Source organism: Dermacentor variabilis, chromosome 9 (genome assembly GCF_050947875.1).
Source record: "Dermacentor variabilis isolate Ectoservices chromosome 9, ASM5094787v1, whole genome shotgun sequence".
In the NCBI taxonomy this organism is placed as follows: domain Eukaryota; kingdom Metazoa; phylum Arthropoda; class Arachnida; order Ixodida; family Ixodidae; genus Dermacentor; species Dermacentor variabilis.
Window position 1 is genome coordinate 112,705,217 of NC_134576.1, and position 144,179 is coordinate 112,849,395.

General features: G+C 46.1%; 1 protein-coding gene and 1 long non-coding RNA gene across 2 annotated transcripts; one reads left to right on the forward strand and one right to left on the reverse strand.

The window, feature by feature from the left end:
- Positions 1-20,193: 20,193 nt before the first annotated feature.
- LOC142558498 (uncharacterized) lies at positions 20,194-107,128 on the forward strand. The gene is made up of 19 exons (XM_075670626.1): positions 20,194-20,245; positions 33,518-33,744; positions 38,640-38,884; positions 42,951-43,111; positions 76,241-76,522; positions 77,342-77,779; positions 80,138-80,272; positions 81,491-81,696; positions 83,670-83,807; positions 84,545-84,639; positions 85,961-86,177; positions 88,991-89,177; positions 91,689-91,811; positions 93,918-94,012; positions 99,929-100,053; positions 101,358-101,626; positions 103,426-103,495; positions 105,439-106,165; positions 106,988-107,128. The coding sequence occupies exons 1-19, from the start codon at positions 20,194-20,196 to the stop codon at positions 107,126-107,128; spliced, it is 3,933 nt and encodes a 1,310-aa protein (XP_075526741.1).
- LOC142557304 (uncharacterized) lies at positions 54,839-58,822 on the reverse strand. Its single transcript, XR_012822753.1, has 3 exons — positions 58,358-58,822; positions 57,281-57,405; positions 54,839-55,232 (listed from the first exon to the last, which is right to left on the reverse strand). It is a non-coding gene; the product is annotated as an uncharacterized LOC142557304 (long non-coding RNA).
- Positions 107,129-144,179: the final 37,051 nt, after the last annotated feature.

The following is a 144,179-nucleotide window of genomic DNA, read 5'->3' on the forward strand; positions in this document are numbered from 1 at the left end:
TAAAATAACGAAAGCGGCGTTGCAAGCGCTAACAGAAAGACATGATTTCTGGTAGAAAGCAGAGGTCATAAGGAAAAGGAAGAAAAAGAAGAACTTGCTCGTAAGTGATCATTGGAGAGCTGTCCCATATGGGAAGGAAAAAAAGAAGTTGCGCCTTAAACCAAAGTAACAGTGGCAAAATAATTTAGGAGCCAAATAGTACAAACAAATGCCTTTGTGACGTTTTGTAGTTTTGTAAATGTTGTGAACATACACTCATTAAAAATTAGATTCGCTCTTTGTCAAATACCGGCAATAATGTCGACTGTTTCCTGCTATGTAGCATGGTATTCGGCAAGGCAACACCAGTGGTTGAAACAGTTTATTTACTGCAGTTCGCGTTTTTAGTAATAAGAACAGCTGAATATAGTAGAGATTAATAGATATGGACCCTAGTAATTGCAGCTCAGCTTTTCGTATTGTCGTCCTTTATTTATTTATTTATTTTAAAAATACATCCTTTTTTATCTGTTGAGCTTCAATATACACTCAGTGAGAACGCGACCAGCGACCGACACACAAACCGCCGATCGACCCACGCGAAACGACGGCAAGCTAGGCAAAGAAAGCTCCTCTTTAATACTTGCCGAAGTCAATCGCGAAACACCAGTCAGTCAGTCAGTCAAGAACTTCAGTGAGGTCCTGAGGAGTTTTAAGCCGTTAGAGATCCCATGCGGGGAGCTCCTCGGGCCAAAACCGTAGGCGACGCCCAAGTCGGGACGGGAACGTGGTGACGCTCCGCCAGTTCTTGGGCCCTCTGGACGGCCTTGAGCTGGAGTTTGAGGTCCGGGCTTTTCAGGGCTTCTTCCCATTCGGGCTCACTAGAGAGAGGGCCCTTTGGTAACGCGGTACATTGCCATAGCATGTGCGAGAGTGAGCAATAGAGTTCTTGGCAGTCTGGGCAATTTGCCGGGATGTCTGAGTTATAGTGACTCAGTAGGCCTCGTGAAGGATACGAGTCCGTTTGTAGCATTCGAAACGCGGCCGCCTGCGCGCGTTCGAGTTTGGAGTGCGGGAGCGGATATTTCATTCTGCCTTTTCGATAGTATGAGGTGATTTCGTGATAAGTGAGTAGCGGGTCATTAAACTGAATGTCCAGCCCCTCTGAGGCCGTAGGACCGTCGCGGCGGGCAAGTTCTCGCGCACGGTCGTGGGCCGTTTCATTGAGGTTTGGTTTCCGCGGGTGAATGTCTTTCCCCATGTGAGCGGGGAACCAGGAGAGATGGGGCTGTACCCTGCGAGCGTGAGGGTTTCGCATAGAGTTTCTTGTAATAGTATTACGTGCGGCTTTTTGGGTTGAATTTTGAGGTACTGTTGCAGCGAGGATTTGCGTTTCGCGTAGCTAGCGCAATTCCACTGCCAAATTTCTAAGGTATCCCGTGTCGTGTTAGCCATGATGGTTTTGCGGGGGATTTATTGGTGGTGAAGGGTGCGTCGTCGTGTCCATCTGTTGTGGCTGACTAGCTTTGTTTTTAATTTTTATGGCGACTTTGTTTTCGACCACCTCTACACGGCTTGCTAGGGTACGAATACTTTCTAGGTTCTCTCGCGTGAGGCGCAGAATTTCGCCTAGGGTGTCTTGCGGTGCGTGACTCTCTTCTTCCGTCTCAGTGAGCGGAGGGGGTTTGCGTTTGGCTGTGCTTACTTTTACGTTTGTCTCTTGGGGTGGTGCTTGTTTGGGAGCTTTAAGGCTTTGAATCTGCTGTTTCGCGTCATTAAGCTGCTCTGTAAGCACTTGTACGGTGGCTCGGAGACCAGCTAGTTCCTGTCGTAGTGCTGTTACTATCTCGCTCTCATGCTCGGGCAATGAAGACCGCGTTACCTGTCTGGTAGATGAGGCGTCCCGTTGCTGCTGCTGGTGCTGTTTCCCTCGTACTCGGTCGGCCCACGTCAGTTCTGTGTGGCCGGATTTAGGGCGCCCCCTGTAGCGGGAGCGGCTGCTGTGTCGTCCCCTGGAGCGGGAGCGGCTGCTGCGGAGGGCGCTGCGGCGCTCGGGTGTCGGCGTGACCGAGCGACTCCTTGTGGTCGCTACGGAAATTCCCGAGGTTGCGCTCGACTCGCTGTGAACGGCGCCGCTCGGTCCTCGGGAGCGGCTGCGGCCGCGTTGGTTGCGTCTGCGGCGGCGTCTCTGTCGCACGATGTAAGGGACTTGAAACTTCCGTTTACAGTCCTTGTCGGCGGTTGGGTGTGGTCCGCCGCACAGGGTGCAGTGAGGAGTACACTGGTGATCTTCTGGTGGCGTTTTGAGGCCACACTTCCGGCACCACGTGGTGTTGGGGTTAGGGCATACATCCGCGCGGTGACCGATGTTGCCACAGTTGTAACAAACTTCCGTGTGTCTGCGAAAGAGCGTGCACCGAACAATGCTTGCTCCGCAGTAGATGTAGCTGGGTACTTGCATTCCTTGGAAAAGGATTGTCGCGGCTGTGGTGTTCTTTATTCTCTTCACCTCCAAGGCATTGGGGTTGCGTTTCGTGACGATCAGTTCTCGGAGTTGTGAGTCGGTGAGCTCGAGGTCAATCCCTCGGACTACGCCTTTGCAGGTGTTATCGGGTGGGGCCGGGTATACTGCGACCCGATACGTGGTATCTTTCATGCGAATCTGTTGCACCGTGGCGTATGCTCTTGCATTACGTTCGCTGGGGGTGCAGATGATGAAGATATTCTGAGTTACGTTGGGGCAGATGGAGTCTTCCGTGAGGTTTTGAGGAGCCAGGGCTGCCGCCATGGCGAGGGCTTGCTCAACCTGCACGGGTGTGGATTTGGCCACGTTGAGACCGTCTCGGGGTCTCACGATGATACGGAACGTGTCCCTCGGTAGCTGAGGGAGTCTCGAGGTGGCGACGAGGCGCTGGTATGCGCTGTGCGGTCCGGCGGTGCGATCGCCGTCCCTTCGTCTGCCACGTGTACTTGACGAACTTGGTCCTTGAGGTTGACTGGCCTTGCCCTTGCGGGGTTTGCGGTTATATGCCGCGATCCAGCCCGGCTCATTCGCTTCTTCCGGCGATATCGTCTCACCGGTGACGACTTCCATGGCGGTAATGAATGACTTGCGGTGTTAGGCCTAGGCCTGCCCGCCTTTGCACGCCGAGGTTGAAAATTCGAACGCAGAAAATGTTGTGAAAGAGCCCACCCACCGAAATAAATCTGGTATCCCCGGAATCCGTGTAACTTGCCGCTTTCGCTGGTACGCAATACACGTCGATTTGGGGTGAATAACCTCCTGAAATCATTGAAGATATCGGGAGCCGATGTTGTCGCGTCCGCACTAGTCGGCGCCCCACTACCTCTCCTTCGCGAAACACCAAAGAATCTTTTTTTGATGGTGTAGAAAATCAAGAAAACTAAAGGCTACAAAACTGCAAGAGCAAGCGTTGCGTTGGCGCGCAAGAAGAGACATGCGAAATGAAGAGAATACACAAACAAACAAACTCAGCGTGTGGCGCTCTGTGTGCATTACCAGTTCTTGAGCCACCCGGCCCCTCCCCTAGAAAAAACAATGTTTAGCATGCCGCACCAAATTGTACAACTTACTGCACAAGAACAACACAAGCATGAACGGGTCGGGGGAGCTCAGTAGAAATTAAACATTGCAGAAAAAAAAAAACTACTGTTCAAAGGAATTCATTAATTATCTGTCCAGAAAGAACGGCAGTACTCCCGAGACTTTGTAGAGGAATTCTGTACTCTTTAAGGATGACAAGACCATGCCACTAACATTAGACTGCGCAGAGATATTGGAAGCGTGGCTGTACTGACCACGTGTACTCATTCATAATTGGAATGACGAACAAGGCCAGCCGCAACACATGTAGTGAACAAGAAATCATAGCACATCTCCGGTATGGTTGCCTAAAATACGTAGGTGAGATAATTGCCCCTAGCACAACTTTAAGGCACTTATATGGCAGGCATTTCACAGAAGAGATCTTGGGACGGTGGTCTTGTGCATCAGCCATGCATAAAGTCACAAAAGCGCTGCTGCGATTCTTGATATGTACCATCGTGTATGGCCGCTTGTGATTCAATCAGCGATTAACGCTTCATTGTCTGGTAACAATGCAAAGTGCACATTTCTCTTAATCTTCTCACCTTTTACGCCTCTTTCAGCATTCCCTAGTGCAAAGTAGCCTACCGGGTTCAGCCTGACAACTTCTCTGCGTTTCTGTTATAACTTCTCTCGCTCTCTGTCTGTTTTCTTCACTCTTGTCTTCACACCCATTCTAGCGCAGCAAACCACGTGCAACCTTGTTGAACTCCATGCTGTTATTTCTCTCTATCTATCTTTTTCTCTCTCTCTCTCTCTCTCACGCGCACACACACACACACACACACACACACACACACACACACACACACACACACACACACACACACACACACACACACACACACACACACACACACACACACACACACAAACGCACACGCACTGCGTGAATTCTTTCCCTTTCGCCAGCGATAACTATAAGTCCCGAGACATGCTCCTTCATCCAAACTCTCACCTTTTCTACGCACCGTATTGAGTTTTATATCTAGCAGGGAACGCTGCATAACCTATACACAAGTAGTCTAGTCAACGAAATTTCATTCCAGGTTGTTTGGTAGAGGCTGTAGCTATTCTGCGACGCTTTTAAGAAAAAAAAAACTGTATTTTGACGGAACCACAACATTCACTCATTGACCCAAGGTTACCCAATATTAAACAGAAGTTGTACGGCCCTGTGTTTCCACTTCGCGACGCACCACGTTTACGGCGAGAACATGAGTGACGTGCTGTGGCTGCTAGTCGCAGAGGTTTGTCACTCCGCCGGTTCGGCGATAAACTGGTTCAGACCCTAGATGTCTTCAATCTCATAAGTACGCCATTTTCTGTGACATGAATGTAGACGATTTTTCGTTACATAGTAACATATGACGGACGCCTGTATTTCTTTGTCGAGTATGACAGGCTGTTACTTTTTTCTTTTTTTTTTGCAAATTTCAGCACTGATAGAAGTCTGTATAGCCTATATTGCGTCCCTTGCCACGTAGAAAACTGAGTGCAAATAATTTCTCTATCACTCTCGTTCGCGGACCGCTTACACGAAAGAATAACGCACCTTTTTTTCTCCCTCATACACGCAATGCAGCTTATACAGCTGCGCTTTGTTCGAAGCAATTACTTCGTGGCAATTCGATCCAGCGAACGTGCCAGAGGGACAACGTGTTTTTTCCCCACTCTTCTTTCAACGCCACCTTCGGAGCAATGCGGTTACCCGTCGATAATCGTCCTGGCCGTGCGTGTACAGCAAGCAGTAATTACTATTAATTCTTCAGCGTCATTAAAGAGCCAGCGGAGGGAATAGCGAGTTTTGTGCATCATTAACGCTCAGGCTTTCATTACGGCTAGGCGAGTTGTTGTTCGCCAGGTGTACAGGTAGGTGGACCCAGGTGTGAACACAGTGTCGGCGAGTTACAAAAAGAAAAAAAAAGATGTCCCTCAGCGTAATCAGTGAACCGTTAATTAAAAGGCTGTGTTGTTGTTGCCAGAGGTTCTCACTGTGGAGAGTGCAGAGGCCATGCGGCTTAATAAGCTCGTCGAATTACCGCGGCAAGCCGAATTCTTGATTACTATTTTTCGCGTGAAACGGTGCATTTGTCTATTCTTTTCGTTTTTAAAGTGATCTTAAAGAAGAAGTTAATATCATTAGGTGCTACCGGTGGCTCGTCCTCACCCGGCAAAAAAAAATCAAGAGTAAATTCACATAAAGCACTCAATACCAGCATTGTACCGCAGATATAACAGTGAATAAAGCGTAAATGAAAGCCAGCAGGGCATTAAGGTTTGTGTAAATTACTGATACGGTACTCAGAAAATGCGGACAAACTTAGATTTCCGTAAACAAGTGAAAAATTGTGGAAATGACCGATGCACGTGGCCTTTATGTAGTCTTATCTTATAGGATATTGTAGGTGACTACAGGTCTATTGTTTTCATGTTAGACCGGTATCTACACTTTGGGTGACAGATTACAGTTCGAAACAGAATGAAAACACCTACTGGTGCTTCCTTGAGAACACGTCCACAGAGTTTACAATATCTGAGGCAGCATCCGTTCATTCGATAGCGGTTATATTGGGTACCAATAAATCAAGAAGAATTCTAGAAGCGCTACAATTCTTCTTCAAGACTGTCACAGTCATTTTATAATTGATTTATATTTGAAAAGAAATATGATGCTTTCGAGGCGTTTCAACTTGAAGAGCTCCGAGGAAACATTCAGGCAACCTGCACGCAACTACACGTAGGTGCTGACGCAATAACATAAGGCAGTTATATTGGGACCTACATGAAACATTAACTTGTGAACATGTTGAGTACATGTTGAGAAAGAAACAAAGACGCTCGAAAGACGGTCCACAAGGTGGACAGAAAAGTTGAAGCACAATAGAATTCTTGCAGATCAGTGTAAACATATCAAACGTAATATTGATGAACGCGCTTCCTTGCGTAGCATCCTCTAAATTACGCAACACCATCCGCAAGGACGCTTTGATACATCGCGGCTTCAGCTACTAAATTATGCCTGGGAAGGTATCGACGAACTTTACTGGCACGAAGCAGTCAACGCTGTAGTATAAAGCCCCGTAGCTAAGCCCCGTGTCGCAAGGAGCTTGCGTCAGCGGCGCAACATTGACGCAACGGTCATTGAGCGCAAGCGGGCATTTCAAGCGTTGGCCCGGCACTGGTACATTGATTATTGAATGTGTTACCGCATTTTTGGCTTAAGAAACGGTCGGACGAGAAAACGTTTTACGTTTCCTTTTTTGTATTCCGATAGACAAAAGGGGATAACTTTTGCTCATAGCACGGTATGGCTTCTTTCTGTGTTTCGGCATCAAGCACAGACGAGAAGAAAAAAGAAGTAAACTACGAACCCGTCTTTCTTTTTTTCGATAATGACACCGAGATCAACGTAGGCGTTGCCTCACTCAGATGTTATATCGAGTACAGCGAAACAGGGGATGGTAGGTAAAATTATAGTCATCAATGCCAGCTAAAGCAGCAAAAATTGGAGGACGCTTGAGCTTCACCTTTAATAGTAGAACGCGACAGCACTCACATATACCTTGAGTTCTTCTCACACCTCCCAGCAACTGTAGCTTATGTAACCGTAGTGTTTACCGGGTAAGGCTGGCGGAGAAAGATATGCACGAAGGCGACCTTTGTGGTTCCTTCTTTTTTTTTTCTTTGATAATGATGATGCGCAAGCTACCGAGGGGGCGGCGCCGCTCCTACTAAGACAGACTTCACATGGCAGCTGAAAAAGGCTATCGTGCTAAAATGGGTTTGTGTTTTAGTTTTCGCGTAACAGAATTGTGTTTTCTCGTACATTCACATTACAGTCCGACGCTATCATGTCTGTAGGTTGCGTGAAAGTGCTACTTTAAGATTGTTCTGACGCTTACTACTTTGAGGAATTCAATAAGTTATGTAACGTCAATCCGGCACACGGAAGGCCTGCGTGGTATGGTATGCGTGGTTTGGTGTGCGTGGCACAGGAATGATTATTCCCGAAATGATGGCGGATGCTGCACGCCGACGCCTGCTGGAACTGTGCCGTGATTGTGACGCGGTGTGCGCATCGTTTCTTGTTGAAATAGCCCTTTTTCCAAACGCGCCGACGCCTGACGCCAACGCCGGATTTTCTGCGACCACGTGGCCCTTGACGCTGTAACCCGAACGCTCCAGCGGCCCTCTCGCAAAGCCCGTCAACAATGAAGGCGGCGAAGTGAAAGCACGCACGCGCGACATACACAAAGGAAAACCGGCACATCTCGGTCTCGGCTTCAGTGCCTACAAACGTGGCTCGAAATACATTTAATATACCTACTTTGCATATTAGTGCACTGATTTTCTTCTGCTTGCTCCTTACACTTTTCGCGCAAGGATTTCAAAAAATACTGCACGGCGGGACGTCCAATGAGCGCACACTTTGAACATCTCAAGTGGTACTTAACGGATTTTTAACGGAGTCAAAGGAGAAGCCACTGGGCGGACCCAAGGGCGTTCTTCTGCGCATCCGCAACCCAGTATCAATTTCACCTACAAATATTTACCTGAAAGGTCATTCAACTCTGTTAATTGTTGCCTCGAAGTCGCTTGCTTGCAGCTTGTACAATAAAAAGATTCTGGAAGAACTTGTTGTGAGCTACAACGTTCAGACGGCTTGTGGGATGCCAAGAGACACTGAGACAGGTCGACAGACGCCATCTTGCGTTCCAATGTGCAAGTTCTGTCGGCATTTGGCATTTGGCTTTTCACGCACGCTTCCGACACCCCTTGCCTCCTATAACGTTCTGTCACACTGAATTCACGACCAAAACAGGGACGGCAGCTTTCGTGAGCACACTTGCGGGTTCATGTACAAAAAGAAAAGAACGGCGGCAGGTGACAGGGTAGCAGCGTCCATCGTCGCGTTCTCGAAACCACTCTTCTATCATTCCCACCAGACGTATTCGCTGCGCGCTATACCTTACCGCCACTATACCGTTGCAACAACTTTGCTGTATCTCCAGCACAGCATCGACACGCTGCAAGCGAGAAACTCCCCCGACTCAGCGTTCTGCCCATTCAGGAGACTCGTGAACTAAGAAGCAGACGGTGGCATCGATTTCGAATCAACTGCTTCCGTTCCTTCACGTTCCACCCTCCCTCTCGCAAGCGACATCAATCTCCACGGCGTCTGATGCCCGGCAATAGATTATCGCTCTCATTCCCGCTGTCTATATAAAGTGTCGACGGCAAGATTTCGCTCAAAAGTGCGCTAAAGACACTGCTACGGGCCAGAACCTTTCGACGAGCCTTCTTCACTGGTAGGCGGTGGACGTCACGTGACGGTGACAACCAAAGAAAAGGAGGCTGGCAGTGCAAGGACGCTAAAAGCCACGTCTTGCTTCGTACCTTGTTCTAGTTCCCGCTCGTGTCCACCCTTTGTTCTATGTATTTGTGCCGAGAAAGAGAGAGAGAGGGGGGAGAGAATTGCGAGGGAGTGGGTGGTAGGGGGTTTGTAACACCAGTGTCACGCGATCCATGTCGCGAGTTTCACGTCAGGATCGGTCGATGACAGAGTCATGTCAAAGGAAAACGTGCAGGAGTGTAGGATTCGAAGTACATGCCCGCAGTACATTCTCTAATATCATTGTTCTTACCTGAAGGGTCTGCTCTCTTTAACTCTCTCACGACAAAATGGTTCAGTATCGGTCCAGCTCGTAATGACACTTTCAGACCCTTGTGTAGTAAGAAACAAACAAAACACGGCAGGAAGGGGCTATTGTGCTTCCGTCTTTTTGTTCCGCTCCCTGTGCACAATACTTGTTTTACTTCCTTGCTGTAGCATCACGAGAAAGATCGCAAGGGTGTTTCTGATAAAGAAAAAAGAACAGTGTCGCTTATCTTTTTTTACTCCCTCCTCTTCCATGCTTCCTGACAGAGATTCTCACCTTGAGCTAAATTCTTCGAGACGATGCGAAGCCATACTCTCTAATGGTGCTTTGAGATCTCGATACGAGTATGATTTTTCTCTTATATCGTAGTTTATCTTTTCTAGACGCATCAAGCGTTTCCTTCGTTGATTCAACATTGCTTCATGGAGATTGCGGTTATTGCTTTCCGAGCCACACGGAAGTTCGCAAGACTTCTTTTATTACCGTACTATACTTCACGCTTGTGTTACCTCAGATGATAACTGAGACATTTGAATTCTATTATCAGTATCGCGAGAGAGTGGGTTGTAGTTGCATAAGAATATACAAAGAAAAAATCAGAATGGCGACGGAGTTTAGGAAAATACATGAGCATATTTTTTTTCTTTGTTTGTTGATATAGAAGCTGTACAGCAGAAAACTCTTCGCGAGCAAGTCAAACTTCTCTTTTGCCGGAGCAATTGCTACATCACGAAAAATTCAAGCTTCCGCCTTCAGGCGACCGCCACAAGTTACGGAGAGCGCCAGGCGACACAAAAAGGGCCGCAAAAGAAGAAGAAAACTAGCAAATTAAGCACCTGTTTACTTGAACGACGCTCAGATAAAAACAGTAATAAAAGGCACCCTTGCCCTTAAAGCTTGTTTTCACGGCCTTCCGACATAGCTCGAGACCACGACGACGGCCGTGTATCCCCGCCTCCCATATTTTTTAGCTTCTTTCTTGAATTGTCTGCGTATTTCTTTTATCTTTTCTTGTCTTCTTTTTTTGTCTCTATGCCAAGCGCAATTTCGTGTAACCTTCTTTAATAAAGGCACGGCATGGGGCCTGTAAGGTATAATTCTACTCAATAAATCAAAATGACAGAAAGACATGTTTCGTCTGCTTACGTTTCTTTGCGAACAGCAATACGCCTGCACGCTGCAGGCGTCAGGTCATACCCCGAGCTCACGATACAACGAATGTGCAGGCAAGTGCGAGAGCGTAGCCTGTAATTGTTGGGGTCGGGCATGAAATAGATGGTAGCTGGGCCATGCCGCCGTCCAACCTATCCACGCTGAAGACGTTGTTGAAGGGAGAGACTTGTTCTCATCGAGAACGAGGAGTATGGGATTTATTTACAGTATCTACATGAGAACGTTACAGTTCATCAGTCTAGCATGACTGAAAGAGGAATGCACCCTGAGGAGCCGCCAACAGCTCCTTAAGTACACTCTGTCCTCCCTAGATCCCTAGGTGAGAGAAAAACTGCCGTTCCACCTTCGACCAAGGCGAGCATGCAAAGTCATCGTCATCGAACCGCTTTCAGGGGGGATGGTTTACACACCCACTTCCTCACACGGTTCGCTGAACACAACGAGATGAGTGGGTTTCTTCCAGACAGGGGGTCTTGACCCAAGCAGGCGCCTCTTGATCCAAGAACTGACCCCGTATTCAGTGGCCGTCGCGTGTTTCCATTGACCGACGACTTCTGGCGCCCGTGAGACCGCAGCTGCAAAGCATCTCTTTCCAGGAATCAGCCAGAGGGGGTTCGCTTCCCAAAATTGCATGGTGACAAAAGCATGGCATACTCTCTCTCTTCCAGGAATTCCCCTGCTCCAAGCAACCCGTGGCGGTCACGGCGAATCTACTAACAATACTTGGTCCTCTGACCGTGTTTAGTCATAGTGGCGCCGAGGGAGCGTCGATGCGGCGCATCGTCGCCCCTACAAAAGTAGTCGCCGCAGCAGGTGCGGAAGTGTTCCAAGGTCGCTTCTGGGAAGCTCACCACCCTCGCAGCTGCGGATGGCTGATAAAATTTTGTAGTGCGGTACCCTTGCAGGCCGTTCGTAACAAGCCAGGCACGGCCTAGCACTGTTGCTATAGCAACGGCCGCGAGAGCCGGGATGTCGCACCCGCTACATCGCATGATTTGAGCAGAAAAATCAGAATGACACCAAGATGCCAGCGGGCTGAAGACATCACCGCGTTCGCGTTGACAAACATCGAATGTGTCATGAGCGAGAACTATCACATCACCTTTCAGGGCAACACGTAGTTATACATGCAAGAGAATGCACGGCATATGCAAGCCTATAGTTACGGTTAAGCCATTCTTTTCCATTCCTTTGTTAAATGTACCTTTCAGAAACGACACTATCAGGATTGCGAAAACCTCGCTCCATCATGTAGCGCAAGCACTCCCACAGGAATTGTTCGATCTTATGCAATTGCATCCAGGCAGTTTAAATGATACCCAAGGGTTAAGAAAACTCTGGCCACAACCCAACAGCCCACTCTATTCATCATCATCATCATCATCATCATCATCATCATCATCACCCCGCCTCTCTTCTCTCTGTCACACGCACGCAGCCCTGGTATAAGCGAGTGCCACGTGACTTCCACAGATCGCCTCGGGCCACGCCAGCGCTTCTCACTCTGCGACATCGTTGGCGTCCGCTCAGCAAGACGAAGAAATGATGCCGCCGTTCATCGTCGTTCTCAGAGCGCGTCCTGTCCGCGTCGCCAGTACCGCTGCCACCGAGCGCCTTACGACCATTCGCATTTACGGTTTCTTCGTCCTCATTGCCCGACTGCAGCACTTTGCGGGCGCAAAGACGGCTCGAGTGCCCGGTCCGCGTGTAGAGCCCGTCGCCACGCATCCGGCTCGCCCACCTTCCTTCCCGGCTTGCGCCGCGTTCGCTGGCTACCGCGTACACTGACCACTCGGTGACTGAGAGCACTTATACACAGGCCTCCTGCCGCGCGGGTAAATAAACCACCCGAGTGCTGCGAAATGTGCGTTCGCGCCAATCTGCGCCACCAGTGGCCACCGCTATTCTCGCCGCCGTCGCTGATGTCGATGCCTGCTTTCCAAGCCACGTGGAGAAAGCATGGAGGAAAGGACCGGAGGGGAGAGGAGGATTGTTCATGTCCGTGTCGACTGCCCGGCCTGCTCGATTCCGAGCCCTGTATCCGGAGGAGAGGGTTGTAGAAGTGCGTCGGTCCAAGTGGAAACGTTCTTTGTTCTTATTTTTTTCTGTCACTCTGTGACACTGTTCCCTCGCCCTTCCGTCGCCGTCTCTATCTCTCTGGTTCATGTTTGCTCTAAGATATCGATATTCTTGCGTCTCTCTTTTATGCCTTTCGGTTACATTTGCAGCCTTCAGTTGCTTGCAGCCATAGCCATCGTAAGCCGCTGCAAGCGACTCTCTTAAGATGTCGACGTTCAACTGCCACATCGCTAACAATGTGCTCACCGCTTGTGTGCGCTGGACAATCCCGCGCCCGAGCCTTTCACGCGGCCTCCCTGCCATTCTCATGCGCTACTTGTTTCAGCGCTTTTCGTAGACTCTCTCTCTCTCTCGCTCGCTCTCTCCCACGCGTGTAACGCCACTCCCGCATCCAGCAAATGCTGTGAGAGCCGCTTCCCCATCTCACGAACGAGCTTATAATGGTGATGACGGCGGCCCTCTCTTGTTTTACTCATTTTCATCATGGCCGCAGTCGTCGTCGTTACGGTCATCAGCACTTCGGCGAACGAGCGATTCACTTTACAGCTTCCGGGCCGCGTTTTCATTACATTTGCCCTCCCCCCCCCCCAACTTCACTCTCGCAAAATAAAAGCTTCGGCAGAGGCGAATCACTTCCTGGTCCCTTGTGGCCGAGCCTGGAAGCGGAAATCTCCACTTGAGTGAAACGCCGATTTGTGTGGCGCCGTGCTGCTCCCTTTGATTCTGGGCGCCCTTTTTGCGCAGCCTTGATTTGGCAGAAGGCGAGCGTCTGAGGGTATCGTCGCGTGCCAGTATTGTGGCAACGTGAGAGGCAGAGCTTGAGAATTCACTTTCAGTTGTAGATGTTTCAATCAATACACGCTTCCTTTCACTTTCACGAAAGCATCAAAACTTTTTTTCAAGAATTTATGTGGAAACGCCGACTTGAGCTCCATCTGACAGCGGAACTTCCTGTTTGCCAATTTTCCTATTTATTTTTTTTTCAGAGGCCCTACGCATGTTCAGTGCAAATGCGCTTTCAAGCAAAACTGAAAATTAGGGAGTTTGAGAAATAGCATACCCAAGATGAGAAGCTGTTACCGGCCTGATGTAGGGAGGAACGCAAAGTCAGGACGCAACACTGGGCGATGGATTGGCTTATTGGGCACACAAAATCGCTGGGTTATGGTGTCTTTAATGTGGTCTATCGACCCGTTGTTACGCGCTACATAGAACCTATTTAGTGACGATGCTTGCGTGCACTTGAATGTGCTGTTTTTATGTGAAACATCATATACGTTCCACGTAAACGCGATACAAGTAATTGATAATTAGGGAGTTTTAAGGAGTAATCTATGAAGGTTAGGGTGGTTTAGAAGTAGGAGACCCGAGGCCAGGAAATGTGCTTGGCGTGACGTACAAAAGAACGCGAAAGGTATTTGCGAAATAACGCAGAGGGGGATTTGGCTTTTTGGGCATGCTACGCTGCCTGGGACGCTATATTTAAAGCTGTCTATTGACCCACGAGTCCGGGCTACATACAGGCCATTTTTTCAATAACGGTTTGTCCAAGGACAATCAATAATGGTAGGCGTATCATATCAATTCAGGTGTGTTATTTTGGTCGTGCTTGTTCCTCACACTAAGTGTACGGAAAACTGGCCGAAAACATCATTATTTAAACGACGGTGCCGTCCGCGAGCTTAGAATGTCCACAAATGGCGGTTGTGATTAACCTCGTTTTCTTTTTCTGCGACGTGCACTGTTGTCAAAATATGAGAAGAAATGCATATATTCGGAGATGGCAAATGCCCTCAACTGATTGCGAGACATATGCCACAGTTCTTGATTCCGGAGAAGCTCTGCCACCTTTGGCGAATCAATAAGGAATGAGTAGGCGAGCATTTTCTGAATTTTTTTGTAACCAGACTCAAAGAGGCGCGCACAAATGGCTGTGGGCAAAACGTACAGCCTGCAACGTCACCAATTGCGGCACGTGACTTCACTAAATCATCTAATGCAGAACGCGCAATAGGGCCTCTAACTGCGCCACGCAGCGAAAAAGAGAGAGAGAGAGAAAAGAGGCAATGCTCTTGACTTAAACGTGACGCCGTTCCTTGGTTTCGGCATTGGAGAAGGCAGGGGAGGAATGGGCGCTTGCGGATGCTAATCGAGGCGCGTCCTCCGAGATCACGGGGGCCCACCTTTAAGGTATAATGTGCCGTTTCAGTCTCTGAGGCCGCCGTCGAGGCAAAGGGCGAGAGTCTCTCAGTTGGCAGAAGGAGGAAAACGCACTATTTCACTTTTTCCTGTAATAATAAACCAATTAGAAAGCTTATTCCGGTAAGGTGCTCCCTAGACAAGGACTGGTGAGGGGCCAAACGGACTGGCTTTTATTTGTCGGCGCTTGCTTTTTGTTTTCCTTGCTACGCTACGACGGCGACTTAATTGAAATTAACCGAAGTCAATCGCACTTTAACAGCCTTCTTACTTGAAGAACTGATGAACAGTCACGTCTGGCCTTCATCAACAGATCCCATTGCACAACTTCCATATATTTCTTCATGCTGCGTTTCAGAATGGTCCGCCTTCGTAGCACTGTACTGTGCATTGTAACATACCACAACGGTACGTGCTGCCTGAGCCGGCAAGCAGTACCTTGCGGTGGCAATGTCGCATGCCACCGACGTCCTGCGCGACGAGAGACCGAGGAAGCAGCAGCGGCCACCAAGGCCGCGAGACAGTGTGCGTTTCTGAATGTAAAGAGAAAAGCCGGGCAGGCGCGCCCGGATGCTAACTGCAGTGGGGGTGAGGGAAGACCGCGCGCCGGCTTCCGAGAGCGAGCGGGCGGCACCCGCACGCCCGTGTCACGCGAATGCTTCGCCGACGACATCCGGCCTCGTCGACGACAACCCACCTCGCCCCGCGGCGTCGCATCGCCATATATGGCATCGACATATATGGCGCCGCCGTATCTGCTCTGCCGTGGCGCGTTCGTGACGTGGCGTCGCATTCAATTAGAATTCAGGTGTCGTTTCGCCACTACAGAGGCCGCTTTTTTTTCGATTAATGGGCCATCTTGAGCTTTCGCATCAGGACTGTAGAAGTTGTCCCCCTCCTTCTTATAATACAAGTCCTTTTTGATTGAAGAATAGCTGGGCAAACCCTTTGTAAACAGTGCGGACGAATTAACAGCTGCAGAGACCGATAGATATCAATGTGAAGCGTTTTTGGTGCGCGTTACACTGATATCAAGACTCTGAGTTCAGCTTGGTTCCGCTTCGTAGTGACGTCACACATTCGGCGACGTGACCTACTTCATGAGTTCCTTTTCCTTCTTTCTCTTACACGAGAATGTCATCTACGGGCCCTTGTGCTCGTTGCCACGCTGTTGTCTTCGCGTCCCTTTTAGAGTTAGTCTGTCACTTCCCTTTGCACTGCAAGCTGTGCAATGTTCCATTTCGCCTTAAATATATCTCTTAACCTCCAACTACGTTTCCACTTTACATCTTGAAGCTACGAAGTATGCATGCAATGGCAATTCTTAAGATAAGCAGTTGTAAATGGTGGCTTTGCAAAGTATGCTACTGCTGTGCCTGTTAAAGATCCAAATAACTAAAACGTACCACAATGGTTTCCTCCATTTATTTGTCTATTTATTTAAGAACTTCTTCCTGCGGTGTATTTTGCCAGTATAAGATGCAAGGTTATACAGTCGACGTGTTATGGTTTCCTTCAGGCTGTTGGTGCCCTTCAGGCACGTAGCGTATTGCTAGAAATTCCATCCATCTTTAGAAATGCGCGCGGGCTGCTGAACTTCCCGACACAAACAACTATTTAGCGGTTATAAATTTCCCTATTGGCAGGAAGAGCGCAGTTTATTTAACGGACTCGTCGCACTCTTATTTTTCCCCTGCTGTTTCATATTGAGACAGGTTAGGCCTGTTAAAACTGCCGTCGATAATGTCTGCTAAAGGGGCCGCATCAAGTTTGCAACCTTCTGCTAAATGTCCCTGCTGGCGGCAAGACACAGGATTATTTAACCGACATGTCGCGCTCTTCTCTCGGCCTGCTCTTGCATACTGAGATGTGCTGGACGTGCTAAAATTGTCGTCGATAATATGTGAGCAAAGTAGCCGCTTAGAGTTTGCACCATAGAGAACGAATCCGATGTACTAAAACTCCCTACCGGTGGCAAAACACAGGGTTGTTCAACCGACGCGTTGAGCTAATCTTCTAGCCTGCTCTTGCATTTTGCCGCACGCAGCGCTGTGCTAATGCTGTAGTTGACCATGTGACAGTTGACGGGCCCCACAATGTTTTCAACTCGAACAGTTCCGTTTTACTAAAACTCACCATCGGGGATATGGCGCACTATTTACCCGATGTGTCATTTCAGCCGGCTGTAGGCTCGCGTTGCCGGGATGAGGTGTTGTTTGTTTTCTTGTTGTTCTTTCCTTCCCGCCTTTCCTCTTTCTGTTTGGCAAACCCGGAAACAAAAGAACTTTGCAAGCTGCCGCTCAATTTATCTTGGGAAGGCGTCCCGAGGCAGTTTTTCCCGGCGGTGAGAAAACAAGTTGCTGGCTGTCGTTTTCGGTTTCGTTCGATATTTGTAGAGCGGGTCGGTTGCGCGTTTACAGGTCTCTAGCAGCAGCGAGACGTCTTTTGTAAGTTTGCTTTCCTTGCACATGGACCATGTTTCGGCTTGTAGAGTAGTAATGATCATTTTACCCAATTGTGTACTGCTGGTGGATGTAGGCGTATTTTCTCCCAAGTACATGTATGCGACGCCGTGACTGAACCGCCTCTCATAGCAAAAAAGAGAAAAGAAAAAAAAATCAGAATCCTTCAATCCTGTGAAAAGGGAAGTCCAGCGAAGCTGGCGCTATGGCTGGTTTGCCAAAGTTGGGGTTTTGCTACGTTGGGGATTTGCTATGTAGAATTTGACTTGGGAAAGGGGCGTCTGCGGTGGAGAGGAGCATGAATTGTTGGTCTATGCCCATGGAGACCAGATCCGCCAGAACCTAGCCACCAACAGCTTCGCTGTAAAAAAAAACGAAACAGTTCACAGCGAAGTTCACACATTTTATGTCCTAACTGATAAGTTATATATATATATATATATATATATATATATATATATATATATATATATATATATATATATATATATATATATATATATATATATATATATATATATATATATATATATATATATATATATATATGTTGTGATTCATATTGCGCTGTGAATGCTAAAGTTATCGAACCCGAGCCTTTTAAGGCAAAACTTGTAGGTAGCGATGAAATTAGACGCGAGAGGTTAGGTAGTTTAAACGGAGAGCAAACATTCGGATCGCTACCATGCCCTGCGTAAAAGGCAGAGAGAGACAGAGAGATGGAAAGGAAAAGAGAAGGTAGGAAACAAATGAGCGAAACGAGGGACAGAGACTGTATTAATCGGCGTGCGCGGATTTTTCATGATCCAGCAATGGAAAATTGCGCATTACACGATGAGAGACGCATTGCCGATTTCATTGACGAACGAGAACCTTAACCACCACGGTGGAACGTTGCAGAGAAAGCGGACGCTTTGTGTAGCTATGAAGAGTGCCGAATCATCTGGAAGCATGTTGAAACCACGTTGAAGATCGCCACAGTGCCGTAGAGCGATGAAAGGCATGCAAGTAATTTAGCTTACGAACACGTCCCGTAATTTCCGTCTTCGCTGTCAGCTGTAGAGGAGATGCGCCCGCTCGTTTCTTAAAAGGGAATTCTTGCTTTGCAACGGCGGCTAACATGCCAGGCGCTTCAAAGTTCCGACTCGCACGACGGAAATTCTTCGGAACATTTTATTCGGCCTTTTCTGGCAAACGCCCTTGCTCTGGTGAATAAAGCATCCAATTCCTGTGCTGGGGGATAGCGAGTTTCGAAGCCAACCGACGGACATTCATCGCCGGCATTTCACCATTTTCATTTCTCCGCGTGGACGTTTCGTCGTCATCATTGCTTCATCGTCATACGAGGGGACCTGCATCGTTGAGCGCCCCAAGTTCTGGTTGAGCAAGACGTTATCCTGCTGACGATGTGTCGAACTTAATTGGTCGCGCGCACTATACCCTTGCAACTGGTCGCTATACAAGAACAGCGTTCTCCGTCGAACACCACAAGCGTTGCTCAAACCGAATCCCATGTCACGTGGGATAGGGGAATTTGACTTTTTGTTCGTCTGAACGTCTCATTCCACATTTATACACTGCTTGCCAACCATCTGTCAATGACTGTGTTGAAATCGCAGGACACCGGGTTTAAATAAACGCGTACAGCCACCAGGTAAAAAGTTATCATGATACTGTTGAGCCTGCTTGCGCTTTGATTTTACCGGAAGGTTTACCTGCAGTTTCACCAAAGCATATTGAAAGAACAACTTGCTCTGAGCAGGCCTAGAATGCATCAAGCATACGGTCAACACAATTGTTCAAGAGAACTTTGCTGACGTGCAAGAACGACAGAAAGAGGACGCAAACATGACACATGGACATGCACAATGACTGTCAGCATATATTTAAATGCTCTGATATTGGCATGTAAAAATAAGAGACGTGGTAGCACGCAAAACACATACACTAATGAGGCGGAGGCAGTCAAGTGCCAAGCTAATATGGGAAGCTGCAAAGGCACACGACTTGGTCACGAAGGTACACCTAGGCTGCGTAAATAGGAGATGTGCCTGAAGATGGTCGCCAGGTCGATAACACAAAGAAACCGCAAGCTATTAAGTCAGCCAATGAGGCAACCGAGTGTAAAATACTTACAAAAAGTAAAAAAAAGAAAGTTATTGAAATTGTTTTCCAGTGTGTAAACATAGTTTGGTCGCCTTAATTCAGTATTATGTAGCGCCTAAGTAAAGCACAACTGTAAAGATTTGTTTTCATTATTCCTCGAAAGCGCGAGACTGTAAAGATAAATCGAGAGAGCTCACGTGGTGCACCCATGGTACAGTCACAAAACACATATTGCGTTCTAAATACATACTTTCAAAATTCAATTTCAGTATAGATATTAATCTATGCTGAGGCGGACGACGCACATATATGTGTCCATGAACAGGCAACGAGAAGTTCGTTTCACAATCAGTGAGTCCACAATAAAGAAACATGTAGTGCCAGCATAGAAAGAAAATTTGGAGGACGCTTGAGCTTCGCCTTTAAGAGTGGAACACCGATAGCATTCAAATACCCCTGACTGCCTCGGACGCTTCGCGGCAACTGCAGCTTACGTAACCCTAATGTTTTCCTGGTAACGAGAGGGGATCTGTTGTGAAAGGGGGTCTATAGGATTCCCTTCTTGCGCTTGATAATTGCACTGCATATTCATTGCGTTCTCATTTCTTTATAGTTCAATTGGGGACATTGTGATGCTTAGAAAATAAGGTGCTTGGTCGTATGTCCAATGCTACGCCATATTTCTTGAACGTTAGCGCTTTGTCGTTCCTCTGCACGTACTGTATATCCGATCTAATAATGTCTTAATCTTTTTAAAATAAATGCAACAAATTATCGTAGTGTATAAAATTTCATGTCGCTAAATTAGTATGTGCCCGCTATACAAGGAAATATCTTGAGAGAATCAACTGCAGTGGACGTCAATACGCAATATGGAGCACCCGTGAACTTAGGTTTGATTATCACCGAACGCCGGTGAACGTGAATGGACCTCATTATGAGCGCGAACGAGTTCGTGTGGGCAGAACAGTGTGCAAGTGAGTGCAGTGGCAGTGCATTCGAGTAGGTGCGACTTTGAAGACATTGCTTGAAAAGGGTGAGTAATGCTTTTAGCGGGCTGCACTTTCACGTGAGTTACGAAGTAGTGAGTTTGAATTGAATTAGCGAGTATGCAATTTTAGAGGGACTGTCTGTCGGGCTAGTTGGTCTAACATTGTAAGTTCCAAACACAGCGCAAAATGTACACATAGACATAACGAAGACACGACAGACGCTGACGAGCGCTACTACCAACTGTTTATTCCGATCACCCTCCGACTTTATAAAGTGAGCCACGCACAAGTGCCACGCCCCTCTTTCCATGCGAAAGTGATAAAAAGCGTAGCTGAAAAGGTGAACAATACTGCTGCCTGCTTTAGATAGCGGAATTCAAGAAGTCCAGTTCGGCACTGTGCAAAAGAATAGATGCTTTGCTTACACTGAGAGGTGAATTTTTGTGGATATGGAATGCTTCTAAAGCCACTCGAGCCGTGTGGTTTGCAGACTTGCCTAGCATAGTAGTCCGAGAAAGAACTTCCTCGCAACCACACGCGATGATATGGGCAACCAAATGTGCATATTTGTCTGCTTTCTTTCTTAACTTTTAGCGCATGATCCCTGAGCTGGTCGTTGATGTGCCGTTTGGTTTGGCCGATGTACACATTTCCACGTTTCAAGGGAAGCGAACACACCACTCCTGTCGCACCCCCTACGTGGGGTAGCGTTATTGGTGTAAGTGTATGTGTATTTTTGCGCTGTATTTAGAGTTTACAATGCAATCTTATTTTCTTCATTTTGTATATTGCTGCTCATAATAAGGAGCATAGCATGAGGGCAATGCAAAAAGACAATGCAAAAGTAGGAACGGGCTACAGATATGCAAATTTGAAATTAAACTACTATAATGATTGTAGGGAAAAAAACAGGAAGGGGTTGCAGTAACGAAAACAAAAGAAAGTGGTTACCTAAATATAGCCAATGCATTTTTCTTACATTTGCCATTATAGAGTATGATCCCATAATTCCGTCAGTATTTTACCTAAATTTGAATAAAGCCCGAATAATTGACAGCCTGTATTCTAAGTGTACCTGGGGTCCTGAGCCTGATTCTGATTAGTGAGGTGCAGTGAGTCCGACTGCGTAAAATTAGGTGAGTGTGAATTCGAGCGACATGGCCCCACTGAGTAGAATTCTGGTGAATCTGAACGCGCGTGACCCCGACCGAGTAGAATTTTGGTGTGTCTGAGTTCGAGTGAACTCTAAGCAAAAATACTTTTTCTGGCTGAGTCTCGGGGAGTTACGCTTACATAGCCAAGCTATCGAAAGTCCGATGAATTGACAAATATGTAATTATCACAAACCCGCCTGTAGCTAGCCCTATCTTCTTTCCCTACAGCACAAGACAGGTTACTAATTCGAATGGACCGATGTCACACTGAAAGGAAGTGACCGTGTTCACGGTATTTCTTTTATTTTGACCAAGCCTGCCTTACGGCTTAGCAAAAAAAAAAAGATAAATAGAGAGAATTAAAGAGAGATAGAGAGAACATTCATTCTTTGTTGTGTCGTTGCGTGGTGCTTACACGCAGCTTTTGTTTCACGCTCCTTTTTTATTTAGTGGACACAAACGTATTTCTTTCCGGAGAAATAGAGAAAACGTAACTGACACGTAAGAGAAAGCAAGCAAACAATGGAGAGGTGAAAACGACCCAAACTAAACACACCCACACCTCGCGTGTGCACCAGTGTTCTCAGAGGGAGGTTCATAAAACATTTGTCCTCGAAACGACCAACCCGCTTCCCTTTTCCCCCTTTTTTCCCGGCAAGCAAGCTTCCACGCGATAGGAAGCTGCTCCCGAAACGAATAACCTGGTTACCTCGCTTGCTCAACCACCTCTGCGCCGATTTACCGGGCGCTTCCTCCTTCCCAACCCGCCCTCCCGTCCCTTTCACGTTTCTCGGTCGTCAACAGGCCGTCGTTGTTTCTGGCCCGTGCAAGCAGAGCCCCGCCATCTTGTAAGCCTTGTTTCGTTCCGAGGGAGAGGCGGGAGTGGAGCCAGAACAAAAGCGACGACGGCTGCGCAGGGCTAAAGCTCAATACGCGTCACGCACTCATAGTAGGGGAAGTAAGGGAAGAAACAGAGGGACAAGGGAATGATTTAGAGACGAAGCGATAGCATAAGTGTCAAAGGTGTCTGCGCAGCAGCTGTACGGAGCAAAACGGAGCCTTTGGGGGAAAACGTGTGCGGGTATGGTGTTATTGAGTGAAATTATTTGACCCAATCCCTCATCCCTAGTGACGCTACGAGGGTGAACACGTGGCAGGAAATATTTTCTTCCCTGTTTCGCTGTTGCCCCTTCTGAACGCTTGTACTGGAAGGCACTTGGTGCCTTATACTCCAAGGTACTTGGCGCGCTGTTGACCGACGAGATGTGACGCAGAGCCCGTGCATGCTGGAGAGGGGAAAACGAATAGGGAAATGGGAATGAGGAAACAGGGAGTGAACTAGGCACTAAAGGGAAAAAAGTATCCCTGCATGTATATACAAGAGGGAAGAATAAGTGACCCTAAGGCGCCCGGCAGCAAAAGAGCGGCATTGTACTGACCTTGCCTTGCGCGGTGACCTCGCAGGGGAAATAGAGCGAAAACTGGCGAACGGTGAGTCCCGGAGGCCTGCATTCGCGGGGTTCCAAAAAGGGATGGCGATGAACGAAAATAAAAGGAAAAGGAAACGCGGGAAGTCAGGGAAATGCCGTCGGGAAAATAGGAGCGAAAACGGGAAGACGAGGGCAGGGAGTCTGTGCTTTGCTAGCGGCCGTGTTCAATTCTTCCTGCGGCTGATGGAAAAGAAAGGCCCGCGCTACAGGATAACTAAGGGAAAGAGGAGAAAATAGATTAGTCTTACGTTCGTAGGAACGAAGCCCACATCAGGCCGCACGAATAAATGAGGTTATGTCCCACTAGATGTATTCTGCTTGCCTGATTGTCTTGTAACTTGCATCGAGGTAAGAAATTTGCCAAGTATATGATGTTTTGTACTAGGTTCATGATTATTTAGTCGCGATTGGCCTAGGCGTAAGTAATTGTGAAATTGTTGGTGTGAATGAGCTAAGTTTCGGTGTCATCAGCTACGCATACGCAAGTCATTAAATGTTTAACTTGTGCGCGCATCTGAAGCGTACTTTTGACGCGGGATCAAACCCCGGCCGCGGCGGCCTCATTTCGACGCGGGCGAAACGCAAAAACGCTTGTGTACTGTGCATTTGGTGCCCGTTAAAGAAACCTAAGTGGTCGAAATTAATTAGATTTCCCTCACTGAGGTGTGCCCCATAATAATATCGTAGACTCGGCACGTCAAGCGCCAGAATTAATTTTCTTTTATTAAAAGTGTTAATTTTTCATCTTTCACCTTATCCTTATATCGCGATATGACCAGTCCACATGTGCGTTTCAATGAACTTCTTATTTACTTATTCTACTGCCTAGTACACATTAATATTTTAGATTTAGTTGTTCTGTGCATCACCCGCATGTTTATTTTGTTGTGAGGAGGACCAAGCGACCGATGTTTTATTTAGTTGCTAGCCTCTCTTTACATCCATCTCGTAATGTATGCTCGTAACGATTCCATGACATGTTGCCAACCGAGGATCCGATACGCTGAAAGTATACAGACCGGGAAAGAAGCAAGAACAAACTTGGGGGTGCTTTATACCACTACGTCTCAAAGGGGATGTTCGCACCAACCATCCATCTAACGACAAATGCAATCTTAGGTAATACCTCCGTTAAGAGTGAAGAGGAACGATGCGGTGTACCAAACTGAGCTTCGGAACAGAACAAAGAAAGAATACATAAAACACCGTCCATGTGCCCCACGCCGCTGCGCTCATTGACCCGGCAAGCAGCCCCGAGGACTGCATGGCGAGGAGGAGGAGGAGCGAAGCCGGGAAGACAACATCGGTCTGCAACGAGCCCCCGGCAGCAGCCGTTACGCGACAGTGCTCCAAAGAGTGCAATGCCACTTATATACACCTGCATAATCTACAGCGAACAAACACAAGTTGATTCTCCGTTTAATCACCGTTCCTGTAATTACTTTCGTAAGCGTACACCTCAAGCAAGGCAAGCAATACTGGCGTTGTTCAAAGGCTGTATTGCGTGGAACATTGTAAACACGTGACTGGAGAGTTCTGGTAAGCCTCCAAATTCGCCCCAAGATGGCGTAAAAGTGTTTGCAACAACGCTTAAGAGTAGCGGCAAAGCTTTACAAGCAAACACGGCAGCGAAATCAATCCCGTAAGGCTGCCTCTGTTGAGGCACCGGGTGTACGTCGTGTTTTCTACTTGCGAAGCTTCGGCTTCGGATCAAAGAAGGTAGATGAATGGATCCCAGTTGTCAGAGAGAAAAAGCTGTGGATGAAAAGAAGGAATAGGGATGAGTTCCTGCAATAATAAAGGAACATAGTACGCGGACAGGACGGGAAAATCATTCTACTGACTCTATTTCTGCTATATGGGACACGTTGAAGAATAGATACGTGAATGGAGAAGCAATCACGGTAGTGTATTAGCAGGGATCTCCAGAAGGAGGCGCTTTGAATATCTGAGATTTAGTAGGTATGTACATATGCATCGTCATTTACGGAATACAGAAATAATGTAGTCGTGGATGTTAGCAGTTGTGTAGCTGCCGCCATCTAGTGACGTCGAGCTTGAACTACACAGTAAAATAAGAAAAACAAAGAAAGGTTATTATTGCAATGATGGCACATGTGCTGCTTAGTTGGTGATGTAAAACCTTTAGTAGCAGCAGGATAAATGACTTGTATGGCAGCTTTTTGGTAGCTTATTGGTTAGTTGTCTCGGAAGAGATATGCATTATATATATATATATATATATATATATATATATATATATATATATATATATATATATATATATATATATATATATATATGTGTGTGTGTGTGTGTGTGTGTGTGTGTATATGGAAATCCAACGCACATTTTGGAATCTAAGTTAATGTATGTATGTATGTATGTATGGGTATGTGTATATGTGTCTTCGTCACCATGCAACTGGAAGAGACTTCTTAGATGGTTTATCCCTTTGTTTCCCGCAGTAGTCGTGTGTGTCTGAAATAAATACCATGAGAGAAAGAAAATATATGAAAAAAAGGAGTGTGCCCTAATGATTAGACTACCGGGCTGTTGTGCCGGGTGGCAGAGCTTCGATCCCCGAAGCGTGCACAAAATTTAATCATTTTCGTGTGTGTGTGTCTGTGTGTGTGTGAGCTATTCGGCGAGATAGCAGCAGCAGCACCTAACCAGCCAGCAGGCAAAGTGCAGCTCTTCGCGCTGCACTTTGTTTCGTCAAGCGGGAACCACCTCGACAATAGTCAATCTTCAGCGACTCAAAGGCAGGCCTACAATATGCGCTATCAGCTCTGCGTCGCGGGCCATTCGAACAGCTCGTATTCGATATTAGATGCCTACTTCATAGATCACATGAGAAAGGACACCACGTGACGTTTCACTGGCTGCCAATTCACTGCGGCGTCATAGGAAACGAAGACGCCGATAATGTGGCTCGGGAAGCTCTTGAAGACACACAGGAAGAAGCCATACCACTTTCACGGTCCGACGCAGCCAGCAGACTTCGAGTGCTTGCGCGGGAGATCACGCTCTCTCTATGGTGCACACCAAGCAGCCAGACCAACCGGAGCAATCGCCAATACGACCTGCCCTCTTCGATGCATCTCTGTATGCCAACTGGACTGCGCCGAAGAGAGGCCACTTTGCTTTGTCGCTTATGGCTAGGGGTGGCCTTCAAGAAATCTTACTCATTTCGCATTTGTGTGGCCGACAACGATCTCTGCAATGCCTGTCTTTACGCTAGAAAGACGCTAGAACACATTCTGTGCGACTGTCCTGAATGTAAGGTTCAGAGACAGTCCCTGGCGTCCGTTCTAGCGCACCTTGACAATAGACCATTGTCAGTTGCAGCTATTTTCACATATCGCTGACAGAATACATCACAGCTGAAGGCGACGAAGGGACTACTTCGGTTTTTGAAAGAGACGGACTTGGACAAGCGGCTGTGACAGTGATATCACATACCACGCAAGAGTGACGGACTGTAACTGACGATCTGAGTGCTGTGTTATGTGCTCTCTCTCTCTCCTCCCCATCTTTCATCCCTCCCATCCCGCCCCCATGTGTAGGGTAGCAAATCGGTTAAGCTAAACTGGTTAACCTCCCTGCCTATCCTTCTCCACCTTTTCCTTCCTTCCAGCAGGCACGCTCACTCGCAAAGAATGCTTCGCTTTAAAATTAACAATATCTTTGGGCGCCCGGTTATTAAAGGAGAGGTCCTAGTACATGTGGTTGAAGACAGACCTGAACTTTCTACAATCAGTCTTAGCTCTCCCTGTTGTTGAATAAACTACACAAAAGAGTCACCATCATCGTTTCCGCTGCCACCGTCTATGTCTGCGTTGCTTCGGAATTGCCTAAACTGTAGTAGATACGAGGACCAGTTTATACTTCATAATCAGTTTCCGTTCGTGAGCGTGCACAAATAGCCTGTTTTCTACAGGCAAATCAATTTTCCTGCAAAGCAGCAAACCGGCAGTCTTTCTTATTGACGTTCCTTCCCTGTGCACAGGTGGTTTCTCTCCCCTTCATTACCTGTTCATATTTCCATTACCCTTCTCCGCGAGCGTTCTCCTGATTTCCCCCTTTATGTACCCAGTCTGAGCTTCATTTCCTTGTTGATTATGACCTTCGTCAGGGAAAATGGCGTAAGGTCAACAGCGAAATGTCATAGGTCTCCATTATTGAGAGATCAGTGCGGTTATTTTCTTTTTTTCGCTCTCTACTTCGTGAAGGTAGGTACGGAAAGCTTCGCTTTTAAAAATGTGTGGACCATCGTATGCTTATTCAATAGCCCCACATACCTAAACATTGTTTGTGAGCATGATGTTGCTCTAAAGCATGTATCAAATATTTGCTCTATCGAAAAGCTGGGCAATGTGTAGGATTGACGCGAATGAATCTTTCGAAATGCATCGACCTATATTATTTTAAAGCAAAAAAATGCATGTGATATACCTACATAGCACGGTCAAATGCCTTTATAATGAACTGCTTAGGGACTCTGAAATAATTCGTTACACAGGTGAAATCGTTTAAAAAATCACGCACCGCAATGCTCACAACAGAACCGGCAAAGAATAATTAATTCGTGACACAGGACATTTTGTTGTAGAGGCGATCTCACTGTATAGGCTTTTGTTTTGCATCTTTTGTTTCTTATCCTCAGACTCTTTCATGTTGCTCTAAACGTTTAAATGGTGGTGCAGCAAGGTGGTGTGGATAGCGAGTGAGAAACTGGCACTCGTAAAATTAGGGGAGCTCGTTGCGGCACCTCAAAGCAGGGTAGAGGAGCAGACAACCCTTCGTATTAAACTATAACGGCAAAGTGGAATTGCTCCAACCTGGTATCAACTAAACAAAATATAGTTTCGCAGACGCATTATGAGTATTCATTGAAAATCATTCCACGCGTCCCATTTTCGAACGATGAGTCAGCTGGAAGTGTGCTCGAAGTAAGCATAACCAGACAACGCTGCATCAGGCCATTTTCTTTTCGTTATACAGCTATAATCAAGAAAAGACTAGAAGATCGCAAAAGCTCGAAATGTAGAGTTTACGGCAAATGCCTTACCTCGCTCTCGCGAAGTTTCGCTTGCATAGAATAAAAGAAAACGTTCACCTTAAATGCGCGTTCTCGTTTCCTTTAGGAGCTACGTTGGCAGAAAGCATCGCTGACAAAGCATAAACGTCAGACCTCATCTGTTAGGCACCACAATATCTACTATGCAATTTGCGTCGTCTGCTGCCAACTCTCCTGCGACTAACTTGGAAGAAGAGGAAGACAGTACTTATCCGAAGGCAACCATGTCTGCCGTGAAGACATCGCTCGTAAATAAAGAAAAAGCGGACAAAGAAGGCTTGCTAAAAGTGCAAATATTTGCACGCACAAAGGAGCTGCACATAGCCCGAAGTACCGCTTCGTTCATACAGTCAGGTTCGCGGATTCCTAAAACCTCCAAGAAAGTGAAAGACGTCGTCGGCGACCATAACGGCGTACTCAGAAGCGACAGCCGCCGTGCCATTTCTTAATCTTTTTTTTTTTTGTGTGTGTGTGCATGTGCAAGGCCTAAAGAGGTGCCTGAAATCACCGAGGCGTATATAGCGACTTCGTGATCACAAATAAAGAAGACTTAAAAGAAAACGGGAGGATAGGGAAAACAGCTAGGGAGCACTGGGATTGCGATGCCGGTGAGTTTCGCAGAAGTTTGTTTGCATAACCGAGTACTTGAGAAATCAGGAGACAGAACAAACGAATGGAGAGAGACAGGGAGGCGAAGGTCGAGAAAACGAGCAGGAGTCGCCAAGTAGACGACAAAGAGAAAAAAAAATAAAGGAAAAGTGACGAAACTGTGCTTTCTGTGCTCTGCTGTGTTTGCTTCCACTGTGCTCTCATTCCCGCCGAGTCCGTCTTTTTTTTTTTATTCAAAATAAGGTCGGTCGAGGGACGCGAGTCCCTGGTGGGCCTCTTCCATGAATTATGCGCATCGATCCCCTTTAAGAGCGTGAGAGAGTGAACAAACCTCTTTAGAAGGGCGGCGCCATCGCGACTTCCGCCACTACCCACCTCTTTCGCAGGAAGCAAGCTTACATTATACCACATCGTGCGACGCCCCCTACCGCTGCGTCCTTTGTTTCGTCTGTCCACTGTCTGCTCTCTTCCCAATTTTCTGATACCTCTGTGACCCACTGAAGCTTTTGCATTGCGGTTATGAGGGCCGAAAATAAGAGGCGGAGGATGAGTGGGAGAGGAGTAGGAACAAATATTTGATTGTTTTTGTTTTGAAGAGGTGACACACACCTGTCCTCTAACGTTCCATTTCACGTCTCGTCAAAAACCAAAGGACAAGGGAGTTCTCGCATGGAAAATCCGGGCCAGGCTTCATTCGCAAGGAAATCCACCTTCGCTGCTTCAAAATGGAAAAGGGATGGCATTTGCAGCCACGTCTCTTGGCCTTCATGAAGGGACACCTATATATAGCACCCGAATAGTTTTCGCGCAATCCAAGCTGCGCTTGCCATCGAAAAAATCAAGAAAGAAAGATAAAAAGAACGTATAAAGGTAACAGCAAAGATGCGCCTCGTATTTCAACCCTTCCTCCTCGCGTGTGATTAGCTCTTCTGCGTCGTGAGGTTTGTTTGCCAGCAAAAGTTTGTCCTGTATTCTGAATGAAGGTACCCATGATCGTGAACAGCAACAACAAATTTCTTACTATGGCTTCAGTACCAAATTTCGCGATTTTGGGATAACAAACTTTAACGTATCCTACTTTTGCAAGTTTTCACTTCTCAAATAAGAGAGGCAAAGAAAAAAAAAAGACAGGAGTGGACGAATGAGCGAAGAAGCAAGTTGTAGCCTTATTGTTTTCTACTCCTGATACACCTGCGCATGTGAAATGTACCTTCGATACCTATATATACATTAGATATAGAGATTGCGAGCGAGAGAGAGAGAGTTGTTCTCACGCTTGATTTGCTATTGGTTGTGACTCTGTCGAAGAATAGACATTTCACCATTCGCTGGTGTTCTTTATTTCGCGCTTGCGCTCACACCTTTCTGCCAAACCACGCCACCCATTCTTCAATCGTTCGTTCCTTCCACGTGAGACAGTTATTACGATGGCGCGACGATATATAGCCTGACAACCATGGCAACGTTACGAGAGAGAGAGAGAATAACCATATTTATTATGTAAGTGTAGCTTGAAGAGGCGTCTTCATTTCAGAATGTCTTGAGCTCGAGGCAAGAATGACAACGATTGAGCGTGGCACGCTTGCATAAAGGTGACTGTATGAAGACGACTTATAGACGACGATGAGATGTTGAGGAAGTAATCACGACCAGGCAACGATGAGATAAGCCCGTTCTCTCGTACTTACATTCAGGGTACGTGAGGAGTTTCTTTCTTTCTTTATTTTGACAAAGTTGAGCCAAATACATCAGAAGTGAAGTGGAGGAAAAGCCGGAAAATTGCACAGCGAAGCCACTAAATGTCAATCGCAAGCGTGTTTTTGTAGCTCGTTTTTGCAGCTTCGATTTGGAATAAACCTGGGTGTCCAAATCATGCGTATGAAGCGTTGTTAGTTTACAAGAACATTCTCTGTTTTGGTTTTAGGAGATATGGCTTATGTTAAAAAAAAGCTCTTCACATTTAAGCTTCATATATATATATATATATATATATATATATATATATATATATATATATATATATATATATATATATATATATATATAAATGTCTGTGTGTATGTAGGTGTGTGTAGATATGCTGCCTTACCAGAACAAGTGACATCGCATGGCATCCGTTACGCCTCCTACTGGCATCTGCGATGGCATACTTAAATTCCTTGTCCCGATGACGTCACCTGCAACACGACACGACTGCACGGCCTCAGTGAAGCCAGCGTTTCGTAACACGGCTTCTCCTCTTTCAAGCGCGATGGCGACACACAAAGGCATTTTCAACGGGCGAGCAACAGGCAACGCAACTTTTATGTCTCTCTTCTTTTTTTTGCTGATCTTGGCCCGAGCCGCAGCGTTCTCTCCACAAGATCACCGGCATGCGAAGCCGTTCTAAAAAAAAACAAACAAATCCAGAAGCCTCCGTTGCCCCTGGCAACACGTCAGCCAAGTTGCTCTATACTACAGAGCCGCAGGGTTCGGATGTGTCGTCCAGCCTCGTCTGACAGCTTGGCATCTTTTTTTGATGATGATCTCCGCGTTTCTTTCAACATCTGCTCAGTCGCGCTCTCTATCCACACAGCGCCTCCCAGCCAAACGAAAGACACGTCATTGGTGCTGAAACATTCAAAGTAGAACAAATGTGTAGTAAAGGCTAGCCAATTCATGCTTCAGACGTGGAGGACAAAGAAAATGGGTGCAAAAGTGGAGGATGCAGCTCTGGTGTGGAAATTAGAATCCTTTATCGAGTTGCTAAAGTGATATATATATATATATATATATATATATAATGCATAACTGATATTTTCAAATTCTACCATAATACCCAATTTGCCTCCTCTGATGTCTTCAAAACACCCCGCATGGCGCAATAAGACATGGTGGAATTGTGGTCTCCGGAATAGCACGCCATGAAAACAACCATGACTTATTTCGCTTGCTATGTCAACATTTAGTTATTATTTCTGATCTATTTTCTTCTTCAGCTGGGAATACATTGTCATCACGACAGATATAAATTACTCAACTTTAACAGCTAACTTATCAACTTGGAATTACCGGTGTTTCGCGCGCAATACCATACTGCCTTTGAAACAGGTGGTCGAAAACCTCTAAATCTTCTTTACAGGAGATTTTTGCGAATTGGCTGAAACTAAGAATACTAGATCGATAAAAGAAACATCAATCTGTTTTGCAACGTATGCGGCGGTGTCTTTTCATTAATAACAAGAAAGAATCAAGTTTATTTGAATAATACCGTGCTTGTTTCTCGTAAGACCAGGCGTGCCAGCAAACCTACTTTTTATTCAGACATTTATTTTCTTCTTTACCGCTCATTTTCGCCGTTGCACAACTTTTTTTTTCTTTAGTGCGACATCGCTCCATTACTGTGTCGTCTGCTTAGCCACCTTTCTGATCGTCTCCTATCGTCATTCCAGAAATGGTTAGTGCTTTCCCTGTCACAAAGGATTATGCTCTTGCTATTTTCGTTGGCTTTCCTTCGCTGAAGAATTTTGTGACGTCTATTCCGCTTTGTCTACATCGTCTGGTTTTCTCTTTTCGTCTTCTGCTACGCCAGCATAGAATGAGACCGGCGTGGCTGCATTAGTGGAGCTACGCTTGTTTGAGCCACGGTGCTTGAACGAGCTGAGTTGGAAGGCAAGTCTATGCAGCGGGGCAAGCTGCTCAAAGAAAACAAAGTACGCTGCCTTCTCTTTGTGCGCGTGATGCCTAGCTCTTAAGCATTTAGTGAGAAATACACCTACGATTTTGTTTATTTTGACGCCATCAATATCTTACTCTATTTTATTCGCACATGGGCAGGACGTTGCTTGCTTCCTTCGGGCATCTGTCTTTGAGGCTCTTGATTTTCTCTTTCGTCTTTTTCGTACCCTCAGAGGGCCTTTCCAGGCTCCACTCGAGGGTATACTATACCAGGGATCTTGCAACTTCCCTGAGCAGCGAGCTCCCCTGCATTACTTATTTCACTTGCTGTTATTTTTTCTCAGGCTCCGCGGTTCTTTTAATTCATGTGCTCACTTTAGAGAGTCTGTGTTGCAAGTGTTGCCTTTCACTGGAGTAGTGTATTTGACCACGACTCCACTCCCGTACTTATTTTTTTTTAACCCTGGCAACGCTGGTAGACATGAAGTTGGCTGTGCTGTATCTGTCAGTCCGTCCCTTCTGCTAAGACGTCGCTGTTATCGTCCAGCCACTCACTTATCCCCAGCTTCAGCATAGGAAGAAGAAAAATGAAAAAATAAATTACGACCCACCAGTCACTGGGCCATTATCACATAGCTTTAGTTCGATATCTCGTCTGTGGTGCGACACGGCCCAGTTCTGCATCCTCTACATACAGCGATGTTAGCTAAAATCAATATACCCGATGACATAGTGGCTTTGGAATTGCACTGCCTGAGCCCGAGGGTGCGGGACGAACTTCTTGTCGAGGCCGCCGCATTTCGATGGGGGCGAAATGCAGACACCCGTGCACATTGCACTGCGTGAACATCAGAGGGCTACAGGTGGTAAAAATTAACCACGATTTCCCCCACTACGACGTGCCTCATAATTTAAGCCTTTGTTCTTTCAAGCAAAACCACAGAAATTAAAGCCAGAAATTAAAGGCAGTTAGGAACAGTAAAGATAACTATAGCGCTCAAGATAAATCCAGCGTTGGTTGTCCGGTGGGAGGCTCGGGTGTGTTCCCACTTTCGACAGACGTCTTGACGATCTCATTCCGGCACAACGGCACCAGGCAGGCGCTGTTAGCACCGTTGCGACGTAGGTCTTCATGTCATTATACGTCAAACATGGCGGTTCGACACACTACTACGATTCCGTTCTCTCTATATCCCCCCTCCCCCCTTTTTTTTTGTCTCCCTGACTGGATTACTCATCTTCCTTTTTTACGCCATTAACGCAGGCGTCCTCGTGTTCTGGTCACCGTTCCACGACCCCCGGGTCCACGAGAACGCCCCGGCGGGTGTCCACGTGACCACCGTGCGAGCGCTAGACGAATCGGCGCCCGGCAAGCCCGTCGCCTACAGCCTGCTGGACGTCAAGGACTCCAGCTTCTTCCACTTGAACCACCTCACGGGAAACCTGACGACAGCGCGGCCCATCAACCGCAAAGTCGGCGATAAGTACGAGGTGAGCGGGAAGCCGTGAGTGGCAGGACACCCGACACAGGGCTACGCTGCTAGACGAAGAGATAGCGCAGCGTGCGTAGTGTATCTGCCTCGTCGCTCTTTTGTCACGTATCGGATGCCCAGGGCGTTTCATACGGGGCCTATACCCGGGGACTTTCGTGCGACGTGTCAACAAGGCCGTCGTACAAAAATTGCCCCGAAGGGAGTTTTGTTATGACACAGTTATTGTACGACCAACAGCGAATGAAGCTTAAGAGGGAGGAGGAGGAGGAGGAAAACGTTTATTGAGCTCTAGAAAATTTGATGAATTTGATGATTTTGATGCTAAGATCGTGTCTTGCATCTTCTTAGCAATGGCCGTCAGCCCCTAGTCCAGGGCTTCGCTAGATGCCAGTGCCAACTGGGAGCTTTTGCTCGAGCCCAACTCCGACGTGGCCTATTCAAATACATATAAAACGCAAAAACGTTTCTCTGAGCTAACCCCTGAACCGATTTTAATGAAATTTGTTGCATTTGAGAGAGAATGTTAAATTCTAGTGACTATTGGACGCGGAATTACGATTTAGGGCTTGAATTTTATTAAACACATTTTCAAATTTACGGCCGCCTAAAAAGAATAGAAGCACGAAGTTTATAAATTAATAGCTCTGCATCAAGAACAGATATCGCGGTGCTGTAAACGGAATCCATTAGATCATTCAAAGCAGACAAATTCTATATGTCATTTTACATCTTGTTACGTTGGTTACAAGGGTTCTGCAAAAGCTGTATTTCCATATTACTACTTTTTTATATATTCATGTGTAACATGTCAATTTGTCCGCTTTAGATGCACTAATAATGCAATACACATAATTGTACTATCATTTTTCGTTGTTGAGTTACAGCGTTGTAAACTTGATAGCTTCGCTTTTTGAAAATTAGTAATTTTTGCCAATTTTTAAATAAAAATTGACGACCTAACTCAAAAATTCTAAACCAATAGTCACAAGATTTTAAGTTTTTCTTTTAAGTGCAACAAGCCTTGTCAAATTTGGTGCAGTGGTTGCCGAGAAAAACGATTTCTCCTTTTATATGTATTTAGATAGGAGCACCGAAGCTTTCCTCTTGAATGAAAAAGTGTGATTTAAAGGACATTTTGTACTGAAAATCGCCACTAATAAGTGAGAGTTTTGCGAAGTATTTCCTCCTGTCACCTTAGTGAATTGAAGATGGCGCCAAAACTACGCTGTTCTTCATGCCACTCGTGTGCTAGTGGCATGATATATATATATATATATATATATATATATCAGGCACGTACCCAAGGGGGGCCCGGGGGGGGGGGGGGCCCGGGCCCCCCCGAAATTAAGACGCATACCCCCCCCCCCCGCCTCAACCCCGCCCACGCCACCACTTCTCACGCACATTTCTAAAGCGCCGCCAAATCAATGTTGAGATTTGACAGCTGTTCGGGGGTCAACATTTTGCTGCCTTTTTCGCTCCTTTTGGATGGCGGTAGTTATTTGCGTCTCCTAGGATTTGAAGGCGAGTTTCCTCATCAATTCGGTGCCCGCGCTATTAACTCCAGATGCATTCACTTGTCACCGTCTATTCAACGGTCACGCGCATCGTTGTTGCTTCGTTAGTTCAACCTTCTTCGTCTAGACTGACCCAGGGACCAGGAGAGGCATTTAGTTCGTGGTCAGCTGGTCTGTATGCACGTGGAACGAGTTGCGGCCAGAGAAAATACCAATTGCGTTTAAGCTTTCTTTTTCTTTCATCATTTCCTTGAGTGAAGGCTCGCCGCGACGCTGACAGGTCCTCGGAACCATATAGACGTGGTATGGGTTAGATAAGGCGGAAAATATAATAATGCGAGACAGCGTTCATCATCAAACGCTGCAATAACCCTTAAACTCATAGGCAATATGACTATCACCCGTTAACTCGTCTGGTTTTTTCCTAATTGTAAAGCTCTTTTCGTGCAAAATTGCCAACTGGAAACAAGAGTCGCAAGGATTCGAGAAATTAAGCGATCTACTAAGGGAGAGAGCCAACGCAACAGCCCAACAGGAAGGAAAAGCGAAAATTAACAAATTTAACCGTTCTTTAATAATATACCTATGGATCAACATATTTTTATTTACAAAAGGAAATAGAGAAAACGCTGCCAGATGTGGAGGACAATTCCGTGTGTTCTGCATGACGCTTCTGCAGTTACCATTCGAGCCGCCTAACGTAGTCACTTTTCTGCTGTGCTTACGTAGGTGTTTTTCTAACCTTTCCCTTTGGGCACAGTACGTGTAGAATCGCAGCTTCCTGCGCCATACGCGGTTGTACGCGACCGGCGGCCACGCATCGTTACGTAACTTCCCAAATAACAATACGAGTCAGTTGTGGAACTTAACTTGCTAGAGCAGTAAACAAGGGATCCAAAAGAACTGTAATTGTTCCGCAAATATATATTTCTGTATAACTCTTCCAGAGCTAATTCAGAAAATGCTACTATAGACGCATACATCTTAAGTCTGCAATGAAATCCCGCCCACGCCCTCATAACCGCCAGCCACTGTTCCTCTCGCAAGGCTGCAAATAATTCGTAATTCAAACTTTTTCAGTTACCCATATAAGGCGGTAATCACAAAAGTACAATTATTAGCGCGTAATTTTATACATTTTCCCTCGCCTATTATAGCGGAATGGCGAATGCCTAATTCTTTATTGAACTGAAACAACATGCTTTCTTCGCTACAACAATTTGTTGTGAAGTTTCACTTCAGTTGGCAGCGAAGCATGAGTAAAACGGGTTCAGCAGTGAAATGAACTGCACCGCAGGCTTTTGAAGAGCGAAATGCTCAGACTCCATACATCTTGTCCATGTCTGTTGCACACCTCACTGCTTCCGCCTATTAAAAGACTCTTCAAGAACAGCGGACGCTCCGGAGGTATCAAGTACGACGCCATTTTGAAAAGACCGCATGACGACAATTTTGTTTGCTTCTGTGATTGGCTGGCAGAGTAACACAACTCCGCATGGTTCGTGTGCCTTTGTTGCCAACTGCTGATTATTTAGGTTCTATTCTACTAAAGTAATCTGTATTTTACACTTTCGGTTCTTTACTTGTTCTTTCTGTGTTCTTCCTGCGCTTCTTTCCTGCGCGAGTTCATTTGACGTTGTTCCTTGCTTGCGAAGTAAAGGAGAGGTGTATCGCACAGGCGTACCTGTAAAATACTCCTTATTTCCTTTCTTTATTGTGGGTTTACGCGCTTCTATGGCGAATGGTGGGCGTTATTCACATTTGTACCAGTAAAGGTACTTCCCCTCATTTGCATAGCAAAGTTACCTTGGGTTGCCCCCTCCCCCCCGTAAAAATATCCTGGGTACGTGCCGTATATACATATATATATATATATATATATATATATATATATATATATATATGCACCACACAAAGCAAATATGTGCAGGGCTATGCAGCTACGTCGGACTCTATTCAAGCATATACGAAGCTGTAAGTTCACCGCCCTAAACACAATGATATGCATTGGCGCACTTCTCGCGGCGGGTTGTTGAAGCGGGGCTGACGCTCTTTAGGCATACTTGGGCCTTGCGCCGCAAAGCACGAAATTCATCATTGAAGTGACTGAGCCAGCTACTTGATTTTCTTTTTCTGCCGCTGCCTGTTCCATGCCTTATACGGCGCGAAAGCAGAGTGTTGCGCGGCCACCTAACGCTCCCTATAGGCACAAACACACCAAACCGCCACCTGTAGCTGCAGCTGGGAGGAACACAACTCCAGGGTGCATGGAACAGGTTAAATTTGGTGCAAGAGTGGCCCCCACGCGCGGCTATTTTCGTTGCTCGTTTTACGATACTAAGCGGTGTCTTATGGTACTACGGACGTGCGTAAACCGGCTCACCATATTTATGAATGTGTTGTGACGGTTCACGCTTTCTCTGCGCTTGAGCTTGACCCTGAAACAAGTTCTTTTTCTTGCCGAGTTTTTCTTTCTTTTTCTTGTTACGTATAGGCCTATGCCGCGATCCTTCTATGAAAGTTGCCTCCAAAAACTCCGCTTATGAAAACATTAAACAGTGCAGCGCGAAAGCGAACGGTGATTTGATTATTTAAAAGTGAAACCTGTGCGCGCGCTTGTTTCTACTATGGTCCTCGCTTTTTAAATTATTTTAATTGGATTTCGTTGGGCCATATATAAACCAGGTTTCCAGACTTTTGTGACACCGTCACTTTAGCCAAAAGAAAAGCTTCACTGCCGTCTTTCTGACGTCATTGCCGAATTCATTATCTGCGTTTGATATATTGATTCTTCGTACACTTCTATTACTATTATGTTTGCTACAACAACAAAAATAATAGCATCTGCTACTACTACTACTACTACTGGTAGTACTAACACTGTGTTTGTGTTTTCCGTCCTTTCGTCTCTGTTGTTTCGCGCTACCCCCGTCAAGGTGCAATTACCAACACGCCCAGCAGTTCACCCTTCAGAAGTTCCTACCACTACTACTACTACTACTACTACTACTACTACTACTACTACTACTACTACTACTACTACTACTACTACTACTAGGACTACTACTACTACTACCATTACTACATTTGTTGTCGGGACACTGCGTCAAGTCCACCCTAACTGAATCATTTATTATGATTATACGAATTGACGATTCAGCTCTTGAAAGAACGCGAATACAATCGCGTTATAAAATCCCGTTATAAAAACGGTTTATAAAGTCCACCTTCATAAAATACTGCAACATCAACTATAAATGCGTTACCGCCGGTGTCTTCTAGAGCGGGATACCTATAATCATATATATTCAAACGCTGAAATGAGGACGACCCATGGCTTGAGCACCACTCCCATTCTGCGCACCTTGCTCTGCAGGTGATCGTGGCCGCCGTGAGCCAGGGTGTGACCGAGGTGAAGACGATGCAGATCGAGGTGACCGTGCCCAACCGTTACCCGCCCCGGTTCGAGCACCCGGTGTACCGCGCCGAGGTGCACCAGACTCGCACCCGGCCCGGGTACCGGGTACTCCAGGTGCGCGCCCACGACCCGGACCCGGTGCCCTACAACGCCGAGGTCTACTACCGCCTCGAGGCCGTACCGGAGTCTACGAGGGCGCTTAGGTAAGCTGGCATTCTCTGAAAATTCGTGAAGGACACCTTATAGAGAATTTCAGATCTGCGGAAATGCCATTAGTCAAAGATCATATGTGCCCTTTTATAATCTATATAAGCAGTTCCTGGAGAACTTCGCGCTGCACCATTGTAAATAACACGCTAAAATTAGCGAGCAACTTAGAGAACCTTGCCTGCAATGCCATGTAAATATATTCGACCCGCCAGCTGGCACTACGCACTTAGAACTTTGTATCTACATCAATGTTACCCGGAGGCACACCAGAAAGCTACACACATGAGCTCAATATAAAGCGCGTTTCTTATATTTGAAGCTTTGAACTCATTAACCTCTGAATTAACCCAACTCAATGTTCGTTGTGCCACAGCTACATATCGACGCATATGCATATTCATTCCAACCTCGACTGGAACGCCCTGCTGTCATCATCGGTTATGCGGAACACCTCAGCTGAAACCTTCGAAAGATGCATAAGGACGTCATTACAAACCTGAATATTAATCCATGCTTCCATTGTTGTACATATGTATTCTTTTTTATCTTTATTTTGTATCAACTAGTAGATACACCACATACCGTTTGTTGTATGAATTCGAGTCTTTTGCATGAATTAGAAGAGGGATTGCCAAAGTGATATATTACTATGGAAATTATTAGTTGATCTGTTTTCCATCAATATCACGTTATTGATGTAATGTCGAAATGAATTGCCGCAGTGTTGTACTACGGTACAAATTCTGACCGTTTTCTATGACTTACACTTCGATGATGTAACTAACTGTTGTAACACTCAGTTTGCATTTTTTTAACTTCTCTTCAAATTATGACTTTTACCAGCTTTCTGTCACTGACACTTAATCGATGTAATTTACGGTTGCAACACCCAGTTTTCATTTGTGATGTCTTAAATCCCATTCTGTAATGGCCTCCCCATGGTCAACAGTATCGAAAAAAAAAACGTATGCTGTCGAGCATGCAACCACTTGTCATGCAATCGTACATATCTAAGGCTATGTCACGTGATCTATGTAATATGACGATGATATTTGCACTCCAGCGAACGAATGTTAAAGCATGACTAACTTGGGCGACCTCGCAGTCGGTACACCGTCGCACAATTCCTACGTAGCATGCTACAAGAAAAGTATTGGTGGAAGCGGGCCCATCCCGCAGATTCTGCAGTCTAACACGACAATTCAGAGCGGGAACTGTCCCCAGGAAAGATGTCGAGTAAGTAACACCTTGCGCACGCGCATCGTGCTTCGAAGACCAGACTGGCTTTCGAATCGTGGCCCAATGTTTACGACACCACGCTGCCGTGCTCCCGACGGCAGAGATTGTATTGCACCGTCAGCACCACAGTATTTCCTTCTGAAAGCGAAGCTTTCTTGCCGAGTTCGAGGCACTTCTTCGTACATGTCTGGCCTCTAAGGCCGAACGCGTTTAACGGGATGGGGGCGCCATCTAGGAACGGTGCAGCGAAGAACTAGCTTACGAGTTTAGTGTTTGAAGCATAGAGCTTTATAAAGTAATTAGAAGAGGGACCTGTGGCGCTGGGGTGTAACGAGAGTTGCAAGCTTCAGCCACTACGGCGAATGATAGTTAGCACATCGATTTGCCTCAACAGCGTCCTTTCGGCTGCACACGGCTTTGTGACCTTGCAAACTGATCATTTTAAACAAAGTACAGCGTTGTAAATAATTATACAAACAATTATGAAATCGTCCGATGGCAAGGTTCGACCACAGGACGTCGAGCACACAAGCCTTATATTGAGACCATTACGCCGCGACCGCATGTGTCAACAGGCGGCACCAATCAATCAATCAATCAATCAATCAATCAATCAATCAATCAATCAATCAATCAATCAATCAATCAATCAATCACAAAGGCCGATAGTGGACGCTAGGCGCGTTTCGATGCGCAGTTGCCCTAGAAGAAACCGACGCAATAGAAACACCACGGGTTCAATGCGGCACTATGGATAATAGCTGAAAATTTAAGCCATATGATGTACTCCGTGTAAGTCTCAGTACATAATATCCATCATCTCCATAATTCACTGGAAATCACATGATTTCTTCTTACGACATGCTGCTCTTTAATACTTATATTTACACCACGAAAACCACACTTCATACAAACGCACCGGGTTCATGAGCCACTCACACCAAGAATGCTTTGCTTTACGTAGATGTCAATTGTAGATGGGAGCCTGCCTGTGTTTCTTTATCATTATTATTATTATTAAAGCGAGGCGAGACAGGAACCTAGCTAGCTAGCTACTTACGTACGTGCCGGCCGCAGTGTGCCAAGGGTGAAGTAAAGAATGCTTCGCATTAAAATTACACTACTTGCAGCCCTGCCGTTCAACGTGGCATTCTGTCAATGGAAGACGTTGGTTGAAAGGGCACTCCTAGGCTGTAGGCACCGTGGCTTTACCACATGACATAAGCCCTCAGGTCGAGCTGCGAAGAAAAAAAAAAAAACATTGCTTTCTTCAGACCTCGTGCGTCAGATTTTTGCTCTCGACTTTACTTAGGGTGAAGATATTTTCTGTTTCTTTTGCTGATTCGAGGGTGACGGGAATTTTTCTGGGGTGGCGTATACATTGCTATTGCAGTGCAAGAGCCTGTACAATGAGCTTTAAGACTTCACTTCTGCATCGTGCATCTTGTCACGGTGATGGGCGAGGCTTACGCTGCAGTTCTCCTTTCACCTGCGGCAAAAAATACTACTTCAACGTGGCTGTACAAAAATTTACGTGCTTCGCTCTCCCCTATATACGCACTGAGTGCAGTGCATAACGTAGCGGAAGCTCTTGCTGCCTAGATCAGCTGCCTAGAATGGTCGTGAAAGCAGCAAGTGGGTCAATTCGCCAAGACGTGTCCACAAGCCGATGCCGAAAACAGTGCTTCTTTGCCCACCCGTGCTAAGCTTGAAGTGTGTTTAGGCCAAATTAGCGTTGAAGGACTTGAACGCAGAAGAGGCCAAATCACTGCTGACGCGGGGATATAAGGCAAGAAAATAAATGTGGAAGATCTCACAAGCGCAATGTTTCACTAGGACATCTCTCTCTCTCTCTCTCTTTCTCCCTCTGCATTTTGCAATGTGTACTGAGGTCAACGTCCACGGAAAAGCTTAATGTTTTTTTTTCTAATGTGTAGCTTTAAGATGGATAATTAGATTAGTTGTTTGAAATGCTTTAGTTCTAGTAATAATGTACAGTTTCGTCTCATTTGATGGTACTGAGAGAGATAGCACAGAGCGAAGCTTCGGACACGACCTTCCTCAAGCCTATGTCGGGAAGGAAATGTTATCGGCGCTCTTCTCCATAGGGAGTGACCCTCGTCTATCATAACGACTATGGAGGTTATGTCAGTGCGGGTCAAGGGTTGTGTCTTCCTGTATCGCTAATGTATCGCAGGAGTTAAGGAGAGAAAGAGGAGCAATAACATGAAAGTAATTGAGAAATGTAATGACGGTAGTGGTGTAGAATTAAAAAGGGGCAATGGTAGAAAAGGCAGAATGTTGACAGAAAAGTTAAATACTGCGATAAGGTGTTTGCAGAGTATCACCATCCGCATCCCCTGTCAGGGGAAGGAATCAGGGCTGCGATTTATTGAACTAAAAACAACAATAATTTCTTGTCATCTTTACTAACAAACATTTCATCTTATTTCTTTGTCCAGAAATCAGGTAAGAAGGTGAATGCAAGGAGGTGAATTATGAACTTGTATTTGTGCACTTTTACGCCTGGTAATAAGCCGAGCGTAATTTTTTCCAATGATTTCATCTTTAACATTAAGGAGGGCTGAAGGTAAGTTCCAATAGAAGTTTTTTTTTACGACGGGCAGATTTTTTTTCTGAGCTCCTTGATTTTTATCTTTTTTTGTAGAAGCTGATGGGAAGTTAAGATTGAGCTTGCTTGACATTTATTGTATTTCATTGGGATTTGAAGTGATTATGAACAGTGATCACATCTGCATTCGTGTGAAGAAAACGCGAGCGAAGTTTCTATTTCTCTAGCGTGCCTTCGTTCTTCGCCAGGTACCTCGCCCTGGACGGCATCACGGGCGAAGTGATGCTGAACAGAAGCCTCGTCGACGTGGCGGAATCCGCGATCGCCTTCACTGTCATCGCCGAAGACGGTGGCTCCCCCAAGCAGCAAGACCGGGCCCGTGTCGAAATCCTCGTCAAGACCATATCCGGTGAGTGCTACGCAGATAGCCTAAAGTGCAACTATATACACGCAAAACATTTCGCCATTCAGCTCTGCAAAGTATAGACTTTTCTGTGGGAGCAAGAAAAAAAAATCATCGATGAGTACGACATTCCCTGGTGCGAAACTTCAGCGCAGCTCAATACGTGCTTTCATTTAGCGATATATTCGCTGGCGCGGCCAATTTGCCCCGTGCAGCACGTTGCAAACGAAGCGAAGTGTGGCGCCACAGCGTCGCTTATCTGGAGATCGTGAGAGGCAGTGCGTGCGTGACGCATCGGCGCGAGTCACAGCAGCCGCGGCAGACAGACCTCCACTCATGCAGCGCTTCGTTTCAGTATATGGAATTGGTGACGCCATCGGTGAACAGACGACGCGCGCTACTCTGGCGCCATCTGGTAGCCATCGTCACCGCAGAGCCCATCTTGCGCTGCAGTACGCTTTTCTTCTCACGCTTTCGCCATACCCTCCTCCTCCGCTTTCCCCCTAGCACTCTCTTTGCTATCGCCGCCTTTAATACTCCGCAGCGCTCCGCGTTCGCTCTTTCATCCTTCGCTGCGTTCGTTCACTCGGTTACGACGGACGCCGAAGCTGACACTCGCCGAAAGAACGGGCGCCTAAGAGCTGCTCTCTAAGAGGCTCGAAACACACGAGGCACGGAAAATTGGCGTTAACTCACTAAGAAAGACAATACCATTAAAATTATGCGCAGCCAACGAGCAGATAGGAATCAATGTGAAGCGTTTCATGTTTTCCTGCAAAACTCCTCGTAATATGCACCCAAATGTGCAGCATAGAGATTACGTGGCTGCCAGGCCAATAAGGAATGCGCGGAACCCAGGCCACCACGGATCACATTTTATCTTTGAGATCGGATCACTTCCCATGTCGCCACCTCCGGGATAAGCGTAGTGTACTATTTTGCACTATATCCAAGGCCGTCCCCCCCCATACTCGGCAGGAAGCCGACACAGCAGACGCGCCAACCTTCGATATAGAATGTATAGAAAGCTTCGCATTGTTGAAAATGAATTTCGGACTTGAAGGCGCATATTTGTTGCGGCTGAGGATATCTTGGTGCTGTTCGTTGTCTCATTGACTGATTCATAGAGCACAGCCGGCCACCGCATACAACTGTCTATTTATTGTTTCTTTATTACAAATACCTACAGCGGCCGAGTTGGGCATTATCGTGCGGAGGTTAATTACAAACATATAGGTCAAAAATTGCACTTTTCGAAAAACGGCGTCATATCATTTATGGTATTAAATATACAATCACCGTAATTAGTAGAGAAAGGCCACACATCCTATACTATCGAGGGGGAACAAACAGAGCCACATATCAGCCGATTCATCATACGCGTGTTGTCTCTTTAGGTGTTCGCTGGGATGCCCTCTGAGTTATTAGGTAAGACAGCACCAGCAGTAGCCATGGTCAACAAATTCTGGGAGCAATCGCCTCGAGAGGGATAGAAAAAAAATAGTACTCGCAGACGATTGACAACACTAGCTATGCCAGTGCCTTAAAGGGGCCCTGAACCACTTTTATTGAATATATGTGGTTACACCAGGCGCATTTTTGCCATCGGAGTCGCCGTCCCCGTGAGGTTCCATATAACGTCGAAGGGCGATAAAATCATCGCGGCGCGCTGTATGCTGTAGGTGCGAGTGAAAGCGTGGGAGCGAAAGCGTGCTAGGGGGAACCGGTGATCGCGGCTCAATCTCGCGCACGTAACGCAGGAAAGCGGACAGGAAGCGCGCCGTCTTACGTCGCGCGCAACGCTCCAGGGGGAGGCTAGGGAGGGGCGAGCATTTTGCTACAGACGGCCCGCGAAGCCATCTGCGCAGGGGAGAGAGTCCGCCGCGCGCTGTGTTTTCGCGACTTCGTTCGCGTTGTCGAGGGAGGAAGCACGAAGGTAAATTCGCTCGCTACTGCTGCCGTGCTTCTTCATTCCAGCGTTTTGACAGCAAGTTTCCGTGCTCATCGAGTGAGATGTGTTCATGTTTGCTTGTGCAGCATGCTTGTTAATTTAGTTAGCATGCCTATGTTTACTACTTTATACGGCCGATAAATCTACTATACTTATTTCGTATAGCTGTCCATTAATTTGCTATGCAATCGATGCTTCTCCTTTCGGGCGAAACTGCGAGTTTCTTATCGAAATTGAGAAATGCATTTGAAGGTAAAATGGACTACTTCATAAATACTTTGTCGCAAGAAGTACTTCGATGCGTTCAAAAGAAGCGGAGTTATTTGCAATAAAAGACCGCGTATGATCCCATTCACCGTGCTCCCGTTCCTTCTTAAATGCCTTGCTCTGCTAAGGCTACGACCGAGCGAGGGCGTACTTACAGTGCTCCGCCTGCCGAACGTCAACGTGGTGCGCAGTTCAGATTTGATCTTGGATATTCATGTAGACGCCATTAACTTCCGATTTCGGCGCCTACGACACGCCAAACGTAGCTAAACGCGGTTGCCTCTCCCCATCGAGCCGCAGGGCTCTCAGCCAACGGACACTTCGCGGCACCTTGCGGTAGCCGCGGTATCTACTCCGTGTTGCAGACCGCAGCTACATGCAATTGTAGCGCGCATGCGCGGCGTTTGCTTTGGGCGCGACGGGGCTGGAGTGCGCGCTCGCGCTCACATGATGCAGTATGGCCGCGCTAGATGGGGCAGTCCGGCTTTGTCCGGCACCAGCTTGACCGAAGAATAAGAAGTATTGGGGGGCGAGCAGTTACGGAGTCGTCATTTGTCGGAAGCACCTCCCTTGTGTAGTATGAGAGATCACGAGGCGCGCTCCTCATAGGTTTCGCTTACGGCGCTCAATAAAAACAACACGCCAAAGCCCTCCTGGACATTTATGTAGGCACTCTCAAAACGAGGGTCATTTTTGCTTGTCGATATAATAATGTTGGGCAAACTGAAAGCACAGAATCGTTTACAGACGCTATCTCTTTGCGGAATACGTACAGTGCGCGCCACTGCGCGTGGTCGCCGCGATGGAGTCTCCCAGATCGGCTTCTTGCGTGAAAGGTAGGCAAACGCGGAGGATAAACTATGTGAAATACGTTCTTATATATAGTGGGCTGTCTGCATAACCAAATGGGGCATAACAGAATGAAGCCTCTATGAAGCGATCGCGCGGGTTTGCGGCGACCGACGGCGCGTCTGCGTGCATGTCCGCACACGATGTTTTGCTTTCGCTGTGAGCGCGTTCTTGCACCGTGCCACGAGCTTTAGGCCGCAGCATATGAGCATTTGACAGTACACTAGCAACTATTGTTGCGTGGACGTTATCAGAACTGTTCAAAAATAATTTGGTTATAGAGACTTCGACGCCTACGGCGACTGTGATGTGCCGTCGCGACGATTCAATCTTTTTCTGTCTTCTAAATTCTTGGACATTTCAATATTATTTCTCAAGCTGCGTCGCGCTGTATGTTTATCGGTCTTTTTAGCGTGCGAGTTCCCTCTGCTTCTTTTTCGTAATCCAGTGTATTAATTCATAGCACTAACATGACCATATGTCATGCCTTTATTCAATGTGCGTCTTACCGCTCCCTTTCCGTTCCAGTGAACTTGCCAGTATCTAGTAACAAGTTCATACACCAAACCGTCATGACATTAACCGGGCAGCGGGCGCGGGCGAGCGTCTCAGTGTGCGTTTTCTGCTACTCACCTACTCACCCGTAGCCGTAGCAGAAATCTTACTCGCGTCCGTGCTTGCTGCATACCCGAGTTGTAGCCGATGGCTATCTGCCGCTTCTAAGTTCCGCCAGCCAAGCTTCACGCAGCTCCTTGCCCTGCGGCTACGTGTGAATAAGGCTGACACTGGGCTCCGTTGCTTACGTCCGGCACTGCGGCACCGAACAGTAGCCTACCATGCTGCATACCTCCAAAGGCAGCCATTACCTATTATAGTAATTTCAAGCGTTGTCAAGCAGACACCCAAGGTGGTAAAGCCTCGCCACTTAATCAGAGCCATGACGCAAGTGGAACTTTAAACTTTCGTTTTCAGCTCGCTTCGGCGCTTCCGAAGCAGCTGATGCGGCCGCTGTGTCCACGTGATCCCTCAATGCACGCCGACGGTGGCGCCAGCTTTTCCAGTGGTGGAGCTCGCCCCCAATGAGAGCCACATCCAACTTGCTCATTTTGAAGTCCTATCGCACTCAATACATATATCCGAAGTGCTGTCGCGCTCAACTAGAATCGAAGTCTACCAGTACCGGCCAGGAGCGAGCGCCCGCTGGCAAGCACGCGTGTGGTCTGACCTCAAGTTTCGTGTGGTGCGAGGCCACGTGACACACAATTGTTACACGGGCGGCCACGGCCGAGCGTTAGCAGAGGACAGTCGGTTTGTTCCGGAAGTACGTAATCCTTACAGCAATTCGGAAGCAGATTTTCGCTTACTTAAGCCTGTTCTTCAGACTGCGTCAGTACACATACACAGTAATTATAGGAACAAGCGCACTGATCCAAACACCCTTCTCAAATGTCGTCAGCTATTGGCCAATAGCAACTGCGTATGTAAATCTGCTATATTGCGAAATAAGGTGCCCAGAAAGCACCAGCCTTATGATCAAAAGAGAGCGTTTGAGAAAAAAAAATATCCGCCTTCATTCCACCTGTGAAAGTGAATGTAAAGGGAAGCTGTTGCCGACGTTAGACAAGCGCCACCGCCACAAGCGGCGTACGTCCCGATCGCACGCACATATGTGGAAGTGCAGCATACATCCTCGTCCTTCTAGGCCCTCCGCCAAGCACAAGTACCTTATTTAACCAACTCAGTTTTTTCAAGGTAAATTGCGTCAGAAAAATTCGCGCAGGAACTCCTCTGGGAGTTGTCTAAGTATGCGCGAGCAATCTGCCACTTACTCATCTCAACGCAGTCCGGTATCATTATCAACGTTATCAAACTTGATTCAACTAGAATTAACCCTTATCAACCCTCATTAGTCGTTATCAACCTTATGGCTTCTTATCAACGTCGATGTCCAGTGAACCTATTGCAAAAACACCACTACAATTGCTGATAGTGGTATGCAAAGTTTTACTAATGGTAGGGAAACTCCTCTGGGAGTTGTCTAAGTATGCGCGAGCAATCTGCCACTTACTCATCTCAACGCAGTCCGGTATCATTATCAACGTTATCAAACTTGATTAAAATAGAATTAACCCTTATCAACCCTCATTAGTGGTTATCAACCTTATCGCTTCTTATCAACGTTGATGTCCAGTGAACCTATTGCAAAAACACCACTACAATTGCTGATAGTGGTATGCAATGTTTTACTAATGGTAGGGATGCTTGTTTTGAGCTCGTTCTTTATTGGAACGTATGCTGCTCTGTGTGTTGTATAGGTTATTTTAATGAATGTAGCACCTTTCGCTTCATTTTTACTGAGCGTTTGTAGCCTCTGCCTTACGTGGGTATAAGCCATTGCATTCGTCTCACGTGACGGACGGAGAAATTTCTCGTTGGGTAGGCTGGGTAGGCATAGAAATGCCTACGCATTTAAAATTCGTCAAATACAATTTACAGACAAGCTGCAGACATGATAGCTTCGGATTGTATTTCGAATATACAATGTACAATATACAGATTTGTATCAGAAAAAAAATAATTCTGTTACGCGGAAACTCAGACAAGCTCTTTTCCAGCTGTCCTTTCAGGTCTGTCTGAGTGGCTGTGGTCGCCACGCGACGGTACTATTTTTGGATAGGCACGAGCCCACAACAAAGAAAATTCTGCAGATACGACACATTGGGCGAACATCTTTGCAGCTATAGCTAGCTAGCTGCCCAGCTTCATTTGGGTTTCTTCGCAGAATTACCAGCTGGACCAACGGGCTTGTGTAAAACAAACAGCATGCGTTTGACGCTAACCCATGTCGACGACATAAGTACCTTTTTATTTTTAACCCAGAAAGAAACCGCACAACCTGGGGCGAAACCGAAGGAGGTGTAATGTCTAGCAGTGTTGGTAGCGTTCAGCTCCGAGGAAAGGACTGGGGAATGAGTGGCAACCCCGAAGGGGGACGGGGGGTGCACTTTAACACAACGTCCCAATGCGTTAGCTACCACGAAGCGAGAATACGAAAAGCTGACTGCGCTTCCGCTAGTGAGGCATGGAAAAATGTAATTATTTCCATTAGCCGAATAGAAGCTAGCGCGCACACAAGTGTTCTAGCTCGGGCTATTTAGGACGTGTACGTATACGTGCCAGTCGCGTCAAAGTATAATACAGTCGAACGCTTTTATAAACGAAGTGCCTGGGAACTCCGAAATCCCTGCGCCTCCCGGAAAAGCAGGGGTCCCGAGTTCGAGTGCCAGACCAGGATGAATTGTTCTTCAATTCCGAGGCCTTTCTTTTGAGGAACCCGTGCGGGTTTCCTTTGTAGCAATTGCTACGAACGGGTGGATGTCAGATTTTCCCTTTGTTATTGCCTCCTTATACAGTTCACTTCGTTGTAAAGTTTGCGCACCGCACAGCTTACGCAAGAGCGAACGCAGAGTTATTCCTTCCTTGCAAAAGTCATTTCGTTCCTGACGTGTTTATTGTAGAGGTACTCGACTGCAAGTTGTGTCAACATAAGAGAAGCATGCGTATATGGTTCGAACATCAGGCTGTTGCGCCTGCGGCGTCTATGACCCGACAAACCGACTACCACGGTGCCGTTGGAGCCGAATTGTACACGCTCAAGCCTACATGTTATCTCTCATGACCACTGGAGCCATTCTGGCAAACTTTGTACGCGTCTGACAAATGCTTCGACAATGCCTGTCAACGAGAAAACCTGAACAGTCTTCGTGAGCCACCTCGGTAGCAACAAAAACCTATTAGCTCAACATCTCCAAAGCAAAGCCTTTAAAGGGCACAGATATTGGAGGTCATATTTTGGGAGAACGTGCATTTTGAGAGCCTAAAAATATCACCGATGATTACGATACTTCGTAACGCGAAATTTGAGCGCCGCTCTATACGTGTATCGGTTTCGCGGTATATTGGCTGGCGCAGACAATCGACTCGTGCGGCACGTTGCAAACGGAATGAAATGTGGCGCGACCGCCTCGCTAATCTGGAGATCGCGAGGGCCAGGGCGTGGGTGGCGCATGGGCGCGATTCACAGCAGCCGCCACAGACAGACTTCCGCTCATGCAGCCCTTTGTTTCCGTATGTCGTATCGGCCGAAGCAGCTTCCGCATGCCAACGGCGAACAGACGACAGCGCTAAAACTCCTGAATGAAAAAGTACCAACTTCCTCTGAACTTTGCCGCTTTCTCTCTCGCCTGCCACGCCTCTGGAGAGTCGACCCTGGTATTGGTCGTAGCGCCGTGGTCACGTGCCAGCGCGCGCCTTTTTGGTTCGTAGCAGACGCCGGCACCATTCGCGGGTTTCGAAATCGCGCCTCGGCTGGTTTCTGGCGGCGGAGTTTTGGCGGGTAGCGTTTCGCTAGCGCTGGCGCCGTTTACGTATTGCGGCGTTGCCTAGCATGTGCTGCGCTTATGGGTGCAACAACCGAGGAGGCTAGGGGAAAAGACTTTTCGCTATTGCATCCGCAAGAAGCAACGAGTATCGCAGAAAGATTTGGCTGCAGAGAATCGACCGAGCAAACTTCGAAAATGCGCGGAACCCGCGCCTTTGTGAGGAAAGTGGCCGTTCATCAGAAGTCACTCGTATTTCTTCGGACAATTTGGTGAGAAGTGCGTGCGTCCGTACCTTTTTTACGCACTAAATAACTTTCGGCATGGTTGTAGTTGCAAACTACCACGCACTGCTACAAAAGCCGTGCTTCATGTTCTCTGAGCCTCGCCGTTCACGCCTCTGGTTCGCCAGGCTACATTATGATGTCGGGCACATTGCTTGGCCCACTCGTTTCGTTGTAGTTGAAAAAGTTGCTAGGCTTAGGCACGAAAGTTGCGCTTCATACGTTAGTTCGACCAGCCGTTCAGTGGCGCGCATTGCATACTGTAGTGACGCGCATTGCTAGACGTATTTTTCTTTTAGTTGAACTCAGCTGACGAACTCGAGACTGAAACGGTGGTTCTCGTCGTTTGAGACCCCGCTGTTCATGCTACTAGCAGTGCAGCAGATCGGCAGCGGATTGGGCGAGTTGGTGTTGCATGGTAACAATAAAATTTAAACAGCGCTAAACGAACGGCGCTTCAGCGCCGTGTTTGTCTCCTCCTCATTCTGGTCCCGTTCGTTTAGCGCTGTTTGAATTTTATTGTTAGCAGTGCAGGTCTAGCTTTTATGTAGCGCGCATTGGTGCATGTATTTGTATTTGCGAGGTTGTTACCAAAGTCGGCAGTTACTGTGCCTAGGCACAGTAACGACAGCTATATCTTGTGTGCGCCATGTCGGCGTGCACAATAAACCAGAACGCAGACATCCGCTAAACACAGCCCAAATTATATTGGGTTCAAAAATGTCGTGCAAATATAGGCTAGTTGAAACATGTTGAACAGGGGTAGGTCCGGTAAAAGAAACCTCTAACGAAGGGGCGCGCAATGATCCAGACCATTTTCAACCTTTGACATTGATAAAATTGTTATGGCCACGCACACGGCGGGCTGACATATCAACCGTCCTCATTTTCGAAATTTTTTGGGAAATGTGACGGCGTATATTTCCCCCCACCCTTCCGTGCCTTGTATCATTTCTCAAAAAGTTGTGTCATACCAAATCTTAACTTATTTATCCTAGTATCACTTCACCAAAGACAAATTTGAAAAGCCAATCCTTCGGAATTACGGCATCAAGAAATTACGGCCCGTTGCATTACCAAGCCATTTCGTAGTACGAGCAAATGCGCCTTTGAGAGATTATGGAAGTAGTACACTACCATCGGTTCTTATAGAGCCTACACACTAAACATTTTAACACCCTTAAGGGTGTAAATCAGTTTGTCGCCAGACGAACACCCTAAGGGTGCTGTTGTCTACACCCTACAGTTGGGGTGCCACTATAGCACCCTAAAGGAAGGGTGTCCAGCAAAATAAATTTAGGGTGTAAGGGTGCTCGTCCAAATTAACACCCATCTGTGTGGGTGTTGGAAGGGTGTACACCCTTTTATTTCTAGCGTGTATGGAAGGCAGATTCGGCAGTACACGCCTTCAATTACTACTATGTACAGCGATCCACGTGCAACTATTGCGTGTGCCAGAAGGTTCAAGTTCGGCTACCAAACGCACTGTCGAACAGCCGGCCTTGAAGCTTCGATAGGCATACACAACACCTATATGTGTGGATCACATTACATATTAGTAATTCATGGTGTATATTGGAAAACCTGTCTTCACTGCACAAATACAACCTAGCAAACTTGACACTTTTGAGCATGTATATCAACACCAAGGTTATCACGAGTTCCATATCCAAATAACATGCAACACAGACTGGTAAGATATATGCTGCATTTTCAAGAAAACGCAAATATATTTATTGCATGCTGCAATACAGAGTACAACACATACATAAATCACATGAAATATAAACATGCACAATCACCAAACACGTCGGTAAGTACAAGAACATGTACATTCCCCACAAAGGTACCTAAAATATATGTATTGATCAAATCTGTTATTAGAGAAGAAACTATGTATAGCGGCACTGAAAGAGCCTGGGTTGATTCGCAGTGTTTGGGCCACATAAAGGAATAAATTTTTAGTATTAGGCTCCAGTGAACGAAAATTCAAGTTTTGATGCCTTAAAAACAGGCATATTGCAAAGGTGAATTAGGGAAGCAATTGAAATGCAGAGCAAACGCACAAGAAAGACACCTGTTATTTTGTACACTAATGTAATCGCAAAGCATTATGAAAAGTTTGGAAAGTTGATGTAAAGCATAACTGGCCAACATTTTTTAGACTGAAACAATACTTTCCAAGCACAGACATGCTTTAAGTGAGGTTTATGCCAGGAGCCTTATTGCTAATTTTCTATTTCCAACAAGATTACTTGAGCACAAAAAATACGTAGAATTTTTTAGTGCCTACATTGTTTGTCCTCTTTTGTGAAACGAGTTCTCTGGGCTAAAGGTGCTGTGTAGCGGTTTTTCTAACTACAATACCAGTTTCTATAAATTTTTGTTTTGTATTTCTAAGGCACTGGTACATATACAATATGTAGTTTGAAAATAGGTTCTTTTCTTACTATAAATCAAAAGAGTGCATATTCCACATCTACTAGTGCCTGGGTGCAAAGTGCAGTAGGAGGCCTGATAAAAACAAACCACTGTTGATTAAACGATTTTGCTGAGCACAAAATGTGGACAGTGTTTTAAAATACATAGTAAATTTCTAAATTATTTGCACTTAGATGCAGTAATTCAAGATTAAGGTATAGCATGTGAGCATGCAAATTAGCAAATATGGTTTAATAAATTAGCCATACTCTGGCTACTAAAAGAACACAGGCATAGGCAGTCATGCAAAAGTTCAAGTTAAATATCATACTGTTAACGTTTGCCAGCAAATGGTCGTATCAAACATTATAATTATACTGAACAAGGGTAGTTTCAATTAATGAGATAAAATTATGTACAGCTTGAATGACAAGAACTGCGAGAGATGACAGACTGCGCTGACTTCCAAGAATATTTAATTACGTTGCCACATCATGTGTATTTGTACAAAAGCGGGCATGCGCAGAATATGAGTCACAAGGGGTGTCTAACAGCAAGTGACTGTACTAAGAACATCGTCCTTTGAAAAAAATAAACATTAGAATTTCTGTCTGTTGAGATACAAGACTTCACTAGGGGTCAGCATGATAGAGGGGTCACTAACGCACACACTAACCAGTTTTCTAGTGAAATCTGCTTCTATAGTTTCCCGGATGACCTGTGTCTCGCTAAAGTTTCCGTACCTTCAAAGAGGGGCAAGCAGCCGCAGTCCCAGCAATGGATGCTGAAGTGGCCTTGAACAGTGTTATGGACGTTGTTATTGTGCTCTCCTAAATGATTGTTTAGGCGCCTGCCTGTCTGTCCAACAAAGTCAAATGAGATATTGTAAAGCTTTGCCTCCTTAACAGCCTCAATAAATCTTGCTCCCACGAGATGCAACATAGCGTTGCTGCACAGGCTGATTGCCTTTCTTGGTTTGGCTACCCTTTGGCCTTAATTTCAGCCATAGCGGAACAGCTTCTGAAGTGCACAAAACATGATGAGCGCACTCGGTCAAGGAACCAGCCGGTTGAAAGACACAGGTTTGCAGTGCTACCGTATGTTGATGATGTCTCCCATAGGCTAAAAAAGATTAGGGAACCTGCAGAAATCACAGTCCTTCTCTCAGCCCCAGAAAAGCTGGCAGGGCTCTGCAAGTGTGTAAACGCGCCTAAAACACGTCAGAGTTGTTGCTCTGCCGGGCACAGAAAACGTTTTGCGATGTGTGCAACAAATGTGGTTTCCCAAATTCCCATTTTGAGGCAGTAAATATATTGGACAGATAGGCAGGCGCCTAAATGATCGTTTAAGAGAGCACTATAACAACATCAATAACACTGTTCAAGGCCACTTGGGCATTCATTGCCAGGACAGCGGCTGCATGCCCCTCTTTAAGATACGGAAGTTTTAGCGACACACAGCTCACCCGGTAAATTATTGAAGCTGATTTCACCAGAAAACTGGGTAGTGTGTGCGTTAGTGCCCCCTCTATCACGCTGACCCCTAGTGAAATTTTGTATCTAAACAGATAGAAATTGTGATGTTTTTTTTTCAAGTGACCGTGTTCTTTTTACAATGACTTGCTGTTAGAACACCCCTTGTGACTGGCTTTCATTTTCTGTGCATGACCCCTCTGTGTATACACACACGATGTGGCAACGCAATAAAATATTGTTGAAAGTCAGTGGAGTGTGTCTCTCACAGTCCTTGTCCTTCCCGCTGTACGGAATTTTTTATACTGAACAGCCTATATTGATTCAAAATTAGAAAAATATAGTACACATCTGAGCTGCAAAAATGCAAGTGATGCAGCAAATGGCCTTTAGCTTTCCAAAAGAAAAAGAAATGTTCACGGTTAACCACGAGGTGCAGGGACTTCATTCTCTGAGCATCTTGACCAATAAATGCAGCGCATGGCATTGCTGGAATCTTGAATCCTGCATTAGCAAAATAAGAAGACAATCATGAGAATTCAGTCCGTGCAATTACACATGTACTTTGCGGAAAATTTGATAATGCAACATGCTCCTCAAAGTAACAAACTTAATTAATGTGACTGGGCAGAATGCACCGCTCAGGCAACTGGGCAAGACAAGTGAAAGATAGGAGAAGTTTCTATTTTGCAAATTAAGGAATTGCATGTTACTGTGAATGCTAAACCACTATGTCATTGTGAACACAAGGCACATACAGCAGCAAAAACATAAATTTACAGTAGCCTTTTCGCCATAGAAAATAAGAGTGAATAAAGTTTAAAGACTACCAATGACATCTCTCAACAACAGACATTTGTCCAAGAGTGTGTATGTGACCTTAATACAAAATTGACATTATGAAATCTGCAATATATCTATCTGCATTACACTTTATATATAAGTACTGCAGGTGAGAAACTTACGGGATATGGCACATTAAGAGTGAAATGCACAAGGCATTAAAAAATGACTGTTTTTACACAACATTATCACACTAGGAGACAAAGAGAACTGTTTTACAGAGAGTGCACACAAAATGAAAATGAGGGAATCCCCACTGGCATTCTCATTTGCCCTGCAATACATGCATCCAGCCCAACAATATCCAACTCTCCAATGCAGTTTATTACACTTTCTGCATCCTAAAATTTATCGTGTATTTCTTATTTACTAATTTAGTAAGAATGGGCATTTTGGCATACTTTCCTCGAAAATTTAGCATGTGTTGTCAACTATTTTTCTTAGAGCACGCCCCCTTCTTTCAATGGCTTAGCTTGGCAATGCACTGACAAGTAGTATTCCCTTATTTAAACTTATGATCCTTCCTCATGCTCTAAACTGTGATGCCACTCCGATGCAGTTTATGTTAATCTGTGACTATTTACATGGTCCTTCTTTCTGTAGCCTCTCAACTAGAGCCTGAAATTTTTTGTCTCCTAGAACAATTGTCTTTCTTGCCCAAAACATATTGCACGGTTACCCCTCATAGGGGGGGGGGGTACTGTATATGAGTTTTCACATAATCAATGAACCTCAGAGACACAACCATTTCTCATCCTGTGTTGCTACTACGCGCATGAGTCACAATGGTTGTAAATTGGCTACCTGCCCTCTCTCGCTTAAAAGTACATTTTGCATGTGGAAAATAACCACAAGCATCACATTTCATTGAATGAGTGCTCCTGTGCATGTTTTTTTTTCCGTCCTGTAATGGCTAAGTTCAACATGGTCAAGTTGTTTGAAAACTGTCCAGCCTCAACCAATACTTTGTGTAGTTTCAAAATTATGATACATTCATTTTTCAGAACTTGTCCCAAATTAAGCATGAGACATTTTCATGATGCAAATGAGGTAAGGTTGTGCTCAGAGACTATGATAGGCCTGCTATATCCTGCAAAACTATGTGAAATGAAATATGCTTGCAATTTTCGTGAGCAGCTAGCTCAGTACAATTAGGCACATTACCTGCGGAAACGTTTTTTAACGCTCCCGAGAGGTCCTGGTTTCTTGTAATTTCTTCAAATCCCTTGCAGTCTAGATTGCAATCCGGTGCATTTTGATTTTGATATTACATTCAAAATAAAACCAGCTGAAATTTTAAGGTTTTGATAATTATATGGGAACAAATTAAAAGTAGAAGAGTGTAATGCAATGAGCAAATAACAAGATCATTGCAGAGAGTAAACAAATATTCCTTTCCTGCAAATAAATTGGTAGCAGGAAAGTCATACGAAATTAGCAGTGAATGCACAAGAATATGATGCTACAATGCCCCGGCATTCTGTGAATATTCTTGCACAAAGAAAATCCTCATTATGAAAGACCATCAAGAAAATGCCAATCTATACTTCAGCATACCTGCAGTCATACCTGCAGTATGCACTGTACCATCGGCAATATTTACAACCACAGACAACTGCACATCATATCAAGCTTAGGCGGCCAAGGAGCCTGAGTTTTAAATTATAACTTGAGTTATTATATTACACTACACAACTATATCTACTTACAATGTTGTCTTCTCAACCGCTTTCAAGAAGACATTAACCATCTGTCTGAAGGCGAACGCAAGTGGCTTGCTCTTGATGGGGGGCGCCAAGGCTGGGCATTGTGAAATTGCTGCTATCTGCATGACCTGCGAGAAAGGACGCTCTAAGTACAAGATAAACAAATGCTATTAGAACAAAAGACAAGATCATTGGCAATGAGCCTCGTTTTGGTTTGCACGAGAAAAGCCAAGAATATGGACTTTGTGCTGCTTACTGAAGAAGCAAGCCTCCTTCCAGATGTTGCAGTCATGCATTAAGATTGTCACACAGCTGCATGCTTGTATGCTGCTGTCGCCAGTATGCTTTGAAGTTTATAATTTCAAGTTAAATTGATTATTGTGTTTTCTTGCCAATTCTTGGCAAACAGACCAGCAATGAAATAGCTCTCTTACACACATACTCCCTTTTGAGGAGAGAATTCACACACACGCACGCATGCATGGGCGCACACACACACACGCACACACATGCTTCTACCACATGAGCAGCTTCCTGTGCTCGAGACACATACATTTTTTTATCCTGTGTCCCTCCTACTGCTAAGGCATAAAAAATGCTTTGTGTTACCAACCCCAAACTCCTCAACCTACACCTCCAGCTTAAACACTTTCTCGAGAGCCAGGACAAGCCTTCTAGCTTCCCCAGTGCTCCAAACTGTAGTTACGAATTTCAATAGGGCTATAGGCGACAGCTCTCGAAGGGCATGCAAATTACCCGGAGACCTAAAGCTTGTATATGATACCTCTAAAGCACAACACTTCAAATTGTCAAAATTCATTAAAGCTCCTGAAGACAATTGCTATATACGTAGAACGTCTCGAATAACCTGCCGCTAACAATTTCAGCGGTTGTCTGCATCAAAAGAAATGTGGGCTAATGGGAAATCCACGTCTTTAAGATTGGAATTATTGTAATGGCGGAACACACTACCAGATTTCTTAATCATTTACTTATGCTCTGGATGTAACGTTCCTTTCACAATAAAAAACAAGGATATCGATTCATCAGGGCATGGGAGCAATTGGACGAAGCGTATACTTGGCGCCTTCCCACTGGTCCTCCCGAGAAACGACGCCTCATACAGCAGTTGTCCAGGTAGGCTTGAAACCAAACTCGGCTTTCAGGCGGGAACACTCGCTGCACCAAATCGGAAGAGTTTTATTGCGAGTAAAACTCTACCGGCCTCATGCAATACATACGCACGCACACAAAACGCACCCACACGCACACACAAGTATACGCACTCTCAAAGCGCAGACACAAAAGCGCGCACGCGCACATTGATGAACACAAACAAGCACACATACATGCATGCAGGCAGACACGCTAACACGTGCACGCACACACAGCGACCCACAGACAACACACTCACAAAACACGTACGCACTAGACACGCGCAAACACGCCGGCCCATACAAACCGGCATGTACTGAACGCAAGCGCGCGCGCGCGCACGCACGCACGCACGCACACACACACACACACACACACGCACACTCACACACACACACACACACACAGCGAGTCGAGCGCACGCACGCACACACACAAAGCGAGCTGAGCTGAGCGCACACACGCACGCACACACAAATCAAGCCGAGCGCGAGCACGCGCACACGCACGGACAAAGCGAGCCGAAAAAATGCTGAAGGCGTCCGGCAAGCAGCAAGAGCAACACGCGACCGCATCAGGGAGAACCAATACCGCGCCGGTTCCTTTGAAAGGTGGCTAAGCCAGTCCTTTTTCTACGCGACGCAAGAGTGGTCGACCACATTTAACTGAAGTGCGAACGACCGTATTACAAGCAGCCGCGCTGAACGCACAAGAGAATCACATCAATGAACGTTCAAGCGCTGAGAAACAAAGCGTAACTATGCAGGCGCACCACGCCCGATGTAGATTTGACAAACATTAGTCACACGGGACGCGATCGAGGTAGTTAACTTGCCCTAGTAGGAGTGCAGCTGCTCTTGCTCTTACATTAGCGAATTATGAATTATGCTACGAAATCACAGTGAGATATTTCTAAAGCGAACAAAACAAATACCAAATAAACGGGCACTTGCCTGAAAGTTTCGATCATGCCAGTACTACCGACCGGGCACGTTGCAACTTCTCGTTTCAGCCTTCGTGGATCCATCTTCCAGTGCGTACGAACGCTTTGCTTTGAAGTGGGGCACGAGTAATACACAAAGCATGGGCCACATCTTTTTCTACCCCGCGCGCAAAACTAATCACACGTTTAAAATTACTTCGCATAGCGCGCGACGCGAACGCACGCGAAAACGAGCATGATGGCGCAGCTTCCGCCTTCCCGTCCTGCCGCGCGCAGAAGTGATGGTACAGCGTTGGCCGTCACTTCCGGTCGCTTTTCATTTGGCATGGAGCGGCCGCGCAAATTGAACGTTTATTCTGACAGGTTTGCATGCTCGCATGGCCGCCTGTTTGCTGCTGCTTCGTTGTGGTCTCTAACTAGAGCGGTGAGGCGGGTAGTTGCTACTACGTTTCGTGCCGGGCATTTTATTTTGGGGTGGGGGGCGCAGTCTGTGCTGCATCACTGAGGGTACAGTACACAAATCGGGACCGTGAGCGAGACCATCGGCGCTCTTCTGCTGGTGCGATTAGATTATTCGCTGCGTCCGAACGAAGCAACTTTGCGAGGTCACAGCGTAGTTTCAGCGATATCATGGCTCGATAAAGACGCTCACATCTTGCTCGTGTGACAGCGCGCGTAAACATTCATGAGGAGACTGAAGACTGCGTTTGCAAGTGCGTATGCTCTGGATAAGAAATTACAGCTTTGACGACACCAGCCCTTAATATATAGGCTCAGCCTTACAAGCTGTATTTGAGGATGCACTTAGAAAGGAGATCAGTAGCTTAGTAAACCTCTGAATGAATTAGGCAAGGTACGTGGAAATTCGGGTTTGAGAACTTCCAACGTGATCTCGCCTCTATAAGTCTTCTTTATGGATTCACCATGCAAATTGTACGTTGATGCCACTGTACAGCAGAGGCTCGTCCAACAGCACGTCCCTGTTTGTTCAGCAATGTATCCAAACAGCTTCTTCCATTTCACCACTTTTTGTTGGGCTATTAAGGGCACCGAAATATTAGTGCAGAATTGCGCAAGTTGCTCTCGTGTTTTCGCTCTGCTACTGCAGTTTTTCTAGAAGTGTTTAATTGCATGTTAATATTCCTGAGAGCACGAAAAATAATGATAATGGAATTGTAAGCGAAAGGGCGTTCTTTTTCTGGATGATACATTTTTGGAGTGGTCGTCATGCCAGTAACATCAGAATCCTTGAAGAAATATCGACAGTCACTTAGGAATGGGAAAACTTAATCGCTTCACGCATCTACACTTGGAATTGTCACGTGACCATGATACGTTAGTTCATACATTGTCGCGTGTTCTTGACAATTCTACCATAATCTCCCGTAATGCACCGTGCTATAGTTTGTACGAACCTTAACGCAATTTATTCCACCCTTATTCACATCATTTCACATTATTTACCCATAATCGCTCATACTTAACGTTGTTGTATTTACTACCTTCTGTATCACTACTGACGTCATCCAAGACGGTGATGACTTCACATTTTATTTATTTATTATATACATTCGAGGCCTAGTAGGCACAACAGAAAGAAGTGGTGAAAATATGCAATAATTGCAATGCAGCGCAAAAATAGAAAATCAAACCATAAGATAATTTGAACGGCGACCTTGAATTAGTGGTGTCACAAATTGAGACTCTGGAGGCGGGAAGGCGGTTGCATTCAGTGGCTGTTCTTGGCAAAAAGGAAGAATGGCACATCAATTTTGTGTTGATGGTCGATGCGAGACGAGAACTTGGTGTGGTGAAAAGATTTTCTTTACGAGAAGGGTTAAATTAGCATATTCTATGAAAAAGACAGAGACGAAGGTATTTGCGACGTAACCAAAGGTCAGGTTCACCTAGTGTTTTTTTCATGGACGTGACGCTAGAATGAAGTGAATAATTTGAGAGAATAAAACGGGCGGCGCGGTTCCAAATGCGTTCTGAATGCTTTCAAGGGAAATGACAAGATTGGCATGAGCAGGGTCCCGTATGGATTGTTGTTGCGGAGAACACCACCTTTCCTACCTGAAAGGCCATGAAACGCTTTCGCATTAAAAATGCAATACATACACACATTGCTGAATGCGTGGACGTGTACACGTTACTCAGATTTATGCATCAATACGTTCAACACCCTTCAGGCTTCGATTTAACACCCTTCTTTGAGCAAAGTCACACCTTATGTGTGTTATCCACCCTTGTGATAGGGTGCTTTGGCCGAAAAGGGTGCTAGAAGGGTGTGAGCATGGGTGTAAATGCCGAAAGCACCCCTACTAACACCCATAAGGGTGTAAAAATGTTTAGTGTGTACACCCCACGCCGGTGTTCAAAAAAAGTAACAGGTAATATGCACGTACAAAGCGTATGCCGTTCCAATTTCTCTTGGAGGCGTTGAAGTTCAAATGAAATTGATCAAAAGGCGCCGTTCGAGAAAAAAAAACTCCATCAGCTCGCATGAGCACACGTCCTCCACCGTTGACACCGCAATCGAAGTGATTGCAGTTTAAGTAGCTTCGATAAAGCAGTGCAACGTGGACACCGGTAGGAGTAACTAATATATGAACCTCCCTTGTCATAAGCGCAACAACCAAATCCTTCAGGCCAAAGGGGCGAACGTTGGGAGCGCCTGCTAACTGTACCCGGGCGAGGTTGCGCCACCGTCGGCGCCCGGGAGGAGCCGAGAGAAGGAGCGCTTGCATAGTAGGAGAAGAGAGGAAGCGCCGGTACGTTTAGATGATTTAGTGGTTTTAGATGGCGTGCTACGCTGGCGCCGTCTCGTAGCGGTCGTCGCCGCAGAGCCTGTCTTGCGCAGCACTACGCTTTTCTTCCCACCCTCGCGCCATAGTCTCCTCCTCCGCTTTCCGCCTCATGCTTTTAATGTAGCCTCCTCCTCCGTTTTCTTCCTCGCGCTGGCTTCGCTATCGCCGCCTTTCATGACCCGCTGAGCTCAGCGTTCGCTCCTTCATCTTATTGTGACTCGGGGTCGAAGACGAGAGACGAACTCTTTGAGCAGACGACAAGGAAAGGAAAAGCTTGGTACAATATGTACAGCTATAGCACAAAATAGCCTGCATGCGGCGGTGAGAGCTCACCATAGCGGTGCTGGCGACTCTCTCTCTCTTAACAAATGACCGGTCCTGCCGTAAATTCCTTTGGTGACCTATCGGCGGCATAAACGAGTATAGGGCTGGTGCTGAGGTCTGCCGCGTCACATTTCCCTTTCGTCGCGGCAGTAGTCATTGCGGGGCAAGCTACCGGATTCCTCAGTTTGACCCGCGGGGAGGGGTCGGCAGTTTCGTGGAACTTCGAAAGTTCGTACACACAGTTGGGCGAGTTGGCGTAATATGACGATGTCAAGGTTGTCAATGGGTGTTTAACGCCGACCACGAGGCCAACCACATCAGAAGAACCAGAAAGAGCGCCCGTTGCCTCGATATTAGGCACGCAGTGTGGCACAACAATTTTTCGCCGCGTATGTTCGCACGGTTACGAAGGCCGCCGAGGCACGCCGACGCTCAACGCAGGAACGGGCGTCTAAGAGCTGCGCTCTAAAAAAAAGAACACCTTTCCTGGACCATTGCGCACGAGCTGCGACTATCCCTATATTAGCGTTACCTGCTATGTTCTCATATTGGCAGGTAATAGTGCCGTCATAGAAGTATCACTCCGCGCGTTTCGCAGTGCTGTTGTTTTTGATCTGTGGCGCCTTATAATGAACAATTATTTCGTACATTACAAATACAACCTGGGGATATCCAGCTAAATCAAATCACGCATTACTCGTGCACCTTTGTGCTTGCAGTATGTGAAGTATTATGTTTTGGCCGCGAGAGGGAGCGGTACGTTGTGGCCGCTGGTTGAAGAAACGTACGTGTCACTCCGCTCATGAGGCGATAGATAAGCTCAAAGCTGCGATGCCATTCTTTCAATAATTACGCCATATTTGGTGACAAAGATATATAAGAGCCATGTTACGTTAAATTTCATGACACATACCCGTAACTCTCTTTTATGTGTAAGGTCCTACTTTTTGGATGCGTGTGAGAGGAGGGGAAAAAGTCTGTCTTGCCTTCGTACCGTTGCCCGCATCGTACGAAACTAAGTGCACTGCGTTTGAGAGGTGCTGGAGAGGATTAAGATCTCAGAGGGCGTTACGGGTATCCACAGGGAGCCCTCGCTGGTCTTGGAAGGTCTATAGCTGGGCTTAGAAGATATAGTAGGTTAGCAAATCTGTGTAACGAATTAGCTCCCACTAGAGCATTACGGTGGCCTGTTGTGTAAATAAGAGCGCCAATTAAGCGTGGCACTTCATACTAAGCGATGGCTTGTTCGTGGTCATACTTCATGCAGAGGTGACCATTACGCGGTGCGCACAATTTAATGCGAGGTTTGTTTGCATTCAAAACTCTGCGTCGTCACCTGCGTAACTAGACAAAAAGCAACAAGAAAGCCCTGCATATCGCAAAAACAAAACGGTGTCGCTATCTTCGGCTGCGACGGAAAAACAAGGCGAACCAGGCTTCGCCCTAACGACAACAGATGGCGCCACCGCTTTGTTGCAGTGAAATGGAGACAATTGTTTTCGAAGCACATCTTCGTTGACAACGCGTACTTATGATTGTCTGCGGACAAAGCGGGCAGGGATTACAAGGATATATGATATTATATCGCATGCCTTGCGAAATGTCCCCTTTGTGTGAAGCTAGACCGCGAATCAGCCATTCGTTCTGCCGGAAGATTGATCTGCACATGTAGCTGGCATTTACGCTGCCCTCTGTATATATCGATCTCAAAAAAATAATAATCAAGGCAAAGAGGATGATGCCCTTGAGATTATCACTAACGGAACTGTTTCCGCAGTGCATCTACGTGCATCCCAAAAATTGAACACCACAAAACCGCTTATAAATTCTGGTATCTCACGCGCTTTGCTTAGCAACGACGCACACATTTGACGCGCCTTGAGAGAGAGAGAGAGAGAGAGAGAGAGAGAGAGAAGGAGAAAACATTGCATTGGCAGGAAATGTGGACGACGTACGTAGCATGACGTGCTTGTGTGCGTTTGAGACACATGTAGCGAACGCTGGTTTTGTGTAAGACGACGCCTTCGTCTGGCGCAGTAGTTTGTAAGCACGTAACTCAGCAGGGGCATCACAGCCATTCTTTATGGGTGAAACAACATGACGAATCGTCATTTTTCTGTTGGATACCATGCTTCCAAGGATGGTCAAATTTTTTTTCAGCGGGAAACATTACATAACCAAATTCCAGCTGCGCAGAGAAGGCAATGTACAGTCAGCGCAATTGCTGAAGCTTCTTTCGGCTGACAAGCAACAGCAGCTATCAAATAAATAAATAAATAAATAAATAAATAAATAAATAAATAAATAAATAAATAAATAAATCGGGGATGTGCAATAGCGTCAGGTAACTCGCAAACGAGACACGCACGATTCTCATTTTCACTGCGTGAGGAAACGAGACGCTCGTTATCGACGCAAGCACCCCGAGGAGCATGAGCTTCAGAAGCAGACGTGTCGCGCGATATACTTTGTTTGTTTTATTTGCTCAGTTTTAACGTATCGGATTCCTTCTTTTTCGGACGCAGCGTCGCTTCAGCGATGGCGAGACTTATATTTGGACGCGTCACCGTATAACGCCGCGTCGCGCGTTTACTTTCCCCTCCGTCGCTTCGGCGCGAAAAACGCCGAGCTCGACGGCCAATCATCGAATAGCTCGCCGAGTTCGTCAGCCCTTGTGTGCACAGCACTCGGCCACACCATTGGAGCCCTAAAGTCCCGGATGCACGGCTCCTAACTCGGCAATAGCAGTGGGCGCCGAAAGGCGAGAATTATTGAATTTTCCATCATCGGCGTGTTGCCACCCTTCTTCGTATGTATAAGGTGAGAGGGCAATTGGCGTGAAAGAGGAAATATAGTGAATATACCGACATTTTTTTAGGCGTGCTTGTAGAAAAAAAAAACACAATTTCTTTTCGCGACTTCTATTTTCGAGCCTTCCCTCCTCTCGCGGCTCTCTTGTCAATCTCTAAATTAGTTTTGCTTTTATACTCGCCACGCACAAGCAACTAGAATATCGCTAAGGCTGCCAAATATGTAATCACACTTTCTTACTGCAATATTCATCATCATCATCGTCGTCGCCGTCGTCGTCGTCGTCGTCGTCATCATCATCATCATCATCATCATCATCCTACTTTATGTCCATTGCCGGACGAAGGCTCCCCGGGATCTCCAATTACCCCTGTTCTGCGCCAACCGAATCCAACTAGCACCCGCGAATTTCCTAATTTTGTCGCACCACCTAATCGTCTGCATTCCTCTACTGCGCTTCCGTTCTTTTGGTGCCCATTCTATACCCTAATGGTCCAACGGTTATCTAATCTGCGCATTACATGACCTACCCAGCACCATTTTTTTTTTCTCTTAATGTCAATCAGAATATCGGCTATACCCGTTTGCTCTCTCATCCAAGCTGCTCGCTTTCTGTCTCTCAAGGTTATGCCTAGCATTCTTCGTTCCATCGCTTTGTCCAGTCCTCAACTTGTTTTCAAGCTTCTTTGTCAGTCTCCAAGTCTCTGCCCCCTATGTCAGCACCGGTAAAATGCTCTGATTATACACCTTTTCTTTTCAATGATAATGGTATATTGCAATATTCAGGCTCAGGTTCTTATAACTATAGCGAATCTTAAACTGTATGCTTCGTTTTTGTCAACAGGGTGAACATCGCAGATAACAAGAATATATATATATATATATATATATATATATATATATATATATATATATATATATATATATATATATATATATAAAGATATAGGTGCGCATCTCTCATACTTGTACGCCTATGCCCCTAGTGGCTCGTCTGCACTCGTCTGTCATTGCCTGCCTGTGGCAATAATAGCCGGTGTGAAATAACGGTGTGGTTCAAGAACCCCAGAGCTCTATTCTTTATAACTATGGTTAGAGTGAAGATTATTATAAATACGATCGTCTGCAGTTTTCATAGAGCTACGAGACCAAAAAAATAATAAGAATAAAAATGTTGCGCATATTCCAGGCCGCCACGCATGTGCTCTGGGTCAGCTCCCAGCCGGATTCCCAAATCATAAAGTCCGTTGTCTGAACGCTGCAACAAATTTTGACACACTCCGGCTTGTTTTATGGTGTCGCTTGCTCAACCTATTACTCGATGCAGCCTGTAAAGATTCAGACGTTTATGTATACTGATGCAGCCATACCCGAAAACAGCTGAATCAGGTAGAGTTTATCTTTCCCTTGTAATATAATGAGAGGGTTGTAAAAAGCTGGATCAGAGTTATCTCTATCTTTACATACATCTCTATCTCTATCTCTATCTCTATCTTTTTTGCTGGGTATCACATTACCGATATGCACTGCGAAGCTAAATTATTATTATTAGAATGATTTCAATGTGCAGAAGCAGCACGCAGGGTGAAGGATAATCGGGTCATCAATTGTGTTCTAAACACAACACCAAGCTTGAAGATGCGAGAAAAAAAAAACAAAGGAAAGCGAGAGGAAGTAAAAATAGAAAACGGAAGAGGGAACACCCACACCAAATTACAAGAAAGCATGAGGACTAAGAAGGGTGCCAGCAACATGTTCCACTGCACTAGAAACGCAACTGCAGCGAGCTGAACAAAGGGCACCTACATAGGAAGGACCATACAGTCCAAAACACGATAAGTCTTAAAAGTATTTCTCTAGAATAGCAGCTTGGACTTGTTGGTTTTCCGTCCTGGTGTTAACAGCGCAAAGCGTAGACGGAACACGAGTTGAGTTGAGTTGAGTTGAGTTGTTGTAGGCTACTGGTGCGATTAGCCTTGCAGTTGCTGCCTGCAAGTGCTCCACCGTAGCGACACTTAAAATAAATAAATCACATATTCAGACACACACCTCCCAATTACAAATGGTCACTCCTCAGTTCACCATGTGGAAGCCAAATCCGTGTCACGACACGAGTCGGCAAGACATGAGACACGAGACACGACACGAGACAAGACACGAGACACGAGACGAGAAGGCGACACCACGAGCACTGTGATGTCGTCTTCTCGTCTCCGTGTCCCGTCTAGAATCGGCGCTGTTAACACCAGGAAGTCTTAAAAGGCACACATTTTACCGTTTTCAAATGTAATTCGTTATTTTCGCGTAAAACGATGGTTGGCCCAGATTGTTATAGGTTAGAAGAGGTATAGCAGCAAAGTTACTAGAATTTGCAACGGCAAAATACGTACTTAGCTGGAAGGCGAGGCATTGCTTTGCGTGTATACGCTGTAACGTGACAATTCTCTGTGCAGTTAAAATGCTGGTTCGCCTCTGTAAATGTAACCTTTGGACCTGGCAGGTAATGTTCAAACATCTATAGTGGGATCATACGATGAGTATTATGACAAAGAAATTTGGTTATCCAATAGATCTGAAAAAGAAAAAAAGGTGTTCGAATCTAGAAATGTGTACCGTCTTTAGAGGGGAGCAATGAGTTACATTAGGCGCCATGCAGATTCGCGTTTCCGGGATCCCGAAAATTCCTGGTACCTCAGTAGGAGTATCGGCGGCAGGAATAGAAGCAAACGGGCTTTCCGTACCCCGCGTTAGGCATCGAAATTCCTTCTCCCATAGCCAGACATTTATCGACTTTCAGTGAATGGTCATCAGCAAAAGCGCCAGCAAAGCTTCCGCACTGCATTACTAAGTACTGGGCGCGGTAGTGGTATACGGAAGTACCGGTCGATTCATACATGGGGTCGTCTCCGCGATGTTCTGCTCCGGCCGTGATTAACTAAATGGCCCAATAATGCGCCGTTCATTGAGAACACCCTATTAGGACAGGCGGGATAGAATGGGGGCCACGTTTCCGGCACGGCACAGGCGTCCCGGTAAGTAAGCTCCGAAATCGTTATTTCGGAAAGGCCCTCCCGAATCGCCGTCCGTTGCCCCCTTTTTGTTTGTTGTTGTCTCGGCGCTAACGAAAATGACAGCGCGCAAAAATAGCACGCGAGAAGATGCGACGGAGATGTAGTATAGGCGCCCTTAAATAAACGGCCAAGGAAACTATAATACGAGGAGAGTCCCGTGGCTTAGTAAGGCCGTATCGGAGTCGGCACCTAGTGAGTCAATCTCATTCAGTACGCTTTAACCGATTCTTACGTTATCGTCCATTCATCGTCGTCGTTCTTTAGAAGCGTAACATTTTAATTTATCTCTCCGCGTAAAGAACTAGCATACGTGTGGCACAAATACGCGGTGCCTAGTACGCAATGCACTGTCTGTATAATAGCGCTAGTAGTAGTAGTAGCAGTAGTAGTAGTAGTAGTAGTAGCAGTTAATTGCAGTTTTCAAGCTTCAGAGCAGATGGTTGCCATGGCTACCACATCGCTTTCGGTTTTGTCGTTTCCTTCTTTCTCTTTCTTTGTTCCTTTCTTTCTTTTTCGTTTTCGCAGCCACGCGCAATCCGAGTCTCTAGATACCTTCGAACCCATCACGCATGAGCCACGCGTCCACAGTCGATAATGGGACAGCACGACGACGACGACGTCAATGCGCGTCGAGCGTCCGAATAAATGCTATCGCAATACAGAGCAAAGAGGAAGCTACGTAATACCAACGTAACTTAAAATCCTAAGAGACGCCTGACTCCTACACGACGTATCACTCCTTTTTTTTTTTTTTTCGAGAAATTGTGTTAACGGGCGAAGAGCCCTTGTAAGTGATGTATACCTGGGCTACGCACCGAATGGTCTTCTTTTTTCCGACAAAAGGGTTCTTCTAGTCGTAACCCAGTTTTTTTGTTCGTTTTTCTTTTTTTGATCGCTGTTAGCGGGCTGATTTCATCGCACAATCCATGCGCAGCAGTGAGTTGAGTACGTGTCGCGCTTTCACTTTGTGACAGCACTGGGGCATTGTTCCGCCACTTTGCCATAAACACCCACCCAGTCAATATTGAGCGGCGGTGCTTTTGACCTGCGGCAGAAACGCCGAACAGAAACGCCGAAATGAGATCCTCACCCTCTGCGACCCGATCAGCAGTTACTCAGCCTTCATTCAATTTATAACTTCGTGGTTTTAAGTGCCAAAACCACTTTCTGATTATGAGGCACGCCGAAGTGGGGGACTCCGGAAATTTGGACCACCTGGGGTTCTTTAACGTGTACCTAAATCTAACTACACAAGTGTTTTCGCATTTCACCATCATCGAAATGCGGCCGCCGTGGCCGGGATTCGATCCTGCAACTCAGCAGTCATTCCTTTCGCGGTCGCTATCTCGCTTGCTCGCTGTTTTATCAAGCACGTTTGTCATTTCTTTCAGTCTTAGAGAGCAGTTCTTTTTGTACTATATTTCAGCTAAACGAAACTACGACTCAATAGGCTCTTTTCTTTTTAATTCGGGGGAGACGTCGCTTCACCAACCTTGGTAGCTCAGTGGCATGGCATTACGCTGGACGCGAGGTTACATGTTCGATTTGTGACTGGAGCAGCCGAATCTTAAGCGGAAAGGAGCGCAAATACACTCGTGTTGCTGCATTTGCACGTGCTATAAGGAGTTCCAAGTGGTGAAATAACTTATTTCGAGTTCCCTACCACGGCGTGCCTCATAATCAGTATATATTCCCGTAGAATCTGAGAATTCCTCATTTTTTTAGAGATTTAAAGCATGTGATAAAATTAAGAGAAGGACCAGCATAGGACCGAGTCATCCGGCCGAAGACCGTGGTAGTTGCAGATAGCTAAGGGATGCCCATGGTCCTGCAGTTGACACAAAACTAGGACGGCTATAATGATGGGGCCGATACAACTGAAACATATCATGAAGACATGCATAATACATTTTAATGAATAGATTTTATCCCTATTTTTTCCCTTCCAGAAGCAGTACTGTTGGCATTGTACTAGCGAGACAGCGTCATCGCTAAGAGTTGACCGTGCTCTGCAAGAATTTTCTGCCGGTATCGCCGTTTTCCTAAAGAGAAAGAGAACTAAGCCCCCTTTCTTGAGCGTAAATTCCCGGAAGCATAATTGCACGACAAGAAATGAATAAAACGACAACTGTCAGTTCAGTTGATTCTTTGCTTTACCTCGCGCAAACGCTCACTTGGAACGCTTTCTTTCAGCCTACTCGATCAGGAGGACAGGAAATAAAGTAAAGCCGAGTGTTGCGCAACCCCGATCACTCGCCGCCTTCTCCCGTAAAGCGGGCAAGCTAGAGTTCAATGCGAAGTGTGCGGAAAGCACTTTGCGACGGAAGCAAAATCTCGCGCCCGAGTTGGGATATCGAAAGCGACGTTCGATCTTTTCATCTGAGAACATCGGGCGGATGCTTTAGGAGTGGCAATGTTACGGAAAGTAAAATAATAAAAGCTAGAGCACTCAGCAATGCGCGTAAACGCGCTGTCAGTGTTTACGTCTTCCGCTCACCGCTCGCCATTCTCCCGCCGCCCTGCACGCAGTGTTCGTAGAAACGTTTCCTATATTACTTGCACACATATTTCATTTGCATTGTGTACCCTGTTTTTTTCTTTCGTTCCGCCTTATCTACGTTCTCGCGTCAACGCCATGCCACCTTCTCACAACAACGTCAGAAGCTTTGCATAGATTGCGAAGTGTCGATAAGAATCAACCAACGCGCACATGCAGGCAGACTCACACACGCACACACGCATGCAAACTCTTGCACGGTTCTCAGACAGAGTGTGCGAGGACGCTCTCATCCGTCGAACCAAATGCGTTCCGGCGGTACTCGCTCGAATAGAAAGAAGCTGCACTTCTTGCTTTCATTCTTGCTCTATCGTTGTTTCATGGTTCCCAACTTTCTCCTTGCGCCTAGCGTCGACCCATCATTTTCCGCGTATACGCTTGCTCCGATAAACAGCACAACCCTTTGGCACACGGAGACTTCGACGAAGCACTTCGATTCCTTATCGGACGTGGAATATATCGCTTCCGCGTCACCGTTCTCCGGTTATCGTGTTTACCCGTTGCTTATTTTTTTGTTTAACAGCTCAAACTACCATTTTTCTTTCGTTTGACGCGTTGTCGCCCCTTGCAGGTCCGGGTTTTCGCCATCACCTTCGATAAGTGGTGTTCCTGAACTAACCAAGCGTTCGCTAAACAAATATAACTCCGTTAGAATTTTCGGCTTATCCTAATTTTGTTGTCGCAACTTTCGCTATCTCCAGTCAACTTTCTCGCTTGTCTACTGCGGCAGATAGCTGCGAAGGCCGCCTACACCCAATCAAAGCTGCCCGGCCGTCGGATCTTCCTAACACGGAATTCGGATCAACTCATAGCACAGCGTTCAAGACACTCTCACTCACTTACCCAATCAATCAATCAATCAATCAATCAATCAATCAATCAATCAATCAATCAATCAATCAATCAATCAATCAATCAATCAATCAATCAATCAATCAATCAATCAGTCAATCGATCAATCAATCAATCAATCAATGGGAAAAAACACGCACACAGCAGCCTCCACAGCACAATTGGCAGAGCATATTAGGCGTCACACGCACGTGGTGCATTGGGCTCCTACACCACAGTCAAATCTCTTTTCCACTTTCATTTCCCTCTTTGACAAAGCGTAAACACTGTCATATTCGCAAAAACAACATTCCTTTTTCAGGTATTTAGATAGCGCAATTAAACGACATTTTCCATGCGGGAATTGCTTGTTATTTCACGAACTCTCAGGATCTAGACTGTCACATCTGCCAAAACAATACACGCTGAAATGATCTAGATTGCAACCGGCGCGTTGGATGTGCAACATTTTGCGTGTGTTTATGCCTGATATTCTGAAATTAGAAAATTAGGACGAAACCTCTTTTCCAAATAAATTCTCCGGTTCAGGTAGCGGTGGTTTGATCAGTAGTTAGTTTTATAGTGAGCTTGAATAAATTTATTAGGATAAACCTTAAGGGTTGATTTAGAAATTATGTCCTGATGACTCAGTGTTGCTTGAATCTTTAACGTATTTTTTCACCACACAGTCATAAATGACTGGCGTCTATTAGAACATGTTCCTGATAAAGTTATTGTTCAATTGATTTTTTTCTTCTTCAGAACACTTTTTAGTAATAATTATTCCTACCTCAGCCTACTGTTTCCGTCCTCCCGGGTGTACAATAAGTAATTTTTAGAGGATCTCCCCATTTAACAAAAATTGAATAGACTGTGGTCAGTTTTGCAAAATATTCGAAGAGATTGGTGATGCAGAATATTTACTTGGATTCGTCCACTTTTGCAACTTCGAAAGGAGAGGCTTTTCTGCAAAACAGTTTGCAACGATATCGTTTCCCGAGGAACAAAGACCTATTGAAAAGTACCCCTGTGTACTGTACTATATTCTTACATAGTCATGTGGGTTTATATGGGAACATATGGATTTTCATACTGGACCGGATGCGATCATATGCGATTACGAAGACAGGACATATTGGGCATGTAGACTTTTAATGCGATGGTAATTATAGGCTGACTTCACCCACTTTGGAGTTATAATATTGCTCTAATGAAAACTGCAGACTGATCCCGCCACTGGCAGTGCCGTCTACACATTGCGTCTGATGACACAAGCTGGTACGAGGAAAGGAAAAACATAAACCTAACGCTCGCGTCAGACGTCTCAAAGAGCGCCTTTGGCGCGCGGTAAGGGTGCGTGCGATCGCGGCCTGATGATTAGAGTATCGGACTGCTGTGCTGGGAGACAGGGGCTCGAACTTACCACCTCACATGCCCGTTTCTTGACAGCATTATAAGCCGAAATCACCCACTCTGAGGGTGTATACAACAGAAAATTGGAGGTGTGTTGAGCGAACGCGTCACAGTGGGCCCGAAATAGCGAATTTGCAAGAAATACTAGGCGTAGAAAAATCGCTTTGATAAATACAAGTGGGCAAGGTAACCCGTGACACACGCAAAGTGGTCAAGACGTGACTCTACCTCACTGTAATTACGCTATCGCATACTTGGATATTTAGCGACATTAGGTGCCGGACTAGTTCTTTTTTTATTGAATAACACGAATAGCTTGTTGTTTCCTTATTTTTGTTTTTCAATGTATGATTTTCCTCCTTTTTCTCCTTTCAGACCTTCCGCTTCACTTGCATATCTAAGCGCTTCTGATGCAATGTACACGTGGTATAACACGTGTCCGAACGGCGCATGGCGAGACGCTACGGCGGCGAAATTGCCGGCGAAGGCCTCCATGCTAGCGTGTCCTGCACCAAACACCGGAACGAGCCAACCATTAGATATTACGCGTTAAGGTTGCGTGCTAAACAGTATAGTCTTCACCAGCCCTTCATTCAGAGGCACTGGTGGCGAACGGGTTACAAGCAGTGTAGAAAAAAAAAGAAAATTCAGAGATCGGCACGTCTCCTATGTCTGTCGTTGCACGCATTTTCAGTAGGCGGTGCTTTCCATCTCCTTCTTCCTCTTTAGTTTTTTAGGCTTCCCCTTGGCTTGCTGGGTGATCAATCTTGACCCAACAGCCAGCCTCTCTATCGAAGAGCTGCTGTGCTGCCGAGGCCGTGGTGATGGATACGCGCTCGAACATGGTCTTCTATATTCGGGGTTTCGTCATCATTCCTGCGTTGGCTCTGTTGACACTTGATCCCTTGGTTGCGCTGCATGAATGCTTTCCAAGGCACCCTGTTTGCCATTTTCTATATGTGTATTTTTATCGTTTCGTTTTCTTTCACCGTTCGTTTGTGTCCGCTATTCGGTAGCGTTAATGCGCGTTGCGTCAACGTGTGCTCTCTTCGTCACTCTGTCATTCTGATTTCAGAATGGAGAAATAAAATAATAGTTCCGCCTTAAGTGCTCAGTAGTGGCAGCGACAACCCGTGTCATACAGGGCAGCTTGAAGGGGAGAGCTAGGCATCGGCGCCAGACAATAGATCAAGGGGCAGGGGGCAGGAGGGAGGATTTCATGCGCGCATGCGCCAAAGCACTGCTTCCACGAACGGATACTCGGAATAATTAAATTTCGACAAGATTTTTTAAACGGTTGCTCAAGTGGACGAGCTATCACGTGAGCCACATAGGTAAGAGGCAGGGGAGATAAGGCTATGCATGGCTCACTTAAGAAACTCGCCATGCGAAGCAGCATAATTAGTTTTGTGTCTGATCAAGGCAATGCCGTGGTCAAGCCCAGACCTCGGAAGAAGCCACCTGCCTTGTGCCGGCGCTTGTCACGGAACGTATTTTGTCGTCGACATTCCCACGCATTGTGATGCATTCATAGAGGCACCTCACTTTGTACGCATACTTTGCATATATGTAGTGCTGTTGGGGGGACATTCGGGGTCGCTATATTGCTAGACTGCCCCTTCGATAAAAGAACGATACAATCCATCATAGGCTGTCTTGCTCCATCCGTAATTACAACTCGCACCAGCGGAGGTAGCATTTTCACTATGCAGGGCCTGCGGGATCAGTGGCCGTAATCCGGAGGTTGGATGCGAAACAACGCACGTTGATATTAAGCGATCCTCCGAGACACGGGCAGAAGGCACTGTGCAGAATCGCAGCAGCACCAGTTGTCGTGATTACGTGCACCGTTCACAGGGACAGGTTTTGCGAAAACCACGACGCGTAGTCGTGGTTCACACGGCCGCACTCCCAGCCTGTTCCTCCGCTCTGAGGTTACTCTTCGAAGGCGTTGTAAATCGCGCATTTTGAATAAATATAGGTGTAGGGCACAACCCGCAAACTATAGTTTACAGTCAGGGAAGAGGAAGTATATCGCAGCCTATCTTGAGCGTCGTTAATTAGCGTCTAAATATTTTAATACTGACTCCCACAACACCGCGAATCATCGTTGGGCGCACGCTATAGGATATGCGCGAACGGAGCGGTGCGGTATACCAGTGCCATTCACGTATACGGGTAGCGAGTGTGTGACGCTTAGCGATAGCTTAGGCGGGTGGCCCTCGTGCTTTTTTTCCGCTCTGAGCGGTCATTCCACGTATGCGTCTAAAGTGACGTGCCTTGGCTAAAGGACCAAGGTAGCACGCGAGCCTTGTAGAGTCTACGGCGTCACTTTTTTTATCTTCGCCACTGTACTTACAAACATTTGAATCCGGAGTTCCTCTACCTTGTTTTGCATGCCTTCGCGCCCACTCGGACGCAGCGTATTTCTCGACATATGCTGTCAGAATAACGGTCATTTGTATTATACTTACGACGTTCCTAAACAAAACTGCCAATTCACTTACATAATATAGCATCTGAATTATAATACTGTTTAGCGCAGTGGCGTAGCTAGGTCGTCTGGCACCCGGGGCTCTTAGCTCTTCTGTCACCCCCCCCCCCCCCACCCCCCCGGGTGTAGTCGAGGAAGGCGGGGATATCGACAATTTTCGGGTGTCTTCAGACGTATATGACAGCACCCCCCCCCCCTCTACTGGCCCCATGCACCCGGGGCCCACGGCCCCCCGGCCCCCCCTGTTGCTACGCCAGTGGTTTAGCCTGATGTTTTATATCGATACACGATGCTTTGCCACGCTGTTGTACGCACCACCTAAACAGCATTACTAATTTTTTTTTACTTTGTAGTTTTCACGACAGTTAATGGAAGGTTGCTGCTGCTGCTGCAAACAGGTTATCTGCACACTCTGCGCACTGCCAGCATTTGGCCGTTTCAACGGGTCTCTCTTGAAACTGGCTCTTACCCTGCCTTGCACGATTACTGATATCTGATGTCCTTCTAATCTATCTCATCTCCCCAATCTTTTTTTTTAATCTCCCATCTCGCAGACCCCCAGAACGCGCGGGCTGTCGTGGTGAACGAGACGAGCGTGCGCATCTGCTGGCAGCGACCCTTGTACGGCAACGTGTCCGGCTACGTGGTCAAGTACCGGGCGGCGTCGGAGAACGTCACCTCGTACGTCAACGTGACCACGGGCACCGGCGCCGACAAGTGCGTTCCGGTGCTCAAGCTGCGGCCCTGGACCGACTACGAGTACCGGGTGTACGCCTGGAACGGCCGCGAAGAGGGCATCGGCAGTCCCGTGGACCGATTCGCGACGCGAATCGACTGTGAGCATATACTGCAGAACTAAGCAGTTTACAGATGACACGCGTCTTCGTGCGCTATGCGTGGGTGTAGCACAACTTAGCGTGAACGAAGAAGAGAGACGAACGAAATAGTCGAGGCGTGCGCTGTGCTCACAACCAAAGTTTGTTTATTAATGGGGGAGGTTTATATATGCGGCTGCTCAGGAATAGCATTCACCGCTACTGAGGCACAACGGTGAATGCGTGGTGCTTTGTCCACATTACAGTCATTTTCCACAAGCTTTCTTCCGGGAAGACGTGCACTGAACGAATAAAATAATGAAAATTTCCCTGTGCACCGCCCTCCCACTCCCCTTTTATTGTGCTGCATTCTTCATCTAAAATAAGGAGCCGTTAGGCAGTCACATGCAATCCCCGCAGGCGGCGGAAACAATAAAATGGAGACGGAATGTGAAACCACTCCCGTGCTCAAACGTAAGTTGAAAAATGATGAAAAACCCAAACATAATAGAAAGTAATATGGAGCTTTCCTCTGCAGCGTCTGTGTTAAGTAGTCGGGCCCGGAATGCACTACCCAGGCGATTTCTTATTTTTATTCACACCTTTTTTTGGCTCTTACAATGTCTGTGCGAGTTATCCTATAACGAAAATCCCACGAAAGTGTTCGGAAATGATTTCTCGCTTCTTTCTTGACGTTCTCTGCTACGAAAGCTTCCATTCACTATAAATTTTCGTGACTGTTTCACCGCGCAGAAAGTGTTCTTTTTCTCAAGAGTGCTTTGGCGTCGTATAACGTTCTCAACCCCCCGTCTCTCTCTATTTCTCTCTCTTAAACCTCAGACTGCCTGATGAACGTGTGCAAGCACGGCTCGTGCGAGGCCACGGACGCGCGCCCCGGTTACCGATGCGTGTGCGACCCGGGCTTCTACGGCGAGGCGTGCGAACACTTCGACCCGTGCTCCGAGAACCCGTGCAAGACGTTCGGCACCTGCGTCAACACGGGTCACGGCGAGTACCGCTGCGACTGCTTCACGGGCTTCTCGGGCCGCAACTGCTCCGACTTCAACCCGTGCCTGCTCAAGCCGTCCGCCTGCCTGCACGGAGGCGTGTGCCAGTCCAACGCGTCGCACATGTTCACCTGCCTCTGCGTGGACGGCTACTACGGCAAGACGTGCCACCAGTACGACCCGTGCTTCTCGTCCCCCTGCCTGCACGGCTCTCGCTGCCTCAACGAGTCGGACGTCAAGTTCAGCTGCCAGTGCTTGCAGGGATACGCGGGTGAGTGCAGATCGCCGCAGCTGTGGTGTTGAGTTACCAAGCGTTCCGAATTTAGCGTGGCTGGTCCCGAATTGTGAGGTAAATGTCCCACCTCTAGTATTGACCCCATGGGGACGGCCAGATGCCTCGATTTTTGGTATTTCTCTCTTCCACTGGATAACCGTAAATAGACAAAATTTGCTTTTTATGAAACCTGACAAATCATTGGCCCGTTCTTTATTGTGTGCATTCTTTTGCGCTGTCATGAAGGCAAAGGCGGGTTCCATTCTTGCTCTAGTTCCGTTGCAGGTATAACCATTCGCAGTACGTCTTACCCTATCGGTTCCCACGTTAGCCAAGCAGCTGTACTGTATCGCTGTTATACTAAACACCGGCGGCATCTGGCACAGACAGGGTCCGTAACTACCAGCGACGCCCTCCTCCTCTTCCACACTTTCCTCGCCCTTCCGTCCCGATTTTGTCCACTCCAGAGTTGGCAAAGCCATTGTGGTTTCCTGTCTCTAGAAGACAAAACGCTGCTATTCGTTATCCTTTAGCCTGCAATCTTTGTGCGCTTGATGCTATGCCACAGAGTGCACACCAATTAAGCATAGTTTCGGCATACAAAGTACACTGCCACTAGTATACAACACTAAGAGACAGGAGCCATGCTATGTAACAAGCGCGGTGCGCAAGGAAGTACAATCGTGCAAGCTAACCACGCGTTGATGCACTGCTAATCAGGCACAAGTTTAAACGACAAGGTTGAACGTACAAAGCCTGCAACAGGTATCGGACACGTAATTTCTGGATCACTCTGTTAACTGGGCGAGAAAACCTATACCAGCCGCAGTTAGGCTTTTGTCCTTAAAGGGCCTATTTCAGTGTTTAGAATAGCGCCGGCACACGTTTCGAGAGACAGCACGTAACTGCAGCGACCCGAAGTACCACATTCTTAATGCCGCAGATCTAATCGATTTTCTCCCTGAAAGGGTAGGCCTTTTAACGCGAAGTCCGGATGATGCGTTATCGTGTTGTGCAGTTCTCGCAGGCCATTTCCACGTGTTTCGGTGCGTGCGTATTACCGTAAGGCCACCCCGTATGGCTGTGGGTGGTTACAACACTAATGCAGTCTGATGCGCTCGTATTTCGCAGTCTTGGAATGAGAATATCATATATGACTTGGATGTTTCATTGTCCACACGTGTAGTGGAAACCCACTTCTTGTACCACTTTAAATTTTTGTTGTTGCAGCATTCAAGCTGTAGATAGCATCTGAAGTTTCATTCGCTCGCACCGGCTTCACCGCGTAGTCTTTCCAAACGTCCAGCTTTCAGTTTGAGCAGGCACGATTTTCAAAGTATCTGTACAAGCAGGCGAGTTGAGGCAGTCTGGCAACTTATTACAGATTAAAAATATTTACGCTGTTGAGGCCTGCAACCTACATTTGAGAAAGATTAAGTCCTAAATAAGCAGTAAACTTGCAAAGAACTTTAGAAGCAGTGGTAGGCTTCTCTCGGGAGAACGTAGCCTTCGGTGACATTTCGTTGCGAGCGCAGTCCTTAAAGACAGTTTGGTTGACTACCGAAACGCGTCAGTTAACGAACTTGCAGACATCACTTGCCGAAGGACTAGTCGCATCATTTGCAAGTTTGAAAAACTCTGGTTCTTCGTTCCGTATTAGGATGGCTACCACATTCTAAATTCTTTCATTTGGTGCAGGTAATTCCCGTTACATACTGAACAGAGGAAAAGAATGATATTAAAGTGTAGTCAACAATGGCTGGCAACTAGTGAATGTTACGTTCAGTGATTGACGCATTCTCGTATGCGAAATGTATAGCGACAGAGTAATATTTATCCAGATTGTTCCAACATTGAGATCTCTTGATTTTAGCGATTCCAGAATCATGCTTCAACACAGACATTCTTCTTGTTTTTAGCGCTTCGGAACCACACTTGGCCTAGCATTGAAATGCTCACGCGGTCGATACCTTACGAAATGATAAACTAACATTCAATGTTTGTGAAGTTAACAACCTCCACATTTATGAAGGTTACGCTTGGTATTTATGAAAGACACTGGAGTCTACGCGTAACGCTACGATGACCTTCCTGTATTAAAGTTCACGAAAACCTGGAACGAATGAGACTGCAGCAGGCGTGTTTATTTTTTTATCGATCTGAAGGACATTCTGATCATGCGACAGTTTGTCTTATTGAGACACGCGATACGTGATACAACACACACACAGGCAGCCGGCCCAAGCATGCCTACGTACGCACGCGAACGTGAACGCGATCAGCAGACGTAATGAAACAACATGTCATCGCAGCCTGTAATTAGGTGACTGTGTCACATTGCACGTTTCACTGCAGGAAACCTTTGCGAGCAGAACATCAACGAGTGCCTCTCAAGCCCCTGCAAAAACCGCGGTGAGTGCGAGGACGGCATCAACAGGTTCACCTGCCACTGCCCTCCGGGTTACGGTGGCCCACTGTGCGAGCTCAGAGGTAGGCCTTTCGTTCACCTTTGCATTGCTTGAACTTAGCTACCTCCTGCATGGTTGATAGTAACACGTTGTTTCCAATTCGTTTCTCAAAATACATGTTTCTTGCCGCAAGTCAAAACACACACAAAGGGAAGACACATGCAAGACAACATGGGCGGCTGCCTTCTATGTGTTGTCTTCTACGTGTCCTTCTTTTGTGTGTGTTTTGACTTGGGGTAAGAAACATGTTTTTAGCGAGCACCAACTAGGCCAACAAGCAGTTCTGTTGTTTCTCGAAGGTCACCGGAAGACAGCGCACGATGCAAACTCTTAAGCAACTGTACTTGTTTAAGGTTGCACGCACAGCGCATACTAAGAACTGGGACAAACAGTCAGTAGGAAAGCCATTGTCAGTCACAGCTTGTACCATCATGTTTGTTGTCTTGTTCATGTCCTCTTCCCTTCGCGCGGCTTCAAGACGATTTCTGCAGACGGTATCGGCTTGACGAAAATGCTCAGCAAATGTATACGTGAAGCGATAGTGCGCGAAATACTTTGCTTCGTTTGTCTAATGGCTGAAACAAATTGAGTAAAATACATGAATTAATGTTGCTGAGGACATAAATTTATTTTAGTTTTAGCGAATGTTTGAGCATGCAAACATTATAGTTGTGACACACGTCCCGAAAGCGACATGAAATAATTTTTATAGCTACGCCTGTCAAACTCTCGTGCCAGATATTTTGGTACGCACTAGGTGGTGAGGACTAATTCTTTTTTTTTTTCACAACGGCTACTCACATCGATGGCCTAGTTGGATCTCGCTGTTGAGTACGACACATTTTTAGAGCCTTAAGGGTATGGGACACGGGACCATCAGCCCTCTTAAGAGCACGAAAGATTTTACTGTGTACGTGGAAAACTGCAACTTATTGAACTCCATTTTTAGAGTTTATGTACTTCCGGTGAAGTGCTTTAACTCTTGCGGTAGAGTTCACCCTGCACCGTGGCTGCTCTTTGTGCATTATGACTAAGTATACGGTGTGGCTAACTACTCTTAAAACATCAATTGTTGGCACCTCCATTTGCTCTTGCATTGTACTTCTGCCACCCAGTGTCAGATTATTTCCATGAAACTACAAACTTGAATTAGTGTTTAACCCAGCATTTACACGACCTTTCAGCCTTTGAACTATCATCTCGAGAAATCCACAACTCAGTTCTCTCGTCATCGCAACAGACGCTTGCCCGGAAGAACTGCAGCAAACGGACAAGGGCACCTTCCACTGGCAGCCCACAGCGCACGGCTCCGTGGCCAAGGTCGAGTGTCCGTACGGTGCCTACAACCCGGCCAGCGAGTACAAGTATGCGAGACGAAAGTGCCGTCTGCTGCCCAGTGGACAGACGGGCTGGATGAAAATTTCGGCGCAGCACTGCCGGTATAAGGTGAGGTACACGGGACAACACCTATCTCTTGAGTTTAGCTTGTAACTCTTAACGAAGGCCGTAATTTGGTTTAGTTGGCCTGTCATACTCAGAACCTAATCTGCGTACTAACAAACGATCCAGCGCTTTCTCGACCTCAACAACTCAGGTCTCTAAATAAACAAGTCTCAATTGAGGTGGTGCCATTCTTTCATCTAGCCGCCCTCCTCATTATTTCGCACGGCCGTCATTGCCCGCCCATGATTGGCTCGGTGCGGTCACGCGGCATTTCCGCATGACCGCACGATTACTAGATGCGCCAAATTGAGAAAGACGGACCTAAGATAGTAGAACACAGAGTGCTGTTTGTTGCATCTTATGGCCATTATTTTCATTTTGGCGCTACTCAGATTTCTAGTGTAATTCTTAAGTCAGTAAGATCTGTCGAGATGCAATTTTGTCCTGAAACATTGCTTATAGTCTGAGTATGCTCACATTTTCCTTTGTTAGCCATCAGGATAACACCTTATCGTACGGTGCACAACATTAGTCCCGATAACAGTGCGCATATTGCGGATAGGCAAGCAGTAAACGGTAATTGGTGACAAAATCTTTAAACAAAAGTATACAATATAAGGCTTGATAATCTTTATAGCGCAGTTACCTTGATAGTAGGTTATGTTTTCAGTTGAGACCGTTTCACGGACAATGTCTTGTCCTTTGTGGTAACCCCTGTATCCCGCAAGTGACAGCAGAGAAGGTATTATGACTTTTGCGCCATTATCGATTGCCCAGAAAAAAGAAAAAGATGCATACGAGCGTTGTCTAAAGCCGAGGCCCAACAGCTCGGTGGTTTGCTGGCTATTACGGGGCTGTTATACTTAACATCGTGTCAGTGGCGCATGTATGCTTCGTGTAAATTGAAATGTCACAGTAAAGCTCACCGTGAACTGGAAGAGTTAAGTGGAACTATAGCACTTAACACAGCTCAGATTAGAGAAGACGGCGTCCACACGGGCGTTGTGTTAGTTTCTGTCATTTTTTTTGATGCAGCAAATAAACTATTAGCTTAAATTTGTGTAGCATTCGATTAGTTGCTCAAAATGTGTAAGAGTAAACACTAAATTGATGTGCCCCGTACTAAAGGCGTCAAAGTGCAGTTTCTGGGCATGCGGGAATTCACACAGGGCTCTTGTTCTCAGGGGATGAAAGAGCGAGTAAAATTATCGAAGAAGGCAAGAAATCAGAAGTTTACACAGTAAGAACTGTTAAGTGTTCTATCTGCCTGCTGAGATCTCGTCACATGTTTTTATAAAAAAAATTACTTTTCTTTTAAATGCTGCTGCACTTTCTCATAGAATAAGTTTTTATTTTCCTGCTTTTTGAAAATGTTGTTATTTACAGATGCCCATGTTATTTTTTTTTCATTCTGCGTGGTCAGTGCCTCGCTTATTTATGTGGAACGTTGAAAAGGCGTCGACATCGACATTGACAGAAGCAGCACATTATCGGTAAAACAAAGGTAAAACGCAGTTTGTCGTAATAAATGAAATAACGCAGATAAACTGGCCTAGAAATCCTTAAGCAACAACCAAACGAAAGGCGCAGAGTGGTTAATTATTCAACTTTCTTTATTACACCCTACATTACTATCTAGTACAAACAGTAGTGAGTTGACGAAGGCTCAACTGGGCTTGCCGTCATCTCAGCGTTTATTTAGGAGACCATCACGGAGCGATGGCTGTGGTAGTCCACAGCCATCGCTCCACAAACTAGTGTTAGTCTGAGCCCAATTTTGTTCCTTGGCTTTGGCTCACCACTCTAGTCACGAAATGGCGACAGTTCTGATGATGAATTATGATTATGACACTGTTGTAGCTAGCATGTAAAGGCCAATAGTCATCTTTGTTATTCTGAACTTTTTCTTCCCATCTTGGGCCGAGTTTCACGAAGTTCTCTCTGAAGTGTCCCATCATTGTATTGCTGTGACGCAGAGCTTTCAAACGGCCGAGAACATCACCTCCGAATTGGAGTTCCTGACGCACGATCCGAGCAACATCAGCCCGGAGCAACTGCAGAGCTTCGCTGATAAGATTGAGCCCGTTGTCGAATACGCCATCAAGGATATAAAGGTAACCTAAACTCTGAACCTAGAATGTTGGAAACACTGACACCGAATGCGGGAGTTTTTTCGGAATTGACGTACATCCATGACTTGCCACCATATATATTTATTGCGGTACAATGCGAATTCGAGAGGGCGTGGCCCAGCATTGAATTGTTCAGGATGTGTGTGCGTGTAAAGGTCTGTGGACATATGCACAGTCTTCCACGTAACCTGCTGAATACATTCCACAGCGCGTGTAGTTCTGATCCACGATCGTGACTTTGCTCACGCGTGACCTTTATCATCCTTGACAGCTTCTCGAACCTCGAGCATGTTGCGACGACAACGACTTCTCTTCATCAGCAGGTGACCGTTTGCGCTTACACGTACGCGTTCACGCCTATAACGTTGCACTTACGCATCTGCTATTAGAATTGTCGTAAGGAGTCTTCCTAGTCTCAGCAAATGGTCATCTGTGAAATAATAAGTCCTTAATTTACAAGGATTTCGACTGTATCTTTCATGACGTCAAAGGCAGCCGTTTGTCGAATGTTTTTTATGCTTACACTAGTTACAATAATTGCCAGATATCATAAACGTTTCTTTTTATCTTAATAACACTGCTTAAAATCAGAGTGAGATATAATCGTAGGGTTTGAGAGGCGGGGAAAGGGTAGGCTGTCGACAACTAGCATGCTATGTTTTCTTTGTAAAGAAATGCGGTTCTCGTATGAGTAACTTGGCGCATTCCTTCCAATGCAGATCGCGCAAGCCATGATTCACGTGATCAGCAACTTCCTCGCGCTCAATGACAGCGTGATCGCAGAAGGAGACGCGAAAGGAATGGCTGTCGAAAAGTAAGTACATAGGCAGCCCTCACTATCCAATTCACATGGCCAGCGAAGGATACTTCGCGAAGGCTTGACTTTAGTTGAGTGGTATTAAGGAGGGTTTCGCGGGTTCCGTTTTTTTTTTCAAAATTTCCCCAGTGGAAATCACAGCCATCTCGCTGACTAGTGCGTGCGTTATTCGTTGGGCGGCGCTCGTGATGGTGCTGGGCGGGAGGTGGCGCCACGTAATGAGTGTATAAAACGAGCGCGCCGGTGACGTTCCGAGGTCTACAGACGGTATAATGCTTTCGCACTCCTACACGTAAGCAGTCTTCAGTGTCTGCGAAATTTTTCTTTTTCTTTTTTCAAACGTAGGCCGCGCGCGTTACGCGCCAATTTCTTGAGTTGCGCTTCCTCGTCATAGCTGGCGCTTTGAGACACCGATGTTAGAATGCAATGTTTCTGGGATCGATCGGCCCCTATTCAATAGTACTTTCCCTGTAGCCGCTGACGCTACGTTGAAACCGCGTGGCGCTGTACTGCCTACATAACCGGCCCCCGCCGAACCGATTTGAACATTACATTGCCGGAGTGCAGCTGACATCGTCCAGAGCCCAAGAGGCCCGTAGCTGGCAGAGCAATAAAAAGTGAATGCGAGGATTGCCATTACTTATTCCTGTTTTAAATTTTGCTCTACTAACGGTCCCAAAAGGTGTTACAGTGGGGGAGGAGGGGTCACTGAAAGCGATGTATTTCATTTATAGGGTGATAGCGAACATCACTTAGGGAAGAATGTACAGCACAACAAAATTGTAGAAAGAAAGAAAAAGAAGTAAATGCAGGAACCACGGACTACGATTATTAGTACAAGCGAGTAGCCAGAATGAATGAAAGTGCAAGCGAGCGCCGATCACATCCCGTTGTTCGAAAAAATTGGGCATGGAAACACGGGCACCAGAAGAAAGAAGCGGTCGACACAAACGCTGGCGTTGTCCATTTTCCTCTGTCTGTGTCTGCACGCCTAACCTTTTCTTTCTTTCTTTTTTCTAGAGCGAATCCATACCAACCAGTCCAACTTTCGGTACTTCTAAGTGGCGCCCCCCTTCGCACCCATCCTCTCAATTTGATTGTGCCTGAGTTCTGGTACACAAGTCCTAGTGTTCGGACGTATAAGAAGAGGTCTGACGAACTAACACTATAGATCGCCCCATTTGTTTTTTTTATCTTTCTTTTACTTGAACAGCTTGGATAATGTTAGATGGGACATCCTAATATATATATATATATAGGCATAGCCCCACCTTTGGTAGCCATAATGCCACGTATTCACGGGAAGCTCAACGTGCAGGCTGGTCTCTGTGGTGGAGCGATTCACCTCGGAGGTGGTGCTGGGACCTGGAGCGCTCATCATCGAGAACGAGAACCTGGTGGTGAAGGCGGTCGCCTGGTCGCCCAAGCTGCTGTCTCAGGGTCAAGACTTTCTCAGCTTCTCCCTTCGCTCCAACGGAGATCACTACCTGCACGAGGACTTCTCCGGGGACGGCGACGAGCAGGACAACGGAGATGTAAGTGGTGGTCGTTTCGTTCTTTTTTTATTTTGGGCAAGCTGCGGAACCTGCCATCGTGTTCAGCTCAGTTAGAAAAAGAAAAAAAGGAAACACGTTCCGAGAAACACTATTAATATAATTTCCCTCATGATAAGTTTAGCAGACTTTGCCCAGTTTTCAAAGATTACGCAAAGAAGAGCTTAAGGGAAGGCTATCATTATGGCCAGCTATGTCGGAGAATATGAACTTCCGCTCCTGTACGTAGACTCCGAATATTGGCTGAAATATATACAAAGAACTATTCAAGGTAGTTCATTGACATTTGGAACAAATATAGCCCAAACGAACGGTTATGTATGTGAAGAGTAAGGGGTAGTGTAATCGTGTCGCCCTCATCTAGATACGTGATGACGCTTGTAAGCCGCGGCTTATTGTCCTCTCAGGAAGCTATCGAAGAAAAAAATCTTGTTCCAATCAGCCGGGCAGATAAATTTTACTTCCATGTGAGATAAGTATTTCATACTTATGAATACGGCACGTTAGGGACCTCACAGCCAACGTACTTTCATCAGAAGAATTTGCCCCGCATTTTTCAAGTCAACCCCGTAAATTTTAGTGGCTGATCCTGATGCCGGAAAGTTATGCCTGCTATACTGCATTCACATATTGCTCGGACGCTTCTTCTGTTCCTCCTGACCTTCACTCCGAGGTTGTGAATTCACGCTTATCTTATGTTTTCACTCACTAAATCTTGGAAGTTTTTGCTTTCCCCAACAGAAACTATTCCCCAATGCCTCTCATTAGCATTGCCCGTACGGCAGGCATGCCCAAACACAATACCAGGCTTAATAGTTCGAGCGTTCCTGGACCACACAATATTCTCGATCAGATAATAAAGAGCAGAAATTTCATTATGAGCGGCTTCAAGCAAATTATTCTGTTGTGTTCAATTGCAGGCAGTTTGCTTCCTATACGGAATAGAAACCAGGACTGTACTAGTGTTGAAGTTCGGTGACCACCTGTATCTAGCAACATATCCACCAATTACAATAACTTGTATCGCATGTAAGCTTTTGGAGCATGTAAATCACACCTCTACATTATTTACTTCTTTTTCCTTAACCAGCAATGAGTGCTCAGTGGAACACTCCACGTGAGTCGAACTGGCGTGAAAGAAGATCGAGGATCTCTACAGAGCGGCATACACCCGGTGCATTCTGGTTCAGTAGGAAAGGCATCTTTGATCTTCAAATAATTCTCGTCTCTGTGATGTACTGGCAACTATAAAAGCCTGCTTCATTGGCTGAAAGGGCGGCACCATCATTTGCGATGTTCTCCAAGGACTCTTAGAAAACGACTTTGATGCAAATGCTCTTGTCATACGATGTCTTAAGCCATCTAAAAGCGATGGCATGCTGCCTTTTCACATGCTGTTACAGATTGGGCTGCACAGTTTACGGCTAACTCGCATGTCAGGTCGGAATGCAGAACCAATTGTAGCTTCACACTTACATTTTAGTCGAATATAGTTTTGCAGCTGACAGACTTTTACGATCAAAGAGACTTCCCGCAGGACCTGTTTTTCGCTGTTGTCGAAGTGTTCCTGTACAACCCTCTTTTATAGAACTGCTTACCTTATTGTCTTATGAAATGCTTGTTTTGTGCTTGTAGACGTGGCTATGGCTATTTCGGCTGCTATGCGTATACCTAATCAACTTACGTTTTTTTATATCTGTTATAAATGTCATGAAAGGAATTAAAGCATTCGTGCTACAGTTCCCTGTATAATTTGGGTTTCGTGCTTGAGGATTCCGTTTGACGCAGGGTCAGTTACGCCCGTCACTAAAGAGACGTTGAAGGACTTCTGCTTGCATGGAGGAGTGGCAAATATTCATTGGAACATACCCAGTTACCTAATTTAATTAAACTGAATTTCATTTCTAAAAATTTAAAGTTTTGGCGCTCTTTGGCCACACTTGGCCCTTGCGCCAATAAACACTACATATCATCAAAATTAAAGTTTATTAAAGAGCGGAACATACCTAGTGGCACGTGCCTCGCGACCCAAGTTAGCGCTAAAGATGTTAGGTGTGCACGAATAAACAGCAAACTGAGTGAAATTCTCAAACAATGCTAGTCGCAATCAAAACAAAGGGCCCGGAGCGTTAGCTTGCGAAGGCTGGCTACGCAATGCCGGAAGTAAAGGGCAAGGAAGGAAGGAAGGAAGTAAACTAGGAGTTTACTTCCTTCCTCCACGACCAAATGCCCAGGCGCAGTGAGGATTCACGTGCTGCAGTCGGTCGCCGCAACCTGTGTTCCTGGAAGCCCTGTTGCACTGGAAATATAGTTGGTAATCTGTTCAGTCACGCAAATATGCATAAGGCTGGCTTTTATGCAAATCGTCGAACTGTTTCCTTTTCTAAGACGCTAGGTGTTGCTATTTATTCATGAACTGATTCACAGTTTAGTAAACGTGCAAAGCATTTTTTTAGCTACGCAAAACCAAGCAAAGCGGAAGTTCGCAGTAAGATGGAGGCTTGAGGCGATTAAACTGTGGGAGAACTACCAACGACGCTGGTGTCAGTCTTGCGACAGTGGGACTTTTCTTGTACTGACGACGACAGGCGCCGGCGGGAGAACGTCGGCTCAGGCGACTTTATTTAGCCGACAAAAGTTATTCCCACGACTGTACAAAGTTTTTAAAGGTACTGTTCGTTTAGGTAAGTTGTCACTTTAGTGAGCATTTCGACGTGTGCCGAATGGTGTATTGTAACCGTGTTCTATTGTATCATATGTATTTGTGCATTATTTACATACACGGTGCTTCGCAGAACATCGTGATCGCCATCCCTTTCGAGGCGCTGTCGATGGCCATCAACAACTCTCTCCTGGCGGCTGGTGAGCCCTACCGTCCCATACACGAGGTGGAGAAGGGGCCTCGCATCGCGTTCATCTCTTACCGCAACGACAAGTTCTTCCGGCCTAATCGCCACAGCCCGGTGTCCTTGGTCAGCGCAGGTAAAAGCGTTAGATGGTCACTACTTTCGGGATATGATGTTTTCACATTCACCAGATGGCGTAGGGGAAGTATGCCCCATATTACATGTGTAACAACATGAACGTTCTAAGCAGAGAGGGAAACTATAGCCGCCGGAATAAAAAATTAAGGAAAAGAACACAATTAAGGAAAAGTTATGATCAGCTCATAAGCCTTCCCGATTTGAAAATGATTTCTTTCATGACTGCTGCAGCAGGAAACAAAAGTTAGGCCGATCTGGGGACAAAATGGGGGGCTCCGAAGGCATTTCAGTTTATTAAGCAGGTGTACTGAGACGCTACGTATAACCCTATTTCAGTCAACGTCAACGAAGCAACCACAATGCGGGTAACTATAATTTCCCTTTCAATTGCTCTGGTCGTTGAACGTTCTTCTAGATAGTTTCCAGTGTTATCGTTATCGTCAGGGCTTTGGCTCCATCTGACGGAGCTTGCACAATACAGACAGAGTTGCTTTGAGTAGTTTTTTTTTTTTTTTTGCTCCTACAGCCTTGAATAGTTCACATCTGGACCTCCTGTGTGTGTTTGACTGTCTATTCCTGTATGGCGACGCCGGCCGCAGTCATCGTGAAGCCAAGTCCTCCCCCACAGTTTCACCCTGACCACGGCTCTAAGAAAACGAAACTTTGCCACCTTCCCTAATTCTAACTCACGTTCTCGGGGCAACGTTCAGCGTATAGAACTGGGCGGGCAAACCACTGTGCTATCGGCGCTGTTTGGTGTATACCGAATTCTGCAGTCTATAGTCTCAAGCCCCCCAGACATTATGAAAGTATCATGGCTTCCACGCACGTATAGGTAGAAGCCGAAGCGTGTAATGCTTTTAGTGAACGAGAATGCCGTTGCCTATGTCAAGGTACAAAAAAACAATATTGTGTGCCTGAGGGTGTTCGCTGCGAGTCATATACGCTGCGATGATGGGTGATGGTGATGGCTTTCGCTGCGAGTACGTATGTACAGCGCAAGAAAAATCATCACATATCGTCGAAGAAGACAACGCGCCCGTATACAGTGGTCATCTTAACGATAGCTTTGTAACCTCTTTCTATAGCCCCACAAATATATCATGCTACTCGAATCAACTATAGTCCAGCTTCCTGCTTGAAGTAGAGACATGTGAGGGACACTTTTTTTCCCCACTACGTAGAAAGCGCACGCTGGCTCTGTAAAGAAGCTTATACTATAGACAAAAAAAGACGCTAAAACAGAAGGCTGGTGAAAGAGTCGCAGCTCCATGTGAAGTCATCGTAGATTTCGACGTCGTAGCTATAGGTGGAGTAAATAGATTTTAAATAGAGAGGTAAGTGGTTATCTAAAGCTAGGAGAATAATAGATGTAGAAAAAGAAAGAATAATGAACAGTTTTGGGGCTCACAAAGACTCACGCTTACACTAGTGAAAGAAAAGAAACGGAAACACACGAACCATGACAAAAATGGTGCTTCACTGCAAAAAAAAAGAAAAAAAGCAAAGAAGTCGTCTCTATAGCATCTCACATGCATGTCCGTGGTTATATAAGAAAAGTATTTTACTGCACTGAAGGCTGTTCTTTCAAGGCCACTAACTGGCTATGTTCCAAATATTGTTCCAAGGGACAATGGATGATTTCGCCGAGCCTAAAGTTTAACTCGAGTCTGTTTCCTTTGCTGGGAGTATCAATTTACAGTCAAGCAGCGAGTGGGCTACGTCCTCTTACGCCCTCTCGCCGGAAACGTGGCGCGGAGCTTGCGCGATGAATTTTATAAGCTAGGCATTGTTTGCTTGCAACACCAAGTCGAAATCGGTGAAACTACGTGCCCCCCCCCCCCCCGCTCCTTGCCCTTCCCGTGCCCCCTTCGTGGTATTTTTCCATCCACACTGGATTTCAGCCCACGGTCTACAGCATACAAAATTGATCTTTTGGAACCTTTCAGAAAACTGCGCCGCAGATAATCTTCTCGCTGAGGCGTTTCTGCTCTCACCTTGTCAATTTTTAATCTGTGAAGATGTAGCACATTGCACTCTAAAAGAAAGGAAGACTAGATTTATAAACACTCAAGAACTTTTGCTAAGGCGAAAGGCCCTAGACGCTCACACACAAAAGAAGAAGAAAAAAAATAAAAGAACTGAGATCTGAGATAAATCAGTAACGCACGGCGCTGAGCTTTCTGCGCGAAAGTGAAAACAAACGTATGTGTTGACTTTCCTTTTCTTTCCTTGTAACGCCTTATAGCAATATTAACGATAACATATTTCTTAAATAACAGGTATACAACCGAAGCTCATTCGGCGTTTCACTTTCTTTAGTATTCCCTTCATCCGCACTGAGAGTGCCTGCTGTTGTCGCAGTATACGAATGACTTTAAAACAGGAAGAATCCCTTATGCTTGCTGTTTTTTCTTTTCCTTTCTTTTGTTCCTGCACCGGCACTCGTCGAAGGCGGCGCTTGCAGTTTGTAACAGAAACGTTTCCATCCTCCCATATACGGTCGCAGGCCAAGTCGTGCTCTCCGCGAAGATCGGCGACAGCAAGATCGAAAATCTCACCGACCCCTTGGTCTACTCGTACCCGACGTACAACGCCGAGAGGTACATCTGCGCCTTCTGGGATGAGCGCCGTGAGTATAGATTCCCGATTTCTGTGAGCAAGATTTGCTTCGAGACGCTAGTTGTGGAGTAGATTTGTTAATGAATTTCAATATGGTTCGATGGTTATATACACAACAGCCAATCTATAGTGATGCACACTCTTAAACAAATGTACACCCGTGAACGAAAGCACAATGACCGCATGGTCGCAGGAAAAACGGAATTTCTTCGTGATTAGCAGGCATAAACGGAAACAGACGAGTGGGCTAGAAAATTCGCAATGCCTAGTTAGGCTTGCACTCTTTAGTTCCAAGTTACACTCGAAGGCAGAGGAGAAAATCAGTTTTAGCACGCAATCTGTGGTCCGTACACTTTTGCTGACGGCCGTACACGCTTCGGGTCGTATCTTGCCGCACAACGACAATCGTCATCTGTCTTGCTTGCGTTTCCTTTCTTGAAAACACTGCGCTCGCTACATTCCTGTCGAGAATGCTCTGTCATGCCCATCACGCGCATGCCGTTCGTGACTTGCAAGTAACGGACGCGCAGCGTTAAATAATAGAAGTGCGGACAAGAAAGATGACGATTATTGTTGTGTGGCAAGATACCACCCAAAGGGTGTGTTTTGTTTGAGTGCAGGCATTTACGTTTAGCGAGTGCGTGCGCAAATTGCGGATGCGACGTAAGAGATCTTCAATGATGGGGCATCGCTCCGCATAGAAAAACAACACGCTAGTCCGGTGAAAATTGTGCATTTAAACTACGACAAGCTCGTTTGAATGAGCGAGGTAGCAGCAGCTCTGAGTGACACGAGCCTCGTCGCCCGTATCTGTTAGCTGTTTGCATAACGAGGACGAAGGCGGTGTATGTTAGCCGGGGGAATAATATTGACGAGAAGCGTTTGCACACAGAAGTACAACACATATCTCGTATTACGTTTGAAACTCCCGTAAATCATGCATCCCCATAGTGTAGCCGTGTGAAGCGATGCGAGAAGCCGCCGCAGTGCGCGACATGCTAAGCTTTTCGTAGCGTATATCCTTGGTAGTTTTGCAAAAGTCCGTTGCGTTTTTCACAGCGAAGAGGCGACAACTTGGGCCATTCGATATGCAGAACTATATATATATATATATATATATATATAGCGAAAATTCACCTAACCAATTTTATTTATTACAGTAGGGCACAGATTGCAATTTACGAATTGTAGGCACTGAGTTCGTCGGGCGTATTCGGTTGAAACGAATATTTAGGATCACAATAGTTTCGGGATAATGGTTCCCAAAAATTGCGACAAAATACGCGCGCCTTCCAGTTACCTTTGTGCTTCAATGTATACAACGGTAGTTCGTTAAAAGTGTAACTGAATTATTGGTGCATATTTACCGCAAGCTTCACGGTCCATATCTTGCAATCAGTAAAACACGAAAGCCCGTTTAGAACGACAGAAAGCTGAGCCAGTTGCTAAGGATTCATTATGCAAAAAAGTGGTGAGGCGTCAAGACAGTACACAAGAGTACACACACGGCGTTCGTGTTGTCCACGTCTCTACTCCTGTGTCCTGTCTGCACGCCTCACCTCTTTTTTGCATAACGAAAGCCCGGCCTCCGGCATGACGCTTCCGTCTACTCAGACGAATGCCGGGCACATAGCCAGAACGTGAGCTTATTCAAGAGGATATTTTCACTACCGCATGAACGTCTCGCTTTCCCATATTTTCCAGATCTAGGGACAATATCCCTATATCCCTTCAAGTATATATATATAAGTTAGAACCGGCAGCGCAAGACGGGAATAATTGGCGATCACAGTGAGGGGCATTCGTCCTGGCAGTGTACATAAATATAGGGTGCTGCTGACGATGATATACAAACGAGAGAAGGAGAGAAACCGAGCAGCTCGATTTTGTTAACCACGCCCACATAAAGAAACAGACAATGAAGCCAAGGAACGGAGATTTCAGTGGCTTCATTACCTCTTGGTTATATGTATATATTCAACGTTTGAATGATGATATACTGTAGGCGTGGGCAGTTACTTGGTGGCAAAGTCAAGCGAGCGAAATATCATTCTGCATTAGGGCATTTCGCCCATTCAAGCGTCAAAGTATTTCTGAATATGCCCTCTCATTTCAGGTAAGGAGTGGTCTACCGCCGGCATAACGACAAACCACTCGACAAACGTGACCGTGTGCTCCTCGACGCATATGACTGCGTTTTCGCTGCTACTGGTACGTACCTTAAGAGAGAGCACTTCGCATCGAGCCTTTGGTGACAGCTTACAGATTCCTGCTAGCATAAACGCGACTGTCGGCGTGTTATACATAGAGTTTGGCCGAGCATAACTTTGCCTATCTTTAGAACATGTATAGAACGTTAACCATTCCGTGAATATAACCTTTATTAAGTAACTATCCGTATCAATGTGGGTATATATTCCCACAATTTAATGTCCTTTTGAATATGAAAAGAGGCTGATTAGTCGAATACGCATCCGGTTTGCTACCCAGCCCAGTAAAAGGGGAGGCGGGATTATATATAGAAAAAGGGGAAAGAGGGACGTCTTTTTTGAACATAAGCGCACACGAAGAAAATGCAAAGGGACCGGTTCGATCACAGGGACCCTGGATCCTAAGGAGAAATTAAAGCCGCAGTAGCTCTTTCAGGACCGTGTTCATCGATGGGCACGTTGAAATGGTTATGGATCGATAACGTGGTGAGGTTAGCAGTGCCTCAATCTAAATAAATTTCGTCCGTTAATTAAACAGACGTTTCGGTTATCACCGAGTGTGAGACGCATATGTGAATTTGGTAAGTCTAGACTAGCAGAGTGCGAGATTAATCTATTCGTAAGTTCAAGAAGGGATTGAATTTTAAATTGTTGTGAAATTGATAAGGCGCGCGACGTATTCTTTCACTACAACGACTTCTGTAGCAAATTATGCAGCGAGAGTGACGCGTGCCTCCTGATAGCACGATCGAACTTGCAGATAGCCCGGCAATAGCATCAGCTGTAGGTTCGGTAAGCGCTCATCCTAAACAGTCAAACTTGTCCACCTCGGTCAACATCGTATTCCTGTGAACAACGGCTTGAAACTGTTCCCAAAAGGAAAGCCAATTGCGAGGAGTTCCGCAAAACATTTAAAAGTTCCAGGCATGGAAGCCTGACGCCGTGACTATAGGAGTTGATTCCTCCACACTAGTGATTCGGTGATACGGCAATTGTACTGCGGATGGCTGTTAATTCTGTGTTCGGTGCCTACGTTTCGATGAGTAAGCAACTGCCTTGTCGATATACTCCGCGGTTCGGAGGAATTCCATTTCGCCGTCGGTTACCGTAAGGTACTGCTGTAATTCTGGATCTATCGATTTCAACTCGCTGGTCATGCCTTCCAGTGTGTTCGCGAGTATCTGAAGGTCTTTGCAGGCTCGTTCCGTCATTCGTTATGGCCACCTCCGTTTCACTAACTAGCTTTAAGGGTGCGCTGTGCTTTGTGCTTGTGCTTTTTACCGAGTCCAAGATGACGACCGGTTTAGGCGAGACAGCCGGGAAGATTGGACACTAAGGATGACAGCCAGGTGGTTATCAGCTGTCCGGTGTTATGGATGCCATCGGTCGATCGTTCTCGAGTTACTGGCACCCCTTTTAGATGACAAACACCTTCAGGGGCAAGTTAAAAGCTTCAATGCGGTAAAGATGTCATCCTCATTTACAGGTAAAAGCGAAGCCGATTGGGGGTTCGCGCGCTCTTCGCGCCAGCTCGCGAACGGGGCAACTTCTTCTGCTTCCTCGTGTCAATGATATGACATGGTGTCAACAATGATATGGTGTCAGAAAAAAAAATTTCACAGATTGTGGACAATTATATAATACCGAGCTTGTGTGCCGATGAACGACGAGCTCTGTGTTCAGCAGTAAGTATGGTTGACAATGTCCTACGCTAGTGAAACGCGTCCGTATATCGTATACAGACGGTTCTGTAAATGCGAAGTTTGACTTAGACGTGTGATGTTCATAAACCTGAATTTAAGGGAAACACTCGTTTAGCTTTGAGTTGCTCTATGTTCGTTTGTGATCGTCCCTTTCTCGCGTGTGTGCGTCTTCGTTAGCGCTAATTTCCCTGAGCAGAAGATTGAAAGGAGACAGTTCCACGTATTGTAAACAATGCTGTAATACTGAGCTAAACCTGTGTATATGAAATTTTTTGCCGTACTGTGCGGTGAAGAACAAAACAGACGCGGACAAAGTTGAAAAATTATTTCAATCTTGACGTTTCGAAGCTGTGCATAAATATTCCGTGTGGGGCTCCTTAACTAGATTGTGAGCAAACTTCCTGTGTGGTGGTCGAATCCTCAACTTCTTAAAGGTTTCTTTTTCACCTTGTTCGGACGTCTGTTGTGTTTTTCGCCACAATTCTTCCAGATTAGATGAGACTTTGTCAAACCTTCGAGTTCAGCCTTACCCCAAGTGCATGTACCATTTGACACGAAATGTACAGAAGCAAATGGTGCTTGCTTTATTTAGTCCTGTTCATAGTGCGTTCTCTATCAATGAATCAATGTTTACTGGGGCCGCAAGGTATGTGAAAGAGTGACAAAGAAGAGCTGCAATTCAGGCAGCTTGAAGGGTTTTATTATTCGCAGCATGAGCCACTAGTAACAATAATAAGACACAAACAGAAGGACAGAGAACATAGCTTCAACAAAACAGCAGTTACTGTAATACATGCAAACGTATATATAGCTTTCAATGATGCATCAATCCACTGTAGGCAGTCTCGCTGACTTTATTTCTCCTTTTTACACACAACAATACTCTGGGAAACTAAGTAATAAACAACACTGCAATGATTTGATTTGGTTATATATCTTCCAGTATTGCGTGGATAGGTGTCGCCATGTAAAAGCCCTTTGAGCTCAGAACTTAACAACACTTGGTTGATTCACATTGATTACCTTACTGTAGTGTTAGCTAAGTGTCGCAGGTCAAAGCCTCTTTTTCTCAGAACTCGCGTCATAAATGCATCTGTGAAATCTGATACTCATTGTGCTAGGGCATCGCGCATCTTACACGGCTCTCGTGGAATATATATGGCCTATTTTCGCTCGTGCCACACATGGCACTGAGCGAGAAAAAAGATAAAAGCAAATTGTCGCCCTAAAAAGTGCCTCGAGCGCGTTGACATGTGGATGGTCGTCTCGCGAAGTTATCTGAAAGACAACCCTGGTTTCGAGGGGGCGCGTTAATTAAACAACGTTTTGTCATTGTCACCAGACAAGTTCAAACGCAAACTTCGTGCTTTTCGAAGGAAAGTAAGCCTTGCGGGTATAATTTGACTGCCTCGTGATGGATCTGCTGGTGCTTTTTTTTTTTTTGCCGTGCATACTGTACCGGTAGTAGATGTAGTTTAGTATCGTTTGCGTCGTTGCGTTAGCGCCAGTGAAGAGGAGCCTGCCTCTCTCTTGGGTGCAAGCAGAGTTTCACGCACTTTGCACGAGACAGGCAGAGGTTGTTTGTGATAGGGGCGCATTTTGAATAATAGAGTCATTAGGCGGTTCTCTGAAGCTGACAGGTTTTCATCTACAGCAATGCCCGCATGCCGTGGATGTGCTCAAAGTTGATTAAAAAATTTGGGCATAAGTTTATGTGTTTATCAAACAAGGAGAAATGTGTCGCGTGAAGATTGGGAAAAAAGTTTTACCGATGTCGGGATGATGCGCAAATTTTTGTAGGGTATATATACTGGGCCAATAAGCACACTAAAGGTGAGGGAGCTGCCAAGTTGTGGTTCCAGTGTACTTTCAGTATACCGTCGTGCAACGCTGCAATCAATCATTGCGCACTTAAGGAGGAACCGAGAACAACCAACAATAATTTATTTGCGTAGTTGCCCGTCTGTGCTCGAAGAACACATCAATACCGCCCCGGCGACAGCGTCATGGGAGCGTGGCGAGAAGCCGTTCTTAAATGCATGTTTCGGCAAGTGCTAGGATTAATTACCGAGAGTAATGAAGTTAGAAGAAGGGCCGTCTGATTTATCACTGTCAGTCCCTGAACATTTGCGTAGCTATTTTTTTTGCACATCACGTAATGCTTGAAATTCTAGTTTCAGGTTTCCCGCAAATCTATTTTAAAAAATACCGCAACGCCGGAGACGACGACAGCAACAGTAACGCTGGTAGTCGCATGTCACGACACATTGTTCACATAGGGTTGGTAATATCGAACGAATGATTAATCCATTAATCGATTGAATGTATTCCGCGAAACGATCAATCTACATCGGTATCCACCTATCATTTTAATCGACTTAATCGATCAGGCCTGTTCGATTAAGCGTTTTCGAGAGTTCTGAGACAAGTGGCGCGAAAATTTCGAAATCGTGCTGTAATGGCGGCGCACGAGCGGTGACTGTGCGGTTGTGGTAGAGCGACTGTCGACCGTTTTTTCCGAGTCCTGAGTGATGCCGAGCCGATGGCTTCCCCTCTCTATCTGCACACACCACCAGGCCGCCCGAAGCCGGAGGCTTGAAACGCCCTCGCAATCTAAGTCGTGCTATAGCAGCGCAGTCGTTGATCGTCGTGTCACTCTAAGTCCACTAAAACATGGCACAGCATGCGCACCGGCTTGTAGCATGTATTTGACATGGCGATAGAGTTTATGTCGATTCTAGCCGATTTATAGCTTCCGAGCGTCTATTGTGACATGCTGGTTGTGCGGCCATTCAAAGAAAATGTCGGTGGTTTCATCCAAGCATCCAAGCCAATTCACATTCCTTCGCTCTGTGGAAAAGAGTGCGTGTTTTAATTTCTAGAGCCAGCAATCTTCTTTTCCATGTGCATGTTGTAATATCTTGCATGTTTTAGTGGAGTTTCGCATTACACTTCTGCCATCTTTTTCCTATTTCTTGTTTACCTGTACTATATAACAGGGATTCACTATTGGCATGTATTTTATTTAATTCTGCTCCAAATGCCGTTTATAACATATATTGTTTACCTTGGCGTAATAGTTCTGCGGGTACCCGAGAGAGGTGTGAAATAAAGGGTAAGGAAGGCATGCACTCAAACTTAGCTAAGTGCTACAAAGGAAACCCGTACGGGTTCCTCAAAAGAAAAGTTTCGCGGTTGCAGAAACCAGGATGAATTTTTTTTCAACCGCGAAGCTTTTCTATCGAGGAACCCGTATGGGTTTATTTTGTAGCACTTATCTATGCTTGAGTGGATGTCTCGCCTTCCCTTTATTGTTTATCTTTTCAAAAGCCACTAGTGCGACCTATATCTAGTCTTAAACAAATGAAATATTAGTATTTATCAAACGTTTATACTCTTGTATTTCTAACTTGATTTCACCTCTCAAGCATTAACGTAAGGTCTTACAAACGTACGTAGCCGTGTTTTTACTTTTTAAAATGTTCCTGGCAAAATTTGGATTAATCAATAATTGGCGAAAAAATGCATCGAAAGCGATTAATCGATTAAAGGCTGAAATGATGAATGATTAAGCGTTAGTCGGATAAACAAATTAATCGGTCATCCACAGTTGTTCAACAGCAGCGTGCTAGAAACGTTATTCTTTGTATTGCTGTTGCTGCATGGGTGTTCTTGTCTAGGAAAAAAAATGAATAATGCATTTTGAAGCTTACGTGGCCATGTACGCTGTAGACCCACAGGTCAGAGAATATAATATGTCCTGGCTATAGTTTCTCTGTGTCTATTGGTGAAACTCTGCACCGCGTGATGGTGCCACTAACGCTGCTCACGTCTACGTCACCGGTAACCCTGCATTTCACACATGGTAAGGTGAATGCGGACGGGATAAAATTCTCCAATAGGATGAAGATGCTGCAGAATTTGCACTGCGGTCTCTGGTCGTGGTGTGAAGAAGCTCAGAAGCACATCACAATGCTTGGCACTCCTTGTGCACTTAAAAATGTCAAGGAGCCAACATACTGTACAATATATCTCATACCTAACGATTAAAGTAGTTCCAGGGGTGACAAGACGGATATATGAGTGTTCCGATCTCTCAAGTTCGACTTGAAATAGAATGACCACTAAACTTTCACGTGCATATTGGAACATTTTTGCGAGCCTTGTGTTGTTTTCATCTCGTGGATAACTGCGCAATGCCCATGTCTCACTAGGACCCTCTTCCGGGAAAGACCACCGCACGCCACCACTACCGGATTCTTTCGCTCATATCCTACGTAGGGTGCATCATGTCTGTCGTCGGGTTATTCTTCACGATATTGACCTACGCTCTTTTCAGGTGAGCTTCTAACGCTGGACGTTTGATCGCACGTTTGACCGCACGCCCGCATGTTTTATCTGCGCATGTTCTGCTGATAATGGCGATGCCGTTCATTTCGTTTTTGTGTGGACAAAGCCAGCTGCAGGGCTTCATTCAGGGGTAATCCTAGGCGCCTGAATGAATGCAATTCAAATACAGTGTGAGTGGCCGTCCTGTAGATGGCCACAACTCAAAGATGTTAAGGCGGGCTGAGCACGTAACCCTCTTGAGCGTTGAAACTCAAGTAAGTGCAGAGAGTTCAGTAAACAAAAAAAAAACATTCAAAAGGGGGCGATCACTTACCTAGACCACCCCATGGAATCGGAGTGGTTGTTTTCACTGAATATCGGGAACAGCACGAAGTACAAGAGAAGAAAGGTTCCTGTACAGTGCACTGTGTCCTGTGCGTGTCCTGACGGCTGCGTACATATTAAAACATCGTAAATGACCTATATAATAATGCTACAGGGAAGTTGCTGCAACCTTTACAAGTCTGACTGGATAAAATCCAGTCAGACTTGTATACATGTCAACTTTGCAACTGTTTAAAACAAGCACCAGTTCGGAGGTATCTATTGGCAAATCCCTGTGCAATGAATTGAGCCTGCATTTAATATTCAACTAGAAATCCTTCGCTATGAAAATCGATGGAAAATTATCTGGGGAACCAATGTATTTTAGCCTTAGTTTGAGAGAAATAATGCCTAAAAATTCAGGCTTCCATTAAGGTTAACCGCACACTGACTTCAACTTCAGAATTGCGACATGTTCCCTGAGGTAAATAATGAAAATGTATGATGAGTTAAATATCGGTGCATTAAGAACTAGCATTCTTTGCGGTTTCCTGGCGTCTGACGGCATCATTAACGCGTTGCATGAAGATATGACCGCTTTAGCTCTAAAGCGCTGTTTTTTTATGATTATTCAGTCAGCCGGGGCCGAGTTCACAAATCATTAATACCCGTAAACGATATTCGGGACAGTCTGGCCGAATTCGCTAGTCGCGATTGACTACCGCCTTCTTGTACGAACACTTGTGGCATCTGAACATTCGAGCATACAGAGAGAGAGAGAGAGAGAGAGAGAGGAAGGACAGGACAGGACAGGCAGGGAGGCCAACCAAACGAGCACCCGGTTTGCTACCCTACACTGAGGGTGAGGGAAAGGAGGAAAAGAAAGAGGAAAAAGGAAGAGAGTAAGCACGGAGTGCGTGTGGAAGGATGCACAAGGGAAACTATACAAACAGAACTCGCTGTGTTGTCGACGCTCTTCCTTTCCGACAGGTGCTTGAACAAGGACCGGTCGGGCAAGATCCTGCTCAACCTGTGCTCGGCGATGCTCTTCCTGAACGTCTCCTTCCTGCTGGGCTCCCTGCACGAGCGATTCCCCAGGCTCGAACTGTGCCTCGGAGCGGCCGTGGCCACGCACTACTTCCTGCTCGCCTGCCTCGCCTGGATGGGCGTCGAGGCGTCCAACATGTACCAGATGCTGGTGCACGTGTTCGCCACGCCAGAGACCTGTTTCATGCTCAAGCGCGTCCTCCTCGCCTGGGGTAAGCGATCACAGATCTATAGTATTACACATACCCACGCGAAAACTATACAGCTAGCAAAACACTACGAAGGCATTAAAAGGGGACGAGCTCGGCCTAATAAGGGGTCAAGTTTGAAGCAATGCCGGAGGAGGGAGATTGGGCCCACCGGCGGCAAGTTCCCTGTTCGTCCACCTACATTTACTCTCTTACCTGTTATTCCTACGCTTACGTTAAATCTACGTCAGTTTTATACTAGTCTTCCTTGGCTTCCTTGTCTCTTGTGTTCCCATTGTTGTGACTAACTATAAATCGGACCCCTCTGTTCCCCTTTTCTCGTCTGTACGCCATCCGATCACCGCTTACGTGACTATGAAATTGCAGCCCATCCGATCAGTATGACTTGTCGGGCCATAGCCTATATCGGTTTACCCTTTCCAATGCGCACTGTTTATTAGGCTTACAGAAAGAGTAAACGGGAGGGGGGGGGGAGGAGTTTGTTAGTACTTCATGTTGAAATTTCACCTCGCAAAGTAAACAATAGCGGGAGGGAGCCAACACATCACGAGCGCTGTGTCTTATGACCTCCTTTACATGCTAGTCTACTTTTGTGTTGCCTCGCCGGAATGTCAACATGAAACCGTCAATTATTGTTACCCTCGCCTCTGAAAGCGAATTCGCATTGTAGAATATAAGGCTCGGTCGCGGATGTGCTTGCCTTATTAAAGCTTTAACTCGGGCGAGTTGGTTCGTACTTGGATAAAAACGCCGCTCGGCTCAAACAAGGACAAGAAGAAATACAAAGCTACGTCACAAGCGCTTGTGATGCGGCTTTGTGTTTTTTCTTGTAGTCGTGTGCACTCACGCTGTGTTTTTATCTGACTTTACCACAGTGTTTTCCGACGTAGTCTATACCATGTGTCCCTTGTAACCAAAAACAGAAAAATATGCAAATACCACGCAGCTGCACAGAACCAAGGTAATGTCACTTGGAGCAAGTCACACTATTTTTCCGTATTTCGTCGAATGACATAATTAGTTATAATTATTGCATAAACTTCTGAAATATTATAGTCAAAGCTAAAGTGTCAGTGAAAAAATTGTGAATAATTGTGAAAAATTTTCCGATCCGGCTTTCTGTTGTTCAATGCGTTGTACCATAAGCTTGCTTTCCAATCCTGAGAAGAAGCGTGCAAAACAAGCTAATGTGTGTATTTGTTGTGCCGCAAAACACTTATTTGTATTTTGCGACAAACAAAATTACCTTGGTTCTGTCCAGCCGCGTGGTACCTGCACATATTTTTTAATATATTGCCCAAGTTACGTGGAGCAGATATTACATAATTGGCTGATTTATCTCTCGGCTTCGCCGTTCTACTGAAAAGTATTGCAACTTGAAGCATCTGCCGTACGAGCTATCCTACTCAATGTCTTGTAAGAATTGATTTCTGTTGAGGGTTCATGCATCCAAGCAAGCTATTTTGGCTCCTGACTAAATGTGCCAAAATATACATGCTAGCAAACTCTAACAGAGAGCTTTCAAAAAAGCATTTATATGACGAATACGTTTCCATGAAATGTTTTTCCATACCTCGTGCGGAAGCCATCGTGAGACTTGAGAGGAAATTGCGTAAAATGGCGCTCTAGTGATGAACTAACCGGCCCAAATGCTTACGCTTCTGCAGGTCGTCAAAAGAATCGCGTTTCCATTGGTCTTGAAGAATATAACAGCTCTATATGCAAATAGTTCAATATTTCGGTCCACATAGACCTATATTTCTTTATGTACCACTGCTTATAAATGTCATCTTGAATTCCAGGAATACCGGCTGTTATTGTTGGAACTTGTCTGGCCATAGACTTGGAGCCTTATAAGGATCAAGGCGACTAGTAAGTTGACGCTTACCCAGGTGAATCTGCAGATGTTAAAAACGTGTGCTTGAGACTTACTGAAAGCGGTAATAATTATTCTTTGCTGGCAAGAGCAAATGTAAAGACACTAAAGACGCACCGTTTCATCTTAAAGGCAAGTTGCACCCGCGAGACAATTCTGAACCTCAGCTACTTATGCATGTCTTAATGGAAGCTATTGTATACCTCAACGTGCACCCTAAAAGCACTCAGTGAAAATTTCGCAGCTGCTTTCTTCAAAAATAACTACCTATCTTAAGTGCAATTGTATTTAAGATAGTCCTCGCATTTTCTGAGAGAGAGCAATTTCACTCTCCCTCTGACCAAGCACCGGCGAGATTAGGCAAGGTGTTCGCTTTTCGAACGTTGGCTTGCGCTCTCGTGATTCGTTGGCGCCGCGCACTCGTCATTGGTCGTCTGATCGTCGAAGCGGAAGCGCCAATAGAGCGCTGCCTGCTCAGTGACGTACGAGGCAACGCGAATGTTCAGAAAGCGAGGCACCTGTTGGGATCTCGTCACAGAGTGAGGAATCTCGTCCAGCGGTTTCGAGCGCTCTTGAAAAGGTAGTCAAACGTGGAGAAAAAACGGCTACTTCCGTATATAAAGGTGTTGGCGGCAAGGTATAGTTCTCGCTAGGGAGTGCAAGAACTATTATAAAAGCTACCCCTGAACCCTGTTAAGGACATCCGCACATTTCGTTTCTATAGTCTGCTCTAGAGTTTCGGGCGTAAACAGGGCAAGAGTGTGAGTGATTCGAGTGGTGCTAAGTGTGCTTACCCCCGAATAACAGCACTCACATGAGCGTGGTGGTCTCATGCCAGCACATCACGTGACCGCACTTAGCCATCCAGAGTAAATGCGGACAATATTTTGCTTCTGGAGCACAATGTATCAAGAATGCACGCGCAATTTATCGTTTTTTTAACTCTATTCAAAGCTATGCTGAAACAACAGAGATGGTTCAGAAGAACTTCACTTTGGCCTAGTTGGACCTATTTTACTGCATATCATATTGACCGCAAATAAAGACGCGGACAGCGGGAGAGAACACATAAACAACACGTGTTGTTTATGTATTCTCCCGCTGTCCGCGTCTTTATTTGCGGTCAATATGATAAGCAACACAAAGGTGCTTAGCTGTCGAGAAGACATGACGGTCATTTAAATAAGAATTTTCTTCTGAATGTCAAATCATTTGTCCATCGCGTTGCGATTTATGTGGTTCTCTTCTATGGTAATCTTTCTTTTTCATTTGGGGCATTAAATACCTTAAGTTCGCAGCGCTTATTATGCTCATGTCTTTTAATCCATTGAGTAAGACAAAACATAGACAGATAAGGACCTAATACCTTCGGCTAACGACCTCTGAACATACTGAGAGTTCGTGTAGTATACATGAAACTTTTTATAAAGGACTCACCATCTCGCTATTGAATAAATTTGAGATATGGCATGACTTACTTTTCTTCCTGCACAGATCTGCACTCCTAACGCGCTCAATCAGTCAATCTTTTGCCACGGAAGTTCCCGCAATGCTGTACAAAGCTGCATTGGTTTTGATGCAAGTCAGATGATATCGTTAAAAATAAACTGTACTGCCGTTTAATTTCCTTCTCGAAAAGTGTTGCACATTTCTCTTCTCAAAACACAAGTTTATCGCAAATGTCAGAATCTTTACTCCACGATATTTCACTGCGTTATTGCGAAATTGCTGTTTACAACAGATGTAGTGAAAAAAAAAAGATTTGCTGCACTAACCAAAATGCCCGACTACGCTGCGCTAATCACCAGTAACCTACAATAGCATACTTTTTTTACAAAACTTTACCTACTAGCGCATGAGTGACGTTAACTAGATACATAAGTAGTTCAATGAAAAAGGTTTTCAATTGATCTATTGTGTTTCTTTTTTGTTATTATAGTTGCTTGATATCATCCAGAAACCCATTCATCTACTACATCGCTTTCCTGGGAATCTCCTGCCTCATCCTCTTCGTCAACTTGCTCGTCTTCATCATGGTGACGCGGGTGCTGTTCAAGCCTCGAATGGCTGAAGCCAACGCCAAGGCCGCCGACCACAACTCGTGCTCGGGCTCCAGCCCCGCCGCCGCCGCCGCCGCCAACCCGCCCATCACAGTGGCCCAAGTTCGCGGCGCCTTCACCGTCATGACTCTGCTGGGCATCACGTGGATATTCGGCGTGTTCGCCGTGGGCGAAGCCAAGACCGCGCTCCAGTACGCCTTCTGCGTCTGCAACTCGATGCAGGGTTTCCTCATCTTCGTGGTGAGAGTGCTGCAGTACCCGGAGGCGCGCGCGTCCTGGGCCCAACTCGTCACCACGGGGACGTTCAAGAAGCACCGCGGTGTAGCGGTGCCCGCGGGTTCCTGGTGCGCCAACTCGGATCCCAAGCAGAACAGCCATTCGTCCATGGTGCGGGTGACGTCCTGCAGCACGGACAGCACGAGCACCGTGGTCTTCAACAGCAATATCTGGAGCAAGGGTGGCGGTGGAGCAGCAGCAGGTGGCAGGGACCACGCCACGATACTGCCCCGTTTCTCGGGCGTCCGAAGGTTGCTCAAGAACTCGAACGTGCAGAAGGACGACAAGAGCGTAGCAACACTGCCAAAGAAGTTGAAGTCCTCGCACAAGGTGAATCCTTAGGCCTTTGTGGTAGCTTAATGCTTGCGAATGCGTGCGACACAGCCATCAGCAACTTCATCGATGGCGCAATGAATCCCTTTGGTCGTGAAAATGCTTTATTTCATGTTTCCTGTTAACAAGTTATGCCATGACCCTGCCCCGGGTTACACTTGCAGATGCAAAAGTTAGAGCGTTATACGGATAGGCCTGATTTTCTGCCCGAACTCTCTCTTCCTTAAACCACCAATTTAGGATCAAACACAGTGTCTTCTAGCGCACCTGTTCTCCGCTTTACGTCTTACATAGCGTTCCTTGGTCAACTCACGGTTATGTGCCCTGCCACAATTTTGTTTCTGAAGATTACCATTTAGTTTCGTGTGGCGTTGAGATTTCTTTGTTTTTCCGTTCAAAGGGTTCGCATTGTAGCGATGCAATACCAATAAGGGTATTTCATACCTATACATGACACATAACTAAAGTAAATCTAAATGATTTTAGCGAGCAAAGTATCGAGAAAGTATCGAACTATCAACCTATTATGTTTTCAAGTATCAAAAGGTGATACGGCTAATACAGCCTCCGCATCGCGCACAATATACCAACAGTCATCCGGCATGCGCGTCGTCTTTAATATTTGTTCTTTTGTGACATGGTATTTATGCACAACACTTTTGAAATCACACCTTGCATTGGCTTCGGCCAATCGGAGCGTTTAAATTTCTCTTTGGGCAGAGATCTAGTGGCTCTCAAAAGCCTAGCGTGTTTTTTTTTTTTACTGTCCTCGATCAACAAATAACCTTCGTTTGTCACACTCTCGTTTCTGCACTCCAGGTGGTCACTGACGAGACCGATTCCAAGGAGTACCACAAGAAATTTTACTCCTCCGAACATCAAGTCCCCTCTGTGGTCCCAGACTTCTACTCAGGCCAAGAGCAGGAAATAATAAAGACCAGCAGCGTGAATGCGTTCTGAATCATATGAGTGATCCGTCGCGTGACATGACCACAACAATGGGCCTGGGGAGCGAGAAGAAGGCACACATCTTGTTCGCCTACGCCGGTATCATTGTGGCATCGTTGGACGCTATTAGTGGTATCCGACAGTTAAGTCTAACAGTGTCGTGTAATAGAAAGTGGATTTTTTGACGTTCGTAACGCAGCAGCCCGTAATGAGAATCACCTTGAACAATGGTCATGTCTCTCGGCTGTGTTCAGTTTTCATGATAATATAAAAAGAACGTACAAAGGGCTTCGTGTTAACATTCTCGTGCTAAAACCGACTTTTGGAGGTTGGATTGAGCTCATCAAAATTTATACGTGGAACGATGTAGAGGTTACTGGCACTCACCCGAATCGAGGAGCGATAGCGCGTAGCACTGAAAAGCTGAATTCACTGCCACTATAGCATATCAGAAAAGAATAAACGGACGGCCACCTAATAACAGATGAAGTAGCACAAATGACTTATTGATTATTTCTATAACTGAAAGAGTCAGCAACAGACGATAACAATAATAATGCCATTATGTATCTAGAATCAGACAACCATGAAAGACTCAGTGAGCTTCGTCGGCCCCACCTATACTGCCCCCAACGTGACGGCACCGAGTTGTTTAGTGAAAGGTTGGCCCCTAGAACGACAAGTAATAATGGCCGATGACAGGAAATTCTGATCGAATGAGCAGTTCGAGTGTTCAAGGACCACACAGTTTCGGCTGATGAGTACACGGATCACAATGTGGAAGGGGTAACAACCGTCCGTTTGTCCGTCCATCCGTCCATCCATCTATTGGTCTGCCCGTCCCATATTCACTATATCTAGCCGAGTCTCTACGGACAGTTGGGAATTATGTAGGGCGAATGTAGTTACATATTGGCCATATGTATACCAGTTAGTACACGCAGTTCACAGCCATGATGAGAGAATGATTGACGAAAGTGCCAATGTCTGCGCCCTGTGCTGTGCGTTCTCGTCCAGTGTTTACGCGCTGGTCGCAAGTAGGATCGTAGGCACCAGCAAGCTCAATTTTCCACCCTTTTGCGAGTGTCTGTTCAAAACGTGTGCATCTAATCTAGAGGATTCGCCTCTTCAAAGGCAGGACACCGTCTATTTCACTACCGCCCTGATTCTAGCAACTATCCCTCACTCCAGTACAAGGCAGCCCTGGCTAAGTACAAGTACCCTGCCTAAGCTGCCTGTCTTTCCCCCTGCATTTCTTCCTTCGAAAACTTGCAGCTTTACTGACATTAGGAGCACCTGCACGTCGCACGTGCACATAATCGGCTGAATTTTGTCGTCATCATTCGGAAACTCTCTCTCTCCCGTTTTCGTTGTCGCACGCCCACCCCTCACGAGAGAAACGAAGCTGCTCCCTACAGCCTCTCACCCTTTCCCTCATTAACGTTTTCCCCTCGCCCACTCATTCGATCACGCTTTCTCGCAAAGCCTCGAAGAGGGTCACCGCTACAACCGCACTTACATCCCCCAATATTCTACGTCTTCTACAGCGTCGCCCTATGCTTGCTTCACTTAACCGGGTAACCGAATTGCACGTTTACCTAATTATGCAAACGTTATCGAACCGCCGCAGGCTGAAGAAGGAGCGGTCGGTGAAGCCAGAGCGGTACAAACATTTTCTGCGGTCGCCAAGAACACCCCCTCCCCACCCACCACCCCACCTACAGCCCATGTCAGCTCTCAACCTGCCCGGATCGTTCCTGTTGACTTTCAAGGTTAGCCGGCCAATTAATCTTCCCACGCGAACCTACGCTGTTCCTCTCTCCCCACAGCTGCAGCAGGGCCTACGTTCAGTTCGAACCTCATCAGGCAGCTGCGTGTCGTTGTTTTGAATTAGAGCCGAAGTTCTATCCCCTTCACACGAGCACGAGCTTCTTCTTTTTCCTTTGCTTACTTTTTACTTAAATGCATCAAAACGAAGCCCAGTCGGTTAGGGCGAGCTTCAAAGCGAGCTAACGGTGGCAATCTAATTAAAAGTTTCTTGGGCAGCGAGGTAATTGCTCAATGGTCAATCACGACGCTACTTCCACCCGCATTAGCACAAGATGTAGGTTTTCTCTGTGAAAGGGTAAACGTTGTAAAGTGTGTCTCTTGTGTCTTTGCTGGAATGAACAGCTACTAGTTATTCGTTAAGGCGTAAATTGATGCAGCTGTGCCCTTCGTTTCTTTCGAATTCTTTCATTCGTTCATCCATTCCATCCTTCAAATATTCATTCAATCCTTTGTTCGTTTGCTGGTCCACTTGTCTTAGTGCAATAATTAGTCACTTGTTTGGTATGAGTTAGGTCAGGTTAGTCGGGTGGAGCGGTGTCGGATCTGGTCGAGTAGGGTGTTGTCGTCGACGAAAATCACCGAAATTTGGGCAGAAAGTTCTGGCGCTTGCCATAGGCGAACTTTCTTGCAGGTTTTTTTTTTGCAACAGGTCTCAATTTAGGAGCGCCTAGCAATGCTTCCTTAATGATGTCGGAGAAGAGTTTAGGTTACTTGTGTGTTAGCACAGTTAATCATTTTCATTCATTCATTCATTCATTCATTCATTCATTCATTCATTCATTCATTCATTCATTCATTCATTTTAAGAGCCATTCAGCATCAATGAATGCATGAACTAGTGCACATGTTTGAAACACTTCCGTATATTCCATAAACGAAAATTGAGAAATCTGATGTGTGTTACTCCCAACTTCTCCCTATCGACCTCCTCTCCACCCACATTACCATCCCCATGGGTACGTCAGGTCAGCTTCTTCATTAATTAAACAGCCTTGTTCAGAAACTCGGCGACTTCGCTTCTTTTCATTCATAATTACGCTCGTAGCTGTCACTTAGACCGTCCCCGAAACACGTCCTCTCTCCTCTTCCGAAAACTGAGCCTGCTCGCAGCCTATTTCACGAAGTTCGTGCGCTGATAAATTTTTAAAAATGTGACGAATCGCAGGCGGCGAAGCGAACTACTGCATCTCTGCACTAACCACGACAGGCGAATAAATCACAGCCCGGCAGTTAGCAGTCGTGTTAGCGAAACCCTTCTGGTTAGTTTTCGCGAGACAACGTTTTGCTCTCCGCTTCTCCCCCCCTCTCCCGTATCTCGCGAAACGGAGAACTAACTTAGCAACGGACAAATGCGCATACTTGTAGACCACCGCAAGCCTCCCAGCCGGGACTATGGTACAGCCAGCACGTTATCTTTTCGCGCACCCACTACAAAGCAAGCCAGATGTTGCAAAACACTGGCAAATAAAGTCAGCGACTGCCGCGGCACCCTTCTCTGACACTTGCGTCTAGGCATCACGACCAAAGTACAAAATAAATAAAAATAACGCGCGCGCGAGCGGAATCGCCAAGCGAAGCGAAAACATAGCTTCCTTCCTGGGCAACCGCAGTTAACTCGCTCCCAGGGGCCTCCAAGACCAGGGTCGTCAACAAGCGCGGGCAAGAAACGCGCAGACACGCGCTAAAAGGCGCCGGTGTACACGAATGCGCTGTCAGCCAGGAAGTCGAGTCACGTGGTCTCTCATCTTCTAGGTATACGTTGCGGCACAAAATACATTTCTTTAAAAGGAACAGGAGAAAGGAAGAGAGTGAAAGGCCACCGGCCACTGTCACTGTCTTCATTTCTTCTGTCCCTTTTCAAGAAATGTATTTTGAGCCACGAAGTATACCTAGGAAATCTAAGCACCAACTTGCATAAGAAGAAGTCCTTTTGCTCTCTCATCAATCACTGGCGACGGGCCCTAGCAAGCAAGCGCATTAGAGTAGTGACGCGTCGCGCCACCCGTCATCATTCGCCCGCGATCCGACTGTGGCCTCGCGCATTAATGCACTCCGCGGCCAAGCTGTGCGGGCTCCCTCTTCACCAAAATATGCGTGCAGCGGTAAGCAAACAGAGTAGCACGCCCTAAACTGACCTCTGTAAATAATCTGCGAGGCGTAATGTCGCAATTTAGGGAAGCCTATCCTTAGTTTCTTTTTCTTTTTTCTGCAGTAGACCTAACTTTCTTTTTAATTGCATGCACTGTGGTTGCTATAATGTCTATGTCAATAATTTGCCGGAACAGGTTCGTTTGAACAACCTATAGCATAAGTGAAGTTCTGGAAATATGCTGACCATCGTGTGGTTTGAAAGAAGATTGGAGATGTTCGAGCCGCCACATCTCGGGCTTCGGAGCGTTTTTTTTTTGTTTTTTTCCGGTCACGTTGGTAACCCATTCTAGAAGCAGACAGTGCGAAAAGAACTTCATACCGCAGAAACGAAGAGGAACGCAACATTCTGTGCACACAATTGTGCGATTTCAATAGAAAATTCATTTGATAGCCAGCGCTGCGTGCGTCTTCCTTATTGTATTACAAGACGTTCTTCTTTTTCTTGCGCTGATTGCCTCAGGACTGTGGCTTTGACAGTACAAGCAACACATTGATTGGATAACGTACTCAAACGAAGAAACTTAGTAATCGTAAGCGATGGGTTGCAGGATAACTTTGACGCCGATAGTAATAATAAAATAATGTCGTTGAGGATTACGTCACTTCTGAACCTCATTTTAAGCACAAGATAGAGACAGGTATTCTGCTTCCGTGTATTGGCGGCGAAGCATATTACAGCAAGACGCTTTTTTAAAATTGTCCAAAGAATTGTGCAGCGAAGATGGGTCGAATGAGCGAACTGTATTGGGGTAAATAAATACACGTTTTGACAACACCCTTTCGAGTGCCCAGGGCACCACCTCATTCCTGCAGCGCACTCAACTAGCTGCAATGAGCTCCCCACCTGTGGCATTACTCTGTTCACCGCGAGTTTCCTGTGCATTAGAGCTCATAGATATGGCTAGCGTGGCCACCGAACGCCGCCCTTTATGCTGATGCCCCAACTATGCTGTCATCGCTAATCTCTCTTTGTGTCTCCCTTTACCTCTCAGGATTATGGCCACTTCCGGCCGACCAACGTACAACATTAGCTTCGCAGGGTACGTACTTTTTCTTCCTATTTTTTTCCAGGACTAACCGTGAAAACGCGAATTCCAAACCCGTAGCCCACGGACGCTGAAAGGATGCTTTGCCGGGCAACGGGTTAGCGTGCTGCCAAGCCCGCTTACAGAGAAGCTAATGGCCGCCGTCAACGTTGCGAACAGACGACATGAGTGATTGCCGTCATCTGCTCCCTGCCGACTCTACGGAGTGACGCGCCTGACTTTGGCTGACGTTGCCGTCTAGAGCGCTTTCAATTAATGGGGGATGAGGAAATTGTCTTTTTTAATTTTTTCGCGCACGTGCGCATTAGCCTCCTCATCTTTTGCGGCTAAGAACACCAAACTTGAAAAGGCACTACGCAGTAGCGTAATGATAGCCGTTTGTGGCTATTAGAAGATAACTTATCTTCTACAGAAATAGCCTACACTTAGCAATGACATCATCCTTGCACGGACATATCACCGGCTTGCTTCCTGCAGACGACGGAGCTTCGCCGATGTCGCCATAAAATGAAGAAAGCTACACACCTGGGAGCTTTATTTAACCCTATCCGACCTGTTTCTTCCAAATGGAGATGCGACTTACTTTTGAATGTTCCGACTACTGATAACAAGATAACAATCTAGAACATAATGCTGAATATGAACGTAACTCCGTGCTAACCAAGAACAATGTCCTAAATCGTTATAGTATGCGAAAAGTAATCCAGAACAGCAGCATTTAAAAACGTTAGGCTAGCAGGTTCAACGACAAATTATATGGGTCACTCTGTATCATTCGCTGTTACTTAGCGCCAGTTCTTACTTAAAAAGACGCTCAACTTAATAATAACGAGTGCACCTATCTTGTAACCAACGTTTCAGTTCTATTGAAGACATGACGTGCTACTATGACGGCAACATTCGTAGTTATTTAATAATGCGACAGCATTACATGGCTTACGAAGCCGAAAATTCGGTGTTGTCGGCGTCGGCGTGACCACAAGATGGTCGAAAAAGGCTAGCAGCCCTCAAAATTTTGCGGGAGAAAAAACCCTCGATTTTTGTCGTTAATTATGGCTACGAACCCTCGACTAAATAAAGCTAAACACCGTTCCGGTAAAGACGTCGGCCTCCTCCATTTTGTTTCTTTATTTCTTCTCTCTAGGTCTGTGTGTGTGTTAAACGATTAACAGCACGAATAAATAATCATGCATTGTACGATTCGATGGCTCATAGGTCCTTCGATCCATTCTAAACGCAGTTTTATTGCCAGATGCGCAATTTCGTTTCCCTGTTTCTCTTACTGTCTCCACATACCGTAAACGCCGTCGAAATTGAGCTTGGGTAGAGAATTTGATCCTCAAGTGCATGAACCGCAGAACCGCTTTGCTTGGACTGACGCGTTCTGGCTTACGATTTCACCACTGAGGCATAAGGTGAATACCCCCCCCCCCCCGAAAAAAAAAAAGAAACGGTAGAACGCATCTCCCAATGAGTATCGACATTAGTGTGATTAGCACTGAAGCAATGATTCGGCACAGCATACTGCCAACACCAAAACGTGTGTGCAATCGACCTTCTGTCTTCCTTCTAGTTCGCCCCGCCGAAACGACCGTGCGTGGCACCGGTTCGATTCCTTCGAGAGCCAGAGAAATTCCGTTAAAGACATGGCCGCGCAGGTGGGGGGTCTATTTAGAGAGGAGAAGTCCTGCTATTAAAAAAAAAACAAATTAAAAAATGAGTGGTACAGTGTGTTGTGTTGGCCCCTCACCTAACCGAGGTCCGCAAACCACGAAAGCGCTTACAGCTCGGAGCCAGCCGTGGACTGGCTCTCTTTCGAAAGACTCGCCCATCTTACAATCAAGCCCACAACCGCACCCGCAGTACACTCATTCTTAACACGAAAGGGCACGTGACCCTGCGTCCAACAGGGGCCACACTTTGACCTGCCAGAGTGAGACCCACCACCTTCCAGAAAGCCAGGGCGCGAGCATTCGCCACACGACTAGTTTTGTGGTGATTGCAAGAGATGTATGTTGAGCTACTCTGCGGCAAAGAAGAAGAAAGAAGAAGAAACGAAGTTACTCAGTGCTAGAACGCATCTGTCCCAGCTAGCCAGTTTTCGTCAAATTTTCATCAGTCTCTGGGGCATTTTCCGCGTCCTGGCTTGAGGCGATGGACGCGGAACGTTCCGCAGGCCCGTGCTGCCAGAAGTCTGCAACGGCAATCTCTTCTATGAGTCAAGGCACCTGGTCAACCACCAGTGACCACTCAAGAGAGACTCCTACTCCTGTGGCCATGGATGCAGAGCCTACTGCCGGCCCGTCTGGCAAGATTAACAAGTTCCTCAAGGAAACGAGGCACCTGGTCCAGCACCAGCGAAGACACAGAGGTCTACTCAATCACAGGTGACGACTCATCTGATGACAGCTTCGTGTCGGTGAGGAGCCGAAGGGCTAAAAGGAGGCTTATCAAGGCGTCGTCACCAGCGAGTACGTCAACCATGCAGGCAGGTAGTGAACGCTGGCCGCACACCATCCTCTTCATGCCAGTGGATTCTTCTGTCAACCTTCGAGTATTGAACAGGCAAGCTCTCTCTGTTTTTCTTGAGGGAAAGGCGCCTAACGAAATCAAGGAAGTCCGGCTGAACACACGAAAGAATGTTCTAGCTGTCGACACAACCCGTGGAACCACGCTGGTGACGCTACGACAGATAACAGATTTGGGCAACATAAAAGTACGATCGGTCATACCTATGGATGGGGCCTGCACTGCAGGTGTGATCTACGATATTGACTTGGCTATTTCGAACTCGGACCTGCCAATTCTGATCAAACCGGCATACGAAGGAATGGTCATCACGCACGTATGCCGACTTGGCAACAGCCGTTGTGTGAAGATTGTGTTCAAGGGGGATTCCATCCCTTCGCACGTAAAGGTCGGTCACTTCCGACATGTCGTACGACGGTTTATCCCAAAGCCGCTTCAATGCCACAAGTGCTTTAAGATCGGACATGTTAAGGGCGCCTGCACAAACTCCCCAATATGCCCCCGGTGCGCGGAGTCACACACGGTAGATGTCTGCCGTGCCACAAACTTAAGGTGTGGCACCTGTGAAGGCACCCATGAAGCGACGTCTAAAGAATGCCCAAGAATCAAAAAAGAGTTCGAAGTTCTGAAGCAAATGGTGAGGGATAACTCAACCCATAGAGAAGCCTCAGAAAAGATCCGGCGTCGACGTCGTCATCGACGGAAACGCTCAAGACAGGGTGGAGCTCGTGCGCCGCTTGCGCCAACGCCATCATCTTCATTTGGAACGCCCGAGAGCACAAGGAAGCCTCAGAGGGGAACTGCTGCCCCCGTGGAAGAGTGGCCGGCGCTTGCAAGCTCTCAGTCTTCTAAGGAGCCTCCACGCTTGATGCTCCCATCGAAGCCCGCTTCTGTCGGTGAGGCTTCAACAGTCGACTGCCAAATGATCCCGGTGCTGCGATCCATTGTGAATGTCATCAGGGCCATGCTGACAAGCATTGACACTCCATCTGCTCGTAGTGGACTACAAGTGCTCGACGCGCTGAGCCCCGTCCTAGCAAGCCTTGAGTGAAGCCATGACTGACAATCACAAGTCATTTCGTAAGGAGGTCAGAGAAGCGTCGATCCTTCAGTGGAACGCGAGAGGTCTAAGATCTCGCATCGCCGATTTTCGTCAATTTGTTCTCACTAACCGCTTTCCAATCATTGTCATATGTGAACCAAGATTATCCCATCCAATGAGACTATCCGGCTACGAGACAATATTCTCATCAAGAGACATCAAAAGTAGCAAGGTGGTCGTGTTTATTCGCCGTGAACTCACTTACGTCGTCCAACCGGTGCAACATCATGACGACAATCAGTATGTGTGCATGACTGTTAAAAATAGGCAAGTCACCTTTGCACTCTTGGGGGTGTATCTGTCTCCATCGAGTCGATTTGACACCAAAAGACTAGAAGACATCTTGAAAACACAACCTGGTCCATGGATTATCACTGGGGACTTCAACGCTCACCATACCATTTGGGGAAGCTCAAAGGTTAACGCGACGGGAAGACGACTAGCTTCATTAGCTTCCAACAATGGTCTCTGCCTGCTGAATGACGCTAGTCCAACATTTCTGCGGGGAATAACGTACAGCAGCTGCCTCGATTTGACTTTCGTCTCCCACCGCCTCGCCACACATGTTAAGTGGTTTTTGGACATTGAAACGCACGGAAGTGACCACATCCCCACTTACCTCAAGATCAAGGGAATGTCTAACACGTATACGTTCACCACGATACGAAGAATAGATTGGTCTGTCTTTACATCCCAGATTGAGGACGCTTGTCACAAAGGCCTCTCTTGTGGCCTTCAACAAGCTATTAAGAACACGGCACAGACGGCCACGCGCACACTTACGTGTTCTCCAAGGTATTCTCAATTCGACCTGGAATTGGAGCGGCTTCGTGCGATTCGCCGTCGTGCCGAAAGGAGATATCGACGCACTAAGTCAATTCAGGATCTCAGAACAGCCAGGCGAATGCAAAAGAAGATACAACGGCGCATGGATAAACTAGAGGCTCAGCGTTGGTCGAACTTTTGTGCGTCGCTAGATCCCCGCAAACCGCTATCTCAAATATGGAGAACTGTGCGAGGTCTACGTTCTGTTCCGGAACAGCGTTTCCCGTTTAAGGCCCTAGCACTATTCCAGCGCCGACAAGACATTGATGTGGCGGAAGACTTCTGTGCTATGATTGCGGGCCAGCCAACTCGCACAGTTTCGCTTACATTGAACCGTATTCCAGATTCACGCGATTCACGCATGGATCTGCCTTTCACGACGCAAGAGCTTGACGCGGCGCTCGCCCTCTGTAATCGGTCGTCGTCGCCTGGTCCGGATGACATATCTTACCGCATGCTATGTCACCTTGGTGAACGAGCACGAAGTGCACTCCTTCATATCTATAACGAGTCCTGGCAAGAGGGCAAAGTTCCTCAAGATTGGAAGCTCAGCCGCCTGGTACCGCTTCTTAAGCCTGGCAAGTCTCCCTTAGAGATTACTTCATACCGACCGATTGCGCTGGCAAGTTGCGTTGGGAAGGTAATGGAGCGAATGATCCTCGCCAGACTTGAGCGGTATCTTGAACATTACGAAATCTACCCGGACGCCATGGCTGGTTTTCGACGTCACCGATGTTCTATCGACAACGTTATCGATCTGGTAACGTATGTTCAACACCAAAAGGCGTGTAAGAGGTTATCTGTCGCAATGTTCTTAGATATAAAGGGAGCCTACGACAACGTTCTTCATGACGCCATACTTGAAGCATTGGAATCGGTGGGCCTAGGCGGTCCATTATATCGTTGGACTCGCAGTTATTTACATAGGCGGTCTCTATTTCTTAACACTGAAGCTGGCCCAACCTCGGAGTATTATACGCACCATGGAGTTCCACAAGGTGGTGTCTTGAGTCCAACGCTTTTCAACCTTGTACTCATTGGTCTCGTGGAACGGCTTCCGAACACAGTTAAAATTTCAATGTATGCCGATGACATCTGCGTGTGGGCATCTGGTGTGACACGGCCGCAAGTACGCGCCAGGCTTCAAAAAGCTGCCACGTCAACATAGGCCTACTTAAATGAACAAGGCCTCAAGATCTCGCCAGAAAAATGCGCATTGGTCGCGTTTAGCCGGAAGCCAATGAGATTATACGATGTCTCTATCGACGGTCAAAACATTCCTTATGTCAGGACGCACCGATTCTTAGGAGTAATCATTGATCGCGACCTCTGCTGGAGTCCTCATGTGGCCTACCTAAAGAAGCGCCTGACGGATATCTCTAATGTGTTTAAGTTTCTTGGAGGAAATGTCTGGGGTACTTCAGTACATGCAATGATGCAACTGTACAGGACGCTCTTTCTTGGGTATTTGCGATACAGCTTGCCTTTGCTGACCAACACCTGCAGAAGTAATATCCGTACACTCGAAAGCGTCCAGGCCCAGGCGCTAAGAGTGTGTCTTGGATTGCCGCGGTGTTCATCAACGGCTGAAACCATTGCGATTGCACACGATTTCCCAGCCAAGACCCATATAGTCATGGAAGCACTCAGAGCACACGTAAGACACCTTGCTCGAGCCCCTGCCCATCATCTAGCCTCACTGCCAGAGGATCGACCACGCGCTTCCTTTTGTGAAACTGTCCTGCCCTATCGTGCATACCTTCCATCAGGTTATACAGCTCCAGCGAAAGTTCCGTTTCCACCATGGTGCTTGGCTCAAGCAAAGGTTCGACTTATCGTACCAGGCATAGGAACAAAAGCCCAACTCTCGTCTCCAGCACTCAAGCAGCTTTCACTGCTCTTGCTGTACGAGACGTACAACGATCATCATCATCTGTATACTGACGCTTCAACCACGGTGAATGGGTCTGCAGGATCGGTGATCTTTCCTGCAAAACCTTCCACCATAAAGATTCGACTCTCTCACCAGACTACATCGACTGCCGCGGAGCTTGCTGCTATTCGATGTGCACTTCGGGTAATTTCTGAAGAACTACCCAAGAAATGGAGCGTGTTCACTGACTCCAAGGCTGCACTTCATTGTTTGGTTTCTGCCTTACGCCGAGGACCCCACGAACAACTAGTTCTAGAAATCAGACTGCTGCTTCACCACCTCGTCGAGCAAGGACGCGACATCACGTTGCAGTGGATTCCAAGCCACTGTGGCATAATGGGCAATGAACTTGCCGACGCAGCAGCACGATCTGCACATGAGGAGGGCTTGCAAGACTCCATTCCATTCTCAAGAACAGACGCTGCAACGAAAATTCGTGTGCTTGCAAATGACTCCATCAAAACTTTATGGAACACACCAAGCTTACAGCATACACGTCTACACCGACTGGACCCATCCCTTCGACTTCGACCCCCATCTGGACTCTCTCGACTAGAAACAGCAGTACTTTGCCGACTGTGGCTTGGTGTCGCCTACACAAGATCCTTCGCCTTCCGAGTCGGTATGGACGACAGCGCGGCTTGCAGACACAGCGGCGGCGAGGAGACCATCGAACACGTGCTCTGCCACTGTCCTCAATACAGCGCGCACCGGCTGTCACTAGCGACCACGTTGGCACGCCTTGACGACAGGCCACTTTCAGAACAGTCAGTTTTGGAATGCCGACGTGAACTGTCGTCGCAGCAAAAGTCGGTCAAGGCTTTGTTGACTTTTCTACGTGACAGTGGCCTATTACAAAGACTATAAGGACCCCATTTCATCCCTTTTCATATTTTTTTTCTCACGCTTTTATTTTTGTCACGCTCTTCTTTCCGTCTTTACCTCCCCTTTCCCTTCCCCTAGTGCAGGGTAGCAAACCGGAGGTTTTAAGTCTGGTTAACCTCCCTGCCTTTCTCTCATTTTCATCTCTCTCTCTCTCAACAGAACCCTTTCTCGTGTTGACTTTTTTTATCGTACTGCATTTAGCATTGAATCAATGTAGATACACAACGTGTTGCCAGCGTCGAAACGAGTTATGCACGAGTCGCGTACTGCATCGGGACTCCTCTTTCGCAGTTCCCCGAGCACACTCGGCGCCATCTAGCGCTGCCGCCGCGTAGCCTGCGCGTTGCCTCCGAACTTCGCGTCGCGCCGATGCGTGCGAACTCTGAGAATGACAGTTCGCTCGCTTGCCGCACACTCAGTGGCGTATACTCAGTGACCCAATCTGGCGGGAAGTTCTTTGAAAATCGGCACACTCGGTGAATTCATGGCGCAGCTCGCTGATCAGTTGGCGTGAAATAAGTTCGCTGAAAAGCGGCACATATCCACGGCATTTGTGGCGTTGCCCCATAAAGCGTCAAACATGTTGATGTCCTTGACGAACCCGTGTGACGTCAGTTCAATTCTACCCAGCAACGAATAAATTTACAGGATGACTTTTGGTCATCTTAGAGCGACCCACATCTGCTGGCACAAACCCAGTGACCGAAGTAGGCATCAAAGTGAATCACTGATGCGAATCCTATGAACCTATGAAACCTCCTATGAACACAACAATCATTGAAATAGAGTTACCTAATGCTCCATGTCGGAATCAAAGAGTTTCATTGAAGAGCGGTGCATATCCAGTCCTGCATTTAAATTAAGCCATGCCGGCGAAAAGGAGGTTCGTTGAAGAGCGGCGCATATGCACACATTGCCATATACTAAGTGACCCTAGTTAGTCCTACGGTTGATTTCAAACCCTCTTCCCTCAGCGCAGCAGCACGATGTTCTAAACGTTCAACAATGCACTACACAGTGACGCTGGTTGGCGGTAAAACAACTAGACACAAAACGTACGAACATACATACATATACGTAGACAGGCAGCCTCTGGAAAGAGCGCGAAGTAGCCCAAGAATTGTAATCACATTCAACATATTTTACTCGATCTACCCATCATCTTTAGACATTTAGGTCCTCAATACGAGTCGTGGGCTCTGGTATAATCTCCGCAGCAGCATGCAAGGAAGTTTGAGTCAAAGAACAACGTCATCAAGCAAAACGAAAACAAAGCAACAGTCAACAAAAGAGAACATTCAAATTGGGGACGCTGGTGAATAATAGAAGGGAGAAAGGACAAATTCGAAACTTGGAAAAAGACTCGCGGACGGCTTCGCCACCAAGCCCCCTCCCTCCCCCCCCCCATATAAAATAGATAAAGGGAAAAAATAAGAGCCAGAGAAGGGGATTGCAGGCAAAGGGCTAAAGCACAAATCGAAGAAACAACGTATGTCAGGCGGACAGCGATATTTGGGCCGCAAAGGCTTTTGAGAGAAATGCCGCGGAAGGGTCTCGCACTCCGCGCTGCAAGAACCGCCGATGCGAACCGCTTCGAAGGCGAACGCTCCGCCGCGCGACAGCGACAGAACGCTTGTACTACGCTCCTACTCCTGCACATTGTCACGTTGGCGCGTCGCCTCCACGTCGCACCGTAAGACTACAACTACGTGCGCTTTAAGTGACGGATAGCTCGTCGAAGCTTTCGGGTGGAGAATTGCAACAAGCATTCATACTGCGACAGCAGCACTGAAGTACTAAAGCGCCAAACAGTCGACACAAGAAGAGACACAGACGAGGGCTTCATCCGTGTCTCTTCTTGTGTCGTCTGTTTGGCACTTTTGTACTTCAGTAACATGCACCAACTAGCCCAGCAAAAAGTTTTGCGGGACAGCACCGCTCACAACTGGGGCCGAGCGAGGAGCATGCAGGGCCCGTATATTGCCCCTTCTTCTGAATTTGCCCGAGCCCCCGTTTTCAGTGGTGCTCTTGCAGTACAGATCGTTGCCAACTTGTCGAAAATTGCAGTCATATAACTGTGTGTCCACGCGCACAGTCAAAGCACGCGCAAGCAAACGAGGACGCACGAACGTGCGCACGCATTCGCTTGTACATACACAACGCGGCTCCTGCGCGCGCTCCCTAACAATTAACGGCACGTATTTTGGTGTTCTCAGGAGGATATAGTTCTTAGGTATAAGCTAGCCACTTGGCGGTTATAAGACGTTTCAGAATTATGCAGTTATATATGTTCATCAGAACAGGTCGGCGAACTCAAAGCCATGACACGAACGAAAGGCGTGCAGGTGAGAGGTAGCAATCCCGATGTCCCGTCGGATTAACCTGTCTCCTGTTCCTTGCTTATATATATATATATATATATATATATATACAATCTTTCGAGCACGTATCCACAACACTGAGAATCAACCAAAGCACTTAGTGGCAGAACACGTAGAGCGTTCACGGTGTGGCATTGGAGATAAACATAGTTGTGCACAAGCGCAGTCGAATCCTTCATAAAAAAACGAAACAAAAAGGAAATGAGCGGGCACCAATGATTCCTACCACTGCGAATTCATTTACTACGATGGTAGTACGGGCTCACGGAGGACACAGCCATTTACTAATGCCGATGCGCAAGCCAGTCTCTCGCGCGTCAGTAGCTAAGCTTACAGTAAAAAAAAAGGAAGCGCTTAGGCGAGCATAAGATGCCATTGCGTATATATACATATATATTTTCTTGTTTTCTCTCTCCTTGGGCAACTCGGGCAAACAGTATTAATGCCCCTTCTCTGCAGGACAGAATTACCTCACCCCCCCCTCCCATTCGCCTCTCCAATCACCTACACCGCTCGCTGCGATTTTCCGAGATTATAAAAAATATCAAACAAAACAGCAAAATGGGCCGGTCTCTCGGTCGCTCAGTGGTGATCTCTTAATTCGGAGCGCACTGCATCGCACGCGAAAAAGTAACAGATTGCGCGCACATACATCAATCTGCGCAAGCGAAGAGACAGAGCGCCGTGGGAGAGGGGGGGGGGAAGCGGAGGCCCCGACATTAGTAACATGATGACACCACTGTGGTCTGGGCGTGCCGTAATGAATGATTCGGCGTTGCAAACGAACCGCCCCACCCAACTTGCACGCGCCTGGAGTTGCGATGCTCATCTATCCGCGGAATTCACATGTTTTCTTTTTTTTTCGCGGGTTACGTGCACATGAGAAAGTGAAACGAAGTAACTGACCTGAAGCACAAAAAAGAAAAAAGCGTCGATGCTTCGGGCGTGAGCAGCCTCGAGTGAGAAAGTAAGTTAGAACAAATAAAGAAACACAGAAGGCAAATGTGGAACGGTTTCACCGGTTAGTTCGCATGCTCTGGACCTAAATCAAATCTAGCGGAAGCTCACACTATGTGTGGCAGTGCTTCATGCCGTGTTGCGAAGGGTAAGGTGATCGCCGCAGAAAAATATCATACAACGTGATTTCTTGCAAATATGATTAATTTTTTTCTTTTATTTGTCAGCGGAATCTGGATTCTGGTGGCCGGTCTAATTTCGGTGGTCTTGATTTAGCGGTCGAAAATACAAGGAGTTTGGTGCTTGTGCAAAATATTTAATTATTCCACAGCGATGAAGGCGCTGCCATAAATAATGTTTTTGCGCTTAAAGAGTGACAAACTAGCAACCGCCGCGCCTTTGTTCAAAACTAAGGGCTTTTGTACGCACGTTCTTCATAAGAAATGAAACTGAGCTATTGCCTTGATATCTCAAACTTTATAGAGAACTGCCGTTGGATTTTAAATGTTTCGAACAGTCAATGACTGCTCACGGTTAATGAGTTCAGAAAATGTAGGAGTCACACGAAGCTTGAGGCCTTTTTCTTTTCTTCTTCTTTTCTTGTTTAGTTGGGGGAATTAGCAACATGGAAGAACTTATTTTGTATCTTGCACAGTACAGTCTAGAACAGAGCGTCATGCGCGCGGTTCTTTTTGAAACGGTGTACAGTGGCGTCCTCTAGCGTAGCGACTGCTGAAACCACTTTCGTTTCTTCGGGGTTTATGTTTCATTAGGTGTCCCTTTATAATTCTTAAAATGGCGCACACAGTATATGTGGGATTAGCCAAAAATCAACTGGAATAAGAAAAATACATTTACGTTTGCTTAGAAAGCTAAAAGAAATATTTCTAGAAAGCTTAGACAAAAGTGAAAGTAAACGTTATGTTCTAAGAGTTTAACAAGGAAATCAGCCTTAAACACGAACATTCCTCAATGATATAGCAAAACGTAACCATCACTGAGTGGACGGGAAAAGGTACCCGCAGAAAGAATTTCAGGAAATGAAAACAAATTGAAATAATTGAAACGACACCCCCTCTCCCCCCCTAAAAATAAAGAAATTGTTGGGGACGTGAAACATGGCGACAGAATAACAAGAAAGAATCATTGCTCAGAGACATCTACGTCTGTAGGGTACATGCGTTATGTAAAAATAGAAATAGAAGTTTGTAAAATAAAGAAAAGGTACCACACAGCTGCTTGAATAGATGTTTGCTGACATACATGTGCATGTCTGTGTGTCTCTATCCGCAGCATGTGCTCTCAATTATTTACTACGTGGTTTACAACTCGTCCAGAAGCCATATCGCTGATTTGCTTCTACGTAGAAGTGAATCTTGGATGAATAAGCACAAAAACAACTCAATTACAAATGGTAAGACTCGAGAGGTTGATAAAAAGGCAGTCTACTACTGCACAACAACTTATGGAATTACAATAACACTCGGCAGAGGCAAAAAAAATAAAATTGGTAAATATGAATGTTTTTGAGCTGGTAGGCGTTATTAAACACTGCTCTACTCTGTTGAAATCATCTTTGCGCTTCTTCATCATCATCATCATCAGCAGCAGCAGCCTGTTTACGCCCACTGCAGGGCAAAGGCTTCTCCCACACTTCTCCAACAACCCCGGTCATGTACTAATTGTGGCCATGTCGTCCCTGCAAACTTCTTAATCTCATCCGCCCACCTAACTTTCTGCCGCCCCCTGCTACGCTTCCCTTCCCTTGGAATCCAGTCCGTAACCCTTATTGACCATCGGTTATCTTCCCTCCTCATTACATGTCCTGCCCATGCCCCCTCCCCCCCATTTCTTTTTCTTGATTTCAACTAAGATGTCATTAACTCGCGTTTGTTCCGTAACCCAATCTGCCCTTTTCTTATCCCTTAACGTTACACCCACCATTCTTCTTTCTATAGGTCGTTGCGTCGTCCTCAATTTAAATAGAACCCTTTTCGTAAGCCTCCAGGTTTCTGACCCGTAGGTGAGTACTGGTAAGACACAGCTATTATACACTTTTGTCTTGAGGGATAATGGCCACCTCCTGTTCATGGTCTGAGAATGCCTGCCAATCGCACCTTAGCCCACTCTTATTCTTCTGATTATTTCCGTCTCATGATCCGCCCTTGCCGATCTTTGCGCTTAAATAGACCTGATTCTACTTATGCTGGCAAGAAAAGGACCAAAAATTAGAAAACTGCTTTTCTCGCTTCATATATTGGCAATCTAAGATATATACTGTATAGCTTAACAGTGGCGTTGGCTGATTGATACTGCAGTGATGAGACCATGTGTTGCATTCAACTCAGCGACGTTCTCTTAAAGTGCAGCTCTTAGGCGCCAGTTTCTGTTGCGAGCGTCGGCGTGGGCAGCACTGGTTTCGACGGCGTGACCGAAGTAACAAGCACAGCGAAAGATGAGAGAGCGAACGCGGAGCGGGAGATGAAAGATACGAGCTGTGAACGGCGGAGACCAATGAGAGCGCGGCCCCTTTAGTGACATGCGCAAGGGAAACTGGTATCACGTGGACCCGCCCGACCGCTCGATGCGTACTTGTATCCGGTCTCAGCCGGACCGCTTGTTTCGTTCTATCGCTTGCTCGCGTCAGCTCTCCCTCGCGGTCGTTTTGTTTGCTTGGTTTGGCCTCGTTTGCGCTTGCTTCGAGTGCCATGGTTTGCGATTGTTTTGCTATCTGATTGTACGCATGACGCGAATTGCGTAGTATTTTTTCGAAGCCACGGGGCACCAGCGATTACACTGGAACCTTCGACGAGTCATGGGTTAAAGTCGACGCGCTTGAACCACAGATGAGGTTTTCGACCACTGCCGACTCGACTACATGCCTCTCTCAAATTTTTTGCCTCAATATAACGTGAAATGAAAACACGTATTGAGCTGCGATCAAATTTCGCATTATAATGTATCGTAACCGTTGGTGCATATTTTTTTTATTTCACATTGTTTCAGTGTGTCTATTGCTTCTCGATTCAACAGTCTGAAGTGCCCAGCTGGCCTTGGTTTTACTCCACTGAACTATCCTTTCCTGCGCGACCTTTCGCGCTCGTGGTGAACTGGAATGCCCCCTGAAGTATTAAAGCTGAACAGCGGTAGCTTGTATGCAGGTGTGAAAGGAAACTTAGGAGTGAGATAGAGAGAGAGAGATGAGGTCAATGGGAATGGAGAGGGAAATAAATCACTGCGGGTATAGCGTATATATAAACATATAGGTATATAATGTAGCAAAACAGCACGTGATTCGCTCGTTCTGGCTCTTGACGCGGTGCAAGGCAATTAAACACTTCCGTGTGCACTTTGGGATTGCTCGACCCGTCGACTCACGTCGGCATCGGGGAGCGAGCTACAAAAAGAGGGTCAGGAAAAACAGACGACGTTTATTCGATTTCTTTTTTTTTTTAGCTCGTCTGCTACGCTTTCTGCATGCAGTTTTAAGCTTTTTCTTCGCGTCGGTGGTAAGAGAGTGCAACGTTTTTTTTTTCTCGTCTGCTATGCCTTCTGAGTTCGTTTTCTTCACGTCTGCTGCTTCGCCGCCGCCTTCCGAACAGATGGGACGGACCTAACAACACAAGAGGATGCATATAGAAACAGGAAACAATTCGTGGCCAGGGGCATAAATGGCAGCAATTGAGAAAGGGCGCAGGGGGAAGGGTACGTAGTTAAAGCAAAGCGAAACGAACTTTGCGGTCAGGGGTTCGCGATGACCAAAAAAGTGCGAGTTGAAAGGATGGAGTCATAATGGAAATGCTACGTGACGAGACTGTGGATGTTTCGGGACCCTCACAAAGCCGCCAGAGAAAGGAACACACAAAAAAAAACTAGGAATACTTTGAAATAAAGCAGATAGGTCCAAAGGGATAGGGTTTCCGGAATCCCAGGCCTTGCGCAATGCGAAAATGGGCGCCGCTTCCCTCATATATACGTGTCCACGGTTTTTATGGTACACTAGCAACTGTAACATTTTGATTTGTGTTTTGCTTTACTGTCAGCCTTGTCCACCCGCGTTAACGTGTCTCTTGTCTTGCTTTGCGTTCGATATTGTGTAGGTTACGTCGAGGCTACACTTTCTTGCAAGTCATGAAGATCCCTTTGAATTCAACCATTCGCTAAATCCTTCTGCATCCTCCATTACTCAGTTCGTGGCTAGGATGGTTTCTATCTTTACTTATTGTTTCTTTACTTCAAACGTGCCTCCTGTCACATATTTTAAAACAGCACCAACTCTTTACGAGGCATTGCCTTGCCATCGTGAATGTATGGGCTGTTCGTTTGTTGATGGGTATACCATAATCCTTATTCATCACCTGAAGTAGTCTGTGAGGTGATTTAGCAGGGCTGACAACTCCGGCATATCATTAAAGACAGTGGTCGTTTCTATTTTCGTGTCCCATGTATCATCATCACTATAAAATAATAACATGGGGTTTCACGAGGCCAAAACCGCGCACGACTATTAGGCAAGGCGTAATGGGGGACTCCTGATTAACTTTGAACACCTGGAGATCTTCAATGTGAGCCTAAATCTAAGCAAACGAACGTTTCATACATTTCGCCCCATTGAATGTGCCCGCCATTGCAATCGGTCGTCCTTGAGCCTATCCTTGGGTCTACCAATCTATACTTCAGTTGCGCATGTCTAACGCCCCCAGGTCCAGATCTATATACAATGCACTGACGAAAACCAAAGAAACCGGGTGAGAGGACAGCCGCTGTCGTAGCTGCATTGGTTCAACATCACACACGTAATAGGGGAAACGTGGGTTCGGCTCCACCCGGTGGCAAGCTGTGTTATAGATGACTTTAATTTTCATTTTCCATCACACTTTTCCCATTTCAATTAAAACCAGTGAAATTTCCGGTAGTTTTCTTTTACTTCATTGTCTCTTGGCTTTGTGCGGGTGTGGCTATATAAGGGTGCGCCGTATCTGCGTCTTGCAAGAACAAGTGTGTCAACCTACGCCTGAAGTAGCGATTGAAGTGCACTAATCACTTATCTCTGCTATACGGGAGAAAAACATAGCAGAGATCAGTGGCAGAAGTGCGTACATCAACGACACCATGCGCGAGAACGAGGAACTTGCTTTCACAAGTTCTTTCAGACGCAGTTGTACTGCGAAGAGCGGTTACCGTACTTCTTTTTTTTGCATCGCGGCTACAAGTACGATAGCCTTTCATATAACCCGATCAGTTTCTTTAAATCAAAGTCGTTTTTCTTCTTAAGAATTCGCGGAATCCGAGTTGACGCTGTCGGTAAGCTGGATTCAAACGACACGCAGAATCTCCGATTCATTCTGTACAGAGTCGCGGAGCTGCATCGTGTCTCCTGATTGTAGCACGCGTTGTCCCGCCTAAATTTAGTGCCGGTAACTCGTTTTCTACGATACTTGCGATCAGATGGTTCACGTTTCACGCTCAAGTGTCGGCACGTCTTCGTCCTAATAATACTACAACAGGGAGCGTGCCGAGCTTTCTACAACACACATACCGAGGACAAGATGAGCACGACATCGTGTTACGTGTCCGCAGCTCGGTTTCGTTTCGCTGACAGAAGAAACAACACGAGCGCGCGCGCCAAGCTGAACAAGACAGGAAAGAAAGGAGAAAGATAAGGAAATGGTAGGCGGAAGATTGCGGGGTAAAAGCCAGCGAACGACAGCACAGACGAAGCGTGCGCTGCGACCGAAATGCTGGGAGTGACGCAAGGGGTCTACTGGTTTGGGCTCTTCGAGGGGTGGACGGCAGTGCGACCAGATGAAATGATAGGACCATCCCCCCCCTCCCCAACGATCATTCACAGGACGAGAGGAAATGGCGCGGCGATTGGTCATGCGTACTTCCGACCTCGTGTCCACCTCCCCGCTGTTACGAAGACAAGAAGGGAGCGGAGATAAGGAAATGCGGCTAAGGTTCAGGGTTGGGGAAAAGGGGAAAGGTGGAGAGGGTGTTGGCCGGGAAGAAAGGAACAGCACGGAGGTGGGCGGAGATCGCTTCCCGATGGCTGCGGACCGTGGCTACTGGACAACTTCTCGGAACGCCGTCATCTGGGTGGACACTCGGTCGCCGGAAGGCGAAGGACTATATCGCGAACACACGCTTCGTAGCCTGCTGTACATTGCCTGAAATGGTAGTGCTTGGTTTTGTTGCGAGCGCTTTGGTCGCGATCATTAGGCATGCTTTATTTAGTAAGACGCTGTAGGATCGAAATTAAACAAAAAAAGTAACGATATGCTGTGCATGTTTTGAAGTCTTTTTACGAACAAAGGCAAACGTGAGATGACGCAGAATGCAGAGAACCACTAAAGAACACGTGTGATAAGTGTTTCTTTTAGTTTTGGGAACCAATAACTTTTTTGTGTGTAGAACAGAGGAGAACAGAATCTGACAAAAAAAAAACAGGGAGCATGAGGATAACTGTATAAAAAATTGCAAAAATCGTAATTTACGACACAGCAATAAATGAAACCGGTCATGAAGAGAAGCTAAGTGTAAAAGCTAGTTGCACTTGCAATCGGTGGGATATTAAATTAAGATTTACTATCCAAGGAGCACTGCATTGATGAATACAAGGCATGCAGTTAAACAAGAAAGCGAGATTAAGAAGTTTCTTATTGAACTGCATGATTATATTCATCCATGCAGTGCTGCTTGGATAGTAAACTGTAATTTGGTATAAGGCTGATTGCCAGTACACACAGCGTTTCCTTCTTGCTTCTCTTCAAGACCGGTTTCATCTAATGATGTGCCGTAAATTATGATTTTTGCAATTTTTCATAGAATTGAGCTCATGATTTCTGTTGTTGTTTTTTGTTGTTGTAGCGTGGTGCATCGCGTTATTGTGTGAATTTTTCTCGCTTTTTTCCCCTTCTTTCTCCTTTTATTCCCCGTCCCCAGCACATGGTAGCCAGCCGGTACTTACACTGGCTAACCTCCCTGTCTTTCCTCCCCTTTTGTCTCTCTCTATCTTACATCAAGAAACAAAACAAAAACAAAAACTCTCAGAACCGCAAGGTTTCAGTTTCAAAATAAAAAGCGTGGTTACTGTGCAAACGGAGCGAAAGCACGAAACGGAAAATGATCAAAAAAGTCAGGATTTGTGATATGTAGGCGAGTTAGGGCGCACCCGTGGTACCGAACGAACGAGGGGTAAAAGCAATGAAACCGGGCTTTCAGCAGTTTTCAGGACAATAAGGATAACGCAATATGCACTCTCATTCTATTAGCACCATTGCAATGCTGCAGGCACAGCTGTAACAGTTATTCAAAAACAGGTTCATGAGACGAACGAAATGGAAAGAAAGAAAGATAGAAAGAAAGAAAGAAAGAAAGAAAGAAAGAAAGAAAGAAAGAAAGAAAGAAAGAAAGAAAGAAAGCATCAAGTAAGCAATCTTGAGGAGCACCCTTAAACTCCAAAAACGAAGGTAGTACAGTAAATGTTGAACTTGAAGGCATAATACCCTCTGTGTAAATTTCACTTAAGTGCAAGTCCGCATGTGTCTGACGGCAAATAAGTATTCCTTACAGCGTGCGCCAATCAAGTTCTCGTCGGTATGAAACAACTGGAAAGAAGGGACAACGTTATGAGTCACCATTTGACAGGAAGCCTATACGCAGGGCTATTTTGAGGAAGGTTTCAACGAACGCTCATCGCGAGGCATCTCGGCGTGGCGAGTTTGATGAAGCCCGCTAGCTGCGCACGCTGGGGGGTTGGGGGGGGGCGGTGACTCAAGGGGAAGTGGGTCACCGCTTCCTTGCTCGAGCAGCGACTACGTGCTCCAACTGACTCCGGCTGCCAGCGCGATGAACGGAAGTCATTGGCTTCCATTAGAATATATTAGCCGGATCGCTAGCCGACATTCTTCGGATTCTAAGATGAGGCGCGGGACATCCGCAACGATGAACGGTGAAAAGCGAGAATTTCGGAAGGACCGGTGCGTCCCTTATTTGAAAGGACGCGCACCACTCGCGAAGCGGAGGAGCCATCCACGGCGCACCATCTGCTGCGGTCGTGTCCAGGCCTATCCGCACTGCTACGCAATTGGCCTATCGAGGCTGCAGAACTCAGTCGTTACGATAAGCGACTGTGTCGAATCGTTTTAAAGGACCCTGATGCAGTGAATCTTTGGAATATTGCTGCGAGTGATCTTTGTTTGGTCAGAAATATCTAACTCCCTCAGCGACACAACCTCTTTTGGTACAATGTGTCCACTGCGGATGGTATGAGAGTTATGATATTGTAACTTCGACTTGATGCTTTGTGGCGCACAGTGTATAACCTGAAGTATTCAAAGCTTTCAAGAAAAATATGTCTAATTTCGTGTGATTGTGACTATTAGATTTAAGGAGCGAACTGATTAAGACAATGGTTGACTCGTTCGACAAGAGTTTCGAATACTCAAAAGCCTTTAGACCTTCACAAGCGGACCCTTCCTCACTAGAAAACCATCTACGTTATCTTGTTATTGTGCCTTATACGCTGCAAAAGAATAGAATTAATCTACGTAGCCTATCGGAAGCACCACAGAGGTTCATGAAAGGATAAATGGCATCCACCCGCACGTAGCACGAAGCTACAAAGGTGTTAGTTTATTATTCTTCGTTCAATAAACCTTCTAGGCTCTCTAGATTTCTATGGCCATGGAATGAACAGGCGCGAAAGGTAGCACGAATATCAGAAATAGTTGTACAGCACTGAGGATATCTTTTTAACCTGATACCGCTGTCGCACGGGAAGATTTACTCACACTTGCCTTGAATGATATTCGCATTTGTTATCAACAGTTCGCTGCTACACCTTGATATATATTGTGCATTCATGAAAACGACATATGGAGTGAAATTAGGAAAACTTTTGTATTTCAGAACCTAGTGTGTACTCCACACGCACGAGCACCGGAAAGCAAAGGAACAGAAAGAACAACGCTATGTGCAAATAAAACATCTCCACTATTTCCTGCGGTCGTTTATATTAACTTTTAATATACTATAGCTGCCACGGGCTTTACGTTCGACGGACAGGGTTTCTGTGCATTATTTGTGCTCCGGTATTTCACCCAGTCTACGTATGAGCAAGTGTCACTCCACTATTTATGTAAACTTAATATAAAGGTTTTGAATGGCTACGATGTGTGGAATAAAGAAGTATTCGCCTAGAGAGGGGATCAGAAAGCTCGTTTCTTTTTTCGGAGCACTGATAAATCGCGACCATATTGAAGGACGTTCCAGCAGCTGGCCTTTCGCGAGCCTCCCCTCTACTCGGACATTCGAAGTCTTCTTTTACCGGTGCATATTTTATTACCTATATTCTCCAAAAATAAATCTAATGAAAATAGGCAGCGCCCAAACTGCATTTCGCAGTGATGGCTCCCAGTAAACTTCCCTTAGAGTGCAGGAAGCAAATCTCGGTGGTCATGCTTTTTCTGTACTACAGGCACCGGAAGCGCTTGCAGGAGCCGGTAACACGCCATGACAGCCACGCTTTAGACACCAACCATACGCAACTTTCAAACCTTTTGCACATACACTGTGGCATATCGTTCAGTCTATTATTCTGTAACATATCATCATCACCACCAAGAGCCTAACATCATCTGGTGTATCGAATGGCATTATCTCTACAAGTGACATCATATTTTCGCAAACGATCGATACATATGATTATAGGAAGATGGACGTTTGAAATGGTGAACAGTGAACGAGAAGGCCAATTTCGTCGCCCCTTACGAAAACCAATTCCTTTGTCAAAGCGTTTTGCTTCAGCGACATTCCTGAGGTAACTGAGGAGAAAGCACACATTACGTGAAAGTGGTGTTTATGTGCTTCTTTTACGTGACGTGGTATCTCGTTCGTCAAGCCTCTCAATCGGGGAACGACACTACAGATGCAAGAACTGAAACAAACGTCTGCAAGTCAGCGAAAGCTTCCTCCCAGCTTCCTTCCTGAAACGAAGACAGGCTGTGGTTGCCAGTCAAGAAAGGTAGATGCAGAGGGACTTCTCGTACATAGACAAGCACACCTAAAGCGGCGCCCGCAAAGTTTGCGTAGCCGGCGCCGAGGAAGCACTTCCGATTTCGGTTTACTTCCGTATCCGGTTTCCAGGAGGCGCCGCATCACCGAAGTACACATAGTAACGGAGGCCGCTTATAAACAAGCGTTTGCTTTATCGACCCTGAATGTATACTGCATATAACTCAGAAGAAGAGTTCAAAGACAAATGCGTCCGCACTTGGCACGCTTGGCGCCCACCGTCTCATTTGACTTTTTTTTTTCTTTTTCAACGCATCTTGCGAAAACTGTTTTCGCAGAAGCAGCGCAAAGGAGAGCGGCAGCGCATTCAGACTGACGGGAAGAAGCGAGCGAGTTCCGGTGGCTGCGAGGAGAAGCAACCGTCTATTTGCGCTGCCGCCCTGACCGAGCTTCAATCGCTTGTATACTTGAACGCTTGCATAGCGCTTGTTATTTCGGTAGGAAAGCCCCAAGTCCACTTAATACATTATGTCTTTCAGCTTTTACTCCATCCCTTACGGAGACGAAGCCGCACGTCATGAAAAGTTAAAGGAATTAGGTTTAGCTTTGAGCGATATATCTGATACGCTACTACATTATCTCGTGCACTGGCCTCACCGAGCATGCGCATCTCTTACTGGTGACTACCGCGCAGGTTGCCGTGATTGCGTAACAACATGGCAGCCCCCAGATCAACCCAGACTACCCGCTTGTATCTGTATACAATCTTGCTACTTGCATGGCAACAACTCGGCCATAATTTTTTTATTGACATCAGCTGGCTGTCTTGATGCCGCTAGGCCTAGAGAGGTGGCATTGAGCAGTGAATGCGTTTTGGTTTGCCCAGAGCAGATGGCCCACTGAATTACTCTTCATGGTGCGTTGACGAGGATGAACGCTCTAGAAGCCTAATTCTTCACTGCACCATTCATTTCATTATGTGCTCTAGCTCGGTGCGCCATGACGGTACGCTAAAGCGTTCATTCGTCGGCATGTTTATCGTTATTCTGTGGAAAGGTGGCGCATGCGCAGAGATCCCAACGTGTCATGCATTAAAGTCACGTGGGGCGTATGGCAGTAAGCTCAAGAGATAGAGAGACAAAGCAAGGACAGCAAAGGAAGGGAGGTCAACCAGAACATCACCCGGTTTGCTAGCCTACACTGGAGGTGGGGGAAAGGGGAATAGAAACAGGGAAAAAGGAAGAACCTAGCATTGAGTGCGTGTTGAGGGACACTATATACAGGGACACAATAAACGGTCTCTTAAGCCGGTGCACTTCAAGTAGATAGGATCGCTCGCGAGCATACAAACCGAGCAGACCTAAACAGAGATCCTGAGGACTTCATGACAGTGATCCCAACGTACTCTGACATACTAAATTACCATAGAGGGACGAGGATCAAATATCCCCCGCCTCACTATACACTAACTCAAGAACAGGCAGTTTACTGGCGAAAGCTGCAGAAAGGAACTTTCCCAAATTTACATAAACTATACAAAATGTTCCCAGGTCAATACAGGGACACATGCCCGTGGTGTGGCGCAATACCCACACTCTATCACATCACATGGGGGTGCAATTCGAATAAGGCATTCCACAAAATAGAAAATCCGAGTGCGGAGCAGTGGGAGAGCGCGCTCTCCAGCGGCGACCCTAGCCTCCAACGGAGGCTGGTGGATCATGCCCGACGAGCAGCCACGCTCAGTGGTGCCCTGGAATAGGGGTGCCAACCATGCAGGCCGGAGATCAGCATCAACCAATAGAAGATGAAGACATCCGGCCCGACCACTGAATTACTCTTTCTAGGGCAATAAAGTTTACTTCCACTTCCTCAAGTATTGCACTAGTGCACGAATCTCTTCAATAAAGGGTAGAGTACTTTACCTATCACAGTTCGGGGTAGGACTACATGAATACGGACTTTGGAATTAAAGGATGGTGCTCTCGGGCACGAAGAAGCGATGTCGTGCCCCAAACGGAGCAACGAAGAACGTACAACACACAAAGGACACAATCCGAGACTGTTTGCAGGCGCTCCAGAAAACTGAACGTCAACTGTGCGTGGTCATCAAAAGAATTACTTGCGAAGAAGCTATTTTCCTCTATCACGTAGAAGCAGCTCCAAAAATACTCATGTTCGGTTGTTTAAGACTGGACAATCCGATTCCCCACTATGTGCCTTAAGGAGTGAAATTGGGGACGCGGGGGGACACTTCTTTGGTTGAGCCTGTAGTGGGACGTGGAAAGCAACTCTGCTTCACAGCTGACGGAAGGGGGGTATTTCCACACGCGAGCTGCGAGCTTGTCCACGAGAAAGGTTATGTAAATTACCAAAACTTGTAACCTCCTTCGTGCCTTCATTTTCATGTCTGCTAATTCTTGTTATCTTTTGTTTCATATTTCATATTATGCCTCCGCCAGGCAATGACCCTGACCTAACCAGGGTATCCAGCTAATTCTAGCCGATCTACCTGATCGCGAAAACTGGTTCCAAGATCGTGCTAGACCTGAGCAGCGAGGAACGCACGTAATAAAAGGAAAGAGGGTCAATAAAAACGATGACATTTCATTTTTCTTATTTTAGAATGAGTAGATGACAATTTTCGGAGGTCATTCTTTAGCTCGCGGGTTGTACCACCAACATGCATAGCCAGGCTCAGAAAAATGCCTAGAAGAGAAAAAAATATAACGCTCCGATGCTCTTGCCAGCCTACACGCCAAACTAGCCGTGTTAGAAACAGCTCTAAGACAATGAAAGACTTGTGGGCTCATATTCCAGGCGCCACACAATAGACAGAAGAAGACATACGATACGAGAAATTACGGATGCTAGGGAGCAGGCGGAAGCCTTACTGCATTCTTCCTCTCTTCCTTAAGATTTCTCGTGGACAGCCTTACTGAGTTGAGACCCTTCCCAAACAGTTACGTCACACAAAGAGCAGTTCTTTACATCCGCCAACGATTCCGGCCGCCAGCTCCGTATGTGTTAGGTGGTCCGTGCACCGCAGCAGCTTTCTCCCGATTTAGGAGAGATGACCGCTGCGCCGGAGGTGGCCCTATTGTGTGTCCTTCGTCGGCGCGGAAACAATTAGAGTAACGACGTAGGAGTCTTCATATCCTGAATGGCGTTGTGACCTAGGACAATAGGATCGCGGAGGTCTGTTCTATTGTCTCCTTTGCTTTTTCCTTTTTGTTCCCGTTTCAGGATGAACTGTAGAAAGAATTAAACGTCCCCCGAAGCTCACGTAGACGCAGGTTAAGCAAGGTTACGAGGAAGATAAAGATCATGATTACAAATTGGTTTAAGCAGTGTGAATTATGCTGGTTACATGTCAGCATTTTACTAAGAGAATGAGTAACTTTTGCACTTTCCAAGGAAAATTTTCGTGAGTAGTTTCCGGCAGACACAAGAGCAGTGCTTATGGTTTCAATAAGTCTTTGTCGTCTTTCTATTCTGTCAATGTTTCCATTTTATTTAAGTACTTAGGTTTAACCTATCAAGAACGGATTTCTTTTAATGCTACTAGCAGTCTTTGGGAATCTCACGAATTTTCCGAGACTGTATGTCTCTCTCTTCATCTATATGTGTCTCTAACCGTTTTCCAGCGGACTTAGTTCACTGGTTAGACACTCAATTGTCTAATGGGTAGCACATCGAGCTGCTGTGCCTTTGGAAGAGGGGTTTGAAACGTACTTGCGTAACCGGAAATCTGGCGCTGGGTATGTGGTACTGGTATGTGCCGCAGTTCAATGAATCTATTTCGACGCCAACTTGGCTCACTAGGCATGTGCCCATTGCGTATGTACCGCTCTTCTGGGACAAAATTATCCTTTAGAATTCCTCCGGTGCCCGGTACTCCGCGCCATGCCCGGACTTCGCCGCGGCAACGCTAGATGGCGCAACGTGTGCAGTGGGAATGGCGATGGAGGCGTACGGCTCCCTAAAGGCTCCCATCGAAATAAAAATATATCCTACTCTGCATAATGCGTAAAATGACTCAATTTAACTGAAAAACAGCACATATCGCAACTATGGTACGCTTTCTGGATTAGAATAAATTGAAATGTGGGCCGTGTCGCTTGTTTAGAAAAACCATAACAAAGCACACTAGAATATAATGGATTAAGAAGATGCTGACACCTACGGGTGGTGCCGCTTACTCTTCTCTGAATAGATAGATGCGCACAAATCGATTCAAATACTACAAGAAAAATTTGGGAAGACAATACCTTGGCATTAGTTCTAAGGTTAGCAAAGTACTAAGGTTCACGGGGAGGCGCCCACCAACTCGATGATAAATGCCACATCCTAAACAGAGCACTCGGAAACACGAAAACAATGGCCAAAGAAGTGAGGAAAAACACATGAACGGGTCAGGACATATATGTGCGATTCCAGAGGAAATGAAGTACAAGCACAGACACAACTTCCTATCTAGATGAAAAAGTACGGTAATGAAGCTTATGAACTCTACGCTATGCGGGATTTCTCAAGAAACTCTACCAACATGCGCACACTACTGCTTTTTTCAGTTTCCAAAGCTTTCTCGATGAACAAGAACGCCAAATTTTTTCTAATAGCGTCAGCCTCGTAGCCGTTTTGTCACCTGCAAGAAGGGGTCGTTGATCAACCAGCTTCAACTGCACCACATTGGCAGAAGCGATATCCACAACCCCCTCGCGTGGACTTAACTAAGTGCATGACATCGAATTCAGGACAGACTCTGCATGTATACCTCTGAATGTCTGTTCAAGACCGGACGTATCAGTTCTGCGCTCTGTACTCCGAGCAATGAGGCAGGCGACATCGAACACTTTCGGTGGTCTGGTCCAAGCTATAGATTTCTCAAGAAACTCTACCAACATGCGCACACTACTGCTTTTTTCAGTTTCCAAAGCTTTCTCGATGAACAAGCACGCCAAATTTTTTCTAATAGCGTCAGCCTCGTAGCCGTTTTGTCACCTGCAAGAAGGGGTCGTTGATCAACCAGCTTCAACTGCACCACATTGGCAGAAGCGATATCCACAACCCCCTCGCGTGGACTTAACTAAGTGCATGACATCGAATTCAGGACAGACTCTGCATGTATACCTCTGAATGTCTGTTCAAGACCGGACGTACCAGTTCTGCGCTCTGTACTCCGAGCAATGAGGCAGGCGACATCGAACACTTTCGGTGGTCTGGTCCAAGCTATAGAGTAGGGAAAGGGATGCTTCACTTGAGAACTTACAAAAGAAGAGTTTGCCACAACACCCTGTGGGTTCCGTAAGGATCTGCGATCTTCACGCCTTCTCCTCACATTTCTGAGAGAGCTGAACTGTTCGACAAATGGTGAATACATTACAAGCTACTGCACGCCTCGATCGCCCGGATAAACCTGCCTGTAGCTAAATGACATCTCGTAGCGCTTAATTACAAGCCCGCAGTACAATTTTCAGTGAAGCAATGCCTTTTTAATCACTGCACTTGCCACAACACTGCAACGCGTGTTTGCACCGGGGGCGCTCTCGATTTGTCATCGTGACTGCATGCGCGAGCAACTGCGGTCACACGTACGTACGATACCTGAAGGGTCGTCTCCTCCTGCTGTTAACAAGATGCGCACTACCAGACGTGAAACGTTCGTTGAGGAGCAAGACAGTGAAGCGAGATAAAAAAATGTACGAAAGGATACTCAAGTTATCCCCCGATCACTCATGCTCATGGGTGCAGGGAATATCCATTTCATATCGGAGCTATACATAGTTTGACTTTTTCATACCTCAGCAGCCTGATCTGTAAAGAGACACAATCATTGACGACACACAATCATTGACGACACACAATCATTTATGTGCTAAAAGACGAGGTTCGTGTTACACGCGAGTACATGTTTTTCATAATGGTACTTCAGGATACGCTGATATAGCATAGTGTCGCAGGCTACTTTTTCAGGTGTACCAAGCCACATTTTTTTATTCATATGTGGTATATGTTATCATATCTACTCAGAAGAGCTAGCTCTAGCCCCATTTCTCTTGAGCGATAATCAAAGCATTCAGCTGCGCTCGGAATGTGTCGCGTGGCGTCGAAATCTGCAGCGTCATCCCTTTTGCGCGTTCCGCATTTTAACTGCTGCAAAAGGTCGATACCGGCCCTACAACTGCCCACGAACGTTTCTCTTGCTTGTGTACTTTAGAACTGATTTAAAGGCAGGGTTTACAGGAAGGGTCAGAAGTTTACGGGAAGCATATTCTGGAATATAGTCGCATCCTAGCCCAGTTTTTAGCTTGCGGTCATTAAAACACTGCAACACTATGCCGTTCGCGCGCACTAGCACGCGTAACACATTAGAAATTCCTGCTGCATGCCTAGATTCAGCTTTCCGTAAACTTATTATCCATCCTGTACGCTTCTTTTTGCATCCTTGTTTCACATATTTTCAATGAATTAAGCTCATTTGTTATGACAAAGTAGAGGAGGAACAGGCGCCACCTACAGGTACCAACGTCGTATTAAGCTTAGCTACACGCAAAAAAAGGGGGGGGGGGAGACAGTCATGTCTATTGGAAGCAATTTAGGTGCTCTATCGTGTACCAGTCAGGGCAATCGTAGTAACACAGCGATAATAATTATGGTTTCATTTTTGAGACATGGAAAATTCCCTTGAACTCAGTATGGTTTCCGAGAGAAATGTTTCTAAGTATTGAATATTTTAAAAGATGAGGGAATATAGGATAACCTCCGCGCTTACCGAGAGGCTCGCGTCCGCACGAGTCTACACCAGGCACCTTAGTGAGACATGGAGCTCCGTGGCCGGTTCGAAGCCACCCAATTAGTATTAATAAATACTAATACTAATAATACTAAATACTAAATACTAATAATAAATACTAATGACCTTAGCTTTCTGTTGTACAATACGTGCTACGCAAGCGTTTTTCCTAGCGTGGAAAAAACCGGCGAATACACGCAAAATTGCCGAACGACTGACCGCTCGAGACAGTATGTATGTATGTATGTATGTATGTATGTATGTATGTATGTATGTATGTATGTATGTATGTATGTATGTATGTATGTATGTATGTATGTATGTATGTATGTATGTATGTATGTATGTATGTATGTATGTATGTATGTATGTATTTACATACGTACGTACGTGCGTTCACCCTTCATTCTATGTCAGACGCGGCGAAGAGGAGGTGCAGGCCGAGGGGTTAAGAGGGCGGCTTTGGTATATAGACACGAGAATCACATCTCCGGTCTTTCTGCGCAGCAAGCTTTGGCTAATTCTGGGCGTTTCCATTTCGCTAGTGGGAGGCTCTCAGGATCGAGTGGAGACATGGCTTGAATGCGTTCAATTAGTCATGGTTTGCTGGTCTTGCCCTCCACCTCCCCCAGTCCACCACCCCCACGGGTTGCGAATACGAAATATGCAAAGCACGAGCAGGGCACTGCAGATTACAGAGGAACTGACTTACCAGCCCACACACTCTTGCGTGTGGGGCGACTAGCTCTCTCCGATTAACGGCGCTCATTACAGAGCGCGCATTTCTATGGCAAAGTCCTTTGGCGAGGAATTTAGAAATGTGATTTCCCGGTACCGTTTTATAACGCGAGCGCAGTTTGTTCTTCATCGATGTGATTTTTTTTTTCCAGGACAAAGTCTGCAGCAGAGGTTTCATTTTCACGTGAAACAAAAAACGCAAACAGCCCGATTCGACTGAAAACACTTCTCCCATGCTTTCTTTTTTCTTGTTTTACTTCTTTTCCCTTACAGCATTTCGGTGCGATGACTAATTGGAAGAGCAACGACTGGCGAGAGCCTTATGGTGAGATAACGAATCGGCGAGCACTCGGAGAATCCCGGATTAAGAGAAACAAGCGCGGGCCCTGAATTTTCACTGATTGAGTCTTAAGAACTTCGCCACGTGGCACCACGGCAAGCTGTGGCAGGCTTCAACGCGAAAACGTACCCTCCAGACGGAGACAAAAGAAAATATTATCAATAAAAGAAACCAGCACGTCGCCTTTTAACTCGCAATACGTGCAATGAGACGCGCACCAAACCAATGTTAACTAAACTATGTTTGAATTAAAGACCTGGTTCACTGTAATGGATTTCAAAACTCCATCTTCATACAAGAATATACGGAATGCGACCGCTAGAAGGAACTCAGTCCATAGAATGGCTGATAATTCGAATCCCCTGGATTCAGCTGACTTAATATACCTCTTTGGCGATTTCAATTATCCGCTCATTCATCGGTCTGCCATGTCTACCACATGTCGCGACTCATCAGATTTTTCTCGATTTATCTCTTGACGACAATTTAACACAAGTTTTTAACGAATTCATACTCGGTAATAACATATTGGACCTGGTTTTAACGACCGCACCAGAGACCACGGGTCCGATTTCTTACATTGAGGAATTTAGAGACCACGAGCTCCTTAATTTCCAAATTATTCTACCTTTAATTTTACAGCTTCAGCAACTAGAACTCTTCGGCATTATAGCCGTGATAATTACGATAGATTGAACACCGAACTAGAAGCTCTCTATAACGAACCTTTTCTGTCGCTCTTTGCATCGCGGACCGTGAATAAGAATTGGGTTCTTTTTAAGCAAAAAATGTTAAAATAATTTACAAATATGCGGCGCTAGTTTCTATATCCAACGATAAAACTAACCCTTGGATTACTAAACAACTTCGAGGATTACGAAATAAAATGAAACGTTCCTACAACACTGCGAAATGCAAGAATACTGCCTCCTACTTGGATAAGTACAAGGATTGCTTACAAGTGTACTGTAAAGCATTAGGCACAGCCAAGAAGAAATATTAATCGCAGGACTTGCCCCCACTTATTAGAAATAATCCAGAAAAATTCTGGCAAATACTTCTCCCTATAACAAGTCTACTAATCGCATTTCAGTACACGATTCAAAAGAATTTCTGCTTTTTGATGAAGATTCTGCGGCTGCTTTCAATGCATATTTTGCGCCTGTTTTTACACAAGAAGATTGTTCCAATGTGCCATTTGTTCATGAACAACCCTTTCCTTTCATGACTCCAATCATCGTCAGTGCCGAAGGTATCGCGAACCTCATCACGAATCTTAATGTTTCTACTTCATATGGCATTGATCACATCAACTCTAAAATAATGAAGAATACCACTGATATTTCCAGTCGCTTTCTCTGTCTTCTCTTTAACCAGTGCTTAGCATCAGATGGGCTGCCTAAGGACTGGAACATAGATAATGTACCTAGTTCCTCTATTTAAATCCGGTGACGAGCACTCGCCCTGTAATTATCGACCCATTTCACGAACATGCATATGCTGTAAATTACTTGAACATATTACAGCTTCTCATATCTATGGTCACCTTGAATCAAATAACTTTTTTTCTCTAATCAAGATGGCTTCAGAAAATGCTACTCATGTGACACTCAGTTATTTGAATTCACGACTGACCTTCATTTTAACATGCACTCCAATGATCAAGCCGATTGCCTCTTTCTTGATTTTGCTAAGGCGCTCGATACTGCACCTCAATGCCGTTTCAGTTCCATACTGTCTGCCCTTTGTATCGGGTCATTAACACTGTCTTGGCTACATAACTTCTTGTCTTCGCGTCATCAATTTACCGTGGTGAACAACATTTCGTCTAACCTTTGTGACGTCACGTCTCGTGCCCCTGAATGCAGTGTGCTAGGTCCATTACTCTTTTTAATATACATAAACGACTTGCCCGCTAACTTTTTATCCTCAATTAGGTTGTTCGCTGACGATAGCCTCATCTACCGCAATATTAAATGCTTCGATGATCATTTCGCTTTCCAAAATGACCTTGAACTAACCTATAGATGGCGCGTAACTTGGCAGGTGTCCCTTAACGCCTCCAAATGCAAGTTAATGTCGTTTAGTCGAAAGCACACTAACTCAGTGTTTCACTATTTGATTAATAATACCGTAGTTTCGACTGCCCCATCGTACAAATATTTCGGCGTTTACCTTTCATCGGATTTATCCTGCACAAATATGTAGCCGTATTACTAGACCTTGGCAACACACACACACATCCGCCGCCAAGGTATGTGAGCGGTGGCGCTGGCCAACACTCCCAGGGTTCTACTACGAAACATAAATACCCAAGAAAGTCGATGGGGAAGCGGCGCCGCGATAGCTCAATTGGTAGAGCATCGCACGCGAAATGCGAAGGTTGTGGGATTGTTCCCCACCTGTTGCAAGTTGTTTTTTCATCCACTTTAATTTCGATTAATTTATCGTTTCGGTATTTCATTTTTAAGCACGAGTAATTTCCCCTATGTTCTTCGCGGTGTGAGTGTTTGTTGGCTTCTTAAGATATGACTAGCAAGAATCGGACCGCTCAGTTAACCCCCCGTTTAGATATATATATATATATATATATATATATATATATATATATATATATATATATATTTGTATGGTCGCCAATGCCAGGAGGGTATCAAAAACGAAAGAGAGACTCCCCTGGCAGCTGCGACCTCTCGCCTGGGAAGACCTCTCCCAGTGGTGCTGGGAAAAAAACATGATTTTTACCCCACAACACTGTATGTAGGCACAACTTTTTACTACTGTTACAGCACAACAGTACGTGCGCGCAAGTTTTGTTTGTACGGTTGTTTTTGTTGATTTTGACACGAGTCAATGCACGTGTTCGCATTCAAGACGCCACTAAATGAGCGCGTGCTTGTAGTCATATGCGACATACCTTTATTATTAATTTTTTCTTAGTACGCACAAGTTTTATTCACGTCTTTGTTTTATCTGTCTCACTCCTTTATTTTTTCGCGGAGAAAGATGTAGAAATTGAGCTCTGTGCGCTTGCAATCGCACTCTTAACGAAGGCTGGCCCACCAGCCGAAATGTTTGACAGAAAAGGGGAACGTGTTGTCACGTACGTCGTGTTTATTCTGTTGTGCTACCGACGGAGCCAACATGCTTTTCGCCGCCACCACTTTCTATCTATCTATCTATCTATCTATCTATCTATCTATCTATCTATCTATCTATCTATCTATCTATCTATCTATCTATCTATTTAATATATATATATATATATATATATATATATATATATATAGTCATATCATAAGAAGCCAACAGACATTGACACCAAGGACAACATAGGGGAAATTACTTGTGCTTAATAAATGAAATAAAGAAACGAAGAATTAATGGAAAATAAAGTGGATGAAAAAACAACTTGCGTTTGCGAAGGTTGTGGGTTCGGTTCCCACCTGCGGCAAGTTGTTTTTTCATCCACTTTATTTTCCATTAATTCTTCGTTTCTTTATTTCATTTATTAAGCTCAAGTAATTTCCCCT

Excerpts from the sequence above, each read along its gene's own strand:
- LOC142558498 (XM_075670626.1), top strand. The coding sequence starts at position 20,194 with ATGGACCTCATTATGAGCGCGAACGAGTTCGTGTGGGCAGAACAGTGT. Across the intron at positions 38,885-42,950 it reads GAGTCTACGAGGGCGCTTAG|GTACCTCGCCCTGGACGGCA; the intron begins GTAAGCTGGCAT and ends GTTCTTCGCCAG. Across the intron at positions 94,013-99,928 it reads CTGCGTTTTCGCTGCTACTG|GACCCTCTTCCGGGAAAGAC; the intron begins GTACGTACCTTA and ends ATGTCTCACTAG.